This window comes from Macaca mulatta, chromosome 3, assembly GCF_049350105.2.
Source record: "Macaca mulatta isolate MMU2019108-1 chromosome 3, T2T-MMU8v2.0, whole genome shotgun sequence".
NCBI classification, from domain to species: Eukaryota; Metazoa; Chordata; class Mammalia; order Primates; family Cercopithecidae; genus Macaca; species Macaca mulatta.
Genome location: NC_133408.1, coordinates 59084246 through 59228424, shown reverse-complemented (window position 1 = coordinate 59228424; position 144179 = coordinate 59084246). Strand labels below are relative to the sequence as shown.

General features: G+C 44.8%; 2 protein-coding genes and 1 non-coding gene across 7 annotated transcripts; 1 reads left to right on the top strand and 2 right to left on the bottom strand.

Annotated features, from left to right (window-relative positions):
* Positions 1–5716: 5716 nt before the first annotated feature.
* Positions 5717–5823, bottom strand: LOC114677155 (U6 spliceosomal RNA). The gene has a single exon (XR_003728463.2). It is a non-coding gene; the product is annotated as a U6 spliceosomal RNA (small nuclear RNA).
* A 20802-nt stretch (positions 5824–26625) lies between these two features.
* VKORC1L1 (vitamin K epoxide reductase complex subunit 1 like 1) lies at positions 26626–105118 on the top strand. The gene is given in 3 exon segments (NM_001266931.2): positions 26626–26826; positions 99071–99180; positions 104515–105118. Coding segments are annotated over 3 exon segments (531 nt in total). The 5' UTR covers positions 26626–26632; the 3' UTR covers positions 104742–105118.
* Positions 105119–110772: 5654 nt separating this feature from the next.
* On the bottom strand, positions 110773–133411 carry GUSBA (glucuronidase, beta, a). Of its 5 annotated transcripts, XM_077996653.1 has the most exons (13): positions 133140–133411; positions 131429–131614; positions 130937–131121; positions 130609–130751; positions 129219–129316; positions 126923–127135; positions 125839–125991; positions 125449–125627; positions 125218–125364; positions 120091–120175; positions 118302–118478; positions 114408–114543; positions 110773–111138 (listed from the first exon to the last, which is right to left on the bottom strand). In XM_077996653.1, exons 1-13 carry the CDS (start codon positions 133347–133349, stop codon positions 110972–110974), a joined length of 2079 nt encoding a protein of 692 aa, XP_077852779.1. In that variant the 5' UTR covers positions 133350–133411; the 3' UTR covers positions 110773–110971. The 5 variants fall into 5 exon arrangements, 4 of the variants coding, with proteins under 4 accessions (XP_077852779.1, XP_014988871.3, XP_077852780.1 ...); XM_015133385.3 differs by lacking the exon at positions 129219–129316 and having other exon boundaries at positions 126923–127110; XM_077996654.1 differs by lacking the exon at positions 130937–131121.
* Positions 133412–144179: the final 10768 nt, after the last annotated feature.

The following is a 144179-nucleotide window of genomic DNA, read 5'->3' as shown; positions in this document are numbered from 1 at the left end:
TTGTCAAGAGACTGGACATGGAGGGGCAATAGTGGGAGCAGAACACCTGGTGAGGAGCTGCCACATCAACATCTTTTGATCACACCAGGCCAGGTTTTGAGTGAGGCCTCTGCAAGAATGTGGCCCAGCCTCAGATGCCTTAATTCTGACACTCAGTGCCGCTGGAGTCCCTGTGAGGTCACAGTATGGAGGTTTCTTGGGAAAGTGTTGGCTCTAAAATCAACATCTTGGTTCATTCCTTTGATGCTGGAGACAATGACCTGTCTCTCCTCATTTGGCTGCTCAAGACTGTTACAGAGTGGAGTATGTCTTAGTCTAGGAGCTTGGGCTGCTGTGGAGTTTGCACAAACACAAATAATCATCACGGGCTCTCAGGCCACGTGTCTTGGTTATGACCCAAAACAGCCCTTCAGCAGTGGACGTCTACATAGTGGAAGTTCCCAAACACCTCTTTTTAAAAAAAAAAAAAATAGAGAGACAAGGTCTTACTATGTTGTCTAGGCTGGTCTCAAATTCCTGACCTCAAGAGATCCTCCTGCCTCAGCCTCCCAAAGTTCTGGGATTACAGGTGTGAGCCACTGAGTCTGGCCCTTTTTTGTTGTTATTGCTGTTTTTAGACAGGGTCTTGCTCTGTCACGCAGGCTGGAGTGCAGTGGCATGATTACAGCTTACTGCAGCGTCAAATTCCTGGGCTCAAGTGATCCTCCTGCCTCAGCCTCCTGAGAAGCTGGGACCACAGGCATGCAACCACACCCAGTTAAGTAAAAAAAAAAAAGAGATAATTTTTTTTTTTTTTTTTTTTTTTTGTCTGGAGACAAGGTCTCACTATACTGACCAGGCTGATCTTGAACTCCTAGTCTAAAGCCATCCTGCCTCCACCTTCCACCTGGAACACCCCTTTTCCCCAGTTTGAAAATAAAATCCATACTTTGAGAAGGAGGAATAAATGGAGAAGACGGGAAGCCAAGAAGCCAACCAGGCTTGCCTGGATAAACTAAATCCCTTACATTGGTTTTACTTCAGTGATGCAGCTAATTAAGGGTTGTTGATTTTTTGAAGTTCCTACTTGGCAAGTGAACAGTTTCTTACTCAGTAAATATGAACATCAAGTGTCTATTCTGTGATTGAATGAAGCAAATATTTTACACATGGGAAACCATTGTTAAATGATTGCATTATAGAAAGCAGTGAATGGGATGGGGGCAAGGCAGGGGCAGATGTCACCGTGCCTGTGTCCCTGTGCTCCCCACCCACCTCCTCTGTCCCTGCTCCCCATGATGTTTGTCAAGGGGCACAGTGCACTGAAGGAGGGGTTACCAGGTGGCATATCCAGAAGACATCATTCTCAGCTTCTTGGCTTCATGGAATCCATTTACTTTGATCTAATTTCTTTACTCATAAAATTCATTAAACATTCACATCAGCAGCTTCTGAATATCTAAACCAATTGTTAAACATAGGGATGTTACTGGATTCTTAAAACAAGCTGGAGGCCGGCCGGGCACAGTGGCTCATACCTGTCATCCTAACACTTTGGGAGGCTGAGGGTGGATCACCTGAGGTCAACAGTCCGAGACCAGCCTGACCAACATGGCGAAACCCCGTCTTTCCAGAAAAAAAAAAATTAGCTGGGCATGGTGGCAGGCCCGTAATCCCAGATACTTGGGAGGCTGAGGCAGGAAGATCGCTGGAACCCTGGGGTCAGAGGTTGCAGTGAGCCGAGATTGCACCACTGTACTCCAGCCTAGGTGACAAAATGAGAAGCAAAACAAGTTAGAGAAGGTTTTTTTTAGCTTCATATTGAAATTGTGAAGACAGGCAGTGAGAGTGAGCGAGTTGTCCAAATTCAGGCAGCAAGCTGGAGAGCATGTGATTCCTGGCCTTTTACAGCCGGAGTGTGTGGGCCAGCTGTGTGGGGGTATGCACTCCCCCTCCGTCTGCCGGCACTACCATGTACCATGTCTGGCCTCGTCACCTGGAGACCTGGGAGTCTTCTTTGGTTTCCCTGACTTTTGTCACTGCTTACTTGCAAGTCCTGTTTGTTGTGTCCCTCCCAGCCTTTCCCGTCTTCCTCCTTTTTATCTTGGTCATTATCTCAACCCAGCTAGAATCATATCTGGCCCAGATTACTGCAATAGTTCCTAGTTGGAGTCCTTTAAACTCTCTTTTGTAAACAAAGATGACTGAACAGGTGGCTCATGCCTGTAATCCAAGCACTTTGGGAGGCTGAGGCAGGAGGATCACTTGAGGCCAAGAGTTCAAGACCAGCCTAGGCATCAGAGTGAGACCCCCATCACTACAAAAAATATTTTTAATTAGCTGGGTGAAGGAAATAATGTATACAGTGATCCATTTCCAAGACAAAGTGCCTTAAATCAGATTAGGTCAGCAAACTATAGAAGAAACAGGATATACATGGCTGGGTGCGGTGGCTCATGCCTGTAATCCCAGCACTTTGGGAGGCTGAGGTGGGTGGATCACAAGGTCAGGAGATCGAGACCATCCTGGCTAACACGGTGAAACCCCATCTCTACTAAAAATACAAAAAAATTAGCCGGGCATGGTGGCGAGCGCATGTAGTCCAAACTACTCGGGAGGCTGAGGCAGGAGAATGGCATGAACCCAGGAGGAGGAGCTTGCAGTGAGCCGAGATCGCACGACTGCATCCCAGCCTGGGTGACAGAGCAAGACTCCTCAAAAAAAAAAAAAAGAAAAAACACCTAAAGCCCCTATTCAACAACCAATAGGCGACGTGCAAGAAGATTGTGACCCCATAGTACTCAGCCTATGTATGAGGAAACAGGGGAGGTACCTGCACACAAGAGGATAAATTGCTTGTTGAAACTGCTAGGTGTGTCTGATGATAGGCATCAGACACCCGATCCTGCAAGACCATTGTTAGAAGTCTCACCTTCGCTGTTCTCTGGGTGTCTGAGTCCATTCTTTGTGTTTGGACAGGTGAGTTTGTTTCTCACACTGGGCATGGTGGTGCATGCCTGTAATCTCAGCTACTCAAGAGGCTGAGGCAGGAGGATTGCTGGAGCCCAGGAATCTGAGGCAGCAGTGAGCTATGATTGTGCCATGGCACTATCTCTGCTCACTGCAACCTCTGCCTCTCAGGCTTAAGCGATCCTCCTGCCTCAGCCTCCCGAGTAGCTGGGATTACAGTCACCCACTGCCATACCCAACTAATTTTTGTATTTTTAGTAGAAATGGGATTTCACCATGTTGGCCAGGCTGGTTTCAAACTCCTAACCTCAAACGATCTGCCTGCCTCAGCCTCCCCAAGTGCTAGGATTATAGGCATGAAGCACCGCACTCGGCCTCAGAAAACTTTTTTTTTTTTTTTTTTGAGACAGAGCCTGGCTCTGTCACCAGACTGGAGTGCAATGACGCAATCTCAGCTCACACGGCAACCTCCGCCTCCTGTGGTCAAGCAATTCTACTGCCTCAGCCTCCCGAGTAGCTAGGATTGCAGGCACCTGCCACCACGCCCTGCTAATTTTTGTATTTTTAGTAGAGATGGGGTTTTGCCATGTTGGTCAGGCTGGTCTCGAACTCCTGGCCTCAGGTGATCCGCCCATCTAGGCCTCCCAAAGTGATGAAATTGCAGGCATGAGCCACCGTGCCCAGCCCTTCTTCCATTCTTGCTCAAATTTTCCTTTTCTTCTTCTGTGTCTTTCTGCCTCCTTTTTTTTTCTTTTTTTTTTTTTTCTTGATACCCTGGAAACCACAGGGAATACATATTAATCTTAATTCCAAGGGCAATCTTTAAAATTTTTTTTAGAGCCAGGGTTTTGCTCTATCACCCAGGCTGGAGTGCAGTGGTGAGATCTCGGCTCACTGCAAGTCTCTACTCAGTGAGTGAAAAATAAATGCTTTTTTTTTCCTGCCACCCCAGACTTTTGGGAAAGGAGCCTGGAGCGGTGCCCAAGCATCCCAGCCTTTGCCCTCAATTGCAAACAGAGTGAAGTGTCTCTTAGCTCAGAAGTTTGTGCTGCTCAAGAGTTTGCACAAATACAAAGTTGAGAAATACTCCTTGCTGAAAGGAGTGTAAAAGGCAAAGGACAAACCGGTTGTCCTCTGAAGTGGAAACATTTCTATCCTATGTTGGGTTATGATCTTGGAGAATGCAGGCAGGGGACGAGTTTTGCTGGGTTTTCAATGAGAGACCCCTTGTGGTAAGACAGGCTCTTCTCTCTCTACCTGGTGAGTCTCTTTGGTACCCAGTTCCCTCATGTTTAAACTTAGGGAGTGAAACCACATGTCCCCTAAGATCCTTTTCTCTTAGCTGTTCTGTGAGTTAATTAATGAGATTTGTTTTCCCATTAGCATACATCCAAAAAGGTACTCAGGGTAGGTTTTCCGGGTTTCCTGGAATCTTGTAATTGCTCCAAACAAAGTGGAAGTATTTGGAGAGAAGCCCTTCCTTGCTTCCTTTGTTTCCTTTTTAGAGACAAAATCTCTCCCTGTCACCCAGGCTGGAGAGCAGTGGTGCAATCCTGGCTCACTGCAACCTCCAGCTCCTGGCCTCAAGTGATCCTCCCATCCCAGCCTCTGGAGTAGCTGGGACAACAGGCTCACACCACCATGCCCAGCTAATTTTTAAAATTATTTTGTAGAGACAGGGTCTCACTATGTTGCCCAGGCTGGTCTCAAACTCCTGGCCTCAAGTGATCCTTCTGCCACAGCCTCCCAAAGTGCTGAGATTACAGGCATGAGACATTGTGCCTGGCCTTTCATTGCTTTTTAATCATCTTAATTATCTTCTTTTGAATATCTTTAGAACTGCAATGATTTTGTGTTTTAAGGCTAGAGTTGATTTCCATAAATAATCATTTTGAGCCAGGTCTTTGGAATAAAGTGAGTGGCCAGAGATGATGCCACAACTTTGGCAAAAACAGTTTCCCAGGGATCACGCCATGAACTCTAAAATGCTGTGTGCCGGTCACTGGGCCACAGTTCACTCTTCTTGCCAAATTCAGAATTGCAAATGAAAACTTTTTAAATTTTTATTTATTTATTTAATTTTTTTAGACAGAGTCTTGCCTGTCACACAGGCTGGAGTGCAGTGGTGTGATCTCAGCTCACTGCAACCTCCGCCTCCCGGGTACAAGCGATTCTTCTGCCTCAGCCTCCCACGTAGCTGGGATTACAGGCATGAACCACCATGTCCAGCTAATTTTTGTACTTTATGTATTTATTTATTTCTTTTTTGAGATGGAGTATTGCCCTGTCACCCCAGCTGGAGTGCGGTGGTGCAATCTCAGCTCACTGCAACCTCCACCTCCCAAGTTCAAGCGATTCTCCCTGCCTCTGATTCCTGAGTAGCTGGGATTACAAATGCCCACCACCACACCTGGCTAATTTTTGTTTTTTAGTAAAGACAAGGTTTCACCATGTTGGCCAGGCTGGTCTCAAATTCCTGATCTCAAGTGATCCACCCACCTTGACCTCCCAAAGTGCTGGGATTACAGTCATGAGCCACTGCACCCAGCCTAATTTTTGGATTTTTAGTAGATACGGAGTTTCACCATGTTGGTCAGGCTGGTCTCCAACTCCTGACCTCAAATGATCTGCCAGCCTCAGCCTCCCAAATTGCTGGGATTATACGCATGAGCCACTGCACCCGGTCGATTTTTTCTGATATCAAAGGAACCACCAGGGTCTTCCCTTTCTTTTGATTCATTTATTTCATTGGTTCTGAAATATTTTTTTAAATATGGAATGCTTCATGAATTTGTGTGTCATCCTTTCACAGGGACCATGCTCATCTTCTCCATGTCATGTCAATTTTAGTATGTGTGCTGCCGAAGTGAGCACTGGTTCTGGATTGATTGATTGATTTATTTTTGAGACAGGGTTTCAGTGTGTTTTCCAGGCTGGAATACTGTGGCATAATCATGACTCACTGCAACCTCCACTCCCCAGGGCTCAAGCAATCCTCCCACTTGTGCCTCCCAAAGTTTCGAGATTACAGGAATGAGCCACTGTGCCGAGCCTGGAATGTTTAACAGCTGACTTTGATGCCTGGTTTTGGTTGTACTAGACACTCCCACTACTTCTTTCTTTAAAAACTACTGGTTTCTTTAGCTCTTTAAAAAAATATTTGCTGTTTTATATGTCAAAATATGTGAGGCCACGTGTGGTGGCGCATGCCTATAATCCCAGCATTTGGGGAAGCCAAGGTGGGAGGATCTCTCGAGCCCAAGAGTTCAAAACCAGTCTGGGCAACATAGTGAGACCCCTGTCTCTACAAGAACTAAAAAATCAGCTGGGCATGATGGTGCATGCATGTGGTCCCAGCTCTTGGAAGGCTGAGGCAGGAAGATCGCTTGAGCCGAAGAGGGCAAGGCTTTAGTGAGCCATGATCATGCCACTGCACTCCAGCTTGGGTGACAGAGTGAAACCCTGTCTCAGAAAAAAAGAAAAAAGAAAAAAAGGTAGATTAATAATTGCAGAACCATTTTCTATGTTCCCGATTACTTTAAAAATTAGACCTAATCTTGGCCAGGCATGGTGGCTCACGCCTGTAATCCCAGCACTTTAGGAGACCGAAGCAGGTGGTCACTTGAGGTCAGAAGTTGGAGACCACTCTGGCCAATATGATGAAAGGCTGTCTCTACTAGAAATACAAAAATTAGCTGGCCATGGTGGCAGGCACCTGTAATCCCAGCTACTCAGGAGGCTGAGGCATGAGCCTCACTTAAAGCTGGAAGGCAGAGGCTGCAGTGAGCCGAGATCATGGCACTGCACTCCAGCCTGGGTGACAGAGTGAGACTCAGTCTCAAAAACAAAAAACAAAAAACGTTAGGCCTAGTCTGTATTTACAGTTTACTCTTTAGCTTTCATCAAAGCAGTTTTTGTTGTTTGTTTGTTTTTTCAGACGAAATCCTGCACTGTCACCCAGGCTGGGAGTGCAGTGGTGCAAACTTGGCTTACTGCAACCTCCACCTCCCAGGTTCAAGCAATTCTCCTGCCTCAGCCTCCCGAGTAGCTGGGATTACAGGCACCCCCCACCACACCCAGTTAATTTTTGTATTTTTAGTAGAGATGGGGTTTCACCATGTTAGCCAGGCTAATCTCGAACTCCTGACCTCAGGTGATCCACCCACTCAGCCTCCCAAAGTGCTGGGATTACAGGCATGAGCCACTGCACCCGGCCCATCAAAGCAGTTAACTAGCATTTAGAGAGTAGATGGCCAGGCATGGTGGCTCAGGCCTGTAATCCCATTTGTTTGAAAGGCTAAGGTGGGAGGATCACTCTAGGCCAAGAGTTTGAGACCTTAGCCTAAATGGCTAACATAACGAGAACCCCATCTCTACAAAAAAAAAAAAAAAAAAAATGCCGGGCATCGTGACTCAAATCTTTAGTCCTAACTGCTTCGGAGACTGAGGCAGAACTGCTGGAGCCCAAGAGTTTGAGGCTGCAGTGAGCTATGATCGTGCCACTGCACTCCAACCTGGATGATGGAGTAAGACCCTGCCTCAAAAATACATAAATCAAATCAAATAGACAATAGAATCTTCTGAGCTTTTCACCCTTTCCACAGGTTATAGGTGCCTGCAAGAAATAGTCAATGTTACAGGTAGACATTTTTCATTGCAGGATAACCAGGATACCATTCCTATCCATGCTACTGTGCAGACAGAATGAAAAGCCAGTTGGCCAGGGCTATAGCAGGAATTCAGGCATCGTGCAGATGGCTGATTTGCAAGGCCTTTTCTTTTTTTTTCTTTTTTTTTTTTGAGATGGAGTCTTGCTCTGTCACCTAGGCTAGAGTGCTGTGGTGCAATCTCAGCTCACTGCCACCTCCGCCTCCTGGGTTCAAGTGATCCTTGTGCCTTAGCCACCTGAGTAGCTGGGATTACAGGCACCCATTACCATGCCCAGCTAATTTTTGTATGTTTAGTAGAGATGGGGTTTTACCATGTTGGCCAGGCTGGTCTTGAACTCTTGATCTCACTTGATCCACCAACCTCAGCCTCCCAAAATGCTGGAATCACAGGTGTAAGCCACTGTTCCTGGACAATACCTTCCTCTTAAGTCTGGATTAGACCTGCTGGCTTGCTTCTTTTTTTGTTTTTTAATGAGGACAAGGTCTTGCTTTGTCTTCCAGGCTGGAGTTCAGTGCTGCCATAGTTCACTGCAGCCTCAGCCTCCTGAGTAACTGGGACCAGAGGCACATGCCACCACTCCCACCTAATTTTCTGTAGAGGCAGGATCTCACTATATTGCCTAGGCTGGTCTTGAACTTCTGACCTCAAATGATCTTTTACACTTTGGTCTCCCAAAATGCTGGGATTACAGGTGTGAGTCACTGCGCCCAGCAAAAAATAAGGTTTAATTTATTGGTGCGAGCTGTCTGGTTGGCGGTGCAGAGAGCTGCTGATGTGAGTGGGTTCAGGGCCACAGTAAGAAGCTGTGATTCTTATGAGCCCCTCTGCACCTCCACCTTCTGGAAAAGGGCAGGGTCCCCACATTATGACACCCCATCAACTCCCAGTGGGCCCTGACTCAACACACTTCTGACTTGTTGTCACTGTGGTTCCTGGCATGTGGCACTAAGCACTGTTTTTTTTTTTTTTTTAAATCAGGGTCTCACTTGGTTGCCCAGGCTGGAGTGCAGTTGTGCAATCTCAGCTCACTGCAAACTTGACCTCCCAGGCTCAACTGATCCTTCAGCTTCAGCCTCCCAAGTAGCTGGGATCACAAGTGCCCACCATCACACCTGGCTAATTTTTGTATTATTATTTTTAGGAATACAGGCCGGGCGCGGTGGCTCACGCCTGTAATCCCAGCACTTTGGGAGGCCGAGGCGGGCGGATCACAAGGTCAGGAGATCGAGACCACGGTGAAACCCTGTCTCTACTAAAAATACAAAAAATTAGCCGGGCGCGGTTGTTGGCGCCTGTATTCCCAGCTACTTGGGAGGCTGAGGCAGGAGAATGGCGTGAACCCGGGAGGCGGAGCTTGCAGTGAGCCGAGATCGCGCCACTGCACTCCAGCCTGGGCGACAGAGCGAGACTCCGTCTCAAAAAAAAAAAAAAAAAAAAAAAAAAAAAAAAAAAAAAAGGAATACTAGGTATCCCTATGTTGCCCAGGCTGGTCTTGAACTCCTGGGCGATCCTCCCACCTCAGCTTCCCAAAGTGCTGAAGTTACAAATGTGAGTCACCACAACCTGGACAGAGTTTCTTCAAAAACCAAATTGAGCCGGGCGCGGTGGCTCACACCTGTAATCCCAGCACTTTGGGAGGCCGAGGCGGGCGGATCACGAGGTCAGGAGATCAAGACTATCCTGTCCAACACGGCGAAACCCCGTCTCTACTAAAAAGTACAAAAAATTAGCCGGGCGTGGTGACGGGCGCCTGTAGTCCCAGATACTCGGGAGGCTGAGGCAGGAGAATGACCTGAACCCGGGAGACGGAGGCTGCAGTGAGCCGAGATCGCGCCACCGCACTCCAGCCTGGGTGACAGAGCCAGACTCTGTCTCAAAAAAAATAATAAAAAAATAAAAATAAAAACCAAATTGAGATTTTATTTCAAAATTTAAGCAAGATTTTAAAATATTAAATTAGGCCGGGCGCAGTGGCTTACAGCTGTAATCCTAGCACTTTGGGAAGCCGAGGCAGGCAGATTACCTAAGGTCAGGAGTTTGAGACCAGCTTGGGCAACATGGTGAAACCCTGTCTCTGCTAAAAATACAAAAATTAGCCTGGTTTGGTGGCACACACCTGTAATCCCAGCTACTCAGGAGGCTGAGGCAGGAGAATCACTTGAACCCAGGAGATGGAGGTTGCAGTGAGCTGAGTTCATGCCACTGCACTCTAGCCTGGGTGACAGAGTAGGACTCCTTCTCAAATAAAAATAATAATAAAAATAAATATATAAATAAAATGTTTAAATTGTTTTCTTAGCTGGGTGTGGTGGTGTGCGCCTGTGGTCCTGGCTACTTGCAGGGGCTGAGGCAGGAGGATGGCTTGAGCCTGGGAGATCGAGGCTGCAGTGAGCTATGATCACACCACTGCACTCCAGCCTGGGTGACAGAGCAAGACCTTGTCTCAAAAAAAAAAAAAAAATATATATATATATATATATATATATATATATATATTATTTTTCCTCTCAGTCCCAGGTATTCTAACAAGCCTTGACAGCCCCCATTTTGAAATTACTGCCTGTGGCAAGGGCCTGGCAAACAGGTTCCGTGTGTATCATTGAGGTCGTTGTGGAGTAACATTTCCTTGAGCTGCATCAGCCTGTGGGTAAAAGTAAAGTTGGGTGCGGTGGCTCTCCCCTGGATTCCTTGATGCTTTTAATACCCTGAGTCCTCTACCCCACTCTAAGCCACATTGACACTTGTGCACCAAGGTGCGTGGTGGGTCCCCAGTGCCCACAGGATCACTTGTGAGAACTGCTTCTTCAGCCCCACCTGTGGCCTTTCCTCCAGGGTGAAGTCTGGTTCCTGATGTTCACGCCACGCTCCTTCTCACCAGGGTTCACAGGCATCACTGCCTCCAAAACATTTGATTGAAACCTGTTCCTGATGGGGCTACCTCACCTGCCCAGGATGGCTTTCCCTGAAGCCAGTTCTCCCACCACAGTGGAAGTAAAGAAAATTATGAAAATTGGCTAGGCACGGTGGCTCACGCCTGTAATCCCAGCACTTCGGGAGGCTGAGGGGGGGCAAATCACTCAAGGTCAGGAGTTCAAGACCAGCCTGGCCAACATGGCAAAACCTGTTCTCTAATAAAAATAGAAAAAATTAGCCAGGCGTAGTGGTGTGCGCCTGTAATCCCAGCTTCTCAGGAGGCTGAGGCATGAGAATTGCTTGAGCCTGGGTGGTGGAGGTTGCAGTGAGCCGAGATCATGTCACTGCACGCCAGCCTGCATGACAGAGCAAGACTCTGTCTCAAAAAAAAAAAAAAAGAAAAGAAAAGAAAAAGAAAATTATGAACACTCTCTCTTGAATATATGGGCACTTCCTGAACAGGGAGGTGGTTGAGGGGAGGTCCTGGCAGGTGGGACAGGGAATCCTGGCAGAGCAGCAGCTGGGACTTCAGTGTATTCAGTGTCTGGACCACAACGGTGCCCTTTGTCACAAGTATCCATCTACATTCACCGACTTATATGGGGGAACCTGGGGAAAAACCAATGATATGGTTTGGCTGTGTCCCCACCCAAATCTCATCTTGAATTTTAGCTCCCATAATCCCCACATTTTGTGGCAGGGACCCAGTAGGAGGTAACTGAATCATGGGAGTGCGTTTTTCCCATGCTGTTCTAATGGTAGTGAATAAGTCTCATGAGATCTGTTGGTTTTATAAAAGGGCAGTTCCTCTGCACATGCTTTCTTGCCTACAATCATGGAAGATGTGCCTTTGGTCTTCCTTTGTCTTTGGTCACAATTGTGAGGCCTCCCCAGCCATACTGAACAGAGAGTCCATTAAACCTCTTTCCTTTATAAATTACCCAGTCTCAGGTATGTCTTTATTAGCAGCATGAGAATAGACAAATACAATAAGCTTCAATAACTTAAGTGGTCTAGCCACCACTCCAGAAGATACAGGATTATAAACCATGGTGGCATCTACACAGTGCTAACTCAGCATATGTGCACAGTATGTGAGCTGTGGAGCTATGGTGGACTCCCCCTAGATTTCTTTTTTTTCTTTTTTCTTTTTTTTTTTTTTGAGACAGAGTCTTGCTCTGTCACCCAGGCTGGAGTGCAGTGGTACGATCTCGGCTCATTGCAAGCTCCGCCTCCCGGGTTCACGCCATTCTCCTGCCTCAGCCTCCCGAGTAGCTGGGACTACAGGCGCCTGCCACCACGCCCGTCTAATTTTTTGTAGTTTTCACCGTGTTAGCCAGGATGGTCTCGATCGCCTGACCTCGTGATTCACCCACCTCGGCCTCCCAAAGTGCTGGGATTACAGGCGTGAGCCACCGCGCCTGGCCCTCCACCTGGATTTCAAAACATGAATTGAACAGCTGGGAGCCCCAGGCAGAAGTTTGTCACAGAGGTGAAGCTACTGCAGAGAGTCCCCACCAGAGCAATGGAGCTGTGAGAGTGCGGCCACCACTGAGATCCAAGAACTGTAGTTTTTTGTTTGTTTTTTGAGATAGAGTCTTGATCTGTCACCCAGGATGGAGTACAGTGGCACAATGTCGGCTCACTGCAACCTCTGTCTCCTGGGTTCAAGTGATTCTCCTGCCTCAGCCTCCCGAGTAGCTGGGATTATAGGTGTGTGCCACCATGCCCAGCTAATTTTTGTATTTTTAGTAGAGATGGGATGGGATTTCACCATGTTGACCAGGCTGGTCTCGAACTCCTGACCACAGGTGATCCACCCACCTCGGCCTCCCAAAGTGCTGGGATTACAGGTGTGAGCCACCATGCCTGGCTGAACCGAAGAGTTGATAATGTGCAACTCCAGCTTGGGAGAGCTGAAGGCATGATACTTCAACCCATGAGAGCTGCTGAGTGGACTGAGCCCAGTGGCCACAGCAGTATAGCAGTCCTATACTGCTAGCTCTAGAGGGGCAGGGCTGCCCTAGGCTTTGGGGTCTCAATCCTCCCAATGTGTCCAGGTAGCAGCACAGGAAATAAAATATTATTCTGGAGTCTTAAGATTTAATTTGCCTGCTTTGTTGGGTTTTGGACTTACTTTGGGCTTGTTACTTCTTTTGGCCTATTTCTCCTTTCTGAAATGAAAACATCTGCCAGGCATGGTGGCTCATGCCTATAATCCAAGCACTTTGAGAGGCCGAAGTGAATGGATCACCTGAGGTCAGGAGTTCAAGACCAGCTTGGCCAACATGGTGAAACCCTGTCTCTACTAAAAATACAAAAACTGGCCAGATGCGGTGGCTCACGCCTGTAATCCCAGCACTTTGGGAGGCCGAGGTGGGTGGATCACAAGGTCAGGACATCGAGACCATCCTGGCTAACATGGTGAAACTCCATCTCTACTAAAAAACATACAAAAAATTAGTGGGGCGTAGTGGCCCGCGACTGTAGTCCCAGCTACTTGGAAGGCTGAGGCAAGAGAATGGCGTGAACCCGGGAGGCAGAGCTTGCAGTGAGCCAAGATACAGCCACTGCACTCCAGCCTGGGCAACAGAGTGAGACTCCATATCAAAAAAAAAAAAACTTAGCTGGGTGTGATGGCGGGCACCTGTAATCCCAGCTACTCAGGAGGCCAAGGCAGGAGAATCACTTGAAATCAGGAGGTGGAGGTTGCAGTGAGCCAAAATTGCACCATTGCACTCCAACCTGGGCAACAAGAGCAAATCTCCGTCTCAAAAAAAGAAAGAAAAAAAAAAAAAGTGGCTGGGCGTGGCGGCTCATGCCTGCAATCCCAGCACTTTGGGAGGCCGAGGCGGGCGGATCACCAGGTCAGGAGATCAAAACTGTCCTGGCTAACACGGGGAAACCCCGTCTCTACTAAAAATACAAAAAATTAGCGGGGTGTGGTGGCGGGCGCCTGTAGTCCCAGCTACTCGGGAGGCTGAGGCAGGAGAATGGCGTGAACCCGGGAGGCGGAGCTTGCAGTGTGAGCTGAGATCGCGCCACTGCACTCCAGCCTGGGTGACAAAGCAAGACTCCGTCTCAAAAAATAATAATAAAATAAAATAAAAAGAAAGAAAATGTCTACCTTATATCTGTCCTACCATTGTATTTTAGAAGCACTTTTTTTTTAAAATTTCACAGGCTCACAGGTGTTGCCTCAAAGTGAATTGCGCCATGGGTCTCAGCCATATCTGATTTAGATGAGACTCTGAACTTTAAACTTTTGAGTTGGTCCTGAAACAAATTAAGATTTTTTTGAGCCATTGGGATGGAATGAATGTATGTTGCAGGTGAGAAGGATGTGAATTTGGGTGGTTGGGGCAGAATGCTATGGTTTGAATGTATCCCCCAAAGTTCATGTGTTGGAAACTTAATCTCCAATGCAACAATGTTGAGTGGTGCAACCTTTAAGAGGTAATTAGGTCATGAAGACTCTGCCTTCAGGAATGGATTAATGTTGTTATTGTGGGAGTGGGGTTCATTATGATGCGAGCGAGTTCCTTATGAAGGATGAGTTCCGCCCCTTTCCTGCTCTCTCTCACCATGTGATACTTTCTGCCATTGTCCGATATAGCAAGAAGGCCCTCACCAGATGTAGCCCCTCTACTTGGACTTCCCAACCTCCAGAACCCTGAGCCAAATACATTTCTGTTCATTATAAATTACAGCCCAGAATGAAGACAAGTACCTCTGAATGATTCACCCTGGAGAGAAGAAGCTGGTTTAAACATGCAGATTTTTTAGTGTCTCCCAGAGCTCTGAATCTAAATCTCTGGATATCTAAACCTCTGGATACGTAATTTTTAACAATTTTCCTGGTGATTCTTAAGCACATTAAAATTTGAGAACCGCTGCTCTATGCCCGATATCATTTTAACTGGAAAATATGCACTCACCAACTGTTTGATGTTATTACCTGAGTTTGCCTGATCATAAAGGTCGCTAGAGGGCTTGATAAAAATATACATTCTTAGGTCTCTCTGCTGGTGGGACTCATGAATGAAACAAAGCCCAAGAATTTACATTTATTTATTTGCTCTTTTTGAAATGGAGTCTCTGTCACCCAGGCTGGAGTGCAGTGGTGCAATCTCGGCTCACTGCAAACTCCACCTCCTGGGTTCAAGTGATTTTCTGGCCTCAGCCTCCTGAGTAGCTGGGATTAGAGGTGCCTGCCAACATGCCCTGCTAATTTTTGTATTTTTAGTAGAGACAGGGTTTCACGATGTTGGCCAGGCTGGTCTTGAACTCCTGACCTCAGGTGATCCACCATCCTTGGCCTCCCAAGTTTCTGGGATTACAAGTGTGAGCCACATGCCCAGCCAAGAATTTGCATTTAAATGCAGTTGTTAAATGTTTTTCTAAGTAACTACGTACACATTTATCTATTTTGTGGAATTACTGGAATATAGATCAGTTAAATTTTGAATAGCTTTAGCTCAATATGATAATTTTAGTTTTTGAATAGCAGTTTATTTTAAGCCATTGCTTCCGGAAGAATTTAATCTGATGTAATGTTGCATTTTTCTTTCACCCATAGAGACAAGAATGAAGATAATAGCTATAGCATTTATTGAGCATTAACTATGTGCCCATCACCATGTAACTGATTCTCCTCAAACCCTCTGAGGCATGGACCACTGTAGGACTGCCATCCCCATTTTATGGAGAAGATACTGAGGCAAAGGGGGGTTAAGTACCTTGCTAGGCACAGGCAGTTATTAACACAGTAGAGCTGGGATTCCAAACCATTCTTGTAAGCAACGCCAACACTGCATCTCTGGACTTAATCCAGACCAATTTCTCTGATGCTCAAAAGTTGCCTGCATTAAATGCGCTCTTGTGAAATAACTTTCCCTCCCTCCCTCCCTCCCTCCCTCCCTTCCTTCCTTCCTTCCTTTCTTCTTTTTTTTTTAGATGGAGTCTCTCTCTGTCACCCAGGCTGGAGTGCAATGGTGCAAACTCTGCTTACTGTAACCTCCGCCTCCCGGTTCAAGCAATTCTCCTGCCTCAGCCTCCCGAGTAGCTGCAATTATGGGTGCCCAACACTAAGCCCAGCTGATTTTTGTATTTTTAGTAGAGACAGGGTTTCACCACGTTGGCCAAGCTGGTCTCAAACTCATGACCTCAGGTAATCTGCCTGTCTTGGCCGCCCAAAGTGCTGGGATTACCGGCGTGAGCTACTGCACCTGGCCAAAATATATTTCTTATATAAAAGAGAAAGTTTTCCTTGTGCTGTGTTCTACTCATGGCTAAAAGGTTCCTAAAATGGGCCTTGTTCTTTTCTCTTCTTCTTCTTCTCTAGAGCAGCTAGAAAGAAAGACACTTGTTCTTAACCCAAAGAGGCCTCTTCTAAAAATGTTTTCTATATTGGTGAGACTAATTAAACTGGAAAAGATCACCAACTAAATGATAAAACAAGGTAAAGCCTTTTGCTAATTATTTTTGAATAATTTATTCCTGTCCGGGCACGGTGGCTGACGCCTATAATCCCAGAACTTGGGAGGCTGAGGTGGGAGGATCACGAGGTCAAGAGATCGAGACCATCCTGGCCAACATGGTGAAATCTTGTCTCTACTAAAAGTACAAAAATTAGCTGGGTGTGGTGGCACACGCCTGTAGTCCCAGCTACTTGGCGGGCTAAGAAGGGAGAATCACTTGAACCCAGGAGGCAGAGGTTGCAGTGAGCCAAGATGGTGCCACTGCACTCTAGCCTGGCGATAGAGTGAGACTCTATCTGAAAAAAAAGAAAAAAAATTATTCCTGGGCTCCCTATGACTTGTTGAGGAATTGCAAGATACTGGGAAGTCTCTAATTAGGGAGTTTTAGAATAAACAGAAGTATAAACATTCATAGGAGTTAGATTTGAAGACAACTGCTTTTAACACGCAGACCCACCAGGAAGTGAGCATCTTGGTGGGGGTTATTATGTGTTTTACTTTGAACAGAGAACGTGCACATTCATTAGCTCAAAAGTGTTCTTGTCCTCACATAGTGAAGGAAATGTGTGCAAGATAAGGATGAATGTGGTTTGCAGGGAGATCTAGGCACGGCTGGCGTTTGGCTTTGCTGTTGGCTGCAATGTGGACTGTGGACTGTGGACTGTGGGCAAATTACCTCACCACATTATGAATGCCCCTTAGAGAGGAAATTCTAAAAAGATTCCAGGACTTGCAGCAGCCACACAGGAGATTGAGTATTCAAGGGAATAGAATGCTGGAGAACACAGAGACAGGTTAACTAAAGAAGATGAAAAATTAGGCTGGGCGCAGTACTTCACACCTGTAATCCCAACACTGTGGGAGGCTGAGGCAGGAGCATCACTTGAGTCCAAAAGGTTGAGGCTGGCCTGAGTGACATAGTGAGATCCCATCTCTACAAAAAAATAAAAAGAAATCAATTGGGTACGGTGGCATGCACATGTGGTCACAGCTACTCAGGAGGCTAAGGTGGGAGAATTGCTTCAGCCTGGGGAGGTGGGTCCCTGTCAAGGAGGAGGAGGAAGAGGAAGAAGAAAGAGGAGGAGGAGGAAAAAGAAATAGAAGAAGAAGAAGAGCTGGGTGTGGTGGCTCATGCCTGTAATCCCAGCACTTCCGGAGGCCAAGGCGGGCAGATCATGAGGTCAACAGATCGAGACCATCCTGGCCAACATGATGAAACTCCATCTCTACTAAAAATACAAAAATTAGCTGGGTGTGGTGGTGGGAGCCTGTAGTCCCAGCTACTCGGGAGGCTGAGGCAGGAGAATCACCTGAACCCAGGAGTTGGAGGTTACAGTGAGCTGAGATCATGCCACCGGGCTCCAGCCTGGTGACAGAGTGAGACTCCGTCACAAAAAAAAAAAAAAGAAGAAGAAGGAGAAGGAGAAAGAGAAGGAGAAGGAGAAGGAGAAAGAGAAGGAGAGAGAAGAAGAAGAAGAAATGGTCTCTGAGCAGCCACAAAGAGTAGGAAGATAACCCAACCTACCCCTCACTGGGTCTATGGGGAAAATATTGATTAAAGCAGAGCAGGTATTCAGAGAGAGACTAGGTTTGGTGAGTAAGAGATTCGAAAAGCTAGAAGGAAAGGAGGATATTTAAGTTAATCTTATTGCATAATATATAACCCCAAAACTTTAGGCACTTGAATAACAATCTTTTTTTTTTTCCATGGTTCTGGGAGCTGATGGGTTCAGGTAGGTGATTTTCACTGGGGTCTCTCACGCTGTTGCAGTGGCTGGGGCTGGAGTCTTCGCAAAGCCTTCTTCAGTCCCATATCTGGCAACTGATGTTGGCTGTCATCTGAAACCTGTGCTGGGACCGTTGATTGGAACATCAAAATGTGGCCTCTCCCTGTGATCTGGGCTTCCTCACAGCATGGTGACTGGGTTCAAAGAGCAAGCATCCCAGGAAGACCACAGAGAAATGGTGTCACCTTTTATGACCTACCTTAAATCACTTCTGCCAGTCACAGACCTTCTTGAATTCAAGGGGGAGGAGCACAGACCCAACCTCACCATGGGAGCAATGTTAAAGTTATGTTGAAGAACATCGCATGCTATTATTATTATTATTATGTCTGCTTTGTCACCCAGGCTGGAGTACAGTGGTGCAATCTCGACTCACTGCAACTTCCGCCTCCCAGGTTCAAGTGAGTCTCCTGCCTTAGCCTGGCGAGTAGCACACGCCACCATGCCCAGCTAATTTTTGTACTTTTAGTAGAGTTGGGGTTTCACCATGTTGGCCAGGCTGGTCTCAAACTCCTGACCTCAGTTGATTTGCCCGCCTAGGCCTCCCAAAGTGCTGGGATTACAGGTGTGAGCCACCACACCCAGCACATGCTATTTAGTAAAAAGTCAGAAAACAGTCAGGTGAGATGGTTCGCGCCTGTAACCTCAAACTTTGGGAGGCAAAGGTGGGCAGATCACTTGAGGTCAGGAGTTCGAGACCAGCCTGGGCAACATAATGAGATCCCCATCTCTATAAAAATAAAAAAATTGAAAGTCAGAAAAAAAAGATGTTGGCGAGGATTCAGAGAAAAGGGAACGCTTATACACTGTTGGTAGGAATGTAAATTAGTACAACCATTACAGAAAACAGTAGGGAGATTTCTCAAAGAACTAAAAATAGAACTGCCATCCAACCAGCAATCTCACTACTAGGTATCTACCCAAAGGGAAATAAATCAATATATCAAAAAGTACCTGTACTCATACGTTTATCACAGCACTATTCATAGTAGCGAAGATATGGAATCAACCTAAGTGTCCATCAACGGATGATTGGATAAAGAAAATACAGTACATGTACACCATGGAACATGACTCAGCCACATAAAGAATGAGATTATGTATTTTGCAGCACTGTGGATAGAAGTGGAGGCCATTATCCTCAGTGAAATAATTCAGAAACAAAGTCAAATACTGAATGTTCTCACGCGTGGGAGTTAAACAATAGGTACACATGGGGAACAATAGATATTGGAGACTCCAAAAGATGGGAGGATGGGAGGAGGATGAGGGTTGAAAATTTTCCTACTGAGTACAGTGTTCACTATTTGAATCATGGCTACACACGAAGCCCAGACCTCAGCACTCCACAGTATATGCATATAGCACTCCACAATATTTGCCCCGGTCCAGTTGTGAAGTCTCATACAATCAATTAGTCAATGTTCTCCCTTGGTTTTGAATGTATTTCTTTTACTTCAAGAGTAAGTTGTAAGGTGCGGTGGCTCACACCTGTAATCCCAGCACTTTGGGAGGCCAAGGCGGGCGGATCACTTGAGGTCAGGAGATCAAGACCAGCCTGGCCAACATGATGAAAACCTGTCACTACTAAAAATACAAAAATTAACCAGGCATGGTGGCAGGCACCTGTAATTTCAGCTACTCAAAGGCTGAGGCAGGAGAATCTATTGAACCTGGCCAATGGAGGTTGCAGTGAGTTGAGATCACACCACTGCACTCCAGCCTGGGTGACAGAACTAAAAAAAAAAAAAATTTTATTGTATAAAAATAAAAATAAATAAATAAATAAATAAATAAAAGAAGAGCACACAGGATAGCAGAACTTGTTGCAGCCACCTTGGAATAGAGAATCTGCCACAGAGGGGAAGTAGAAAGAATGTCAGAGTTTAAGATTTCAGAAATCTAGCCATCCGAAAGGATCACAAGAGCCATTCTTGTGGCGGCTTTGGGGAGTGGAAGCAAAGGTCAGAGCTGAGAAAGACGTGGGATGATGAGTCAGGCGAATTGCATGCTCATCCACGTGGACGCTGACATCCTCAGGAAAGCAGAAGGACTTCAGATAACAGAGGGCAAAACACGATTTCATTCTTTTGTTTTTTTAGAGACAGGCTCTTTCTCTGTCACCCAGGCTGGAGTGCAGTGGCGTGATCATAGCTCACTGTAGCCTTGAACTCCCGGGCTCAAGCAATCCTTCCGCCTCAGCCTCCTGAATAGCTAGGGCTACAGTGTGTGCCACCACGCCTGGCTAATATTGTATTTTTATTTTTTGTAGAGATGGAGTCTGCTATGTTGCCCAGGCTGGTTGGTAACTCCTGGCCTCAAGTGATCCTCCCACGTTGGCCTCCCAAAGCATTGGGATTACAAGTGTGAGCCACTGTGCTCTGCCTCAAAACACTCTTTTAAAAGCTTTTGTCTGTTTTTCTGGAGTGGTTAAATAATCTCTGTGGTGAGGACTTCCTTTTCATTTGGGAAAAGATATTTGCTGTGGGCTTATTGTTTCTGTAAAAATACTAGTAGCTAACATTTTTTGAGCGTCCATTCATTCATTCATTCAAAATATATATACGGGGGCCAGACACGGTGGCTCACACCTGTAATCCCAAGGCCAAGGCGGATGGATCACTTGAGGTCAGGAGTTCGAGACCAGCCTGGCCAACATGGTGAAACCCTACCTCTACTAGAAATACAAAAATTAGCCGGGCGTGGGTTGTGTGCCTGTAGTCCCAGCTACTCGGGAGACTGAGGCAGGAGAATCATTTGAAGCTGGGAGGAGGAGGTTGCAGTGAGCTGAGATCATGCCACTGCACTCTAGCCTGGGTGACAGAGAGAGACTCTGTCTCAAAAAAATAAATAAATAAAATTATATATATATATGTGTGTGTGTGTGTATATATATGTGTGTGTATATATGTGTGTGTGTGTATATGTACTGGGCACCTACTCTGTGGTTGGGGCCTATTCTAGATGCTGACACAGTTAATAAAACAAAGATTTTTGCCCTTTGGGGCTTCTAGTCTAGTGGGAGAGACGAGCATATACAAGATAAATAAGTATAATACATATTATGTTATATGGTGGTAAATGCTAAGGAAAATAATCAAAATCCTCCATGTGTTATTAGCTCATAGCACAGGGGTCAAGAGCTGGGGTCCAGGAGGTAGACTTGGAGTTTGAATTCTAGTTCTGCAACTTATTAGCCACGTGATTCTGGGCAGGCTATATTGCCTCTCTAAGCCTCAGTTTCCTCATTTGTAAAACATAAAAAACAATAGTTTCTACATCAAAAGTTGTTATCATGATTAAATGAGTTAATACAGACAAAGAACTAAGAATAGGATGGCAGGGGTGTGAGAAGTCATGGGCTTCAGAGTTCCTGCAGGTTACTGAGCTCTGAGACTAAGTTTAGGCTGGTGGCCAGGGTCCCAGCAGTGGGGTTCACGGAGCTTGGAAGGAGAGGACCCCAGTCGAGATACATCACAGGGGCCTCAGGACGGCAGTGTGCAGCGGAGTCTCAGCACACTTCAGGATTTAAGCCTAGGTCTAGCCTGCTGCAGAGCACAGGGAAGCCACCTCTGTTTCACTTTGAGGCAAGAACAAGGGAAGACCCTGGCCCTTGATTACACTGATAGATAAAACAGAGGAGGTGGGTTGGGAAATAATCCACTCATTATATCCTGGGAGTGAACAGAGCCTCCACATCAAATTGAGTGGTGATTTATTAAAGGGAAGCCAAGGCCGGGCACGGTGGCTCATGCCTGTAATCCCAGCACTTTGGGAGGCCAAGGTGGGTGGATCACCTCGTCAGGAGTTCAAGACCAGCCTGATCAACATGGTGAAACTCTGTCTCTACTAAAAATACAAAATATTAGTGGGGCGTGATGGCGGTCACCTGTAATCCCAGCTACTTGGGAGCCTGAGGCAGGAGAATTGCTTGAACCCAGGAGGTGGAGGTTGCAGTGATCCAAGATCATGCCATTGCACTCCAGCCTGGGCAACAAGAGTGAAACTCCGTCTCAAAAAAAATTAAAATAAATGAAGGGAAACCACACAGAGGGGTGGGGAGGAAATACTAGCATCGGACAGGCCTGGGTGCTAATTGAAGCTCTACCTTTTACAGTAATTGGGCAAGTTACTCAATCCTCTGAGATTGACTTCTCTATATAAAGTAGCTGTTCCTGTGGATGGCTTAAGGGGAGTGGGAGCAAAGATCATCAGAGTTGATGTGTGACTCAACTCAGAGTTGAGGATGAAAAGTGGGGATAACACCTACCTGTACTCTGGTAGATCATATGATGTTTATTTATTTATTTGTGGAGACAAGGTCTCACTCGGTCACCCAGGCTGGGGTGCAGTGACACAATCATGGCACACTGCAGCCTTGAATTCCTGGCCTCAAGCAATCCTCCTGCCTCGACCGACAGGGATTTACAGGCATGAGTTACTGTGCCTGGCCAGATCTCATGAAGTTTAAATATGACATAGCAACTGACAGGTAGACTTGCTCAGTGGAGGCCTCTTTTTTGCCTGATGGGTCAGCAGGGGTCCTGTGTGTACAAATGATGTTTACTGGTCCACACCTCCTCCAGGTTTTTAAAACTGAGCATTTTCTCTGTACTGACAATAATGAAATAACAGAATCCATTACCTTTTTAAAAAAATAGAATTATATTCAAATTTCTTTTTTTATTTTTTATTTTGAGACAGGGTCTCACTCTGTCATCCAGGCTGGAGTGCAGTGGCGTGATCATAGCTTACTGCAGCCTCTAACTCCTGGGCTTAAGCAATCCTCCTGCCTAAGCCTCCCGAGTAGGGGGGACCACAGGTGTGCACCACCAGGCCTGGCTAATTTCTATTCTTAGTAGAGATGAGGTCACTATGTTGCTCAGGCTTAACCTATCTTTTAAAGTGAGCAAAAGACTTGAATGGCACTTCACAAAAGAGAACATCTAAGTGGTCAAAAAACACATGGAAAAAATGCTCAAATTCATTAGTCATTAGAGAAAGGTGATTTAAAAACTACAAGGAGCAGCCAGGCATGGTGGCTCATGCCTCTAATCCCAGCACTTTGGGAGGCTGAGGCGGGAAGATTGCTTGAGTCCAGGAGTTTGAGACCAGCCCGGGCAAAAAAAGAGACCCCATCTCTAGCAGAAAATAAGAAAGAAAGAAAAAAAATTAGCTGGGTTTAGTGGTCCATGCCTATAGTCCCAGGAGCTACTTAGGAGGCTAAGACACGAGGATCACTTGAGCCTGGGAGTTTGAGGCTGCAGTGAGCTATGGTCATGCCACTGCACTCCAGCCTGGGTGAGAGAGTAAGACCCTATCTCAAAAAAACAAAAACAAAACAAAAGAAAAAAACAGGCCAGGCATGGTGGCTCACATCTGTAATCCCAGTACTTTGGGAGGCTAAGGCAGGCAGATCACTTGAGTCAGGAGTTCCAGACCAGCCTGGCTAACATGGTGAAACCCTGTTACTACTAAAAGTACAAAAATTAGCCAGGTGTGGTGGCATGTGCCTGTAGTCCAGCTACTCAGGAGGCTGAGGCAGGAGAATCACTTGAACCCGGGAGGCAGAAGTTGCACTGAGCCGAGATCATGCCACTGCACTCCAGGACAACAGAGTGAGACTCTGTCTCAAAAAGAAAGAAAGGGCCGGGCGCGGTGGCTCAAGCCTGTAATCCCAGCACTTTGGGAGGCCGAGACGGGCGGATCACGAGGTCAGGAGATCGAGACCATCCTGGCTAACACGGTGAAACCCCATCTCTACTAAAAAATACAAAAAAAATAGCCGGGCGAGGTGGCGGGCGCCTGTAGTCCCAGCTACTCGGGAGGCTGAGGCAGGAGAATGGCGTAAACCCGGGAGGCGGAGCTTGCAGGGAGCTGAGATCCGGCCACTGCACTCCAGCCTGGGTGACAGAGCAAGACTCCGTCTCAAAAAAAAAAAAAAAAAAAAAAAAAAGTTCATAGCAACTTAATTCATGATAGCTAAAAATGGGCCAGATGTCCATCAGTAGTAGAATGGATAAGTAAAATTGTGGATATCTAATATAATGGACTATTACACAGTAATGAAAATTAACAATCACTATTTGCAATAGCATGGGTAAACCTCCCAGACCTATTGATGAAAGAATCCCCATGATCAAGAGATCCCATCAACTGAGTAAAGGAATCTATAAGAAGGGAGGTTGCAGGAGTCCACTTAAATTTATTAAAACCATTAGGGATGTAGAGTGAGGTTTTTGGGTTTTTGTTTTTGTTTTTTAATCGGTGTGTCACTCTGTCATCCAGGCTGGAGTGCAGTGGGACAATATCAGCTCATTGCAGCCTCAATCCGCACTCCTGCCCCAAGCCCTCTGGGCTCAATCAGTCCTCCCTCTTCGGCCTCCCAAGTAGCTGGAACAACAGGCATGCACCACACCTTGCTAGTTTTGCATATCTTTTGCAGAGACCAGGGCTCCATATGTTGCTCAGGATGGTCTTGAACTGCTGGCCTCAAGCAATCCTCCTGCCTCAGCCTCTCAAAATGTTGTGAGCCACCCCACCCAGGCAGAGTGAGGATGTTTTTGAGGACTGTGGTAGATAGCTTCCTCATATTCATGTCCTGTGTAATCCTCTCCCTTTGAGCATGGGTTGGATTAGGGACTATTTTCTTTTTCTTTCTTTTTTTCTTTTTTTGAGATGGAGTTTCTCCTTGTAAGCCAAGTGGAGTGCAATGATGTGAGCTCAGCTCACTGCAACCTCCACCTCCCAGGTTCAAGCGATTCTCACGCCTCAGCTTCCCAAGTAGTTGGGATTACAGGCATGTGCCACCATGTCCGGCTAATCTTTGTATTTTTAGTAGAGATGGGGTTTCACCATGTTGGTCAGCTGGTCTTGAACTCCTGACCTTAGGTGCTCTACCCACTTTGGCCTCCCAAAATTCTGGGATTACAGGTGTGAGCCACCGCACCTGGCTGGACCTAGGGACTATTTTCTAAGTAGCAATAGACTACGTAAAAGTGATGGGATGTCACTTCTGGGATTAGTTTTCAAAAAAGGACTGTGATCTCACTCTCATTTTCTTTTTCTGTCTCTTCCTCTTTCCCCTCCCTCTCCCTGGGGTAAGCCTGCCGCTTCTCAACAAGAGGTGCAAGTGGACAGGAAATGATGTCTCCAGCCAACAGCCAGAGAGGACCTGAGGCCTGCCAGCAGCCGTGGAAGTGAGTTTGAAAGAGGAATCTGAAGCCTTGGGAGAGCTGCAGCCCTGGCTGACAGCTTGATTGTATCCTCGTGAGAGCCTGAGCCAGAGGACACAGCTAACCTCACCCAGATTCCTAGCCCATGGAAACTGTGAGGAAAAAAATAATTTATTGTTTCTTAAGCTGTTAAATTTGGGGTGATTTTTACCCAACAATAGATAACGAATACAAAGATATTGCTTAATACTCAAAATCACTATATAATGCCCCTGAAAAATTGAAAGCTGCAACCAGGGAAACTGAAAATCTCTAAGAACACTGTGTTTCTTCTTAAAGACAGTGAGAAAAGTACACACATCTGTTTTCCTTTTAGTTTTGGCCACTGGGAAGCTCAGAGCCAAATTTATGATGCAATTTTAATAACTGTGTAAGCCGCTATGGCCTGCTTATCTGTGTTCTTATTCCTGGCCTTTCATTTTATTCTGACTTTTCTTTTTCTTCGTCCTGATTGTATTAGCTCATCTTTATATTGTTCTATATTATATGACTTGTGGTAAGCCACCTCAAATTCAGCTTACAGAGAAGCAAGACAATCGTAAATTTTTTTTTTTTTTTTTTTTTTTTTTTGAGACTCTCACTGTATCGCCCAGGCTGGAGTGCAGTGGAACGATTTCGGCTCACTGCAACCTCTGCCTCCTGGGTTCAAGCGATTCTCCTGCCTCAGCCTCGCCAGTAGCTGGGATTACAGGCGCCCACCACTACACACGGCTAATTTTTTTGTTGTTGTGTTTTGTATTTTTAGTAGACACGGGGTTTCACCATGTAGGCCAGGCTGGTCTCGAACTCCTGACCTCAGGTGATCCACCTGCCTCGGCCTCTCAAAGTGCTGGGATTACGGGTGTTAGCCAATGTACCCGGTCCATAAATCATTTTTTAAAAAATAGTTTTTAAATTTAAAACATAGCTTTGCACATTAAAAAAAAAGTTTTGTACAGGTCGAACACAGAGTCCCACAGAGGTGGTGGTGGGAAGATTAGCTCATAGGAGTGTGGCTCTGGAGCTCCAAGCATTGGCCAGGGTTGATTTAGATTGGGTCAGAAATATCAAGTGATAACGACGAAAAAGGAGAAAAGGATGGCAATTGATTGCCATCCTCAGGAGGGGCCCACGGCTCGCCCAGTCACCCACAGTGGCATCCTTGCAATGTGCTCCTTACACTGCTCCTCTAAGCCCCTCCCTCGCGGACCCGCTCAGCCCCGCCCCTCCCCTACCCCGCCCCTCTCCTCCCCTGCCCCGCCCCTCTCTGCCCCGGGCTCCACCCCTCGCGCCCGCCGCCCCGCGCCGCGCCGCCTCAGCCTCCGCCGGCCGATCCGGCCTCCCCGGCGGTTGCGCACTCCACCCCCTCCCTCCACGCCCGCGCGCGCCTTCCCCGCCCCGTCCGCCTCACTCCTTTCGGGGCGGTTGGGCCGCGCTCCTGTGGGGGCGGGGCCCGGAGCAGGCGACCGAGCCAATGGGGCGCGGCGGCGGCGGCGGTGGTGGCGGCGGCGGCGGAGGCGGTGGCGGCAGCGGCGGCGGCTGGGTCGGGCCCCGACGGGCGGCGGCGGCTGAGGTGGAGGCGGAGGGAGGAGGTGGCGGCGGCGGCGGCGGGGGGAAGATGGCGGCGCCCGTCCTGCTGAGAGTGTCAGTGCCGCGGTGGGAGCGGGTGGCCCGGTATGCAGTGTGCGCTGCCGGGATTCTGCTCTCCATCTACGCCTACCACGTGGAGCGGGAGAAGGAGCGGGACCCCGAGCACCGGGCCCTCTGCGACCTGGGGCCCTGGGTGAAGTGCTCCGCCGCCCTTGCCTCCAGGTAACCGGCTTGGGGGAGTGGGCCGGGAGCGGCTGAGCGGGGCGAGGGCGGAGTCTGGGGGTGGGGAGCGCGCGGCGGGAGCTCAGGCCTGGGGGCGGCGGGGACCGGGCCTTGAGGGGACGGACGGGGTCGGGGCCGGGCGAGGGGCGGCTGCAGGGCGCTCCTGCCCGGGGGGCGGCCTCAGCCAAGGCCGCGGGGAGGAGGTGGCGGGGCCGCGAGGCAGCCGGGAGGGATGAGGTGGCAGAGTGCAGCCGGGAGGCCGGGGCGGACGCGGAGCGGTCGGGCGGGCTGGGGCCGGGCTGGGCAGGAGCGCGAGGGGGCTGCGGAGGGTGGGTCCAGGCCGGCTTGACAGGTTTCCTGGTTCTCGGGAGGCGGGCCGGGGATGTGGGACCCTGTCCGCCGCACCCGCAAGACCAGCGGCCACCTCTTGTTCCCCCGATCGCTGCAGCCGAGGCTTTGGGGCCGGCGCGGAGACAGGGGGGTTGCGTTTCCCACTGTCTTCCTGGTGCTAGGACAGGTGTTTCCGTGGTCAGGCCTCTTTGTACTCCAGCGCTAGTGAGAATTTGCAGACTTATTGGGACGGTGACATTTGCTGGCAAACACGAATTTGGCCCTACTCTGGAAGAAGATACCAGCACTTAACATATCTGATTTCTTGGATTCTCCCTCGTATATTTCAGTGTGCCAGGAGGGGAAAATGGTCTGAGTTTGGGTCTAGTTCAAGCTTCATTGGAGTAAAGGGCAAGTATGTTATGTGTATGGTGGTGTTTTAGGCATTGGGACGACTTTTAAACGTTGTTGCCTATTAGTATAATAGGATACCCACAACAGATTAAAAACACACCCTTTGCTAAACTGGAGCGATTGGTTTGTGTTACTAATCATTTTAGTTTTTTTTTTTTTAAATGTTGTAATTGGTTTGTCTGTTACGTTTTATTTTAATGCATTAAATTTTCCTAGGCAAGTTACTTTGAAAAAGGGGGAATTTACATTTCAAAAGTGGCTGCTGTTTTTTTTGTTGTTGTTTTTTTAAATGGGGCGATTAAAAAAATAAGTCGAAGGAATGATTTCAAAATGTATAGGTTACGATTTTAATAGAGAATATGTCTGATATTTAGATGTTTGTTAACAGTAGTCACATTTGAGCGATTTCTTCCTCTCCTTTTGATTGGTAAATTGGTATGTATCAGAAATGTGTAGCTCACTAGTTTATTTCAACTCACATATTGTTAATTATATGAACAAGGTAGCATTGGAGTTTGTCTTGTTATTGATTACAAAATTCAGGGAGCTGATCTTTCCACTTAGCCTTTTTCATGGACCAGATACTCTGTCTCATTTGCTCTTAAACCAAAATCCTGTTGCTTTTTAGAGGAGAAATAATTATCATAGGGCCAAATGAAACATTTTAAAAATGCATTTCAAATGTAGGTATCAGTTTACAGGGGAAGATACGTAGATGTGACAAAAAGCTCACATTTGTTGTTGGTTATTCAGAACAAAGTTAATAGGCTGATTAGACTCCCAGATACCCTTTGAAAACCACTGAGTGTCTTTTATGCAAACATTGTTATGTTATTTCCACTTTCAGAAAGGACTTTTAAACTTACAAGTACCTTCCACCCAAAGTTAGTTGAATGAATAAATATTTAAGGAAAACATTATGCAGCAGCACATTTCAAGTATTTAAGAAACAAGAACTAAAAATAACTTTTGATCCTAGTTTAATATGGAATTTAAGCAGAATTATTACCAATTTTAGATTTGTTTTCGAAACAAGTAGTCTGTAATAAATGGACCTTTTAACATTGGAGCATGGAAAGAGTACTTACTGTATGCTTAAGTTCCTTTTTTTTTTTTTTTTTTTTTGAGACGGAGTCTTGTTCTTGTCGCCCAGACTGGAGTGCAATGGCATGATCTCGGCTCACTGCAACCTCCGCATCCCAGGTTCAAGTGATTCTCCTGCCTCAGCCTCCTGAGTAGCTGGGATTAGAGACACCTGCCTTCATGCCCGGCTAATTTTTGTATTTTTAGTAGAGATGGGGTTTCACCATATTGGCCAGGCTGGTCTCGAACTCCTGACCTCAGGTAATCCAACCCGCCTCTGCCTCCCAAAGTGCTGGGAATCAAGCGTGAGCCACCGCGCCTGGCCTGCTTAAGTGCTTAAAATTGACTTTTCTTGGCTGGGTGCAGTGGCTCATGCCTGTAATCCCAGCACTTTGGGAAGCCAGCACTGTGGAAGGCTGAGGCATGGTGGGTCACACCTGTAATCCCAGCACTTTGGGAGGCCGAGGCGGGTGGATCATGAGGTCAGGAGTTCTAGACCAGCCTGGCCAACATGGTGAAACCTCGTCTGTACTTTCGTGTCCTTACTTTTTCCCATTTTCCCATAAATCGGTGAAAACTGCTGCAAACCTGCATCTGCCTGCCAGCTAACATTAAGTTAGCACTCTCTGCTCCCTTGGTTTGGTACACTGAGCTCAAATCTAAGGGATCTGGGTGGGCTTCCACCTCTCCCAGTTCTTAGACTTGTGACTTAGTCTTCATGGTGCTTCAGTTTCTTATGTTAAATAGGGATTTTAACACCTACTTAGGGCCGGGTGCAGTGGCTCACACCTGTAATCCCAGCACTTTGGGAGGCTGACACCTGGCAGATCTGTTGAGCTCAGGAGTTTCATACCAGTCTGGGCAACAGGGTGAAACCCAGTCTTTACGAAAAATACAAACATTAACCGGGCATGGTGGCACATGCCTGTATTTCCAGCTTCTTGGGAGGCTGAAGTGTGAGGATCACTTGAGCCTGAGAGAGAGAGGCTGAGGTCCGCAGTGAGCCATGATGGTGCCACTGCACTCCACCGTGGGTGGTAGAGAGAGACTCTGTCTCAAAAAAAGAAAAAATAAACAAAAAAACCTACTTTGCCAGGTTAGTGTTATGATGAAAAGTGATACATGTATGTTCCTGAAATAAAGCCTGTCCTCAGTTATAGCTGTTACCATTGATTGGAGATGTTCTTTTTTTTTCAGTGTTTGATGATAAATGCCTTTAGTTTCTTGTACATACTCATATGTTTAAACATTGTTGTTTTTTTGTTTTTTGTTTTTTTTTTTTGAGATGGAGTCTTGCTCTGTCGCCCAGGCTGGAGTGCACTGGCCGGATCTCAGCTCACTGCAAGCTCCGCCTCCCGGGTTTACGCCATTCTCCTGCCTCAGCCTCCCGAGTAGCTGGGACTACAGGCGCCCGCCACCTCGCCCGGCTAAGTTTTTGTATTTTTTTTTTAGTAGAGACGGGGTTTCACCGTGTCAGCCAGGATGGTCTCGATCTCCTGACCTCGTGATCCGCCCGTCTCGGCCTCCCAAAGTGCTGGGATTACAGGCTTGAGCCACCGCGCCCGGCCTAAACATTGTTTTAATGTAGTTTATTGCTGACTTCATGGCATAGTATAAAGACGTGTTCATTTAAAAGAATTTTGAAGTTGTGCAAGAGAAACTAATATGCAGAATATTTTATTTTTTATTTTTATTTTTATTTATTTATTTATTTTTTGAGACGGAGTCTTGCTCTGTAGCCCGGGCTGGAGTGCAGTGGCCAGATCTCAGCTCACTGCAAGCTCCGCCTCCCGGGTTTAGGCCATTCTCCTGCCTCAGCCTCCGGAGTAGCTGGGACTACAGGCACCCGCCACCTCGCCCGGCTAGTTTTTTGTGTTTTTAGTAGAGACGGGGTTTCACCGTGTTAGCCAGGATGGTCTCGATCTCCTGACCTCGTGATCCGCCCGTCTCGGCCTCCCAAAGTGCTGGGATTACAGGCTTGAGCCACCGCGCCCGGCCTTTATTTTTTATTTTGAGATGGAGTCTCGCTCTGTCACCCAGGCTGGAGTGCAGTGGCGTGATCTCAGCTCACTGCAACCTCCACCTCCCGGGTTCAAGCAATTTTCCTGCCTCAGCCTCCCAAGTAGCTGGGATTACAAGCGCCCACCACCATGCCCAGCTAATTTTTGTATTTTTGGTAGAGACGGGATCTCGCCATGTTGACCAGGCTGGTCTTGAATTCCTGACCTCAGGTGATCTGCCCGCCTCAGCCTCCCAAAGTGCTGAGATTATAGGCATCAGCCACTGCGCCCGGCCCTAATATGCAGAATATTCTATGTAGGTATTTTCTATATATTAGACCTCCTCTAAGAAGGGTTTCTTTGTAAGAATAGTACAAATAATCTGGAAAGGTTAATGGGCTTGACAAATCTATGTTTCTTAAAACTGTAAAAATAGTCCGGCTGTCCTCTGGTATATGTATATGTCCTATACATGTACATACATATGGTATGACGTATACCATAGGGGATTGGTTCCAGGACCCCTGTTCCTACTGAAATCTTGGCATACTCAAGTCCCCACTGTGGGCCCTGCAGAACCTGAATGTGAAATGTTGGGCCTCCATAAATGCAGGTTTCAGTCTGCATTTGGTTGAAAAAGATGCACATATAAGTGGGCCCACACAGCTTAAACCCATGTTCTTCAAGGATCCACTGCATTTGAAAATCAAGTCCACAAAAAAGTTGCCTTGTTTTACAAAATGTTGGATTACTACCTCTACCATATCTTAAAAAAAAAGTACCATCTATTTACTACCCCATTGAGATAATAAAACTTTTATAATTATAATATAACCCAGGGCTGGGCATGGTGGTTCACGCCTGTAATCCCATGACTTTGGGAGGCTGAGGTGGGTGGATCACCTGAGTTCAGGAGTTCGAGACCAACCTGGCCCACATGGCAAAACCCCCCCTCTCCTAAAAATATGAAAAATTAGCCGGGCATGGTGGTGGGCACCTGTAATTCCAGCTACTCGGGAGACTGAGGCAGGAGAATTGCTTGAACCTGGGAGGCGGAGGTAGCAGTAAGCCGAGATCGTGCCACTGCCCTCCAGCCTGGGCAACGAGAGGGAAACTCTGTCTTAAAAGAACCTAGAAGTATTTACTGCTTCTTGCTCTGTCTGAGACTCAGAGGTTAAGTGACTTGCCAAAGATAACACAGGTAGTAGCAAATTGAGACTTTGACACTTGGCTTCCAGAGTACTTATTTAAAGTCTCCTTTGCACCCCCATTTTAAAAATTAAATTCTTGGCTGGGCGCGGTGCCTCACGCCTGTAATCTCAGCACTTTGGGAGGCTGAGGCGGGTGGATCACAAGGTCGGGAGATGAAGACCATCCTGGCTAACACGGTGAAAACCCGTCTCTACTAAAAATACAAAAAAAATTAGCCAGGCGTGGTGGCACAAACCTGTAGTCCCAGCTACTCGAGAGGCTGAGGCAGGAGAATGGCGTGAACCCGGGAGGTGAGGTTGCAGTGAGCCGAGGTCATGCCACTGTACTCCAGCCTGGGTGACAGAGTGAGACTGTCTCAAAAAAAAAAAAAAAAAAATTAAATTCTTGTCTAGGTAATGCATTCACTGCTTCAGATTTGAAATATAAAAAATAAAAAAGCATGTACAGTGAAAAGTCTCCTTCTTATCCCTTCCACCAAACAGACAGTTCTCCCTCTCAGTAGACTGCTGTGAAACTTTTCAGAGCCGTTTGACGCATGGACAAACATCCATATGACCATATGATTCCTCCCTTTTTTTAACATGGGAGTATCACGTATGTGTCCTGATTGATAGCCTGCTTTTTGCTTGGCATTTGTTCCATTGCTCCCATATTTTAAATGCTTATATTCATATTTAGTGAAATGTTAATAACTGTTAGTTATTAGTTAATAAGTGTTAGAGAATTTGTTCTAGTAGTTTTGACTAACTAGGATGAATTTCAGAAATAAAATTCTTAACATTATCATTGTTTCTTGGTATGGAAATTTCAGAAGCAAGTTGAACTGAAAAGAGTCTAAGAGGAATAGAGAAATATCACAAGGAAGTGAATCTGGACTGTAGTAGAGATAAATGTTAATACTTACAGATAATGCTTACTATGTGCTAGGCAGTGTTCTAAATGTTTTGCCTATATTATTGAAGTCTCACAATAGTCCCATGAGGCGGGTAGCTTTTATCACCATTTTACAGATGAGAAAACTGAGCCAGGCAGAGACTAACTCTTGATCCAGGTAGTACAGTGGCAGAGGCCTGATTCTAACCCAGGCAGTCTGGCTCAAGAGTCCACGCTCTTTACCACTACTCTTTCTTTCTGTCTTCCTTTCTTCCCTTCTTTTTTTCTTCTTTCCCTCCCTCCCTCCTTCTTCCTTTCCCTCTCTCTTTCTTTTCTTTTCTTCCTTCCTTCTTTTCTTTTTCCTTCCTTCCCCCTTTCCCCTTTTCCTTCCTTCCTCCCTTCCTTCCTTTCCTTCCTTCCTTCCTTTTCTTTTTCTTTTCTTTCCTTTCCTTTTTTCTTTCTTTCTTTTCTTTTCTTTCTTCTTTCATTTTTTGAGACATTGTCTCACTCTGTCTCCCCAGGCTGAATGCAGTGGTGCAGTCATCGCTCACTGTAGCCTCAACCTCCCTGGGTCAAGTGATCCTCCCACCTCAGCTTCCTGAGTAGCTGAGTCTACAGGTGCACACCCCACCACCATGCCTGGCTAATTTTTTCTATTTTTCATAGTGACGAGGTCTCACTTTGTTGCCTGGGTTGGTCTCAAACTCCTGGCCTCAAGCAGTCCTCCCACTTGGCCTCCCAAAGTGCTGAAATTACAGGTCTGAGCTGCCACACCCAGCCTTTTACCACTACTTTAAATTCCACTTAGATCTAATACTGATAGAGTGATAACCATATCAACCAGGTTTTTAAAATATGCAAATAATAGTGCCAGCTTTTGTATCTGTATTGCAAAAATATATAGAGTTTGTATTATAGCTTTTACCTGTTTAGAGCACTTTTTGGAAAGGCAGGGAAATTACTGTTAAGGTGTTGGTATTCGAGAAGTAAGTTCCTGGAGTGTTTGCCTTTTAAGGTGTGTGGACGTGGTTTGTCACACCCAGTTAGCTAACAGATAGACAGTGGAGTGAGCTATCCGGAAGACTTACCAGGTTAGCCTAGGGAGGAAGGAGAAAGGGGTTCTGGGCACGTGGAGGGAGGGGGAGGGAGAAGAGTTTGTTTGAATCTGTCCTAGGTTGGGGTAGCTTTTTCTGAGGGAGGCCTTGTTGTGTGGACCTGCTGCATATAAAGACAGGAGAATTGGACCTGAGGTGTGGTGCTAGCTAAAGCACCACATAGATCTGGGAATTTAAGAGGAGTTTGTTTCCTCTGTCATTAGGAAGAACTTGAAAGGGTAGCAAACTGTGGTCATTTGAGAAGAATAGCAAGTGGTCATATTTGAATGTAACATACTCAACTGGGTTGGGAAAGAACCAGAATCTAGATGTTGGTCATAACAAGTACAAAACTAGGCATTCTTGTAAACCATGTACTCTTTTTTTTTTTTGAGACGGAGTCTCGCTGTGTCACCCAGGCTGGAGTGCAGTGGCGCGATCTCGGCTCACTGCAAGCTCCGCCTCCCGGGTTTACGCCATTCTCCTGCCTCAGCCTCCGAGTAGCTGGGACTACAGGCGCCCGCCACCACGCCCGGCTAGTTTTTTGTATTTTTAGTAGAGACGGGGGTTTCACCATGTTAGCCAGGATGGTCTCGATCTCCTGACTTCGTGATCCACCCGCCTCGGCCTCCCAAAGTACTGGGATTACAGGCTTGAGCCACCGCGCCCGGCCTAAACCATGTACTCTTGTAAACAGTGATAAGACGGAGCACTGAGTCCTGGGCTTTTCTTCTATAAAGTTCTTGTACAGGCTGAGGATCCCTAATCCGAAAATCCAAAATCTGAAGTGCCTCCGTGAGCATTTCTGTTGAGTGTCATACTGGCACTCAAAGTTTTGGATTTTGGACCATTTTGGATTTTGGACTTTCAGATTTGGGATGCTCAACCGGTTAAATGCACATATTCCCAAATCTGAAAAAATCACAGATTCGAAGTATTTCAGCTTCAAAGTGTATCAGATAAGGAATATTCAACCTGTACTACATTGTACTAGGCTTGTATTAGATTATCAGTTTTCAAAATTTGTATCTCAGAATCCCTGTTCTCTGTCAATGAAACAGGGATTTTATACACCTTTGATTCACATTTTAATGTCTTAAACTTTGAAATATTATGAATGTTTATACACACTCAAATGCATCTCATGCTAAATTTTAATATATTAGAGACAACTGATTTGTACCACCAGGTTATCTCAAGAGAGTTCTACTGAGTGAAAACAAGTGAGAACCCTAAAAGGTTACATACTGTATGATTGCATTTATGTAACGTAATTGAAATAACAAACCTGCAGAGGTGGAAAACAGATTTAGTGGTTGCTAGGAGTTAGGAATGGGAGGTGAGGGGTGGTGTGGTTATAAAGTGGTGGCATGAGGGAGCTGTGTAGGGATGGAACAGTTCTGTATCTCAGGTGTGATTATACAAAGCTGCAAATGTGATAAAAATTTCATACAACCAATCACATACTGCATACAAATCCTAGCATACTCAAGTCCCATTTTGCATACAAAACTGGTGAAACCTGAAGAAACTAGGGATTGTACCAAGGTCAGTTTCCTGATGGTGACAGTTTAGTAGAGTTTAGTAGAGTTACATAAGTTATATAACATTGGAGGAATTTGGGTGAGGGTACTTGGGACCTCCCTGTGTACTTTTTTGTAAATTCCTGTGGTTTATAATTATAGTAATTTTAAAATAAAAAGTTGGCCAGGCACAGTGGCGCCCGCCTGTAATCCCAGCACTTTGGGAGGCCGAGGCAGGTGTATCACCTGAGGTCAGGAGTTCAAGACCAGCCTGGCCAACATGGTGAAACCCTGTCTCTACTAAAAATACAAAAATTAGCTGGGCATGGTAATGGGTGCCTGTAGTCTCAGCTACCTGGGAGGCTGAGGCAGGAGAACCACTTCAACCTGGGAGGCAGAGGTTGCAGTGAGCTGAGATCATGCCACTTCACTCCACCTGAGCGACAGAGCAAACTCCCATCTCAAACCAAAAAAAAAAAAAAAAAAAAAAAAAAGGCTGGGCACAGTGGCTCACGCTTGTAACCCCAGCACTTTGGGAGGCCGAGGCGGGAGGATCACCTGAGGTCAGGAGTTCGAGACTAGCCTGACCAACATGGTGAAACCCTATCTCTACTAAAATTACAAAATTAGCCAGGCGTGGTGGTGCATGCCTGTAATCCCAGCTATTAGGGAGGCTGAGGCAGGAGAGTTGCTTAAACCCAGGAGGCAGAGGTTGCAGTGAGCCAAGATCACGCCATTGCACTCCAGCCTGGGCAACAAGAGTGAAACTCCGTCTCAAAAAAATAATAATAAAATAAAAAAGCAGTGCATTTAGAATATATGAGAGAAAATAAGCAAAAGGAAGAAAATGTAAATTATCTGTAATGCTCACACCCAGGACAACAATCCTTGGAATAGAGTGTCTCACTTTGTGTGTAGAACTGAAACTTTTAAAATGCCATTTTATTTTTTGATTAAAATTTTTTCTTTCCTTTTTTTTCCTCCTTAGAGTTAGAAAGGATAAAAATGTTATTGACTAGTAAAACTGTAGCTTTATGTTGATACTTTGAAATTTTAGGCTAGTGCTTGTTTGTACATGTAACATTATATAAGCACATTCAGTAGTATTAGAACTATTGCATTATGCAATAACGTGACTGCTTAATGCATATATCAGGATTAGTACATATTGTAAAGTTTTTATTTTTTACCAAAAAGTTTATGACTACAAAGTATTCATTCCTTAACACTATTACAGAATTAAGTTAGAAATGTTTTACTTTTAAAACCTCTGGACAGATGTAATTAAATCCTTAGATGGCGTTAATGTACTATTTAAAAAACACACACAAAACATTATTATTTGCAAAACATGCTTTATCATCTATTCATCTTTGTGAATCAGGTTTTTCTTGATACCATGCAATCAAAACAAAACAAATTTGACGTAAGACTGCCCAGTCATCCATAATTTAAAGTTGGTGTTCATCAGAAGAATTTTATTGTTCTCATTATACATGTTATACATTTGAGCTTTTTTTTTTTGGAGATCGAGTCTCACTCTGTCACCCAGGCCGGAATGCAGTGGTGCCATCTTGGCTCACTGCAACCTCCACCTCCCAGCTTCAAGCGATTCTCCTGCCTCAGCCTCCTGAGTAGCTGGAACTACAGGCATGTGCCACCATGCCTGGCTAATTTTTTCAATGTGTGTATTTTTAGTAGAGACGAGGTTTCACCGTTTTGGTCAGGCTCATCTCGAACTCCTGACCTCAAATGATCCACCCACCTTGGCCTCCCAAACTGCTGGAATTACAGCCATGAGCCACCACACCTGGCCACATTTGAGCTTTAAAATGCATTGATAGAATAAAATACTACTTTAATCTTTTTTTTTTGGAAACGGTCTTTCACCCAGGCTGGAGTGCAGTGGTGGGAGCTCGGCTCACTGCAACCTCTGCCTTCCAGTTTCAAGCGATTCTCCTGCCTCAGCTTCCCGAGTAGCTGGGATTACAGGCACCCGCCACCACACCCGACTAATTTTTGTATTTTTAGTAGAGACAGGGTTTCACCATGTTGGCCAGCCTGGTCTTGACCTCCTGACCTCGTGATCTGCCTGCCTCGGCCTCTGAAAGTACTGGGATTACAGGCGTGAGCCACCATGCCCAGCCTAATCTGTTTCTTATGTTATAGATGCACATAAAATTTAATTTAGAAAAATGTTCTTGTGCTACAATATTTAAAGCTATTGAATTATGATTTATAAGTTTTATTTTGTAGTTAGCATCTCTAGGGGAATTTCAGGGACACTGTTGCTGTCTTGTGATTACTGATCCTTTTAAAAACTTATATTTGAGAAGTAAAGTAGTAGAAAATCTGTGACAAAATCGGGAATTACAGTAGACACTATACTCAACTCCACTGTGTTTGAAGAGTTTGATTAATTTCTGTACATTGTGCTAGTGGTTAAGATCTTGGACTCTAGAGTCAACCTGAGTTGAAATCTTGGCTCTATCACTTGATCTCTTGTTGTCTCAGTTTCTTTCTCCATAAAATGAGGGTAATAATAGTGTTAACTCATAGCATTATTGTCAATATGAAGTGTACCAGTACATGTAAACAGTCCTGGTGTCTGACGTAAAGGTACTCATAAAACATACTTACTATTATTTTAGAACATGGTTGAGATCTTACTGTACGTTTTTTTTTTTTGAGACGGAGTCTTACTCTGTAGCCCAGGTTGGAGTGCAGTGGCCGGAGCGCAGTGGCCGGAGCTCACTGCAAGCTCCTCCTCCTGGATTTACGCCATTCTCCTGCCTCAGCCTCCCGAGTAGCTGGGACTACAGGCGCCTACCACCTCACCCGGCTAGTGTTTTGTATTTTTTAATAGAGATGGGGTTTCACCGAGTTAGTCAGGATGGTCTCGATCTCCTGACCTCGTGATCCGCCCGTCTTGGCCTCCCAAAGTGCTGGGATTACAGGCTTGAGCCACCGCGCCCGGCCCTTGCTCTATGTTTAATATGTCTTTTCCTCACTTAACATATCACAGCTGGGCACAGTGGCCGTAATCCCAGCACTTTGGGAGGCTGAGGCAGGTGGATCATCTGAGGTCAGGAGATTGAGACCAGCCTGGCCAACGTGGTGAACCCAGTCTCTACTGAAAATACAAAAATTAGCCAGGCGTGGTGATGCACACCCATGGTCCCAGCTACTTGGGAGGCTGAGGCAGGAAAGTTACTTGAACTGGGGAGGAAGAGGTTGCAGTGAGCCGAGATCATGCCATTGTACTTCAGCCTGGGCGACACAGTGAAACTCTGTCTCAAAAAAAAAAGAAAATACTACCACTGTTTTCCCATGTTGTTAAAAATTCCACCAGTAATGGAAGAGAATGTTGGGTGCCCTGTGCCCTTGCCAAATTGGGCATTCTCATTTATTAGATATTTGCCATATAATTTATGAAAACTGTCATGTTATTGTTTTGATTTGCATTTTCCCCAAGCATCAGCAAGATTTGATGGTTTCACATTAAAAATAATTTATCGTTTAATTTATAATCACCTTGTTTAATAATGAGGTTTTCATGTTTTTATTAACTGTGTTTCTTCTCCTGCCTGGATAAGTTTTAGAATTTTTCACCTTGATTTAGACAAATGCTAGTACAAAGGTTTTTTCTTTTTTTTTTTTTTGAGACAGAGTCTCGCTTAGTCGCCCAGGCTGGAGTGCAGTGGCGCGATCTCGGCTCACTGCAAGCTCCGCCTCCCGGGTTCACGCCATTCTCCCGCCTCAGCCTCCCGAGTAGCTGGGACTACAGGCGCCCGCCGCCTCGCCCGGCTAATTTTTTGCATTTTTAGTAGAGACGGGGTTTCACAGTGTTAGCCAGGATGGTCTCCATCTCCTGACCTTGTGATCCGCCCGCCTCGGCCTCCCAAAGTGCTGGGATTACAGGCGTGAGCCACCGCGCCGGGCCAGGTTTTTTCAAGTCTATGATAATTTCAATGATTTTTTCTTGGTAATTTTTGTCTGTAGATTCAAGTTCAGACAGGCATTTCCCATTCTGATATCGTGTAAATGTATGTAGTTTGTTAGTCTTGAAAAACATGACTTCTTTAATCTCCTAGAATGTAGTTTACTGGGTGTTACATGAGTCTACAACATAATTTTGTACAGACAAAAATTTTTTTTTTTTTTTTTTTTTTTTGAGACGGAGTCTCGCTCTGTCGCCCAGGCTGGAGTGCAGTGGCGCGATCTCGGCTCACTGCAAGCTCCGCCTCCCGGGTTCACGCCATTCTCCTGCCTCAGCCTCCCGAGTAGCTGGGACTACAGGCGCCCACAACCGCGCCCGGCTAATTTTTTGTATTTTTAGTAGAGACGGGGTTTCACCGTGGTCTCGATCTCCTGACCTTGTGATCCGCCCGCCTCGGCCTCCCAAAGTGCTGGGATTACAGGCGTGAGCCACCGCGCCCGCAGACAAAAATTTTGCATTTCCTCTGGATATTGCCTATTCATACCTTTGCCCATTTTTTTCCCTTTCTTGGTTGTTTATCTTTTCTTCTTATTGCCTTATAGGAGTTCTTTAGATATCACAATGGTTAATCTTTTGTTATATGTGTTACACATTTTCTTCTCATTTGTTATTAGTCTTTTAATTTTGTTTATGGTGTCTTTATATAGAAGTTTTAACTTAGGTGGTCAGATCTTTCACTTAAAAAAATTCTTCATTGTTCAACTTGAAAATCTTTCACTGTGAAACCTATCTTTCACAAAATAGGTTTTTTTTTGTTTTTTTGTTTTTTTGTTTTCTGGTTTAGCAAAATCTCTACCATCCCAAGATTATCTTTTAAAATTTTTCATGTATTTTATGTGAAAAAATTTTTTTCACACTGAGCTCTTTTAGTTTGTATGGAATTTCCTTTTGTGTCTAGTGTAAGGGTGGGGATCTAAATTTTTCCTAAAGGGATAGACTTTTGCCTCTCTCAGTTCGTTGACTTGTTCATATTTCAAATGCCACAAGGCTTTCCTGCATACATAAGGCCTCTTTGGATTCTCATTTCTGTTCCAGTGACAGGTCTGTCTGTGTTTATTCCATTACCACCCCTCCCCCATGGCTTTTTATAGAAGTTTGATATCTGATAGGGCAAATATGCTCGTTTTCAAATTTTTCTTAGCTATTCTCATGAATTTACTGTTTCTGGTGAATTTTAGAATTATTTTGTTGAGTTCTAAGACAAATCCCACTGAGATTTTGATTAGAATTGTGCTAAATTTATAGATGAATATGGGAAGGAGTCAGTTCTCACTAGCAGGTGTTTCCATCAAGGAGCATATTGTATCTGTTTATTCTAGAGTTGCCTGTCTGATAATGGTTTTAACCTAGATGCTCATTATGGCATTGTTTTGTTCTAAACACATGTATTACAAAGATAGTATTAGAGTAAATTAGTTGAGGGCAAAGCCTTATATCATCTATCCCTGTTTTCATTTCTTTTTTCACCTTTACTTTTGGGTCTAAAGAGACTTTATCGTGGTATATGGTGTATGTATACTCAGATTCTTGTAATAATCAGCAGTATATTATGATCTCTTTTTCTTATAGTCATTAATTTAATGATTAAGGACCACTTAATCAAGTTGATAACTGTGTTTAACTCTTATTGTTAGATACGAAGGATGTTTCCAGTTTCTGAGGGTACACATTAAGATAGTGTTTTTACTCTTGTTTTATTTGAAAAATGTTTCAGGAGGGGTTGTTTTATTTTTTCAAAAAACCTCTTTGAGGTAATATGTAATTGTTGTGAAAATTTCATACAGTATTGCAGCATATAAAGAAGAAAGTGCCTTTTGAGAAGGTGAGAGTTTTTTTTGTTTGTTTGTTTTGAGACAGAGTCTTGCTCTGTCGCCCAGGCTGGAGTGCAGTGGTGCAATCTTGGCTCACTGCAACCTCCGCCTCCCTGGTTCATACCACTCTCCTGCCTCAGCCTCCTGAGTAGCTGGGACTACTACAGGTGCCCGCCACCACACCCGGCTAATTGTTTATATTTTTAGTAGAGATGGGGTTTCACCGTGTTAGCCAGGATGGTCTTGATCTCCTGATCTTGTGATCTGCCCGCCTCTGCCTCCCAGAGTGCTGGGATTACAGGCGTGAGCCCCCGCACCCAGCCCAGGTTTTTTTTTTTTTTTCCTGAGACAGAGTCTTACTCTGTCACCCAGGCTGGAGTGCAGTGGCATGATCTTGGCTCACTGAAACCTCTGCCTCCCGGGTTCAAGCTATTCTCCTGCCTCAGCCTCCCGAGTAGCTGGGATTACAGGTGCCCGCCACCACCCCTGGCTAATTTTACTTATTTTTAGTAGAGACGGGGTTTCACCGTGTTAGCCAGGATGGTCTCGATCTCCTGACCTCATGATTCGCCTGCCTCGGCCTTCCAAAGTGCTGGAATTACAGGCATGACCCACCATACCCGGCCGAGAAGGTGAGAGTTTTGTTGTCCAAACTTTCAGTCATTGGAGTGCCTTCTTGTTACTTTTGCCATATGTTTGTATCATCTGTACTGTTAATTCATAACAGTTTCCTTAAAATTTACTAAAGAAACCCAAAAATCCTTAGTGATAAGAGCTGTGAACTCATACATTGATGTATATTCAATACATAATGTTGATATTATGTACATTGCTGTATAGTAAAGAAATGTAACATTGATGCATATTAAATAAATGAGTTTTTCAAAAGTATGTATACTTTATGACACACTGGCACAGTGAGTGGAAGTGTAGGTTCTGAAATCAAGGTTTTTTTGTGGTTTTAAATCCTAATTCTGCTATGTCCTCCCTCAGTGATAATAGATAATAAACTTAAGCCTCCACTTCCATTTTATTTGTTAAATGAGGTTAGTATGCCACCTACCTTGTAAGGTTATTGTAAAATTAAAACAGCAGGTGTACAAGCAGTTAACACAGCCCTAGTACCTAGGTGTTGCACAAATACTAGCTATGATTCAATAGAATAATTTGTAAATACCTTGCGCCTCCTTCAAAGTTAGTTCTCACACAAGCATCTCATTTTTAAAGTGTTTACATAGTATTCATTGTAAGAATGTATTGTGATTTATGAAACATAGCCTTTTTAAATTTTGTTTTTTTCTGTCATTAAAAAAAAAAGGCAACAAATAAGAGGTTTCCTAATATGTATCACCATATTTCCCTCCCAAAGGACTGTACTAATTTGCTGTGCTGTCAGTTTAGACTTTATCACTTAAATATTTGGTGAGGGGTGATAGTGGTTTTAAATATAAAAATTGTTTATGTTTTAGTTAACATTTTTTTATTATTCACCAGCCAGCCATTAAGGAACATATTAATTATTATTTATTCTTTTCTTGTTGAATCTGTGCAATTTTCTGAGAAGTAGGTAAGCCCGCACCTGTGTGTGTGTCTGTGTGTGTGAGATGCAATTTGTGTGGTGCTAGAAATTGAGAAATTATGGTAATTTCTTATTATCCTGGTCAGGGATCCCTGGAATATCAAAATTGTCTTCAATCTATAGCCACTGTTTTGATTCAAGTCTACAGGGTCCCTGGGAGAAATATTTATATTGAATATTTGCACTGACAAATGGACGACAAAAGGACTCTACATTTGATTCTTAACTAGGACTTGTGCACCAAACTCCAGGGTAGAAGACTGGAATTAACCCAGCTGGTTCAGGTGGAAATACTGTTTTTTTGGAATCTAGTTAAGCTTAAATTATTTCAAACTAAAGTAGGCCATGAGAATGAACCCTTTTCATCTCCCCAGTTCTCAAACACACGGAGATCCTCCCCACATTTCACTCCTTTCTGTCAGTTGCCCCAGGTCATGTAACCAGGGCGAGCCCATTTGCCCTGGCTGACTGCTGATCTGGCCTTGGACACCTGCCCTGGCCTCTTCTGCCCAAGCTGTAGGTTTGGCCCTGGCTCTCCCTTACTGCGGGGGTGTGGGGGGTGCAGGGGGGAGTGACAACCTTCTCAACCACTTCAGTCACATGAAAGAAGCAGAAAAGTGATCTCGCATCTGTGTGCTGACTTTTTAACAGTGATGCTGCCCAGTAGCACAGATGTTCTCACATCTGCCTTCCTCCTTCCTGAGAATTAGGAGAAAGAAGAGCTCAGCCTTGATTTCTTACCTCAAAAGACAGCACATAAAAACTTGCAGCCATTCTCAGAAGCATTGGTTTTCTGTTGGGTTGTTGCTTGTGTCAAGTCAGCCAGAAAGAAGTGGAGTAAAAACTGGCCTGCAGAGTAGTACACATAATCCATGTCCCCCACCCCACCTCCCAACTACGCATCAACCTGCAGAGAGTGACTTCTTACTCTTGAGACGCTCTTTCCTCTTGCTTAATGGTTCATGACAGTTCTTCATTTTCCTCCTACCACTCAATTTTTTTTTTTTTTTGCTGACTTATTCTCCTGTATCTGGCCATTAAATGTTGATGTCCCACCAAGCAGCCTTAGGCCTTTCTGTCATTCTTCTTTCCCTTAACAGTCACAGCCATGTCCATGGTCTCACACATGGGTGAATCCAACATTTTTATCTCAACCCCAACCTCTGCTGTTGAGTACTCCATTTGCTAATATCTAATTGCCTACTAGCTGTCTTTACTTGGATGTCCCAAAAGTAATAAAATCAGTATGTCCAAGATTTATTTCATACTCTTCCTCTGAAAATGCTGTTTCCTATCTCAGTGAAAGGCATCACCACCTAAGCAATTGTGCAAGTCAGAAACCTGGGACTTGTTCGTGATTCTTTCTCTCTCCTCCCCTCCCCCACCAAATTTAATCAATCACCAGGTCCCATTGATTGTTTTCAACCTTCTTTTATTGTGAACTATAATATACAGAAAAAGCATTGAGCGGTGCGTCTTCTTGTTGTTGTAATCAACAAAGCATAACCCTGTAACCAACATTCCAGTCGTTAAATACACCAATGTCAGCACTGCAGAAAGCCCTCCCTTAACTTCCCCCTAATCAACTATATGTATCCTCCTTCTCAAAAGTTACTGTCCTGACTTTTATGAGAATCATTTTCTTACTTTTCTAAGATCACACCCAAACTTGGTAATTTAGTTTTGCTATTTGAACTTTATATAAATGGAACCATTTAGTTTGTTTTCTTTACTTGACTGCTTTCACTCAAGTGTTATTTTGTGAGATTCACCTGTGTTTTATGGAACTGTAGTTTGTTCATTAGTCATTGCTGAATAATACTCTATTATGAATATAACACAATTGATATTATATTCACTCTCTTTTTTTTCGGAGACTGAGTTTCACTCTTGTCGCCCAGGCTGGAGTGCAGTGGTACGATCTCAGCTCACTGCAACCTCTGCCTCCTGGGTTCAAGCAATTCTCCTGCCTCAGCCTCCCAAGTAGCTGGGACTGCAGTTGCACACCACCACACCTGGCTAATTGTATTTTTAGTAGAGACGGCATTTCACCATGTTGGCCAGGCTGGTCTCGAACTCACCTCAGGTGATCCACCTGCCTTGGCCTCCCAGAGTGCTGGGATTACAGATGTGAGCCACCACACCCAACCTTTACTTTCTTTTTGATGGAAATTTGTCTCCAGTTTGCAGCAATTAGGAATACTGCAGCTATAAACATTTTTGTATATCTTCAGTTTTACTTGGTAATGCCAGACTATTTTCCAAAGTGGTTACACTAGTTTAGATTCCTACCAACAATGTGTTAGAATTCCTGTTTATCCACCTCTTTGCCAAGGCTTAGAATTGTCAATCTGTTAAATTTTATTCACCATTCTGGTAGGTACATAATGGGTTTTTGTGTGTAACTAAGGTAGATGTCATACACAATAAAAACAAAAATATACAGCCTGAAGAATATTTTACATATAAATATATCTAGGTAACCACTACCCAGATGAAGATATAGAATATTTTCATCACCCCAGAAAGTTCTCTCATGGTAATTTCCAGAAAGAAGCTGCTATTCTAACCACACTGTTTTGACTTCAGCCACTATACATGCATTTGGCCTGTTTTTGAACTTCATATAAATGGGCTCAGACAGTATAGACTCTGCTGTGTCTGACTTCTTTTGCCCAGTATAATGTTTTTTTTTTTCCAATTTATCTAACTTGTTGGTTTTATCAGTTACTCTTTTTTTCTTGCTGAGTTCTGTTGTGTGGTTATATTACCCTTTGTTTATTCATTTTCTTATTGATTGTTTCTAGGTTTTGGCTAATTAAGCTGCTATGAACATTCTCATATATACTCATTTCTCTTGTGTGTATATCTAGGAGTGGATTTCTGGGTTATGGGATAGGTGAGTGTTTAACTTTATTAAAAACGATAGAACAGTTTCCCAAAGTGGTTGTACTAATTAACACTCCACTTTGGTTTTAATTTGCATTTCCCTGATTACTAATGAGGTTGAGCATCCTTTTATATGTTTTTTGTCCATTTGGATAACTTCTCTGTGAAGAGCTCATTGAAGTCTTTTGGCTGATTTTCTGGTAGGTGTTCTTTGTTTTATTGGTTTGTATAAGGGATAAATGTATTGATCCCCTCCCCTCCCTGCCCCATATCTGTGTTGTAGATATTTATTACTAGCTAGTGGCTAGCCTTTCCTTTTTATTCTCTTAAAGGTATCTCTTCACTAACAATTTTTTTTGTTTTTGTTTTTAATTATTATGAATACATAATAGCCATACATATTTATGGGGTAGATGCGGTATTTTGATGCAAGCATATAGTGCATAATTATCAAATTAGGGTAGAGTACCCCATCACCTGAAGCATTTATCATTTCTTCATGTTAGGAATATTCCAATTCTCGTCTTTTAGTCATTTTGAAATATAAAATAAATTATCGTTAACTGTAGTTGCCCTATTGTGGTACTGAACACTAGACTTACTCATTCTTTTTAACTATATTTTTGTGCCCAGTCACCAATCCCTCTTTATTTTCCACTTCCCTTCCTGTCCTCTATCTACATGGGTTCAATTTTTTTTTCTTTAGCTCCCACATGTGGGTGAGAACATGCAATGTTCATCTTTCTGTGCCTGGCTTATTTCTCTTAACATAATGTCCTCCAGTTTTATCCATGTTGTTGAAAATGACAGGATTGCATTCATTTTGATGACTGAATAGTACTGCATTGTGTATAAGTGCCACATTTTCTGTATCCATTCATCTATTGATGGACACTTAGGTTAATTCCATATTTTGGCTATTGTGAATAGTGCTGCAGTAAACATGGGAGTGCAGAAATCTCTTCGATACACCAATTTTCTTTCTTTTGGGTGTATACCCAGTAGCGGGATTGCTGGATCACATGGTAGTTCTATTTTTAGTTTTTTTGAGGAACCTCCACATAGTGATTGTACTAATTTACATTCCCAACAGCAGTGTACGAGCGTTTCCCTTTTTCCACATCCTCGCCGTCATCTCTCATTGCCTGTCTTTTTCATAAAAGCCATTTAAACTGGAGTGAGATGATATCTCATTGTAGTTTTGATTTGCATTTCTCTGATTAATGGAAATTCTTAATTTTAATGTAGTTGAATGTTTCTGCCTTTTCCTTTGTAATTAGAGGTTTTTGTATCCTGATGTGAAGGTAATCTACATTATTTTCTGTCACTGTTTTGCCTTTCACATTTAGATCAACGATCTTTGGAATTTTTGTGTGTGTGGTATGAGATTGGGTCAGTTTGTTTTACTAGATGTCATGATGATGATGATGATGTTTAGTTCCATTTATTGAAAAGGCCATCTCCTCCTGCTCTGTAGAGCTACCTTGGTCATAAGTCAGGTGGTTGTGTATACCAGGATTTGCCTGCCTCTTCTATTCCTGTCTGTTTGTCCTCTGCCAGTGACCCATTGTCTTAAGTACTGTATTTCAGCAATTCTCAAAGTGTGGTCCCAGGACTATGGGGGTTTCCTGAGACCCTTTCAGAGGCCAGGTCAAAACTGTTTTCATAGTAACATTTGGTGGTTTTTTGCCTCACACTCATCCTCCCACAAGTGTACAGTAGGGTTTTCCAGAGGCCGCATGAAGTGCAGTGTTGCGACAGATTGAATGCAGAAGCAGATAGGAGAACCCAGATGTCTCCCATCAAGCCAGACATTAAGGAGATTTCCAAAAAATATCAAACAGTACCACTTTTCTCACTCATTTTTAAAATTTGTTTTGGAAAACAGTTATTTTTCATTAAAGTGTTATTTATGTTAGCATATAATAGATTTCTTGTTATTTTTAAATGAATGAATTGATATTTAAAACTTTCCTGTTTGGGCATGGCACGGTGGCTCACGCCTGTAATCCAACACTTTGGGAGGCTGAGGCGGGCGGATTACCTGAGGTCAGGAGTTCAAGACCAGCCTGAGCAACATGGTGAAATCCTGTTTCTACTAAAAATAAAAAATTAGGTGGATGTGGTGGCACATGTATGTCATCCCAGCTACTTGGGAGGCTGAGGCAGCAGAATCATTTGAACCTGGGAAGTGGAGGTTACAGTGAGCCAAGATCATGCCACTGCACTCCAGCCTGGGGTGACAGAGGGAGATTCCATCTCAAAAAAAGTAAAAATAAATAAATAAATTTCCTGTTTTAATTTCTAACATGATAAATATAATAGGTATAACGCATGTTAACTAAAGCATTTTAGAGTCTCAATAGTTTGCGGGAATGTCAAACCAAAAGGTTTGAGAATCACTCATCTAGTTTTATGTCTTAATATCCAGTGGATAATAAATCTTAATTTTGTGTGGCCCTGGGCCCTGTGCATTTCCATATACATTTTAGAATCAGCTGTGATGTTCCACAAGAATACCTGTTAGGATTTTGATTGGAATTGTGTTGAATCGGTCTGGGAATAATTGAATTTGTTTTTTTGTTTTTTTTTTTGAGACGGAGTTTTGCTTCTGTTGCCTAGGCTGGAGTGCAATGATGCAATCTCAGCTCACTGCAACCTCCGCCTCCTGTGTTCAAGCAGTTCTTCTGCCTCAGCCTCCCAAGTAGCTGGGATTACAGGCACGCGCCACCATGCCCAGCTAATTTTTATATTTTTATAGGATTTCACTATGTTGGCCAGGCTGGTCTCAAATTCCTGACCTCAGGCCGATCCACCTGCCTCAGCCTCCCAAAGTGTTGGAATTACAGGCATGAGCCACTGCACCTGCGCCCGGCCAGAATTTTCTTTCTTTTTTTTTTTTTAATCTACACCTGCCGTAATGGGAATTTGAAATCTTTATACTATTGAATCCTCTGATTCATAAACATTATTTCTCCATATGTTTTGAACTTTAATTTTTTTCTCAATATTGTTATATAATTTTCTGTATAAAGGTTTGCACATTTTCCAAACAGAATTTTTGAAGGAAAAAATTCTACTTAGAAATAAATTGGGGCTGGGCACAGTGGCTCATGCCTGTAATCCCAGCACTTTGGGAGGCTGAGGAAGGTGGATCACGAGGTCAGGAGGTTGAGACCATCCTGGCTAACACAGTGAAACCCCGTCTCTACTAAAAATACAAAAAATTAGCCGAGCGTGGTGGCAGGAACCTGTAGTCCCAGCTACTCAGGAGGCTGAGGCAGGAGAATGGTGTGCATCTGGGAGGCGGAGCTTGCAGTGAGCGGAGATCGCGCCACTGCACTCCAGCCTGGGCAACACAGAGAGACTCCGTCTCAAAAATAAATAAATAAATAAATAAATAAATAAATAAATAAATGAAAGAAATCAATTGGCCAGGCATAGTGGCTGATGCCTGCCATCCCAGCACTTTGGGAGGGCAAGGCAGGAGGATCACTTGAGTCCAGGAGTTTGAGACCAGCTTGGGTAACACAGTGAGACCTTATCTCTACAAAGAAAAAGTAAGAGAAACTTAACAATTAACAAGAAAATGTAAGATATTTCTGAAAAATATTGCAAAACTTTACTGAAGCTCATAAAAGAATTGAATAAATGCTAAAACATATTTTGTTCTTGAATAGGATAGCTCTCACATTTTTAAGATGTCAGTATCCGCTCTAAGTTGCTATATTTTGTATTGTTAGAAAAATACTTTTTTTTTTTTTTTTTAACCTTTTATGATTTCTAAAGTTAAGATACACCTTAAAGCTAATGACATCTTCCAGGTGCTTCTGGCCATGTGGTAATTATGAAGTTAGGTTAGGAGCATCTTAACCAACTTATTTTACATAACTTTACTTTCATTATAAGCACAAGTTAGATGGGATATGAAAACAGAAACATTTAAGTCTAAGGAAGCTATTTCAATTGGCGTAAAATAACTGTGCATCTTACATTGAAAATGTCTTAAATTTAGTGAAATTGGCCAGGCACAGTGGCTCACGCCTATAATCCAGCACTTTGGGAGGCTGAGGTGGGAAGATCACTTGAGACCAGGAGTTGGAGACCAGCCTGGGCCATATAGTGAGATGCCATCTGTGGGGGGGGGGGGGAAATATATATATATGTATACACACACACATATAATTTGTGAATTTAAAGTAATCCCAATTAATATCTCAATAGGCTTTTCAAAACTTGACTCTAAAGTTTATATGAAAGAACAAAAATGAAACTTTTTACAAAAATTATGAAAATCTGTTCATGAAGGAGGTATTAGTGCTGTGAAATATTAAAGTGTGTGTCGAAGCCAAACCAATTTGAACATCAGATCACTGACACACAGTTGAGAGCACTGAAGTAGCTTCATCTATAGAAATATTTTATGTGGTAAACAGTGGTATATGTGATGAAAATCAGGAATTCCTTAGTAAATAGTATTGGATGAACTGAGTAGCCATTGGGAAAAAAAGAGAATTATCTTGCTATCTCACTTCTTTTTTTTTTTTTTTGAGACGGAGTCTCCCTCTGTCCTCCAGACTGGAGTGCAGTGGCGTGATCTCGGCTCTCTGCAACCTCTGCCTCCCGGGTTCAAGCGATTCTCCTGCCTTAGCTTCCCAAGTAGCTGGGATTACAGACGCCCGCTACCACGCTCAGCCAACTTTTTTTTTTCTTTGTAGTAGAGACGGGGCTTTCACCATGTTGGCCAGGCTCGTTTTGAACTCCTGACCTCAAGTGATTCACTCGCCTCAGCCTCCCAAAGTGCTAGGATTATTGGCACGAGCCACCATGCCCAGCCACAATCTCACTTCTTTTGTTTAACATGTCTGTGAGATTTATTTATGTTGTGTATTGCAGTTCTTCTTTATTGTATAGGATTATATTGTGTTAATGTGTCACATTTTATCTGTTTTACTATTGATGAAAATTTTGGTTATTTCTTTTTTTTTTTTTTTGAGACGGAGTCTCGCTCTGCCACCCAGGCTGGAGTGCAGTGGCCGGATCTCAGCTCACTGCAAGCTCCGCCTCCCGGGTTCACGCCATTCTCCTGCCTCAGCCTCCCGAGTAGTTGGGACTACAGGCGCCCACCACCGCGCCCGGCTAGTTTTTTGTATTTTTTAGTAGAGACGGGGTTTCACCGTGTTAGCCAGGATGGTCTCAATCTCCTGACCTCGTGATCCGCCCGTCTCGGCCTCCCAAAGTGCTGGGATTACAGGCTTGAGCCACCGCGCCCGGCCTTGGTTATTTCTTTATTTTGGCTAAAGTGAATAAAACGGCTAAGAACATTTTGTACATGTTTAGTGGACATAAATATTCATTTTCTGTTGGAATTGAGTGGGACTGCTGGGTCATAGGATGTATGTTTGTTTTGTTTTGGCATATATTGCCAGTTTTCCAGAATGATTGTAACAGCTTACACTCCTACCAGCAATGTAATAGGTTCCCCTCCCTCCCTCCTTACCTCCTTCCTTCCCTTCCCCCTTCCCCCTTCTTCCTTTCCCCTTTTCCTTCCTTCCTTCCTTCCCTCCCTCCTTTCCTCTTCCTCTTCCTTTTCTTCTTCCTCTTTCTCTTCCTCTCTCTTACGATTCTTCATCATTCAACTTGAGCCCTTACATACAGAAAAAAAGTTGATGAATTTGCATAAAAACAGACAAGCTGCTGGGCCTGGTGGCTCATGCCTGTAATCCCAGCACTTTGAGAGGCTGAGGCGGGCAGATCACTTGAAGCCAAGAGTTCGAGACCAGCCTGGCCAATAAGGTGAAACTCCGTCTCTACTAAAAATACAAAAATTAGCCAGGTGTAGTGGCACATGCTTGTAATCCCAGCTACTTGGGATGCTGCGGCAGGAGAATTTGCTTGAACCCACGAGGCAGAGGTTGCAGTGAGCCGAGACCGCACCATTGCACTGTACTCCAGCCAGGGCAACAGAGCAAGACTCCTCATCTCAAAAATAAATAAATAAATAAACAGACAACCTAGACATGGCAAAAACTAGTATAAACAAAACTGGGACTCCAGTGATAAGCTGGGAAAAAGTAGTTGCCATGCAGCATGTTCGAAGGGCTCATTTCCTTTAAAAAGCAGGATCACTTGCTGATAGAAAACACCAACAACTCAGTAGACAAGTGGGCACATTCAGTGACAGTTCAAAGGAAAGACAAATGACTCCTAAATGTATGAAATGATCCTCAGTTTCAGTCAGTATAAGAGTTAAGCAAATTGAAACTATACTGAAAGCATTTTAAAAATAACCGATTAACACGATTAAGAACTTTGATTAGCTATTGACTAAGGTGTAGGAAAATAGCTACTTCCGTATATTAATGGTAAGATTCTAAACTCTATGGAAAGCAGTTGAATAATATCCACTAAAATTCAAGAATGCACATACCTTTTGTAGTATAGTAGTTTAGATCAGTTGTAGTGTATTTACACAATGGGATATTATAGAGCAATAAGAATGAATGAATTACAATTCACCCAACATGAATGACTCGCAATCATAATGTTGGGTGAAAGAGCCAAACACAAATATAAGTTCAAAAAAAGACAAAATTCTGGTGTTAGAAGTCAGGGTAGTATTATTCTTGGGGAGCTCACTGGATGGAGACATGAAGGGCTTTTGGAGGCTTATCATCTTTTTTTTTTTTTAATCTCTGTTAGGTGGAGTTATATTGAGAAAATTCATCAAGCTATGAACTTAAGAATTATGTACTGCTCTGAATGTATGCTATACTTCAATACACATTTTAATGTAAATAAAAATAGTATGCATACATCAAGTCACACATCACATGCATCACACAGTCACACATAAAGAATGCACATAACTTTTGTTTTAGCAGTTTCATCCTAGGCATAACATATATTTACACACACACTTGTATATGTGGGGGTTAAAAATAGCATGAAGGTATTCATTGCTGTGTTTATAAGCACAAAAGCTCGTACAAAACCTAATTACCCATAAATAGAGAACTGGTAAAATAATTGATATAGTCATACAGTAAAGTAGTAGCAGGTTTTTTTTTTTTTTTTTTTTTTTTTTTTGAGACAGAGTCTCGCTTTGTCACCCAGGCTGGAGTGTAGTGGTGCAATCTCGGCTCACTGCAACCTCCGACTCCTGGGTTCAAGCAGTTCTCTGCCTCAGCCTCCCAAGTATATGGGATTATAGGCACCTACCATCACGCCCAGCTAATTTTTGTATTTTTAGTAGAGACAGGGTTTCACCATCTTGGCCAGGCTGGTGTTGAACTCCTGACCTCGTGATCTATCCACCTTGGCCTCCCAAAGTGTTGGGATTACAGGCGTGAGCCACTGCACCCAGCCAGGTACCTGCTCCTGAAAGGAGTAAGGCAGTTTTATATGAACTAATTTAGAAAAGTCTCTAAGATACATTAAATGAAAAGACCAAAGTGCATGAACAGTACGTGTAGTATGCCACTGTTTGTGTGTGGGTGTGTTTTATCTCAATAGGCGTATATTTGCAAGCTTATATAATTAGAATATATTTGGAAAGATGGGAAGATATACTAACACTGGCTGTCTCTGAGGAGTGGAACTGAGTGGCTAGAAGGCAGAATTGGGTGACACTTTCTATACTAATTTGTGGCTTAAAATTTTTAAAAATTTTTAATTGTGATAAAATACATATAACAAAACTTACAATCTTAAACATTTTTAAGGGTTCAGTTCGGTAATGTATATTCATATTGTTGTACAACCAGTCTCCAGAACTTTTTCATAGCCATTAAACAAGTACTTAATACTTCCCCTACCCTTGGCAGTCACCATTCTACTTTCTGTTTCTATGAATTTGACTACTCTAGATAGCTCATGCAAGTGGAATCATGTAGTGTTTGTCCTTTTGTAATTGGTTTGTTTCACTTAGCACAGTGTTCTCAAGGTCCATACGGTTTTGTGACTTTTGAATATTTTGTTTATTACCCATTTTCAAAAGAGCATTAAAGTAAAAAGACATGACCTTATTCAGAGCTGGTTAATTACCTGGTAAAAAGTTGATGGCTGGTGTGTCTTACTCATTTCAACCAATACTAAATGCCAGTTTGCGCAGCAAAACAACTTTCTGCCAAAGCGCCATTTGAAGCCTGGTTTATGACATGTTTTGCCTTTTGTCATCTTTGGGTGCCACCCAAATTGCAGGCTCAAGGCCCCAGCCTCTTGACTGTGTTCCACAGTTTCCCCCCTTGGCTTATTGTCCAACTTTGGCCTGCTCTTCCAAATCCACCTCTTTATCCCAGGAACAAGCTGCTTCTATGCCAAGGGCATGGCTTCCTCTTTGCAGATTGTCTCATATCTCTGACCTGGAAAAAAGGGGTTTTTTTCATTCTGCTAACTTTTTAGTGCTGCTATGAGATCATTATTTTAGAGCCCTCTGCAGTAGTATTGTTTCTCATGGATTGAAATTCATTGTTTCCAGTAGGATTTTTGACTAGATGTGGAAACAGAAGGACAAGTTGAAATGACTCTGAAGTTTATGGGAGGACTGGGTATCATTAACTGGCACAGAGGGAGAAAGGCAGGCTGTAGGTGGAAGATATGTGACTTGCTTTTGAAAACAGTGGTGTGAGATTCTGGCCTGTGAAAACAGCTGGAGTTATGAGCTAGAAATGGGGACTTAAAAAAGAGCTTCGTGCCAGACGTGGTATCTCATACCTGTAATCCCAGCACTTTGGGAGGCTGGAGACGGGCAGTTCATCTGAGATCAGGAGTTTGAGACCTGCCTGACCAACATGGAGAAACCTCATCTCTACTAAAAATACAAAAATTAGCTGGGCATGGTGGCGCATGCCTGTAATCCCAGCTACTTGGGAGGCTGAGGCAGGAGAATCACTTGGGGTGTAGAGGTTGCAGTGAGCCAAGATCACGCCATTGCACTCCAGCCTGGGCAACAAGAGTGAAACTCCGTCACAAAAAAAAAAAAAAAAGAAAAAGAAAAAAAAAAAGCTTCATGTGTGTGTGTATTGAAAATACAGAAAAAAAGCCGGGCGCGGTGGCTCACGCCTGTAATCCCAGCACTTTGGGAGGCCGAGGCGGGCGGATCACAAGGTCAGGAGATCGAGACCACGGTGAAACCCCGTCTCTACTAAAAATACAAAAAATTAGCCGGGCGCGGTTGTGGGCGCCTGTAGTCCCAGCTACTCGGGAGGCTGAGGCAGGAGAATGGCGTGAACCCGGGAGGCGGAGCTTGCAGTGAGCTGAGATCGCGCCACTGCACTCCAGCCTGGGCGACAGAGCGAGACTCCGTCTCAAAAAAAAAAAAAAAAAAAAAAAAAAGAAAATACAGAAAAATAGCCGGGTGCAGTGGCTCACACCTATAATCTCAGCACTTTGGGAGGCCGAGGTGGGTGGATCACGAGGTCAGGAGATAGAGACCATCCTGGCTAACACGGTGAAACCCCGTCTCTACTAAAAATACAAAAAAATCAGCCAGGCGTGCCGGCAGGCACATGTAGTCCAAGCCACTTCGGAGGCTGAGGCATGAGAATGGCATGAACCCAGGAGAGGAGGCGGAGCTTGCAGAGAGCCGAGATTGTGCCACTGCACTGCAGCCTGGGTGACAGAGCAAGACTCTGTCTCAAAAAAAAAAAAAAGAAAGTGTTACTCACAAAACAGGTCATCATTCTTAATACCTTAAGTGAATTAACTGCTGTTTTTTCCTCTGGTTGTATGTGTATAAAAGTACATATATAGCTGGGTGTGGTGGCTCACGCCTGTAATCCCAGCACTTTGGGAGGCTGAGGCTGGCAGATCACTTAAGGCCAGGAGTTCGAGACCAGCCTGGCCAACAAGGTGAAACCCCATCTCTACTAAAAATACAAAAATTAGAACCGGGTGTGGTGGCACATTCCTGTAGTCCCAGCTACTTGAGAGGCTGAGGCATGAGAATCGCTTGAACCCCAAAGGCAGAGGTTGCAGTGAGCCAAGATTGTGCCACTAAACTCCTGCCTGGGTGACAGAGCAAGACTCTGCTAAAAAAAAAAAAATAATAATAATAATAATAATAATAATAATAATAAAAGTACATATATAAACTTTAAAATGTAGTAGAAATTATATTTTGTATTCACCCTTTTTCCCTCTGTGAATGAAGAAGTCCAAGGCCAGTCGCTTAGTACTTCTGCAAAAGAGGTCATGAATGAATCTGTAGGACTTGTTGAAATTTCGCAGTTGAGATCCTACACAAATGGAGAAGAAAATGCGGCAAGAATAGGATTTTGGAAACTTGCCAAGAACTTTCAGGATTCAAGAATCAGAAATCATAATCAAAGAGGTAGGAGAATTAAGAGTTTAGTGTCAAACTAAGAAGAGCAAATTCCAAGAAAAATGGAGGAAAAATTTTGTTTGATGTTATAAAGAGGGAGAGCTGGATGAAGACTAAGCATTTAAATACTAAATTGAGGGTATAGTGGCTTGCACGTGCCTGTAATCCCAGTGCTTTGGGAGGCCTAGGCGGGAGGATGCCTTGAGACCAGGAGTTTGAGGCTGCAGTGAGTTATGAGCCACTGCACTCCAGCCTGGGTGAGAGTGAGACCCTGTCTCAAAACATCAACAACAACAAGATACAAATTGAGAAACTATTACTTGATTTGCAATATATATTCATCCAGCAGTGATAGAATAACAAGGACTGGATTTACATATGTGAAATAGCAATTTGTAGGCATTAGGTAACAGGCAAAGCAAGACTGTGGTCACTGAAAGGTGGGAAACAAACCTACTGAGCTCTATGATTGCCCCAGTTTATTATCTGGAGGTAGTTTTCAGGCTGCAGAGCAGCGATGGGGAAGCCAAATAGAGCCTGGTGTCTTAGAATTGGGAGGACAAGATGGGGGTTGGCAGGGAGGGAAGGTTGTCATCATTCATGGGACAGAGTACCAGAGAGGTGGGAGTTGTACACAGAACTCCAGAGATAGGCGGAGGAGTCTCCTGAAGTCTGGTTGAGTCCTGATCTACACGTGCATGAGAGGAGAGCACCTGAGACCTGAGAAAGAACCCCACTGGAAAGGAGCAGGCCAAACAATTCCTGGAACTCACACAGAGCTGGGAATAGTCTATGTTCCCATTAGCTAGAGTATATGCAAGGACATCAAAAGAGCCTTTGTAATGAGGCTAAATGCGCCCTAAGTTAAAGGCTACTCTGGACCTACTCTCACAATGAAAAAGCAAGTCTGGGAAGATCCAGCCAATTTAAAGAATCTTACCTGTGTGTGAGAACAAAGTCCAGCCCTATTTAAAGGAAGACACAAAATCCAACACCCAAAACACAAAACTCATAATGTTTGGCATTCAGTAAAATGACCAGGCATGCAAAGAACCAGGAAAATATGACATAATCAGGAGAACAATCAACAGAACTAGATCCAGAAATGACAGAGATGATGGAATTAACAAAGACATGAAAACGGCAATTATAAATATGCTCTCAATTCAAAAAAACAGAGGAAATGGTTAACATACTGGAAAGTGAAGTGGAAGGTATATTTTAAAAAGACCCAAACAGAACATCTAAAGTTGGAAATAAATTTTAAAATGCAGTGATGGCATTAACAGCAGTTGAGGCACTGCAGATCAGTGGACTTAAAGACAGCAATAGAAACTGTCCAAAATGAGAACGGAAAGAAAAATGGAAAAATTGATAGAGCATCAATGACTGTAACAAGGACAATTGTTAGAGATAGGAACAATCTAACATATGTAATTGGAGCCCCAGAAAAGAGGGAAAGGGGAGAACAGATAAAAAGATTGTAAAAAATAATGACAAGAAAATTCTGAAATTTGATGAAAACTATAAGCCCACATATTTAAGAATCCCAAGGAGAATAACTGTAAAGGAAACCACACCAAGGCACATCATCGTCAAACTGTTGACAACTCATAATAAAGAGAAAATCTTGAAAGCAGGCAGAGAAAAAATACACATCATGTACGGAGTAACAGAGATAAGGATGATAGCAGACTTCTCATCAGAAATTTAGCAAATCAAAATACAATTGAGAGACATCTTTAATTTTTTTTTTTTTTTTGAGATGGAGTTTTGTTCTTATTGCTCAGGCTAGAGTGCAATGGCACAATCTCAGCCCACCACAACCTCCACCTCCCGGGTTCAAGTGATTCTCCTGCCTCAGCCTACTGAGTACCTGGGATTACAGGCATGTACCACCATGCTTGGCTAATTTTGTATTTTTAGTAGAGATGGGGTTTCTCCATGTTGGTGAGGCTGATCTCGAACTCCCGACCTCAGGTGATCTGCCTGCCTCGGCCTCACAAAGTGCTGGGATTACAGGTATGAGCCACCGTGCTTGGCCTTCATTTTTGTGTTTTTCAAGACAGAGTCTCACTCTTGCCCAGGCTGGAGTGTAGTGGCACGAACTCAGCTCACTGCAACCTCTGCCTCCCAGGATCAAGTGATTCTCCTGCCTCAGCCTCCCAAGTAGCCGTGATTACAGGCGCATGCCACCATGCCTGGCTAATTTTTTTTATTTTTAGTAGAGACAAGGTTTCACCATGTTGGCCAGGCTGATCTTGAACTCCCGACCTTGTGATCTGCCTGCCTCGGCCTCCAAAGTGCTGGCATTACAGGTGTGAGCCACCATGCCCAGCCTGGAGAGACATCTTTAAAGTGCTTTTTAAAAAAGACTGCTGGGGCTGGGTGCAGTGGCCAACACCTGTAATCCTAGCACTTTGGGAGGCAAGGAAGGAAGATTTTGAGACCAGCCTGGGTGACATGGCAAAACCCCATCTCTACAAAGAATGCAAAAATCAGCCAGGCATGGTGGCGCGCGCATGAGGTTCCAGCTCCTTGGGAGACTGAGGTTAGAGGATCACTTGAGCCCGGGAAGCAGAGGCTGCAGTGAGCCGTAATACAAAGCAAGACCCTGTCTCAAAAAAAAAAGGCCTACTGGAATTTGTTGCCAGCAGACCTGCACAAGAAATGTTGAAGTTATTCAGGCAGAAGGCAAATGGTTTAAAATAGAAATTTAGATCTTCATAAAGGATTGAAAAGTGCTAGAAATGGTAACTGTGGGAGTAAAAATAAGACAATTTTTTTTTCTTTTTTAATCTCTTTAAAAGACGGCTACATTGAAGGTGATTGCTAACAGGTACAGGATTTCCCTTTTTGTATGATGGAAATGTTCTGCAATTGGTGGTGATGGTTGCACAACATTGTGAATTAAAGAAATAGTAGCTTTAAAAAGATAGTTGCTTAAAGCACAAATAATAATGCATTATAGGTTTTATAACACATGGGAGTAAAAGTTATGACATTAGCTCAAAGAATGGAAGGGGACAGGAAAGGTATAAGAAACCTTAGTCAGGTTATTTATGTATTTATTTATTTATTTATTTGAGACAGAGTATCACTTTGTTGCCCAGGGTGGAGTACAGTAGCGCAATCCTGGCTCACTGCAACCTCTGCCTCCTGGGTTCAACAAGGTTCAACAAGCCTCCCAAATATGTGGGATTTCAGTTGTGCACCTCCACACCCAGCTAATTTTTGTATTTTTAGTAGAGATGGGGTTTCACCATGTTGGCCAGGCTGGTCTCAAACTCCTGACCTCAAGTGATCTGCCTGCCTCAGCCTCCCAAAGTGCTGGGATTATAGGCGTGAGCTACCATGCCTGGCAGAAACCTTAGTAAGGTTCTTAAGCTGTACATCGCAGACTGATAGTTAACAATGTATAATTTAAAACCTAGAACAACTACCAGAAAAATTGAAGAAGTATAGCTAACAAACTGATAGTGGAGATAAATAGAATTCTAAAGAAATAATTAATCTAAAAGAATGCAAGACATATAGGGAAAGAAAGCACAGATGGGATAAATAGAAAAGGACAGCAAAATGGTACATTTCAACAGAGTCATGGATCAATTATTACATTAAATGTAAATGGTCTTGAAAAATTCATTCAGGTTAAAAATACAGGAGAAGATAAAAATCTCCATTTTCACCATCAAGTATACTTCCTTCCAGTTGATTTTTGTCTGTATGTATATATGTGTATATACATTTGTACCTGTGTATATATGTATATATATATGTTATACACATTGTATACATATATGTGTATACATACATGTGCATATACATACACGCCTGTATATATGTATATGTATACATATAGGTATGTTTGTATATATGTATATAGGTATGTATAGGTATACATATACATACATATATGCGTACAAATGCAGGTGTATACACATAAATAATGTGCAGTTTTTTAGAAACAAAATTGGAATCAGGCTTTTTGTTTCCTTTAACTTTTAATAGTGAACATTTGGACCTGTAATAAAATATTTGAAAACAGCTTTTAATGTCTGTATAGTGTTCCACCAAGTGCCACCTTATAACTTGTTTCATTCTAGATAATTTGTCATATAATTTGTTTTATGTTGGCCTTTTTTTTTTTTTGAGATGGCGTCTAGCTTTGTTGCCCAGGCTGGAGTGCAGTGGTGCGATTTCGGCTCACTACAACCTCTGCCTCCTGGGTTCATGCCATGCTCCTGCCTCAGCCTCCCGCGTAGCTGGGACTACAGGTGCCTGCCACCACACCTGGCTAATTTTTTTTATTTTTAGTAGAGATGGGGTTTCGTCGTGTTAGCCAGGATGGTTTTGATCTCCTGACCTCGTGATCTGCCTGCCTTGGCCTCTAGAAGTGCTGCGATTACAAGTGTGAGCCACCGTGCCTGGCCAAATTTGCCATTTTAAATAAGGCTGAGTATTCTTGTATACTTCTGTGTAAATCTTTACATCATTGATTTTTTTTTTTTTTTTTTTTTTGAGACGGAGTCTCGCTCTGTCACCCAGGCTGGAGTGCAGTGGTGCAATCTCAGCTCACTGCAAGCTCTACCTCCCGGGTTCACGCCATTCTCCTGCCTCAGCCTCCCGAGTAGCTGGGGCTACAGGCGCCCGCCACCACGCCCGACTAATTTTTTGTATTTTTAGTAGAGACGGGGGTTTCACCATGTTAGCCAGGATGGTCTCGATCTTCTGACCTCGTGATCCGCCCGCCTCTGCCTCCCAAAGTGCTGGGATTACAGGTGTGAGCCACTGCGCCCGGCCTACATCATTGATTTTTTGGCTGTATTCCTACAAGTGGAATTGTCAAATTTACATCTAGAAAATTAAAACAATTTATGTTTCCATTACAGATGGATGGAAATGCCAATTTAACCTTATCCTTGGTCCACGTGTGGTATTAGTTTAAAAACGTTGCCACCCAGATTTTTTAAAATTACCCCAGACACCCAATCCTTACTGTGCTTGTAGGATACTTACTTTATCTCTGAAATCTTTGAAATTCTACCAAAATCTCTTTGCCTTAAATTTGGCTAAAACATAAAACGTATACATTTATTTTTTCTTTTCCTTCTCTTCCTGCCCCTTTTCTTCATCAGCATAGTTTTCTTCATTCACTTCTTTGGTTACTACTTCAGCTTCATTGGTTCTAGAATGTGAACATTTTGAAGACACATTCCATATCTCCCATATTTTCTGTTGTATCATGGCCATAGTATATTAGATGCTTAATAAATTTGTCAAAAAGGCCAGGCGTGGTGGCTCATGCCTGTAATCCCAGCACTTTGGGAGGCCAAGGGAGGAGGATCACCTGAGGTTAGGAATTCAAGACCAGCCTGGTGCCAGTGGTTTCAACTACTTGGGAGGCTGAGGTGGGAGGATTGCTCAAGCTCAGGAGGATGAGGCTGCAGTGAGCTATAGTACCACTGCATTGCAGCCTGGGTGACAGAGCAAGACACTGTCCCAAAAAAAAAAAAAAAAAGTTATGGTGAAATTTTTAGTAGTATAAAGTTAGGTCTAAGAGTTTTATTTGCAAAGATTACCATGTGGGAGTAATCCCTAGACATTTTTTACTTCCTGGCTTATTTTGTAAGACCCCCAAAGTTGGAGAACTGGATCAGGGAAAGAAGCAGAGCTTGAATACACACTGCCTATTTTTGAGGGGAATACAAATTTAGAACTTGAAACAATTGGAGTTACTCCTTTCCTTAATTACACTTTGGAGTTTGGCCCTAGGGACCCAGAAATGAATGTGAGTTCCTCTTCTCTAGGAGTCCAGTTTAATGTTAGACGTACATGGTAATAAGCACAGTCCGTGCAACAGAAATCAGTGGCGTGAAGGTAAAGGGGAAGAGATCAATAATTCATGGTTGACGTTTTCCACTGAGGGACCAGCATCGGTTTTATGCAGAATGGAGGACATTTGAGATTTCATTTTGGGGCCATAGGAGGCTATAACCTGGGATGGGTAAAAAAATTATAAAGCAGTGCTTACGCTCAGGTTGGAAACCTTGAACTTGTACTGGTGCTAATTATGGGTTTTTTCCTAGTAGTATTTACAGCGCCTATACAGGGGTGGAAAATGAAACTAGTGTATTTACTCAAAATAGGTGACTTGAAGGAAAATGGGATGGAGCAAAGTAGTGCTTTATAATCAGCCCCAGTTTTCAGGATAAGACTGCTAGAGAATCGTTACTTTTCACATTATAATGTAAATATAATTTACATTATAATAAACCTCCAATTTATAATGTAAATTGGAGGTTTTTGGCCAGACACAGTGGCTCATGCCTGTAATCCCAAGCACTTTGGGAGGCGGAGCCAGGCAGACCACCTGAGGTCAGGAGTTCAAGACCAGCCTGGCCACCATGGTGAAATCCTGTCTTTACTAAAAATACAAAAATGAGCCAGGCGTGGTGGCGTGTGCCTATAATCCCAACTACAACAGAGGCTGAAGCATGAGAATTGCTTAGAACTTGGGAGGCGGAGGTTGCAGTGAGCCGAGATCATGCCATTGCACTCCAGCCAGGGCGACACAGCAAGACTCTGTCTAAAAAAAAAAAAAAAAATGGAGAATTTAAATATCTTTCCTCATACCAAAAACTATTCATGGTAGCAGTATTTCTGACAGCCCCTGGCATCCTTTTGTTACTGGCTAGGAAGAGAAATGTAGACTGCTTTCATAGTCCAGAATGACCCTCCCTGGGCCTCCCGCTGTTCAGTTGTGATTACTGTCAATAAATGCCACTGTGAATACTACTGTTTTGTTTCATTTTGTTTCAATCATAGAGAAAAGGTTTTTTTTTTGTTTTGTTTTGTTTTGTTTTGTTTTTTTTTGAGACGGAGTCTCGCTCTGTCGCCCAGGCTGGAATGCAGTGGCCGGATCTCAGCTCACTGCAAGCTCCGCCTCCCGGGTTTACGCCATTCTCCTGCCTCAGCCTCCCGAGTAGCTGGGATTACAGGCGCCCGCCACCTCGCCCAGCTAGTTTTTTGTATTTTTTAGTAGAGACGGGGTTTCACCGGGTTAGCCAGGATGGTCTCGATCTCCTGACCTCGTGATCCGCCCGTCTCGGCCTCCCAAAGTGCTGGGATTACAGGCTTGAGCCACCGCGCCCGGCCTGAGAAAAGGTTTTAATACTTTCTCTGCGACTAGGTAGGCTAATGATCTACAGATCTTTGAGCAGGTGTTTAATAATTTTTCAAGTTCAAATTCACTTGAACTTCAGGGAGTCTGAGATTACAATCAGAACATTTGGTTATTTCCAATAACAGTTTTACTCAGCTGGTTAATCTAAGCGAGATAGGTTTTGTTTTCAAGATCTTCATCAGTTTTTTTTCCCTTATCAAAGACAGCAGTTTCAATGGAACGAACACTGGATTAAGTATGAAAATGTGCTCTGGTCCCAGTTTAAATTGCTTACCAGGAAAACAAGCAAGCAGTATGTCAGATCTTTTAACTCCTGTGATACGCAGAGGCTACAACTGCTGTGCCCATGAATATTGACAGTTAAGACATTTTCCTATACCCTTCAAATTTGTATTAGTAGAATCTCAGTTAATAGAGATTTATTTGGCTGGGCATGGTGGCTCATGCCTGTAATCCCAGCACTTTGGAAGGCCAAGGCGGGTGGATCACCTGAGGTCAGAAGTTCGAGACCAGCCTGGCCAAAACCCCTGTCTCTACTAAAAATAGAAAAATTAGCCAAGCATGGTGGCACACACCTGTAATCCCAGCTACTCAGGAGCTGAGGCTTGAACCCGGGTGGCAGAGGTTGCAGTGAGTTGAGATTGCACCACTGCACCCCAGCCTGGGTGACAGAGCAAGGCTCCGTCTCACACACACAAAAGGCGGTCGGGGGGGGGGTGCGGGACGGGGAGCAAAAACAAAAGTTACTAGCTTCAAAGAACAGTTTCGACAGATTATCACCAAATACCTTATAAATGAAACAGAATATTCTAAAATTTAATTTTTCAACCAATGAGATCCACACACAGGAAATGTAATAGAACCAAATCTATTTCCTTCACCTAAAGATAATTAAACTCTTCATGGCATAAACTGTTAGAATTGGCTAATGCTGAAAGATAAAGGATTGAGGAGACTTGCTTTATTTTGGATAAAATTGGAAGTGCATATCCTGAACTTGGTGAAATTGTTTTTAAGATCTCTTCTTCCATTCCATCTCAAGACATCTCAGTAACAATGGTTTCTCTGCTTAAGAGTATTATTAAATCAAAACATAGCAAAGCTTAGTCTTATATTGTCAATTGAAACTGATGCTGTGCCCGGGCGCGGTGGCTCACCTGTAATCCCAGCAATTTGGGAGGCCGAGGGGGGTGGATTGCTTGAGGCAAGGAGTTTGAGACCAGCCTGGCTAACATGGCAAAACCCCATCTCTACTAAAAAAAAAAAAAAAATTAGGCTGGGTGCGGTGGCTCACGCCTGTAATCCCAGTACTTTGGGAGGCTGAGGTGGGTGGATCAGGAGGTCAGGAGTTCAAGACCAGCCTGGCCAACATAGTAAAACCCTGTCTCTACTAAAAACACAAAAATTAGCCGGGCGTGGTGGTGCATGCCTGTAGTCCCAGCTACTGGGAAGGCTGAGGCAGGAGAATCACTTGAACCTGGGAGGCAGAGGTTGTGTTGAGCCAAGATAGCGTCGCTGCACTCCAGCCTGGTCAACAGAGTGAGACTCCATCTCAAAAAAAAAAATTTAGCCGAGTGTGGTGGTGGTGTGGGCCTGTAATTCCAGCTACTCGGGAGGCTGAGGGAGGAGAATCACTTGAACCTGGGAGGTGGGGATTGTAGTAAGCCGAGATCACACCACTGCATTCCAGCCAGGGCGACAGAGAGAGACTCTGCCTCAAAAAAAAAAAAAAAAAAGAAAGTGATGCTGTCTTCAATCCAGCCTAGTGAGCTTAATGAGGTAAGCTCATCTATCACATTATTTTGTCACTTTTAATTCAGTTACAATTGCAAAATAACTATGTATATGATTCTTTATGTCCAGTTTTTATAATTCTTCGTATTGTATTTATTTTTATTTTTTTGGAGATGGAGTTTTGCTCTTGTTGCCCAGGCTGGAGTGCAATGGCGCGATCTTGGCTCACTACAACCTCCGCCTCCCGGGTTCAAGATATTCTCCTGCCTCAGCCTCTTGAGTAGCTGGGATTACAGGCATGGCATGCACCACCACACCCGGCTTATTTTGTATTTTTAGTAGAGATGGGGTTTCTCCATGTTGGTAAAGCTGATCTTGAACTCCCAACCTGAAGTGATTTGACTGCCTCGGCCTCCCAAAGTGCTGGGATTACAGGCGTGAGCCACCACACCCAGCCTGTATTGTATTTATTGATATTATTAAAACATAATTCAGCTGAATAAATTACATGAGCTTGTATTTTACATGCCTGATGTTTTTATTTATTTTTTAATACTTCATTTTGCAAACATATCAGTCTACAATGGATTGGAATCTTTTTTTTTTTTTTTTTTGAGATGGAGAATTGCTTTGTCGCCCAGGCTAGAGTGCAGTGGTGCAATCTTGGCTCACTGAAACCTCTGCTTCCTAGGTTCAAGCAATTCTGCCTCAGCTTTCTGAGTAACTGGGAAGACAGGTGTGTGCCACCACACCCGGCTAATTTTTTGTATTTTTAGTAGAAATGGGGTTTCACCGTATTAGCCAGGATGGTTTCCATCTCCTGACCTCGTGATCTGCCTGCCTCGACCTCCCAAAGTGCTGGGATTACAGGCATAAGCCATGATGGCTGGCCTGGATTGGAAATTTTAAAAACTCTGCCTTCACTGGTTTGAGAAATACCAGGCTAGCCGTAAGTGGCTACTTACATTTTGAGTTTGTGTGAACAGATTAAATCCAGACAATCTTGAATAAATCTCTGTTCTTTTATTTATTTATTTATTTATTTGAGATGGAGTCTCGCTCTGTCTCCCAAGCTGAAGTGCCGTGGCAAGATCTCGGCTCACTGCAACCTCTGCCTCCCGGGTTCAAGCAATTCTCCTGCCTCAGCTCCTGAGTAGCTGGGATTATAGGTGTGTGCCACCATGCTTGGCTAATTTTTCTATTTTTAGTAGAGACAGGGGTTTTGGCCAGGCTGGTCTCAAACTTCTGACCTCAGGTGATCTACCCGCCTCGGCCTTCCAAAGTGCTGGGGTTTACAGGCCTTTCGTGTGTGTGAGACGGAGGCTTGCTCTGTCGCCCAGGCTGGAGTGCAGTGGTACAATCTCGACTCACTGCAACCTCTGCCACCTGGGTTCAAGCGATTCTCTTGCCTCAACCTCCCAAGGGGCTGGGATTACAGGCATGTGCCACCATGCCAGGCTAATTTTTGTATTTTTAGTAGACACAGGGTTTCAGGATCTTGGCCAGGCTGGTCTTGAACTCTTGACCTCGTGACCCACCCACCTCGACCTCCCAAAGTGCTGAGATTAGAGGCGTGAACCATCATGCCCCGCCTTGTTTTTGCCTTTTAATCTTACCTGTTGTTAAAAAGCATGTTGCTTTCCTTCCTTGTAAGGAAGTGTTAAGATAATTAAAAGTAACAAATTGGCTAACCAGTTCACATCTTTTAAAAGTTAGAGACGAAACTTGTTTCTTACCTTGCAGAATCTGAGTCTGTTCTGTAATTCAAATTTCTCCTCAGTACCTTTGTTTTAACATAAACATTGTTTTAACATTAATTCACTAGCAGTATCCTTTTTTTATTAGCACATAATAAAGAGAATAATCATTAATGTGTATTTGCATTCTCATGATTTTTATTATGACACTACACACATACTGTTTAGTTCAACTGACATTTTTTGTACCAAGATCACACACACTAAGCGGTGATTTTCTTTCTGGTGCAAGCTGCTTAATCTGGGGAACTACTCCAGAATGTTTTCTTGTCATTGCAGCTGTGCTATCAGAACATTCTTGTATACAGAATTCCAGACCAGTTTTGTTGCCAACATAATTCTCGTTTTACCCAGTTCAGAACTAGTGTGTTTGTTGGATGTAAAACTGAGAAAAAGAATTCTTCCTTCACATTACCATCATTTTCGGGTAGCACATTAGGAGTATCTGTGCGCTTGTCAAGGTACAATGAAAAGCACTTTGCAAGTTTTTTTTTTTTTGTAAATTGGTCTTCTGTATCATTAGTTTCCAAAGGTAGCAAGCTGCGCTTTCATTGGAAAGTACAGATTTGCCCTTTGGCGTACGTAATATTCACTTGTTTCTTGACAATAGCATTTTTATTTTAGCAATCCAAAGTGTTGGGACAGAAAGCATCTAAAACATTTATGGATAAAATACTGATCATCTGCTTCTGTTAACCTTTAAAATGTAGTACTCTTTCAAAGAATTCTCTCTGTTTTGAGCTTATGTCTGTACATTTGGTTTATAAGTGCCCCTTAAATTTTGATGATTTTGTTGCTCCATTAACCTGTATATCTCTGCAGTTAACAAACTGTGACGTTACACTTCACCATTAATTATGGCTACAACCCTGAACTCAGTATGTGAGGCGTCTTTTGGTCTTCATCTCTTTGGATTCACTTCCTTCACCGTCCTGTGGTTTACTATATTCAGAGGCATGTCTTTTCCAGTGAAAAGATGCTGCACAATCAACTGAAGCTTGTTTATCCATATGTAAATTTGGTTAAAAAGAATGTAAACTTCATTTCTCTAGTTTAACTCATGTTAAATTACAGATTTAAATACAGGCTTAAGATGAAAATGTTTGCAAAATTAAGTAGTTATAAAAATGAATAAACCCGTACATTTTCTCAGATTTTTGTATACATTTAGGTAGTTGGTAAAACAGCCATAGCATATCCCATGTAACTTGATTCTGCCATACCTGCCTAGTACATGTCATGCCATATGCACCTCCCCACGCAAGCTTGACAGCACCTGGATCGGTTATTACTCTCTGTTCAGCAAGACAAATCACTGGTCGTGCCCTTGCATGTCATGGCATTGTTGAATGTGTATAAAACTTTTTTTTTTTTTTTTTAATAGAGACAGCATCTTTCTATTTTGCCCAGGCTAGTCTCGAACTTCTGGGCTCAAGCAGTCCTCCCACCTCAGTGTCCCAAAGTATTGGGATCACAGGCATGAGCCACTGTGCCTGGCCTATACAACTTTCTAAATGCTTATTCTCAGTTTCTGAACTGACCCCATCGTGGATTCATAACAAATAATTCATAGACCAGCACTGGTTTGTGGTTTTGCTCTGGTAGGCATTTTGTTGTGATTGGATGATTGTATCATTCTTAAGAAAGTTATAGGCTTCACATGCATTAAGTCCACAGAAAATAGCTAGTTTCATTACATCTTTTTAAAGGATTTATTTGATAACTATTATATCACACAACAGGGCACATTACCCACTATTGACATATAATCCCATAATACAATATGAAGGTAAAAGGAGGAGGGTTGATTGAACCTGGGAGACAGAGGTTGCAGTGAGCAACCATTGTACTCCAGCCTGAGTGACAGAGCGAGACCCCATCTCAGGGAAAAAACAAAAAAGAGAAATGCTCTAACTTTATATTTCATCATATTGCACTTTAATTTTCAAAAGCTTGACAAATGCATTCATTTATAGGCGTCTGCTATTTTAACTAGAATTTCAGAACATTTAAAGTAGGCATGAGCTGTGCGTAAATGTTTCTGAGGTGTGAATTTACAAAAGTAGCTTGTATTAGTGGAGCTGTAGAATATTGTTTCTTCTACAGGAAGCCACCAGGAACCATATATTGTGTGGTGGAGCTTGTGGCTCTTTCCGAGCTCACGGTGTTGACAGCTGATGCATTTCAGTGCATGTAACATCCTGTGTTTCTCAGCTGGCTCCATCATGTGTCAGTTTCTTCTGATTCATGTAATGGATTAGTGAGAATAACCTCATGAAGGATCTGCATGTTAAATCTTAATGCACAAAGGCCCCATGTAGCAGGCAGTATGTTCCTCAACAGCTGACTGAAGGCTCCAAAGAAGCTTTACTGACACCATGCCATCGCTTGTACCCTTCAAAACTGGGCGCTTAAGGCCTAGTGTATAAGAATCTAGTAAATCAGTGCTTCTCACATTGTGATGAGGAAATACTCCCCCCACCCATCAGGTGGGGAGCTATACTTTGTAAAATATAATTGAAACAAAGTACTAGAAAAGTTCATTTTAAAAGATAAAAATATAAAATGTAAAAAGTATATACCACATTTTTATTAATAGATTCAATATATAAAATTACATTTTAGTAAATGTTACAACATAGGAAAGTTTTTCTTTTCCATTTCTGTATGTATTTCATCATGGACTAGTAAACAGTTACAGGAGCAGCACCAGTCCATGGAACCCTCTCTGAGTAGCACCGTGGTAGTTACTGAGCCTTGCATGCCAATCAGTCTGTGTTACTGCAAGATTGGGTAGGGAGCTGTGGGTATCTTAGAGAGCTGGTAATACTGTCAGCAGCAGAACTGCAAACGATAGAGCATCCTGTGGGGCTGCTTCCTCCAAAGATCTGAAATGTACATGTCAGAGCCCATCTTGGCTGCTATAACTATGAAAAGTTAAATTTTGATGAAATATAAATCATATTCTTTATTCTGATAGTGAATTTTCCTTAGAGGCAGATTGCTTCTCTGAGTCCTGGGAACATTCCTGGTTCCCTTCTTTAGCACTGTTGCTAGACCCTTTGTTTTTTTTCATGTAACGTGTCCTTATGGAAGGAGATCTGGGCCTGCTGTTCATTGTACTACAGCAGTCAAATAGGAGCTGGGATGTTCCTCCACCCAGATCTTCACTCACATAACATTCTCTGCCATCAGAAGGGAAAAAAGAGCCAGGCATGGTGACTCACACCTGTAATCCCAGCACTTTGGGAAGTCGAGGCAGGCGGATCACTTGAGGTCAGGAGTTTGAGACCAGCCTGGCCAATGTGGCGAAACCCCATCTCTACTAAAAATACAAAAATTAGCTGGGTGTGGTGGTGGACGCCTGTAATCCCCGCCACTCGGGAGACTGAGGCAGGAGAATCACTTGAACCTGGGAGGTTGGAGGTTGTGGTGAGCCAAGATCGGGCCACTGCACTCCAGCCTGAGTGACAGAGTGAGACTCTGTCTCAAAAAAAAAAAAAAAAAAAAGGGGGGGGGAGGTGTTGGGGAGTGGAATGAGAATATTCAGTTACCAGGATGAACATTCAGAGGTCTGATTGAAGTTATATGGATGAAATCACTAAGGAAAATTTCTGGGTAGTTCTTTTGATGTGGCTTTTTGTACCAAAAGAAACTTTTAGGGTCTCCCTCCAATACTAGGTATATGGGAGAGTTTCCAAAGCTGCCAAAACACAGAACTGGAATGACTACAAGTGGGAACTGGAATGACCCGTTGACCCAACTTAAGACTTCAGCCCTTATTTCTTAAGTTTATAAGCATTATAAAAAAATTAAAATGTGTCTTAAATTTGGTACAGTGTATTAATATAGAGACGCTAAGTCTTTGGTGCCTTTATTTTATTTTTAATTTAATTTTTTGAGACAGGGTCTCTGTCACCCAGGCTGGAGTGCAGTTGCACAATCTTGCCACCTCAGCCTCCTGAGTAGCAGAAACTACAAGTGTGCACCATCATACCACCATGCCCAACTAATTTTAAAGTTTTTTGTAGAGGTGAGGTCTCACTTTGTTGCCCAGGCTGGTCTCCAAATCCTGGACTCAAGTTGGTCCTCCCACCTTGGCCTCCCAAAGTGCTGGGATTACAGGCATGAGTCACCGCACACAACCCAGGCACTTCTTTTTTGCCACATCTCTCCTATCCCTTCCCTCTGTATCCTCTGTAAATAAATTGTCCTGCATCCTTAACCTCCCTGTCTTTCCCTTTGCAGTTTTACCTCAATGAAACTCACCTCTTCCAGCACTGCTTTTTAATGGCAAGTACACATTCAAATTCTCACAGCCCACATACCATGGAGTACAAAAGAGGGTGACAGCATTCTTTCTGCTTCCCCTTGCTGTTTTCAAGCTAATTCTTTTCCACCCTCATATTGTTTTATTATTTACATTCTTAGGATTCTCTTGTTAGGATCTGCTTACTCTCCCTCTGGCTGGGTGTTTTGGCTCAAGCCTGTAAGTCCAGGACTTTGAGAGGTTGAAGTGGGAGGATTGCTTGAGACCAGCCTGGGTAACATGGCAAGACTGTCTCTACAAAAAACAACAAAAATTAGCTGGGTGTGGTGGCACATGCCTTGTGGTCCCAGGGACATGGGAGGCTGAGGTGGGAAACTCACTTGAGCCTAGGAGTTCGAGGTTGCAGTCAGCCATGATTGTGCTACTGTACTCCAGCCTGGGCAACAGAGCAAGACCGTGTCTCAAAAAACAAAAATCCCCACTCTTCGGTGTGTGATTTGTGATTGTGAGCTTATTTTCTTTTTCTTTTTTTTTTTTTTGGAGATAAGAGTCTCGCTCTGTTGCCCAGGCTGGAGTGCAGTGGCACGATCTCCGCTCACTGCAAGCTCTGCCTCCCGGATGCACGCCATTCTCCTGCCTCAGCCTCCCAAGTAGCTGGGACTACAGGTGCCCACCACCATGCCTGGCTAATTTTTTGTGTTTTTAGTAAAGATGGAGTTTCACCATGTTAGCCAGGATGGTCTCGATCTCCTGACCTCATGATCTGCCCGCCTCGGTCTGGGATTACAGGCGTGAGCTACCACGCCTGGCCTTTGTGAGCTTATTTTCTTTCTCTCTCTCTCTTTTTTGAGATGGAGTATTGCTCTGCCACCGAGGCTGAAGTGCAGTGCTGTGATCTCGGCTCACTGCAGCCTCCACCTCCCAGGTTCAAGTGATTTTCCTGCCTCAGCCTCCCAAGTAGCTGGGACTACAGGCGTTCCCGGCCTGGTGATACCTTTAATCTGTATTTCCCTTTGTCTCTCCACCCCTTGCAGTTTATTAAAGAAACCAGTTTTTTTTTTTGGTTTAGTAGAGTTTCCCACCATCTGGGAAATTGGTAGTTAGATCTGGAGGTTTGATAGTAGGGGCATGATGGGGGGCGAGGCTATTTATGTTCAATGCCTAAATCCACTAATTTATTAGGTGTTGCAAAATGGTGCTATTCCATCATTCATTCTTCATGTATTAGCTGCAATACTTGTATAAGAAGAAACCTCCTGGCCGGGCACAGTGGCTCACAGCTATAATCCCAGCACTTTGGGAGGCTGAGGCAGGCAGATCACTTGAGGTCAGGAGTTCAAGACCAGCCTGGACAACATGGTGAAGCCCCGTCTCTACTAAAAATACAAGAATGAGCTGGGCATGGTGGTGCATGTCTGTAATCCCAGCTACTTGGGAGGCTTAAGCAGGAGAATCGCTTGAACCCAGGAAGCAGAGGTTTCAGTGAGCTGAGATCGTGCTACTCTACTCCAACCTGGGCAACAGACTGTGACTGTCTAAAATTAAAAAAAAAAAAGGAAACATCCTTTTTGTCTACTACTTAATTACCCAGTGATACAGTTTGTATAGAAAAGGCAGGTTATGTGCCTGATTTTTTCCTCTTTATTTGCCAGTTTTGAAATAAATGAGTTGGTTCCCTAGCATTTCCCATGTTGACCAATTAGTTTGCATTATTAGAAAGTCATAGGATTTAAACATGTTTGATGTGCTTCAGTCCATCATGGTTATTATCCTTATTGACACCCAGACTTCTCTGCCTTTTTCTAAGTCCTTTTCCCCTGACTTCCATCGCCTTCGATAGCTTCCTGTTGTCTGGTATGACCAGATGTTCTTGGTTCATCTTGTGCATTTCCTGCCCCCTACCTGAAACTAGCCATTTCTCTGAGGAGTTCTAGATTCTTGTAGGGGGAAATGGAATTAAAAGATCACAACTTAGGTCTTATTGTGATAGATTGGTCATTGTTAGAGATATAGGAACTATCTTTTTTTTTTTTTTTTTTTTGAGACAGAGTTTCGCTCTTGTTGCCCAGGCTGGAGTGCAATGGCGCAATCTCAGCCTACTGCAACATCCGCCTCCCGGGTTCAAGCGATTCTCCTGCCTCAGCCTCCTGGGTAGCTGGGATTACAGGCATGTGCCACCATGCCTGCCTAATTTTGTATTTTTAGTAGAGATGGGGTTTCTCCGTGTTGGTCGGGCTGGTCTTGAACTCCTGACTTCAGGTGATCTGCCCACCTCGGCCTCCCAAAGTGCTGGGATTACAGGCATGAGCTACCACGCCTGACCTGAAATATCTTTTTTTAAGATAACAGTACATGGTTATCTTTAAAACACTCCCAATTCAAATTCAGGACTTCAGAATGTTTATTTTATCTCCTGTGTCTTATCCCTTTTCTTCTACACCACGAGTTTCAGGTCTCAAGGATGTTAGATGATAGTATTAGAATATCACATAATTAATCATTTACTTAATTCCTCATTTTACAAAGTGAGACTTTCTCCCATGCACCAAGAACCCCAACGAGACAAAAAAGTGTCCTGGTTACTTTCTCACACCTCTTTTTTCTTTATCCTCACATTCCTAATCCAATTGGTGTTTAAGTCCTATTGATTTTACTTTAATGCTTCTCATCTCCAGCCCCTCCCTCCACATTTTCTCAGTGTGTTGATTTAAGCCTTCGTCGTTCTTCTAGGTTTCCTATCCTTCCGTTCTGCTGTGCATGTGGCTGTGAAGGTCATATAAATGGAATCAAACATTGTATACTTCATGGCAGTATTGCCTAAAAAGGGAAACATTGCCTGTAACTCTTCAGGGAATGCAAAGTTTTTCCATGGATTATAAAAGAAATCTCTTGGAGGGTTTCACATAAAGGATACAGAGATATATAGATAATATTTTCAGCAACCTTGCTAGAGCAAATGAAACAAAGGCATTCATGTGACCGTTTCCTTTTGAAATTACTAAGACATAATGCTGATGTGAAATTTCCTGCAAGCGCTTTTACATCAGAGAGACAATATTGTCCAAAGACATAGCTTTCTGGTGGTCTGGGCTGATTTAAGAGTCAAACCTAGAGAAATGAATAGTTGGGATGATCTTCACTTGCCACAAAGGGCACCTTTCTCAGCCAGGTGTTGGTAAGACATGCACAGCCTCCATCTCAAGGTGCTTTCTTGCTTCAGTGCAGGTAACCTATGGTGTCAGTTAAGGGGAAAGCCACCAAATTTGGAGATCAAATAAGAGGTAACTGAGAAAATACATGTTGCGTTCATGTTGGCTATGCAATTTTTTCTCAAAGGTGGTATATGAGATTATCTGAAGGCAAAGGAAGATTCTTTAAAAACTAACACAACAGGCCAGGCGTGGTGGCTCCCATCTGTAATCCCAGCACTTTGAGAGACTGAGGCAGGCAGATAACTTGAGGCCAAGAGTTCAAGACCAGCCTGGCCAACATGGTGAAATCCCATCTCTACTAAAAATACAAAAATTATCCAGTTGTGGTGGTACGTGCTTGTAATCCCAGCTACTCGGGAGACTGAGGCATGGGAATTGCTTGAATCCAGGAGAAGAAAGTTGCAGTGATCGCGCCACTGCACTCCAGCCTGTGTGACAGAGCGAGACCCTTTCTCAAAAGAATAAATAAATAAATAATAGGAATAAATAATAAACTAAAACAACAGCATAGCTGTGTTCCACTCCAACAGAAGCTCAGGTCCCCATAGTCCTACACTACCTGTTCATCCTTGACAGCTCTGATGGCTAATAGGCATATGTTTATTAGTCATTGATTAATGGTTTGATGCATTTATCAAAGGTTACTTGTTGATGTCATTCAGTCTCTTGACTTTAAATACCAAGCTATATGCTAACCACCCCAAAATTTTTATTTCTAACTTAACTTGCAAATTCATATATCCATTTGCCTCTCTGACATTTCCACTTAAAAGGTAGTTCAAACTTGTATCCAAAACTGAATTCCTGATCCTGAGTTTCTGCTCTCTGAAGCCTTTTCTTTCCTAACTCAGAAAAGAGCAACTTTTCTTCCCAGCTAGTGAAGTTAGAAACCTCTGTGTCATCTTAGACCATTTTCTTGTCTCACGCTGCACATCCAGTCTGTGAGCAAGTCTTGGTGGCTCTACCTTCAAAATATACACTGGGCCCAACCAGTTCTCAGTTCTCACCACCTCCACTGCGGCCATCTTGGTCTCAGCTACGATGCTCTCTGCTGGGATCATTGGAGTAGTGGACTGAGTTTTATTTCCATCCTTTTTCCTCATAGTCTATTTTCAGTACTACAGCCAGAGTGATCTTTTAAAAATACAAACAGTGGCTAGGCCAGGCGCGGTGGCTCACCCCTGTAATCCCAGCACTTTGGGAGGCCGAGGCGGGCGGATCACTAGGTCAGGATATCGAGACCGTCCTGGCTGACACAGTGAAACCCCGTCTCTACTAAAACTACAAAAAAACTAGCCAGGCATGGTGGTGGGCACCTATAGTCCCAGCTACTCAAGAGGCTGAGGCAGGAGAATGGTGTGAACCCGGGAGGCGGCGCTTGCAGTGAGCGGAGATCATGCCACTGCACTCCAGCCTGGGTGACAGAGTGAAACTCTGTCTCAAAAAAAAAAAAAAATTTTTTTTTTAGAGACAGATCTCACTGTGTTGCCCAGACTGATTTCAAACTCCTGGCCTCAGGGATTCTCCAACCTCAGCCTCCCAACATGCTGTGATTACAGGCATGAGCCACCTCATTTCTTTTAAATCATCACCCCACAGGTTATACCGTGCCTCCTTGTTTATTGAAGTCTAATATAAATTAATAGTTGTATCACTTTTCTATCAGTGCGTGGACCTTTGGATATTTAGGCTTCATTTACTACTTGCATACCTTTTGTGTCATTATTGTCATTTATTTTAATTCTGCATATTTTTGACCCCACAAGACGTTTTGCTTGACATAGTATTCATCTAGTCTCCCTTATATTTCTCCTTTCAATCATTATTCCCCCTCTATCTTTGCAGTGCTTCTGTCTAGGATCATGTTTCTTTTTTTTTTTTCTTTCTTTTTCTTTTTTTTGAAACAGAGGACAGAGTCTTGCTCTGTTACACAGGCTGGAGTGCAGTGCAATGGCGCAATCTTAGCTCACTGCAACCTCCGCCTCCTGGTTTAAGTGATTCTCCTGCCTCAGCCTCCCAAGTAGCTGGGATTACAGATGTGCTGCACCACCACTCCTGGCTAATTTTTGTATTTTTACTAGAGACGGGGCTCCGCCATGTAGGCCAGGCTGGACTCTAACTCCTGGCCTCAGGTGATCCGCCCGCCTCAGCCTCCCAAAGTGCTGGGATTACAGGCGTGAGCCACTGCTCCTGGCCAGATCATGTTTCTTTTGCCTGAAGAACTTCCTTTGGTGTGAACAAATTCAGTTTTTATTCTTCTGGAGAAGAAATTTTTTAACCTTCATTTTCAGCCAAAATGTGAACTTGCATCTGGAATTGTGGATTAGCAGTTCACTGTCTTTTGACTTCCTTTCTTTCTGTTGGTGTTAGCTGTCAGTCTTAGTTTTGCTGCTTTAAGAGTGCTGTGTTCTTCCTCGCTTCTCTGGCTGCTTTTAAAGATGGTTAATTTTCTTTTGTTTTCGGAAAATTTACTGTGATGTGCTTGCATAAGTATTTATGTGTCCTGCCTGGGGTTCAACATTTCTTGAATCTATGGCTTAGTGTGTCTTTCTTCAATTTTGGAAGTTTTAACCATTATCTCTCTCCCTCTCCAAATTTTGCTTTTGTCCTATTCTTCCTCTGTTTTTGCTGATGATAAAGTAGAGCATTTGATCATAGGAAAAGTAACTGAGTTGGAGTTATTAAGGATGTACTTGATGTGCTTGTTCATCTGTGTGAGGCTGACATTTCTTAGATGATAGGATCAGGGCATAGTGGCACTTTGGGAGGCCAAGGCAGGTGGATTGCTTGAGCCCTGGCGTTCAAGACCAGCCTGGGCAACATAGCAAGACCCTGTCTCTCCACAAATCACAAAAATTAGCCGGGTGTGGTGGTGCATGCCTGTAGTTCCAGCTACCTGGGAGGCTGAGGCAGGAGGATCACTTGAGCCTGGGGAGGTCGAGGCTGCAGTGAGTTGTGACTGCATCACTGCACTCCAGCCTGGGTGATAGAGTGAGACCCTGTCTCAAAAAGAAAAAAAAAAAGATGATAGTAATTGGGGAGGAGAGAAAGACTGATGAGCCAGGAGTGAAACAGCTTCCTTGAATGAGAGCGTGTAAGGCAGTAACTGTAAGTGTGATTATTAAGTTGGTAGGTGGCAACAGAGAGTGGTGGCTGGAGCATATGTAGTTATATGGAAACATACCTCCAAGGAGCAGGAAGATTTGCAAGAGAGAAAGAGGTGCAAACTCCTGACAGCAAAATGTAAAGGAAGGAGGGTATTTTCCTTCCTGGCCTTGACAAATTAGGAGTGTGAGACCAAAAAGTGTTTCCAGCTGAATGGGCTGCAAGAGAAAAGGCAGAAATACTTTTCTAAAGTTAATAGCTTATCGATCAATGAGCAGGGATTTCAGAGGACAGAGCTGAGAGGTTCGGGATAGGAGAGGAATGAAAAATTGGATTTTAATGGAAAGTACAGAGCAGTGTGACTTAGGAAGCCTCACCTTCCGGCAGTGACAGGTAGAAGGGATGCTGTGAAGCTAACAGGATCAGTTCTGTTAGTTTCTGGGATATGGATGGGTAGTTGGATTTCTACCCTGATTACATAGGCTTCCTCTTCCAGTATAGGAGTGCATGAGGTGGTACCACCCTATGATTTTAATGTGTTGGGACTTAGAGCCTGTAGCAGAGGGTGACCTAGCCAAGGTAGGATTCTCAGTAAGGACTGTGAGATCAGTATGTTCTCATATCTTCATACATGGCTTTACTGAGGTTGGGCATAGCAGCTTCCCAAGGTTTTTCGAGGTTTTGAGATTATAAAACCCAAAGCTAGACCCTGGACCAGGTTGAATGCACCAAGTTAAACACCCATTGTGAGGCCTTTAGTGGCCAGTTAGCCATTTAGCAGCAAACTCCTCTTTGCCTTCTGTTAACCTGGATGCTGCCTTTTCATCCTAGAGTGGCACACTCTATCGATAGTGACATTATACTGCAGTTGGCCAGGTTTTTCTGTTAAGAGCCAGAAAGCAAATATTTTAGGCTTCACGGGCCATAGGATCGTTGCCCAAACTAACTACATGACTATTCTATAATATTATAGTTTGAAAGCAGCCAGAATAATACAAATGTGAATGACTTTGTTCTGATTAAACTTTATTTACAAAAACATGCAGTGGGCTAGATTTGGCCATGAGTTGTAGTTTGCCAACCTCTGGTCAAGTAAAACCTCCAGGGCCTCACTGGCACCACTGTTAGACTTTGACAGTACACTTCAAGGTAAACTTTTTATGTGACAGGTGGTCTTCAGATTGGGTGAAAATCTATCTAGTAATTTTTGCAGATATGGTAACAAATGATGAAGTGCTTACTTTTTATATGGATTATAAATATTTGTTACTCTATTCTATGAATCTTTTTCTCAGCATTTGATATAGAATATTATGTTCTTCCTTAGATTCTCCGGTACCTTCCTGTTACCATTCTCTCTCCTGGTTCTCCCCTGACTCCAGCGTTTTCCATCACCTTCATGGGTGCTTTCCCTCCTGGTTGGTCCCTCACTTAACTTTTGGTGTTCCCTAGTACTCCATCCATAATCTTCCCTTTCCTTCATATTCTCCCTGAACATTCTTCTTCATGGCTATTGTGTTTAGAACCACACTTCTAAATCTGCATTTCAGACCCATCTAAAAACCTTCAGGTTTTTATTTTGGGCTGCTTATTGGACGGAGTTATCTGTGTGACTTGGAGGTATGTGAAAACTCAACATGTCAAAACTCAACTCAATCATCTATTCTTCCTCCTATGTTCTTTGTCCCATGAATGGCCTCACGATCTACTCAGTCATCCTGGAAACCCGGGAGTCAGTCATTCTTCCTCGATTCAGCAGTTATCAGATCCTGTCAGTCTTAACTCTTCAATCTTCAGATCCATCTTCAGTGCTCTAAACTGTTACCGTCTCTGAGTTAGTCTCACTCTTGCCAGTTCTGACCCCTTCAATCTGCGCTGTATGCCAATGCCACAGTGACTGTTAACCCCCTCAGGCAAAATTCAGCCTCTTCATTTGAGTCCATACGTGCTTTGCAGTATTTAGTACATTATACTGTGTTTCAGAGTATGATGTTTCTCCCTGTTCTTTAAGCTTCTTGAGGGTAGGGACTGTTATTCAGTCACAAGCAATAGGTGTTGGAAGCAGTAAGGGCTTTGAGGTTATATGTTAGGTTAGTGCAAAACTTCAAAGCTTTTACTGCTTCTAACACCTATTGCTTGTTATATAGGTATTTAATAAAATTTGAGTAAGTGTATTTTAGATTTCCAGATAAATATAATGGATTTAATGCACATGCTTATTTCTATACCCTTAGGAAACCCCAAGGAGATGAGAGTAAAGGAATACAATAAATTGTATAAAACCACAGGACAAGAAGAATGAGAAAATAGGCAGAGTACAAGAACACTGGCAGCCAAGCATCTTCATTCCCATCTGTACCCCAGAAGTAGGAGGCTGGTGGAAATGATTTTTCTGAAAGAAACATTTTTTCTAGAAAAAAATATGTACATATATTGACCTTTGGGGACCACTAATGATATAATTAACTCTCTGCTTAATTATTCACCTATGGTAACATATGTAATTATTCATCTATGGTAACATATATTGGGTGTTGACAAAGCCACACCCAACGATAATTCTATTCTGCCTTTAAATTTTAATTTTTTTTTTTTTTTTTTTTTTTTTGAGACAGAGTCTCACTGTGTCGCCCAAGCTGGAGTGAAGTGGCGTGATCTTGGCTCACTGCAACCTCCACCTCCTGTGTTCAAGCGATTATCCTGCCTCTGCCTCCAGGGTAGCTGCGACTACAGGCACCCGCCACCACGCCCAGCTGATTTTTGTATTTTTAGTAGAGATGGGGTTTCACTATATTGGCCAGGCTGGTCTTAAACTCCTGACCTTGTGATCTGCCTGCCTCAGCCTCCCAAAGTGCTAGAATTACAGGCATGAGCCACTGTGCCCAGCCTAATTAATTTCTAAAATTATTTTTTAAGCTTCAAGGAAACACACACTGCTGGTGAAAATGTAAATTAATACAACCTCTTTGGAAAACAGGATGGAGATTCCTTAAAAAACTAAAAGTAGAACTACCATTTGATCCAGTAGTCCCACTCCCGGGTGTCTACCCAGAGGAAAAGAAGTCATTCTATGAAAAAGACACCTGCACATGCATGTTTATAGCAGCACAATTCACAATTGCAAAGACATGGCACCAGCCTAAGTGTCCATTGGACCAATGAGTGAATAAAGAAAATGTGGTATATATACATCATGGAATACTACTCAGCCATAAAAAGAAACCAAGTAATGTCTTTTGAAGCAACTTGGATGGAGCTGGAGGCCATTATCCTTAGTGAGGTAACTCGGAAAACCAAAAACAATATGTTCTCACTTATAAGTGGGAGCTAAGCTATGAGTACTCAAAAGCAGAGTAATATACTATACTGTGGAGATTCAAAAGTGGGAGGTTGGAAGAAAAGTGAGGGATAATAAACATATTGTGTGGCCGGGCACAGTAGGTCATGCCTGTAATCTTTGCATCTTGGGAGGCTGAGAAGGGTGGATCACTTGAGGCCAGGAGTTTGAGACCAGCCTGGCCAATATGGTGAAACCCCGTCTCTACTAAAAATACAAAAATTCGCTGGGTGTGGTGGTGGGTTCCTGTAGTCCCAGCTACTCGGGAGGCTGAGGCAAGATAATCATTTGAACCCAGAAGACAAAGGTTGCAGTGCGCCAAGATTGTGTCACTGCATTCCAGCCTGGGCAACAAGAGTGAAACCATGTCTCAAAAAAGGCGGGGGCGGGGGAGGAAATCCATAATGGGTACAGTGTACACTGATTGGATGACAAGTGTACTAAAATCCCAGAATTCACTATATGTAGGATGGATATGGATTCGCTATATATAGTGAATTCTGGGATTTTATATATTGTATAATTCATCCGTGTTAACCAAAAACCTCTTGTACCTGTGAGAAACAAACTCACCTGTCCAAACCCAAACAATGGACTCAGAGACCAGGAGAACAGCGAAAAGTGAGACTTTGAATGACAGCCTTGCAAGATAAAGTGTCTGGTGGGCAGGCACACCCAGCACAGTCACAAGCCATTTATCCCCCAGTGCGCAGGTCCCTCCTCCAGTTGCTGAGTACTACGGGGTTACAATCTTCCCAGATGTCACGTATTGGTAGTTGGATTAAGATTTCAAGTATGTTCTTTAGGATCTTTCTGCTGCATTTTATTGCAGCCCACCATGCATTGCAACTGTCTCAGAACTCTCCAAACTTTTGTCTTACGGCCCTAGTGGCTGCACTTAGCTGATAAGAAAGGGTACAATTATTTATGTTGCAAAATAGCCTAAACTGAATTCTTTGGTGAGATGGGGAGAGGGTAGTTAAGGGGCCCCAACCGATAGGCACCTGGCCACTGAGTGAAAGGGAAGGCAGGAAGAAGGAGGGGGCAGTGATGACTCACTACCCTCTGCTTCTTTATCTCTATTTCTGTGTAGCCTGTTTAAACCTATACTAAGGCACTTAGAATTGAAAGTGGACTGCCACATACAGGTGATTTTCTACATGCCCCAAGAGCTATTGAATTTTTTTTTTTTTAATGGGAAAAAAATTTTAAGCTTCTATACAGTGATATTCACTATTTGGTTTATAATTTGTTGAGTTTAGAGAAATGTGTATAGTCATGTAGGCACTATTACCACCAACATCAGAACAATCCCTCCCACTACCTTTTTTTTTTTTTTTTTTTCCAAATGGGGTAATGAGGTCTCACCGTAATACCCGGGCTGGCCTTGAACTCCTGGGATCAAGCGATTTTCTCACCTCAGCTTCCCTGTTAGCTGGGATTACAGGCATGTGCTCCTGTAGAACAGTTCCCTTTTGTAGTCAACCTTTCCCCATCCCTAACTCCTGGCATGCATTTATTCTCTACCCTCAGAGTTTTATTTTTTCCAGAATATCACTTAAGTGGAATTTTATAGTGTCTAGCCTTTGAGTCTGGCTTTGTTCACTTATAATGTATTTGAGATTTATCCATGTTGTTTCATGTATCAGTACATGAAACAATTCCTTTTTATTGCTGAGTGATAGTCCATGGTGTGTACCAGTGTATTCATCCATTCACCCATTGAAGGACAGTTGTGTTGCTTACGTGTGGGACAATTATAAATAAAGCTACTGTAAACGTAGCTGGGATTACAGACACCCACCACCATGCCCGGCTAATTTTTATATTTTTAGTAGAGACAGGGTTTCACCATGTTGGTCAGGCTGGTCTCAAACTCCTGACCTCAGGTGATCCCCTGACCTCAGCCTCCTAAAGAGTTGGAATCACAGGCATCAGCCACCATGCCCAGCCCGTTTATTGATTTTCTTGATCATTTCAAAGAACCAGCTTTTGGTTTCATTTATTTTCTCTATTGTTTTTCTGTTTTAAATTTCATTTATTTCTGCTCTAAGTTTTGTTTTGTTTTCCTTCCTTCTGCTTGCTTTAGATCTAAATTGTTCTTTGGGTTTTGTTGTTGTTTTGAGGCAGGGTATCACGCTGTCGCCCAGGCAGGAGTGCAGTGGTATGAACTCAGCTCATGGCAACCTCTGCCTCCTGGGTTCCAGCGATTCTCCTGCCTCAGCCTCCCAACCAGCTGACATTACAGGCACCCGCCACCACCTCCAGCTAATTTTTGTATTTTTGGTAGAGACGGGGTTTCACATGTTGGCCAGGCTGGTCTCAAACTCCTTGAGGTCAAGTGATCATCCACCTTGGCCTCCCAGAGTGCTGAGATTACAGGGTGAGCCACTACACCTGGCCTGTTCTTTTTGTAGTTTTTTAAGGTGGTAGCTTAGAGTAATAATTTCAGACCTTCTTTTCTAATATAAGCATTTTAATGCTATAAATTTCTCTCTCAGCACTACTTTAGCTATGTAACACCAATTTTAATTTGTCATATTTTTATTCAGTTCAAAATTTGTTATTATTTCTTTGATACTTCCTCTTTGATCCATGAATTTTTTTTTTTAGAAGTCTCTTGTTCAATTTCCAAAGAGTTGAACATTTTACAGATATCTTTCTGTATGAGTTCTAGTTTAATTCCATTATGGTCAGAGGACACACTTTGTACGATTTCAGTTATTTTAAACTTGAAGTTTGTTTATGATATGTTTATGTTTTGTTTACAACGTGGTCTATCTTGATGAAACTTCCACGTGTATTTGTAAAGAATGTGTGTACAGCTGGGCACAGTGGCTCATGCCTGTAATCCCAGCACTTTGGGAGGCCACGAGGTCAGGAGTTCAAGACTAGCCTGACCAAGATGATGAAACCCCATATCTACTAAAAATGCAAAAATTAGCCAGGCACAGTGGCAGACACCTGTAATCCCAGCTACTCAGGAGGCTGAGGCAGGAGAATCGCTTGAACCCGGGGGTGGAGGTTGCAGTGAGCTGAGATTGCACCATTGCACTCCAGCTTGGGCAACAGAATGAGACTCCGTCTCAAAAAAAAAAAAAAAAAAAAGCATCTGCTGTTGTTGGTTGGGCAGAATATTCTGTAAATGTCAGGTGTCAGGCTGGTTGATGGCTCTCTTGGCAGGCCTTCTGTATCCTTTCTGATCTTCTGCCCACCTGTTCTGTCCATTACTGAGAGAGAGAGATTGAAGTCTTTAAGTATAATTGTGGATTTATTCTTTCTTTCAGTTTTGTTAGTTTTTGTTTCATTTATTTGGGAGTTCTCTTATTAGATACCTATATATTTAGGATTGTTTTGTTCTTTTGGTTAATTGATCCTTTTACCGTTATATGTCTCTTTCTTCCCTGGTAAGTTCCCTTGTTCTGGAGACTACAGTTTCTGGTATTAATACAACCACAGTTCCTTTTTTTTTCTTGTGCAAAATTTATACAAAATAAAATTTACGGCCGGTCGTGGTGGCTCACGCCTGTAATCCCAGCACTTTGGGAGGCCGAGGCAGGTGGATCACGAGGTCAGGAGATTGAGACCATCCTGGTTAACACGGTGAAACCCTATCTCTACTAAAAATACTTTGAGAGGTTGAGGTGAGAGGATCACTTGAGGCCAGAAGTTCAAGACCAGCCTGGGCAACATAGTGAGACCCCCCATTTCTTTAAAAAAATCATTTTATTATAAATTGACAGTCAATAATTGTATATATTTATGGAGTACAACATGATATTGTAATTTACCAGTATAATATGGAATAGTTAAATCAAACTAATTAACATATCCATCACTTCAAATACTTATTTTTTGTGGTTGAGAACATTCCAAATTTATTCTCTTGGCAGCTTTGAAATGCAGAACACACTATTATTTACTGTATTCACTATGCTGTGCAATAGATCTCAAAATAAACCTTATTCCTCCTGTCTGAGATTTTTGTATCCTTTGACCACCGTTCTTAATTCCTCCCATTCCCCCAGCCTCTGTAACCACCATTCTGCCCTCTGCTTCTATGAGTTCAATTGTCTTAGTTTCCACATGTAAGTGAAAACATGCAGTATTTGTCTTTCTGTGCTGGGCTTATTTCACTCAGCATAATGTTCTCCAATTCCATCCACGTCACCAGTGACAGAATTTCCCTCGTTTTAAAGGCCGAACAATCTTAAAGCACTTTAGATATTAAAAAAAAGTCTAGGTCAGGCTCAGCGGCTCATGCCTGTGGTCCCAGCACTTTAGGAGGCTGAGGCGGGCAGATCACGAGGTCAGGAGTTCAAGACCAGCCTTGCCAACATAGTGAAACCCCGTCTCTACTAAAAATACAAAAAATTAGCCGGGCATGGTGGCGGGCACCTGTAATCCCAGCCACTCAGGAGGCTGAGGCAAGAGAATCACTTGAACCCGGGAGGTGGAGGTTGCAGTGAGTGGAGATCGCGCCACTGCACTCCAGCCTGGGCGACAGTGTGAGATTCCGTCTCAAAAAAAGAAAAGAAAAAAGTCCATTGTATTTACCCAGATATTTACCATTTCTGTTTTTCTTCATTTCTGAAATTTCATATTTCCCTCTGGTGTCATTCTCCTTCAATGTGAAGAACTTCCTTCAGCATTTCTCATAGTGCCAGTCTGCTGGTAGTAAGTTCTCTTTATTTTCTTGCTTCTGGAAGTGTCTGAGTGTTCTTGATCCCTCAAAGAGATCTTGAGGGATGTAGAATTCTCAGTTGACAGTTCTTTTCAGTACTTTAAAGATTTTGGCCTCCATGGTTTCTTTTTTTTTTTTTTTTTGAAACGGAGTCTTGGTCTGTCACCAGGCTGGAGTGCAGTGGCGTGATCTTGGCTCACTGCAACCTCCACCTCCCGAGTTCAAGCGATTCTCCTGCTTCAGTCTCCCGAGTAGCTGGAATTACAGGCGCGTGCCACCACACTCATCTAATTTTTGTATTTTTAGTAAAGACGGGTTTTCACCATGTTGGCCAGGATGGTCTTCGATCTCCTGACCTCGTGATCCACCTGCCTTGGTCTCCCAAAGTGCTGGGATTACAGGCATGAGCCACTGCACCCGGCCCCCTCCATGGTTTCTGATACAAAATTGGTAGGCATTTGAATTCTTGTCTGCTTATATAATGTGTCATTTTTCTCTGGATGCTTTCAAGAGCTTTTCTGTCTTTGGTTTTTAGTAGTTTGGTTATGATGTGTCTGGATGTGGCATTCTTTGAGTTTAATCAACTCTAATGTTCACTGAGTTTTTGAATCTATAAATTTTTATATTTGGCTAAATTTGGGAAGTTGTTAGCCACTATTTTTTCATACATTTTTGTGCACCAATCTTTCTCCTTCCAGAAGTCCAATGAAATAAATATTAGACCTTTTGATACTATCCTGTATTTAAGATTGTTAAATATAGGACACTACCAAAATATTGTCCTGTATTTCAGATTGATATTTAAGATTGTTCTTTAAGTCTCCATTCTTTTTTTTTTTAAATATGTTTTTCCTCTCTGTTGTTCAAATTGGATAATTTCTGTTAATCTTTCAACTCACTGAATCTTCCCTTTGGTATCTCCATTCTGCTATTGACCTCATCTAGTGGATTGTTAATTTCAGATCTTATATTATTTAGTTCTATAGTTCCCCTTTTTTTTTTTTTTGAGATGGAGTCTTGCTCTGTTGCCCAGGCTGGAGTGCAGTGGCACAATTTCGGCTCACTGCAACCTCTGCCTGCCGGGTTCACGCCATTCTCCTGCCTCAGCCTCCCGAGTACCTGGGACTACAGGCGCTCACCACCACGCCCAGCTAATTTTTTGTATTTTTAATAGAGACGGGGTTTCACCGTGTTAGCCAGGATGGTATTGATCTCCTGACCTTGTGATCCGCCCGTCTCGGCCTCCCAAAGTGCTGGGATTACACGTGTGAGCCACCATGCCCGGACCTTTTTTTTTTTTTTTAATGGTTACTTTTTCTCTGCTGAGAACTTCCTTCTTCCCAGTCATTTCTCTTTACTTTCATTTGTGGAACATAGATGTAACAACTGTTTTAAATCTTATTCTGATAATTCCAGAATCTGTGTCATCTCAGGGTTGACATCTGTTCATCATAGTTTGTTTCTCTTGATAATTGGTAACATTCTTCTGGTTCTTTGTATGTCATATAAGCTTGGAGTGCATCATTAATGTATTTTGAAGATTATGTTGTAAGAGTCTGGGTGCTGTTAACATTTGGAGAATGATGATTTTGCTTTAACAGGCAATCCAGTTCCACAAGCTCTGTCTCTCCTTCTGTGGGTGATGGGTTCAATGCCAGTTTTATTTTAAAAGTGTTTGCTATCCTGTTTGAGTTTGCCCTCATGTGCGCCTCTCAGTGATTTGTCTGCAATTTGAGTGATGGTTTATATCATAGTTTATTTCTGAGAGACTTTGCTATGCCTTTGGGGTCTATTCCATGCATGTGCCACTTGGGTGAGTCTGGGACTTGTGATGGTTCCTACACAGAATTAAGGGATTCCCTTCTCTGGTCCTTTCCTTGCTGGAATTTTCTTCCCTGTCTCTGGCTCCCAGGCACCCCTTTCCGTTTCTCTTGCTAGAAAGATAGGTTTCTCTCAGACAGTTTTAACCTCCTTCACTGTCACACAGTTCCATGTGACTGGCACCCGAAGAGTGAGGCAGTCAAAGAAAAGAGAATAAACAACAGGATTCCCTTTACATACTTAGGGCCACAGAGACCCCTTCTCTCATTTCTTCCAGGGAAGGAGACAGGCTTTTCTCAGGCTTTGAGGTGCCTGGACTGCTGGCCAACCTTTAGGCAAGGCCAAGAGGGAAAAAATAATGAATGTGAAAGTACGCTATCATCATGCTCTCCAGCCCACATGGATCTCTTGTCCTCCTCCTCTGGCCAGAAAGTTTTGTGGGTTTTTTTGTGTTTGTTTGTTTGTTTGTTTGTTTGCTGTCTGACCCCTCACACACCTTACCCCTTTGGGCAATTCTGCAAAGAAGAGGGGAAAAGAACCCAAGAAACTCCAATGTACTAGTTCATCTTCCAGTTTTTACTCCTCCTCTCTATCAACCAGCTATTTTTCCTTTTCAGAATCCTCAGTTGCTTTTTGTGTTGTCCAATTTTTAATTGTAATCTGTCAGGAAGAACAGCTTGTAGTGGGCATATTATATTTTATCCAGCACTGGAATTGGCATCCAGATTTGTTTTGTTTTGTTTTGTTTTTGAGATAGTATGATAGTATCTCATTCTGCCAGGCTAGAATGCAGTAGCACAAATACAATTCACTGCAGCCTTGACTTCTGGGCTTAACTGATCCTCCCACCCCAGCCTCCCTAGTAGCTAGGACTACAGGCGTGTGCCACCACATCCAGCTAATATTTTTTTGGCATTTTTTTTTGTTTTTTCGTTTGTTTTTGGTCGAGGCAGGGTTTCGCTATGTTGCTCAGGCTGGTCTCAGACTCCTAGGTTCAAGCAATCCCTCTAACCTCAGCCTCCCAAAGTGCTGGCATTACAGGCGTGAGGCAGTGTGCCTGGCTGACACTCAGATTTTTAATGCCTTGATCTTACAAATGAATAGACAATTAGTGGTCCTCAAACATTTGAGAAGTCTCTGGTATAAGAGACAGACACATATGGATGTATGTCCAAGGAACTCAGAGCAACCAAAAATTGAAGTAGCCAGAAATAAACTTAAACATAAATCATTTGATCTCCTTAGATCTAAGAAAAAGTGATATCCTTGACCGGGTGCAGTGGCTCATGTCTATAATCCCAGCACATTGGCTGAAGTGAGTGGATCATTTGAGGTCAGGAGTTCGAGACCATCCTTGCCAACATGGTGAAACCCCATCTCTACTGAAAATATAAAAATTAGTCAGGCATGGTGGTGGGTGCCAGTAATCCCAGCTACTTGGGAGGATGAGGCAGGAGAATCGCTTGAACCCGGGAGCGGAGGTTTCAGTGAGCAGAGATCACACCACTGCGCGACAGAGTAAGATTCCATCTCCAAAAAAAAAAAAAAAAAAAAAAAAAGTGATATCCTTAAAGCAAGATGCTATTTATGTAAAAGAAATAATCAGAGACTAAGAGAGAACACATAAAATTAAACATGAGTTAGCAATAAGTTTAATAAATGAATTTAATGGGTTTGGGAGAATATATCATGCTAATCTCCTACAAATGGAGTAAAAGGAAAAAGAGGGAAAATAGAAGAAAAGATCAAAGAAAATTAGAGGGCCAACATTTGGCTAAGAAATGTATGAACATTTCCTAATATTGAAGAATGTGAATTTCTGCATTGAAAGAGCCCTTCAACACTCAACTCCCACAACAAGGCACATCCTTTGTGAAATTCGAGAATACCCAGATTAAAAAGAAGATTCTTAGAGCAGAAACAGGTCACATTCAAAGCTCAGAACAGCATCAGATTTTTCAAAAACCAACTCTGAAAGCAGGATGGTGGAACAGTATCTTTAAAAATGTTGAGGGATTTGTGGCCTTCAATGCTGCCGAGGAAGCATCGTTCAAGCCTCTCTTCCCACTGCGGGCATGTCTAAGCCAGTCTCCTAAAGAGCCCGAAGCTGCGGAAGCCTTGAAACAGCTGAGTCTGGGGAGCCCTTCTGAACCATGCTCATGACTGTGTGGTCCTGAGACCTAGACTTTAAGCACTCTGGGGGCTTTGGGTTGGTCATCTGCCACTGTGGAGGAGATGGATATAGCCATGAATCAAGGCCATACCAGGTGGATAGAAGAGCTGTGGAACCTCAGAGAGCTGTCTGAAGAGAAGATTCTCAAAGACCGGGTGCCTATGTGACTGTGGAAAAGATATTTCCTATCCTTAAACAGGATAGGAAAATTGAAGCGATTGAAATCACAACTGACTGAGGCAGTAGCAAGAAAAGGGTCTTTGCTTTTATAACCTTTGATGACCATGACTCCATGGCTAAGACTGTCATTCAGAAATATTATCCTGTAAATGGCCATGGCTGTGAAGTAAGGAAAGCCCAGGTTGCAGCAAGACATGGCTGGTGGCTCATCCAGCCAAAGAGGTCAAAGGGGTCCTAGAAACTGGTGGTGGTCGTGGAAGTGATTTGGTGGGAGTGACAAGTTTGGTCATGATGGCTTTGGTGCCAGCAATGATGGTGGTGGATATGGTGGCAGTGGGGATGACTGTCATGGATTTGGTAATAATGGAAGCAATTTTGGATGTGGTGGAAGTGACAGTGATTTTGGCAGTTACAACAGTCAGTGTTCAAATTTTGGACCCATAAAGAGAAAAACCTTTGGAGGCGGAAGCTCTGGCCCCTATGGTGGTAGAAGCCAATATTTTGCCAAACCCTGAAACCAAGGTGGCTGCGGTGGTTGCAGTAGCAGCAGTAGCTATGGCAGAGGCAGAGGGCATTAATTACTGCAGGAAACAAGGCTTAGCAAGAGAAATAAGGCTTAGCCAGAGCAGCGACAGGGAAGCCTCAGGTTACAACAGATTTGCGAACTCAACCAGGCATGGTGGTGGGGGCCTAACTGCTTCAGGGATATGCTTCAGACAATACTCATGTGTATGGGCAAAAGACTTGAGGGGTGTCTTTGGGCTGTAATTGTATAACAGGGCATTTTAGTTTCTGTTCTCTGGAAACTAAAACAATCCAACGAATTGTAATGTAGACTTTTTTTGCACCCATGCTGTTGATTGCCAACTGTAATAGTCTGATCATGACACTAAAGAAATGTGTCTTTAAAACATTCTGAGGGAAAATTGTCATTACTTTTTTTAGTTTTTATGTTTTTGTGACACGGTCTCGCTCTGTCACCCAAGCCAGAATGGAGCGATGTGATCCTTGTTCACTGTGGCCTCGAACTGCTGGACCCAGTCATCCCACCCCAGCTACCCAAGTAGCTGGGGCTACAGGTGTGTGCCACCACACCTATCTAATGTTTTAATTTTTTGTAGAGATGGGGTCTCACCATGTTGCCCAGGCTGGTCTTGAACTCCTGTCCTCAAGCAATCCTGAGCCTCCCAGAGTTCTGCAATAACAGGCATGAGCCATCACACCTAGCCAGAAACTTATTTTTAATGTATAATTATATACCCAAACAAACTATCAACCAATTATGATAGCAGAAGAAAGACATTTTTAGATGTCCAGCATCCAGAAATTTGACCTCCTGTGTGTATTTTCTCAAGGAAAGAAACTGTTAGAGGATTGTGCCACCAAGTAAAGTAAACCAGGGAGAAATGGGAGACAGCAAATATAAGAAATGGAAGATTCTTGTATTTCTTCCATTATATGGAAGAGATTGGAAGTCTTAGGACGACAGCTGCAGCAGGCCTAGTGAGTAGTCAGCCCAAACCATGTCATCCAGAGAGCACCAGGAAGGCGAGGGCTCCAACAGAGATGTCTTCAGAGAAAGATGAAAATCATAGATTTCTTCACATGACTGATCTTGTTTAAAGTATTGCTCACAAGGGGTTCAGAAAACCAGTAATAGTGACATAGAAAACTAAGCAAACAAAATATAAATTCGTAACTCCATGAAAAGCAATTTGTACTCAAAAGGAAATATGATGACAGTTAATTATAGATATTTTTGTGATGGATAGTATAACATGTCCCTGGAAAAATTTATTTTCTACAGAATTGAGCCCTAAAAATACTAGGGCAAGGAACCTATAGCTTAAGAGAGTCCTAAACAACATATCAAGTAAAAGAGAATGAGAGTGGGGGTTAAACTATATAGTGTCTAGGAATGCTCAGTTGTCATAAATCCTTAGAGAAACTCAAGGGTGAAAGTTGAGATAGTGGTTTTAGAGGAAAGAAGAGGTGTTTGATTGCATTGGGGCACAGAGAGGGGCTAGCAAAGTTCTATTTACTTTCTTTTTTCTTTTTCTTTTTTTTTTTAAGACAGGCTCTCACTCTGTCACCCAGGCTGCAGTATGGTGGCACAATCATAGCTCACTGCTTGCCGCCTGAAACTCCTGGGCTCAAGTGATCAGCCTTCCGAGTAACTGGGACTGCAGGCATGTGCCATCACGCCCAGCAATTTTTTTTTTCTTTCTTCTTTTTTTTAGGTAGGGACAGAGTCTCATTATGTTGCCCAGGCTGATCTTGAACTCCTGGGCTCAAGCAGTTCTCCCACCTTGGCCTCCCGAAGTGCTGGATTAGAGGCATGAGCCACCATGCCCTGCCAAAGTTCTGTTTCTCGATGTGGGTGTGGCTATAAGGGTATGTGCCTTGTAAAAAATAATTTTTAAAAATACATTATTAAATGTATTTTATTTTTGTATGCTTATTTCATTTTACATTTACTATATTGTTTGGTATATTATGATGTTAAATATAATATTTTTTAGAAAGACCCCAGGAGAGTGGTTATTCTGGGGGAGGAGGGGTAACTGGAAGAAGGGCATGGGGGTTGGGTGCCTCTGAGGTGCTGCTGGTATTATGTTTCTTTTTCTTAAGGTTTTTTTTTTTTTTTTGAGACAGAGTTGTGCTCTGTCACCCAGGCTGGAGTGCAATAGCGTGATCTCAGCTCACTATAACCTCTGCCTCGCGGGATCAAGCGATTCTCTGCCTCAGCCTCCCAAGTAGTTGGGACTACAGGCGTGTGCCACCACATATTTGAGAAGAGATGGGGTTTCACCATGGGACTATAGGCGTGTGCTACCATGTGTTTGAGAAGAGATGGGGTTTCACCATGCTGGCCAGGCTAGTCTTGAAATCCTGACCTCAAGTGCTCCACCTGCTTTGGCCTCCCACAGTGCTGGAATTACAGGCATGAGCCACCGCACCTGGCCTTATTGCTCTGTTTCTTGATCCGGCTACTGGTGCAGGCTTGTGTTCAGCTCATAGAAATTCGCTGAACTTTATGTACTTTATGTACTTCATGATGTATAATGATGCTCCAATAAAAAGTATTTCTAAAAAGTACCAGAGGTTATGGGACAGGAATGGGGCAGACCACTCAAAATCCATGTAACTTTGTTATCAGATGATGAAAGCAATGATATTTCTAGTAAAACTACTAGCAGAGTTTAAAGACTTGTTGCTCACGCCTGTAATCCCAGCACTCTGGGAGGCCGAGACAAGCGGATCATGAGGTCCAGGAGATCAAGACCATCCTGGCTAACACGGTGAAACCCCGTCTCTACTAAAAATACAGGAAAAAAAACCTAGCCAGGCGTGGTGGTGGGCACCTGTAGTCCCAGCTACTCGGGAGGCTGAGGCAGGAAAATGGCATGAACCCGGGAGGCGGAGCTTGCAGTGAACTGAGATTGTGCCACTGCACTCCAGCCTGGGCAACAGAGCAAGACCCCATCTCAAAAAAAAAAAAGACATTGAATTTTTCTTTTTCTTTTTTCTTTTTTTTTCCGAGATGGAGTCTTGCTCTTTCACCCAGGCTGGAGTGCAGTGGCGCGATCTCGGCTTGCGTCCTGGGTTCAAGCAATTCTCTGGCTTCAGTCTCCTGAGTAGCTGGGATTACAAGTGCTTGCCACCACAACCACCTAATTTTTGTATTTTTAGTAGACATGGGGGTTTCGCCACGTTGGCCAGGCGGATCTCGAACTCCTGACCTCAAATGATCCGCCCGCCTCAGCCTCCCAAAGTGCTGGGATACCAGGTGTGAGCACTTTTAACATGCTGGGGAAAATGATGCCTGGACTGTGCAACTTGGTGTTGTGTTACTGTCATTTTCTATGTACTGATCGCTTGTGACTTGATTCACTCTACAGAATCTTGTTAGAACAGATCATTCTGGGCTCTGTGTCAGACAATATAGTGATAATCACGTAAACAATATATACTGATAGAACCAAAAATTTCGATATAAGTACAAATTATGGTATTGGGAGGGGGAAAGGGAAGTGAAAGTCTACCAAACAGTCTAGGTTAGCATACAGTGATAGATGATCCAAAAATTATAAGTGGCCAGGCCTGGTGGCTCATGCCTGTAATCCCAGTGCTTTGGGAGGCTGAGGTGGGAGGATCACTTTAGCCCAGGAGTTCGAGACCAGCCTGGCCAAAATGGCGAAACCCCGTCTCTACAAAAAAAAATTTTTTAATTAAAAAGCAAAAATAATAAGGCATTTTTGTAAAAAGAAATTTGTGGGTAAATATTGAGAGAAACCACTAAAATGAGTTGCTTCTAAGGAGGATACCTCAAGGGTCAGAGGAATGCTGGGTTTTGTTCCAAGTCTTGTAGCACTATCTGATTTTTTAAAATTATGTATAATTGTAATAACATTAAAAATAATGAAAACAAAACAGCAACTTACCAAATAAGTTTACAAATCTTCCACTAAGTTCCTCAGAATATCTTACACGTACCCTTCTAAGCCTTGTAAATGTTCCTTCCACCTTTTAAGACTTTCCAAGGTCCATTCTTCCTTTTTAATGGTCAGGAGTTCGAGATCAGCCTGGCCACCATGGTGAAACCCCACTTCTACTAAAAATGCAAAAAAATTAGCAGGATTAGTGGCAGGCACCTGTAATCCCAGCTACTCGGGAGGCTGAGGCAGGAGAATCGCTTGAACCCGGGAGGTGGAGTTTGCAGTGAGTCGAGATTGCACCATTGCATTCCAGCCTGGGCAACAAGAACAAAACTCTTATCTCAAAAATAAATACATAAATAAAAATAAAGAGAATTTTAAGATTATTGTTTTAAAGAATAAATGTTGATAAAGTAGTAAAAGCAAGATAATGGCATATTTATTAGTAACAAAAATTTAAACAACAAAGAAAAAAGCAAATGATTTCCAAAATATCAATAACAAATCAGTAAATAAAGGTAATCAGAAGTTTAACTTACTTGTGGCTGGGTATGGTGGCTTGTGCCTGTAATCCCAGCACTTTGGGAGGCTGGAGTGGGTAGATCACTTGAGGTCTAAAAAATACAGAAAATTAGCCAGGTGTGGTGGAACATGCCTGTGGTCCAGCTACTCAGGAGGCTGAGACAGGAGAATCACTTGAATCTAGGAGGCGAGACCAGCCTGGGCAACATGATGAAACCCCGGCCCTACCAAAAATTAAAAAATTAGCCCGGTGTGGTGGTGGGAGCCTGTAATCCTAGGTACTCAGGAGGCTGAGACAGGAGACTCACTCGAGCCCGGGAGGCAGAGGTTTCAGTGAGCCGAGATAGCACCATTACACTCTGGCCTGGGCAACAGAACGAGACTCTGTCTCAAACAATAAAAATAAATAAAAGAACTAAAAGTAATTCTCAAGTGATGAGAATGTAAAGTGGAGATGAAACAAGAAAGGCATAATTATTGAAGCTGGTGATGGGTACCTGGGGGTTTTTGGATATTTTGTGTGTGTTTTGTTTTTATAATACCTTTTCTGTTTACCATAGCGAAATGATAGATACATGGGTGTTTATTACATCCTTGTGCTCACTTTGTGTATGTGCATTTGAAGTTTTCTATTATATAATAATTTTTTTTTTAAAGCAATATTTGGCTGGCCACAGTAACTCACACCTGTAATCCCAGCATTTGCGGACGCCAAAATAGGTTGATCGCCGGAGCTTGGGAGTTCGAGACCAGCCTGGGCAACATGATGAAACCTCATCTCTACCAAAAATACAAAAATTAGCCAGGCATGGTGATGGATGCCTGTGGTCCAAGCTACTCAAGATTCTGAGGAGGAATATTGCTTGAGACTGGGAAGTGGAGGTTGCAGTGAGCCCAGATCTCACCACTGCACTCCAACATGATTGACAGAGTGAGACGCCATCTCAAGAAAAAAAAAAAAAGCAACATTCTGGCTTACCGTATTAGAAAGTCAAAAGATAATATTTAGGGCTGGGTACAGTGGCTCATGCCTGTAATCCTAGCACTTTGGGAGGCCAAGGCGTACAGATGACCTGAGGTCAGGAGTTCAAGATCAGCCTAGCCAACATGGTGAAAACCCATTTCTACTGAAAATACAAAAATTAGCTGGGCGTGGTGGCGGGTGCCAGTAATCCCAGCTACTTAAAAGGCTGAGGCAGGAGAAGCACTTGAATCCAGGAGGTGAAGGTTGCACTGAGCCAAGGTTGCGCTGCTACACGCCAGCGTGGGCAATAGAGCGAGACTGTCTCAAAATGAAAAAAAGAAAGAAAGAAAGAAAGAAATAGCAACGTAAACATATTATTTAGAAATGTGGAAGTAAATAAGAGTGAAATCATGCCTGTAATCCCAGCACTTTGGGAGGCCGAGGCGGGCAGATCATGAGGTCAGGAGATCGAGACCATCCTGGCTAACACGGTGAAACCCCCTGTCTCTACTAAAAATACAGAAAAGTAGCTGGGCATGGTGGTGTGCGCCTGTAGTCCCAGCTACTCAGGAGGCTGAGGCAGGAGAATGGCCTGAACCTGGGAGGCGGAGCTTGCAGTGAGCGGAGATTGCGCCACTGCACTCCAGCCTGGGCAACAGGAGTGAGACTCCATCTCAAAAAAAGCAAAAAAAAAAAAAAAAAAAAAAAAAAAGTGAAAACAGTTAACGGACATCAAAGTGGATGCCTCTGGGGATGAGAACTGAGCTTGGGGAGGGCTAGAGGAGGGAACATCTCTGTATTAGAAGGCTTTGATGTTCTTTTATTTTGAAACCTTATGCATGTATAACTTTGATAATATATTCATTTGTGGATGCCACATTGTTTTCAAGGAAAATACCCATGTGATCTTACATGAATAATCAGGCATAGACCAATGCTTTGAATATATAAAAATTCTGTTTAGCCATGATCATTTTGGCAGTATGCCACTTATTTCTGTTGCCAAAGGCAGTGATTGAAATTTGAATTCCTGCCTGGGATGAGTAGGGCTCAGAGGTTTGATTGCATGTAGTTTCCCCCTGGCCGTACGCCGGTCCCCAGCAGTTTGTTCTTTATGCCACAGCAAAGAGTAATCATAAATAAGCTTATCTCACTCTCCAGTTTGAAAGCTACTGAACGTCTTTCATTGCAATTAGAATAAAATTCAAACTCTTTGGCACGGCCTACACACAAGGCCCTAAATAATGTAAATGATTGGACTCACACCTAGTTCTCCTGTCACTCTCCTCGATCACCATGCCCCAGCCTTGATGACCTTCCTTGGCACACCCACAGCTCATTCCTACCTCAAGGCCTTTGACTTGCCATTGCTCATGAGACTGACTGCTTACCATCACTCAGGATCTCATTTAAAACTTAATTCCTGAAAAAGGTCCTTCCTGACCATCGAGCTAGAGGAGCTTCCTGCACCCCTTCTCTTACCACAGCTGTGGATCTCCAAGTGTGGTCTTCAGACCAGAAGCGTCAGTATCACCTGCAGGCTTTTCATTTTGGGTTGTTTTCTCTGGAAACGCAGACTCTTAGGCCCCACCACAGATGCACTGAAGGAAAAGCTTACATTTTAACCAGACCCCAAAGTGATTGCGCTTTTAAAATTTCGGAAGCACTGATCTAGAGGTTCCCCTTCTAATTTTCCTGTATATCTGTTACCAGGTGTGTCCATTTCTGCAGGTAACCTGGCATTTGTTTACCTGTTTATTTCTTCCCTAAATAGAATTTAAGGTCCACAAGGGCAGCACCTTGTCTGGCTCGTTCACTTCTGCATCCCCAGCACCTAGCACCAGTGCACACAGTACATGCCCAATAAGTATTTAGATGAGTGAAAGAAGAAATGAATATAATGGAAATTATTTTATGTTCTTTGAAATGTATAACTGAAGGCTGGGTGTGGTAGCTCAGCCTGTAATCCCAGCACTTTGGGAGGCAACGTGAGAGGATTGCTTGAGCCCAGTACTTTGAGACTGGCCTTGGTACATGGCAAAGCTGCAACTCCACAAAAAATACAAAAAAAAAAAAAAAAAGTTGAGTGTTGTATAGTCTCAGCTACTTTGGGAGGCTGAGGCAGGAGAATCACTTGAACCTGGGAGGTCTAGTCTGCAGTGAGTCCTGATTGTAACTGCACTGTAGCCTGGGCAACAGAGAAACATCCTGTCTCAAAACAAACAAACAAAAAAAGGATTGTATAATTGTACAATAAAAATAAAAATATTCATGGCTTTCACTTGTTTGTAAAATCGGGGTGATTTTTCTCTCCCAACATCACTGTTATGCAGGGGTTTCATTCTCTATCTTGGGCATTGAGTGCCATTAAATTATTGTAGCCCGTGAAGAACCACGTATTTATCCTTGCTTTGGGGCAGTTTGTCTTCAGAACCAAAGTTTAGATTTTATTTAGAGTGTTTCTCTACTGACTTAACACCATAACTGGTTATGTTTTTTAGTATTTAAGAAGCACTCTCATTCCATCGAGAGTTAACATTATCTTTAAAGGTTTTGTTATTCAAAATGAATGTTAGCTTGATATTTGTATCAAGTTTTATCAAATAAGTATTAACAATTTAAAAAAGGAAGTCAAGTTTTAAAAATGTTTAGTCAAATGCAAGATTTAAAGTTAAATTGCAAATAAAAACTGATAGGGCATATAATGTATCCAGTTTTTTACCTCTGATATAGGAGTCCAGGAAAGACCTACAGTTTCTGATATTATCCCGTTTTTTTTTTGTTTGTTTTGAAATGGAGTTTTCTCTTGTTGCCCAGGCTGGAATGCAGTGGTGCAGTCTCGGCTCTGCTCCCCGGGTTCAAGAGATTCTTCTGCCTCAAACTCCCATTTAGCTGGGATTACAGGTGCACGCCACCATGCCCAGCTAATTTTTTGTGTTTTGAGTACAGACAGGGGTTTCACCATGTTGGCAAGCCTGGTCTCAAAATCTTGACCTCGTGATCTGCCTGCCTCGGCCTCCCAAAGTGCTGGGATTACAGGCGTGAGCCACCATGCCCAGCCCTACATTTAAAAAATACATTCCCAGTGTATTGCTTAATGCATATCCTGGTGAAATTTGTGAAGAAACAACTTTTCAATCTGTATTCTCTGAGTGAATTAATAGCACCCCTTACATCTATGGCTTTCAACCGGGGACAGTTGTGTCCCAGCGGACATTTGGCAATGGCTGTGACTGTGTTTTTGGTAGTCACACCTGGGGTGGAGGAGTACTAGCAGCATCTAGTTGGGGGAGCCCCAGGGTACTGTTAGTTATGTAATACACAGAACACTCCCCAGCACAAAGAATTACGTAGCCCAAAATGTCAGTGGTCCACTGTTAAGAGACCCTGGCTTAAGCAGAGAGAAGTCTCCTTCTGCAAATACTAATGCCACTGGAAAATGAATACTTTGCCCTACCTTTTGGAAAAGAGAATACATAGAAATTGGCAACTGAGAGATTCAGATGGGTATACTGGCACTTTTAGATATGTTCATTTTAGATGATTATTTTTAATCAGAAATCTAGTGACTGGCCTCCCTCTTTGGGGTAAATCACTCTCAACACAGGACATTTAAGACATTTGACAGCTTAGTTGATTTTAGAATTGGATAACGTTCTCAAATAATTTTACATTTTTTAAAATAGGGAAATTCCAATATAGGGTTACCGGTTTTCCTTATTTTACAGATGGGGTCGAGGATTTGGTCTTTTGGGTTCCATTTTTGGAAAGGATGGTGTATTAAACCAGCCAAACAGTGTCTTTGGACTTATATTTTATATACTACAGTTATTACTTGGTAAGTATTTATCAATACAAAAATAAGTTTGTTATATTCCGTTTAGTACTTTGTGTCTTTGCGCTGAAGTGTCTTGATGTTAAATAAAAGCATGTGTTATTTATAGAGCCACTAGCATGTACAACATCTTTGTATTATGAAAACTTGATTCGCTAAGATTTTATTATATTAATGTTGAATTTATGTCACTTGCTGTTTAATCATGGAGAGCTGTATCTCATGATGTCCAGAAAAACCAGTCCCATTCCAGAAATTATCACTCCCATCTTCCCTGTAAATGTGTTTCCTAGTTTTATAGACTCTGTAGCCTTTGTAAAGATATCATATATTAAGGGGACATTAATGAGAAACCATATTCATAATCCCATGACCTTTACATATCCACTATTCCTACAGTCTTCTGCTTTTAAGAATAATTTTGGGGCCGGGCGCAATGGCTCATGCCTGTAATCCCAGCACTTTGGGAGGCCAAGGTGGGCATATCACCTGAGGTTGGGAGTTCGAGACCAGCCTGGCCAACATGGTGAAAGTCTGTATCTACTAAAATTACAAAATTAGCCGGGTGTGGTGGTGCATACCTGTAATCCCAGCTACTCGTGAGGCTGAGGCCGGAGATTCACTCGAACCCAGGAGACGGAGGTTGCAGTGAGCTGAGATCGCGCCATTGCACTCCAGCCTGGGCAACAAGAGCGAAACTCTGTCTCACAAAAAATAAATAAATAAATAATAATAATTTGGGGCCCAGTGCGGTGACTCACACCTGTAATCCTAGCTCTTTGGGAGGCCGAGAAGGGTAGATCACTTGAGCCCAGGAGCAACGTGGCGAGACTCTGTCTCTACAGAAAATAAAAAAATTAGCCAGGTTGTGGTGGCACACACCTGTAGTCCCCGCTGCTTGAAAGTCTGAGGTGAGAGAATCACTTGAGCCCAAGAGATGGAGGTTGCAGGCAGCCGAGATCACACCACTGCACTCCAGCCTGGGGGACAGACCAAGACCTGTCTCAAAAACTAGTAATAATTTGATGTGAACTGTGTTTCAACATAGTGTTGTTTATCCCGTTATTGTTAACATCTAGGTTTCACACCTTTGACTTCTAAATAATGCTGCACTGATCAACTTTGTTTAAAGACCTCCCACTCCTTCCTTAATCTCCACAAAATAAATTTCCAGGCATAGGATCAAAAAACACAGATATTTTTTATTTTAATCGGTGTTACCAAGTTGCTTTCCCTCAGTTCTTTGGTTTCCCTGAAGCTCTAGCAGTCTTTATTTTTAAGATGTGTTTTGTAAAATTTCTTTTTTTTTTTTAGTCATAATGATAATCTTCACCAGGAAAAATTGCTAATAGTTACACATTAGTACCTATTTAAATTTTACTCTTTTTAATTTCCTTTTATTGTCCATTTAGATATTGGATCCCAATAATAGTACGTTTTTATTGTGTTACAAACATTTAACGCATTCTTTATCTTTTTTTGTTAGTGTTACGAATTTATATTTTATTAAGTTTTTATACTTTCAGAGTTAAATCCATCGTTACCTTTGCATTTTATTTTTCTTCTTTTTTATAGATCTTGTTGCATACCAATGCTTTTGTATTTTAATTGTTAATATTCCATTATCTGTCAGCTCTTTTGATTTGGTTCATTAAAAATACATGTAACTCTTCTATCTGAAATTGATTTGTTATGAGGCAAATTATAAATCTAAATCATTCTCAGTAGTTCTGTCGAGTTTGCCCAGTTCCATATCTGTGTATCTTGCAGAAGTTCAAAGATATGTGCACACGGATATTCATAGCGGTACAGTGTGAAATAGCAAAAAAAAAAAAAAAAAAGAGTTAGCTTAGAAATACGTAATGGTTGAATAAATTAGAAAATAGTATGAAATACTATGTAGCCATTAAAGGAAAAAGGAGATCTATATTTATATCCTAGAAAGATAAATATACTATTTAGTGAAAAACGCAAATTTTGGTATAATATGTATAGGATGAACATGTTTGTATACATGCATGTAAATGCATAGAAAGGGGTCTGGTGGTTGGGCAGGAGGGAGAAATTTCACTGTATTCTGCATATTTCCATTTTGCTGGATTTCTAGAGAATAATATGAAATATAAGCCCAAATGCAAGGCGTTTTCCCTTAAAGGCAAAGAACCTAAGAAAAGCCTTTGACTAGATTAACTTTTGAAGATAGAGGTGCTACAGCCAAATTTCTTTTTATACCATTAATTTAATGCCATGCTGTATGCATATTTTAAATCATATGTATCATATGTGTTTTTTCATTCGCATTTTTTGACTTGCATTTGGATGCTTCACGTGCCTTCTAATGTTGGTGTCTTCATGTGAGGCACATTTGAACTAACCTAACAGTTTCCAGAGCAGGACATCTGTACTCACTTTTTTTTTTCTTTTTTATTATACTTTAAGTTCTAGGGTACATGTGCACAATGTGCAGGTTTGTTACATATGTATACATCTGTACTCCCTTCTAAGCTGTTTGAGATACAGCATTTTTAATTTAATTTTTTCATTGGTAATCCATTCACATGGTTCAAAACTTTTAAAAAAGGACCAGGCGCAGTGGCTTATGCCATTAATTCCAGCATTTTGGGAGGCCAACATGGGTGAATCACAAGGTCAGGAGTTCAAGACCAGCCTGGCCAACATGGTGAAACCCTGTCTCTGCTAAAAATACAAAAATTAGCCGGGTGTGGTGCCACGCACCTGTAATCCCAGCTACTTGGGAGGCTGAGGCAGGAGAATTGCTGGAACCCGGAAGGCGGAGGTTGCAGTGAGCTAACATCGTGCCACTACACTCCAACCTGGGCAACAGAGCAAGACTCCTTCAGGAAAAAAAAATATATATATATAAAATGTTACACAAAGAAAAATCTGTCCTACCGCTTCTCTTTTTCCCTGGTTTCCACTGCTCCTCAGCCCCAACTGGTAGCTTGTTACTGTTTTAGAGTTTCTTTTTGCATATACGAGAAAGTACACATACACAATCTTAATTTTCCTCCTTTTTAAAATATAAAAGGCAGATGCTATACCCACTGTTCTACAGCTTGCATTTTCTTTTCTTTTTTTGCTTGATGGATATATCATGGGGATTTTTCCATATCAGTTTATTAAATGTCTTCATTCTTTTTTACAGCTGCAGAATAATCCATTGCATAATTGTACCATCATTTGTTTAGAGTTACAGCACATTTTAAATTCCATTGGGAATTTTACCCTGAGCCACAAGTACCTAGTTGCATTACGGTAGTATTTAACGGAGAGCTGGTATTTATACACTATTCTAGTGCTTTAACCCTGCATTATATCAGCTCATTTAATTGTCCAGCAGTCTTGGGAAGTAAGCATGATTGTCATCCCAATTTTACAGTTGAGAAAAGAGAGGCATGCAGGAAGAAATAACTTGCCCGTCTCATTTTGAAATTAACTTTCTTAGATAAAATTGTGACCGCATTAATTTTGAAATGTTAGTTGTTTAGCATAGGTGAAGTCAGCAAACTTTTTCAGTAAAGGGCCTGGCAGAAAATTGACTTTGCCAGTTGCTGCAGCCATTCAACTCTGCCTTCTAGTGTGAAAGCAGTCACAGACATTACATAAATGAATGAGCATGGCTGAGTGCCAATAAAACTTTATTTACTAAAGCAGGTAGCTGGCCAGATTTGCTAGTCCCTGCAGTAATTCAGCAGCACCTTAGTCTTGAAGTGCCCTATGAAAGCATCTAGTCCCGTGGCTGTGGCCGAGCCAGCCCAGCCAGCCCATAGGCGTCTTCTTGTTGCTTTTCTTTTTGCCAACAGGCACCGGGATTTCAGCTCTTTAATTGACTTCTTTAAACCTGCTCCCACCGGTTATTTTGTTCCTGTTTCTGTTATCCTTATCCATGAGTCATTGGGTAGGAGGGCCGTTTAACATGCTCTGCCTTCTCTGTCCTTGAAAATTAAATGCACATATTCTCCATACTGTTGGCCGCAGGAAACTAAAAACAATACGTGTGAAGATAGAGTCCAGAATTCAGGTACCCTTTTTTTTTTTTTTTTTTTTTTGTTAAATGAGACAGAGTCTTACTCTGTTCCCCAGGCTGGAGTGCAGTGGCGCAATCTCATCTCACTGCAACCTCCGCCTCCTGGGTTCAAGTAATTCTTGTGCCTCAGCCTCCCTTGTAGCTGGGGTTGCAAGCGTGCAATACCATGCCAATTTTTTTTTTTTTTGGGTATTTTTTAGTAGAGGGGGGTTTAACCATGTTGACCAGACTGGTCTCAAACTCCTGACCTCAAATGATCTGCCTGCCTCGGCCTCCCAAAGTGCTAAGATTACAGGCATGAGCCACTGCGCCTGGCTTTAGGTGCCTTTTTGTACTGAGAGCCTGGGTTTAGCACACATGTCCACCATTTTTCTTGATCGGGTTTGGCCCACATACAGCCAATGAGCTAACTGTGGTTTCCCTTATCCACTAGGGTGAGCCCTTCCTGAAATGTTTAGCAAGAGTTTTTCTCTCCTCAGCAGCTTGTTGGTGTAGTCACCTCTCATTGTGGATTTTTAATCAATCTGATCTAAACATGGAAAAGCAAATTTTACTTTCCACAGATGGGGAGGCTGTAGTGAAAACCAGAGAAGGTTCTCACCAAATGTGTGCAGCTCGGAAGAAAAAGGCTGCGGTCCTCATGTCCCTTTATTCATTTGGTGTCTTGGGGCTGTTGATGTTACAAGTCAGCTTCATTGCGTAATGTGATTGTGAGACTGCATGTTTGCTTTGTGTGCATATTTTCAACTAGGTTAGTTTATGAAATTAGTAACATTTCACCGAAAGATTGAGAAATCAAAAACATTGCAGCTATAAAACTGGCATTTGGCCGGGTATGGTGGCCCACACCTGTAATCCTAGCACTTTGGGAGGCTGAGGCGGGAGGATCACCTGAGGTCAGGAGTTGGAGACCAGCCTGGCCAACAAACAATTAGCCGGGCATGGTGGCACATGCCTGTGATCCTGGCTACTTTGGAGGCTGAGGCAGGAGAATTGCTTAAACCCGGGAGGTAGACATTGCAGTGAGGTGAGATTGTATCACTGCACTCCAGCCTGGGCAATACAGTGAAACCCCATCTCAAAACCCTGAAAAGCTAGCATTTGATCTGCAGAGTCCACCTGTATAATTTTAATGAAACAGACCAGTATTTCTGTTTTCAATTTTCAGAGTTTGGCAGGAAGATCAGTATTCAAACACTGCAGCAAGTCACACAGTGTTAGTCCTTGTCACTCAGAAAGCCTCTCTGCAGCGCCAAGGCCTGATTGAGCCCGCGTCTCTTCTCTTACAGGCATGACAGCAAGCGCGGTGGCAGCTTTGATCCTCATGACGTCCTCCATCATGTCGGTCGTGGGGTCCCTGTACCTGGCCTACATTCTGTACTTTGTGCTGAAGGAGTTCTGCATCATCTGCGTCGTCACGTACGTGCTGAACTTCCTTCTTCTCATTATCAACTACAAACGACTAGTTTACTTGAACGAGGCCTGGAAGCGGCAGCTGCAGCCCAAGCAGGACTGATGCCCGACGGACTCTGCCCTGACAGTCTCAAGCCCCTTTTCCATTCAGTTTATTTTGCAGCAGGTTTTTATTATTATTATTATTCACAACAGACACTGTCCCTAAGAATCTCAAACTGATTTTTTAAAATCCTGTAAATTAGAAGGGGCCCTCGCTATTTTCTGTGTCAATCTTCATTTTAAATATGGATACAAAAAGGATACGCCGAGCCAATCAAAGACAAGCTTTAACTTTACTTTGAAGATGTTTCTGAAATGATAAAATGTAGCCCTAGCCCCCTGCCCTCAATTGTAAAGTCAGCAACCATTGCTAGTAATTCTTTAATGTGCATAAATTCAATTTCAGGTATAACAAATGTGATCATGACATGAAAATATTTTAGAATAGATACTGTATTAAATATTGCCATGTTTACAATATGTAATATGTTTTTAGCTGATGGATTTAAACATGTAGATTCAACTAGAATCCATTATGTGATATTTGTAAATAAAGGTAGAAATATTAGATCCATTTCTGCAGAACTTACTGTACAGTTTAGTTGGAGTGTAGCACTGAAGAACTGTCAGCTGAGCGTTGACTGAGGAGATAGTGAAAATAGCCTATACACAGCATCTTGTGGAAAGTACTGGCAGCTGTGGGTGCAGCAAATAATAGGGTGAAAAAAATAATAATAGGGTGGTTGGTTCCCTTTCATCTCCCTCTTCTGAAAGGAAGAAATTGAATTGGAACGTTCAAGTCCTGTTTGTGTCCAGTCATAAAACTGGACCAATTGTTAACCTTACAGAATGAGTTATGTGGCCAGACCTTCAAGTCCAAGGCCTTCAGGACACCAAGGATGGGAAAATGTGTATTTTTTCTTTGGAGAAAAGCTGGAAATATAAGCCTGGCATTATTAGGTAAAGTTTCTTCCACCAGTTGAATTTTCATGCAGATATTTTTCCTTAACGTTGGTGCCAGTCAACCAAACAGTATTATGATGGAAAAGACCAGTCTAAGCCCCGTCGCTCCAGCGTGGGAGCCAGTGTTCTTGCTCATTGTTTCTGCACTAACCACTCGGATGTCTAATTTAGTTGTTTTGCAGTCAAATACTGGATTTGTAACCTTCAGGGCTGACATGCTGCGCAGTTTGCTTCATGGGAGAATAGGAACAGGTAGACACATCTCAAGGCTAAATCTGGTCGTGTCGCCACTGCTCTCATAATGACACACATGCAGTAAGAAGAATTTTGGAAGGGGATTCAAGTAAACCCAAATGAAATTGTGACAGGACGTTTGTATGGTTAACATCTGATATCAGAATGTTAAAAGTGCCTTCTGTCTTAAATCTCAAACCAAATATTTTGTGTGTTGACCTTGGGCAGAAGTGTCCTGCCCTCCCGTCTTCACCGTCAGGTAGAAAACCCGCACTCTGCAGAAGGGTCCTGTGTGATCATTTCACTCCTCCGGTTGGGAAGCAGCAGTAATGTTTTTGCTTCCAATCTGATTAATCATTTTATGTTAAAAACAGTCAATGAGACCAGTACCTCTTGAGTGCTTTATTTGCCTTCTCTTTGAAGGGAGGGGACAGGCTCTGCTCTGTAAACTCAAATGTGTAGGGTCAGCAACAATTCTGTAGCTTCCACTGACTCAGAATTGATGCAACGTAGGTCTTCTGGCTCGAGGCAGGTATCAAGCTTGAATTGTAATGAACTTTTCACCAGTTTCAACCAGTTTCTTAAAAGATAGCTTAACTCAAGATTTCATCAAGACTTGTGTTTTCCCATGAATGTGAATCTTTCAATGGCTGTTGGAGTATGGATGTACTGTTCTTGTATTCTGAAGTAGTTAAAGAACTCTAGAAAGCACTGATTGGCCGTCTGGTACCTATGGAGAAAGAAGTCCTCACGTTTGAGGGCTGTACAGCGAGGCCGTCTTATAGCAGCGCGTCCAGCTCTACCAAGGCAGTCCTCTGGTTCTTTTCTCTAAGCTACAGTGGAAATGGCCTAATGGTTAAAACTGTGGTACACATAACACCGGTTGTGCTAAACAAGTTCCTCGTGTCCCAGGATCCAATGGTTTTTCATCCTATTTTGTATCAATCAGCAGAGTATAGTTAAAGCTTGTCTTGATGTTGCATTCTTGCAAATGTCTTCAACTCTTACCTGAGAAAACATGGGAAAATGGTCAGCCAGACCCTTTCAGTTTTTCCTTTGCTTTTCTAAGGCTCGGGGAAACCACTGTTTCAGTTGTATAAGATTTTTTTTGCCACATTCTTATGGCCCAGTTAATTAATACCTTTTTTCCTCATTGAGAGAGGAACACGTACTGCCTGTCATAACAGCATTGTAATGCCAGTGTCTCAGTAAGTAACAGAACCCTGGTGGTATTAATTGGGTGTTTTTTGCCCTGGAGAATTCAGATTCCCTTCTATACCTTCTATTCTGCCCAGAAGAGGGGGGAATCACCAGTGTTATAAAATTAGAAGATTGTTTTGCCCTATTTACTGAATATTTGAACACTGCAGCATTACTAGCCACCAGTGTTAAAGGACAGATGAGGGGAAACATTTGTTTTTAGCAGTAATTCCATGATTCATCTTTTTTAAGTAATTTGTTCCAAATGAAGCCATTTATTGACTTGATGCTCACAAATATCATTTGAAGAAATAAGACGAATTGGGGTTAGATGATAAATTCTAGGGAATCTGGGTGATTTGGAGGATTTCATTTGGTTTTGCATTACAGCTAGTTGCTCTCAGTAAAAGTAAATTTCTGGTGAAATAACTCAGGATTAACTGGCTGTGTGCCCAGAATCACTGTTCCTTTACACATGTGTCCTCTCCTTAAATTCATTACTTTCAAATGATGTTCAAAGCATTGACTGTTTTCATTCAAAGAGGACCAAGACTACAGTGAAATTAAAACTATTTGCTGGCCGGGCATGGTGGCTCACACCTGTAATCCCAGCACTTTGGGAGGCCGACGCAGGTGGATCACCTGAGGTCAGAAGTTCAAGACCAGTTGACCAACATAGTGGAACTCTATCGCTACTAAAAATAGAAAAGTTAGTTGGGCATGGTGGCAGGCACCTGTAATGCCAGCTACTCCGGAGGCTGAGGCAGGAGAATTGCTTGAACCCGGTAGGCGGAGTTTGCAGTGAGCCATGATTGTGCCATTGCACTCCAGCCTGGGCAATGAGTGAAACTCTGTCTCAAATAAAAAGTAAATAAAAACTATTTGTTGACTATTGTTTTTCATTTAGTTTTTGAAAAGACTATTGGCAAAAGTACAGAGTTATCTTCAGCAGTTTCTTCGTAACTTAGATTGGTACCAAGAGTGACAGGAGATCTTGTCTTGAAAATCAGTATTAGATGCCAACAAGGAGACCCTCTGTGACTTCTGGTAACCTATTTGGGGAGACGAGCTAATGACCTATGATACAGTTTCTGTCTTCATGTCTTTTCCTCCAACACACAAGCATTGGTGAAACATTTCAGACACCTCAGGCAGCACTTACGGTTTCTAATTGTGACAACTACCCTTCCATCAAACAAAAAAGGCAAGGGTGGGAGCCCCAGCTACTTGGCTAAACATTTTTTTACTACAAATTCACCTAGAAAAGGTGAAATGTTTTGTTATAAAACTGTATTAGGCATGACCTAAGTATTAGGTGTATGATCTGTCTAGAATGTTCCATGAGAAAGATTTCTTACTAGTGCTTTAAGCTCCAGAGTAAACATTCATTTAAAATGGAGTTCAGTGGGCAGGTTTCCCCTTTAATCTAGATAGAAATACTCTTTATCAGAGATTTAAGGCGCCGTTTTGCTAATTGATAAATAAAACCAAATGTAAATATGTAAGAATGTTTATTTGTTGCACATAACTTTTTTGGTATAAAATAAATGTAGAAGTTACCTGTGGAAGTTGTGCTCCTATTATTCTTAAACTGCAGGGTTGCATTCCAAAAAAAGCTGAAACGAGGTCTTTTTAGACTCGGTAGGAGCCTTATATTCTTGAAGTCAATACTGTAACCTCATTTCTAAGGTATACAGGGTTGATTCTTTTTCTCTTAAATCATACGTAACTTGCAGAAGATTCAGAGTCCTCAGACCTCTAGATCTTGGAATTCCTGTGGGTTTATGATGTATGTGATTGTCAAGAATTAATGACAAAATGTGTCACTGCCTACTGTTCTGTGAACACTCAGAATGTATTAATGAGCTGTTTTTCCATAGTTTTACTTTAGCTTACCTTGAATACTCCATGTATAATCCTCTAAAAAGGTAGCATCGGCAAGAAAGATGAATCCATTGGAAATACAGCTGAGCTATCCTTCATGGACTAGAACAAGTGTGTTCTGTGCTGGAGCTTAAGACCTGTGGAAAGAGGCACTGCCCCCACTGGGCGCAATGGCTCATGCCTGTAATCCCAGCACTCTGGGAGGCAGAGGTGGGTGGATCACTTGAGGTCAGGAGTTCAAGACCAGCCTGGCCAATATGGTGAAAGCCTGTCTCTACTAAAAACCCAAAAAAACTAGACAGGATTGTGGCATGTGCCTGTAATCCCAGCTATTCAGGAGGCTGAGGCAGAAGAATTGCTTGAACCCGGGAGGAGGTTGCAGTGAGACGAGATCATGCCACTGCACTGCAGCCTGGGCAACAGAAGAAGACTCCATCTCAAAAAAAAAAAGAACTACCCCTAATTTGTAAACCATTTAGATGTGTCTACTACATTTAACTTTTCTTAATGTTTGTCAACTTTTATTCATTATACCTTGACATACTGGAACACAAAACTTGATTCCTTTGAAAACTAAAGAGAGGTTGATAAAAAATATACAAGCCCTAGATTCTTAATTGGAACTGACTACACTCTCATTTTTTAAAAATGGACTGACGATGCCTAATAAAACCAGGCGAAATTAACTTTATTCTTTCTTTCATGGAGCTTGCACAGGAAAGCTAAAAAGGAGGGTCTGTGTGGAGACAGGGGGCTCAACCACAAGAGAGGGGGAAATCAAGTTCTATAGCAAGAACCATACTGGAGGCCGGGCACGGTGGCTCATGCCTGTAATCCCAGCACTTGGGGAGGCTAAGGCGAGCGGATCACCTGAGGTCAGGAGTTCAAGACCAGCCTGGCCAACATGGCAAAACCCTGTCTCTACTAAAAATATTTTTAAAAATTTAGCTGGGAGTGGTGGCAGTTGCCTGTAGTTCCAGCTACTTCGGAGGCTGAGGCAGGAGAATTGCTTGAACCCCGGAGGTGAAGGTCGCAGTGAGCCGAGGTTGCACCACTGCACTCCAGCCTGGCCGACAGAGCAAGACTGTCTCAAAACAAACAAAACAAAACTGTATTGGTTCACTGTCTTTCAACTGACTGGACAGCAAAAGGAATATTTTTCCAAAGCATATAGTTCAAATCAGAACTGATGCACCATCCTTGCCTTACCGGAGCCCGTGAATAGAGGGAGGAGAGATTCCTTAAGGAAAGACTGTGCTCGGGGAGGGGGTAGGTGGCGTCATTTCGGGGTGTAAAGCCATGGAATGCTGATTTGTAGGCAGAGTTGTTTAAGGAGGTCTTGTCACACTCAGTGGCATCCGTTATGATAAAGCCAATGGGCGTTTACACTCATCTGCCCATTTCTGTCAAGACCCTATGGCTGAGGTCAGAACGATGTCCTGGGAGAACCAGTTACCTCTAACCTTCCAGTTCAGACACTGCCAGCTTAACTATGTGGAAACTGGCTCACAGACCCTGCTAAGTGCTGCAGCATGACAGCGTTTCTATGAATTTGTTGGTACATGTGGGACTTTAGCTCATCTGAGGAGTCGAACAGCAGCTGTGAAAGTCTTCTACTGACTCCCTGTTGAGGCTGGCCCGGTTTGCTACACAAACACGGCGGCCCTAGGACCATGGGGCTATTTCTGCAGATGCCCTCTGGAACCAGCTGCTCTGAACATGGTGGGGGTGTTGGAGCAGCAGTTTCTCCAAAGTCCACACATAGTTAAGGCTCTGAAAACAGCACGACGCACAGAAATGATTTCAGATGCTTTTCAGTAGCCACTTACATGCCAACTCTTTATTTCCATATTAGAAAATCTTCTATTTCCACCTCTAGTGGTCCCTGCTAGCACAGATGAGCATAAAACCCAGGCCAGAAACGTTCTGGTCTGCCATGAACTTGTTCTGCTGCTGTGGAAGTTGCCCTGACTCTGGGAGGAAGGGACACACAGGTGGTGTCAGTCTTGCTCAAGTAAACGGGCTGTTTTCCAAACACTGTGACTTGGCTATTGAGTAGGGATACCTGGTTTCATTGGCAATCTTCCAGTATCTCTCTCGCAAAAGGAACGCTGCACTTTTTGGTTGTCTCTGCCGAGTGAAGACCCCCTTTTTATTCCCCAGCACTCTCGTCGGTGCTAAAAAAAACAAAAAAAAAGACACAAAGCGACTCAGATGACTTCTGATGGGTCAAGTTAGAACCACACTGGAGCCAAGGTAGGCACTACATAGAAATGTCTTGTTTTTTTTTCTTTTGAGATGATCTCACTGTCCCCCAGGCTGGAATGCGGAGACACAATCATAGCTCCCTGTGGCCTCAACCTCCTGGGCTCAGGCAATCCTCCGCCTCAGCCTCTCAAGCACCACCATGCCCGGCTAATTTTTTTTTTTTTTTTTTTAAGTAAAGACAAGGTCTCATTATGTTGCCCAGGCTGGTCTCAAACTACTGGGCTCAAGCAATCTGCCCTCCTCAGCCTCCCCAGAGTGCTGGGATTATAAGCACGAGCCACCATGTTCAGCCAAATGTCCTCTTATAGTTTCAGGATGCTTGCCGTGAAGTGACAATTTATGGGTTGAAATATTTAAATACCACTGCTCTGCCCAACACTCAGGTTTCCTGATGTGTTAATTCCTAGTTTTCTACTCTGTGAGGGGAAAAACCCAAAACAGTGGCTGGGTGTGGTGGCTCATGCCTGTAATCCCAGCGCTTTGGGAGGCTGAGGCAGGTGGATCACCTGAGGTCAGGAGTTCGAGACCAGCCTGGCCAACGTGAGGAAACCCCGTCTCTATTAAAAATAAAAAAATTGATCGGGCACAGTGGCTCATGCCTGTGTAATCCCAGCACTTTGGGAGGCCAAGGCAGGCAGATCACAAGGTCAGGAGTTCAAAACCAGCCTGAACAATATGGTGAAACCTCATCTCTACTAAAAATACAAAAATTATCCGGGCATGGTGGTGGGTGCCTGTAGTCCCAGCTACTCAGGAGGCTGGAGCAGGAGAATTGCTTGAACCCAGGAGGCAGAAGTTGCAGTGAGCTGAGATCGTGCCACTGCACTCCAGCCTGGGAGACAGAGTGAGACTCCATCTCAAAAAAAAAAAAAAAAAAAAAAAGCACCAAAAGTTTATCTTTTACTTGCAAAAATAAGGTTTACATGCTGGCTTCCCAGCTGTCTGGTAACTAGGTAGGCAGAGAGCTGTGCGTATCTGGGACAGTTACCCTTGAAAAGGCTTGGGTCTTTCTGAAGAGATAGCACCTAGTGGGAGCCAGGGTCCTGACCAGCCACAGGTGCCTACGTGGGACCTACTCATGGAGTTCAAAGTCCTCTGGGGCAGGGCCGATGTTCAGCTTGTCAGCACCCACCACCAGTGGTCATCAGGCCTGAGCTGAGGCTGGTGGGAAACACAGCTGGCAAACACCCCGTCAGGGCTGTGCTCTCAGGACATTCTCTGTCCCCAATGAGACCACCAGTAAATGGAAATGTTAAATGCAAAGGAGGCCTTCCCCACCAAAAGGTTCAAGACTGTTTCTTCCACGAGTGAACACAGGCACCGCCAAGTACTTCGTCAGATGCAGCTCTTACAACACCCACAAGGTGGCGGCATTATCCCCACTGGACAGGCTTATGATAAGCTTAGGCGACTTGCCCATCGTGATGCAGCTCATTTCTTTTTTCTAAGATCGAGTCAGCTGGCCACAATGGCTCACGCCTGTAATCACAGCACTTTGGGAGACCCACATGCATGGATCCCCTGAGGTCGGTAGTTCAAGCCCAGCCTGACCAACATGGAGAAACCCTGTCTCTACTAAAAATACAAAATTAGCCGGGTGTGGTGGTGCATGCCTATAATGCCAGTTAATTGGGAGGCTGAGGCAGGAGAATTGCTTGAACCCGGGAGGTGGAGGTTGCAGTGAGCTGAGACAGCACCACTGCACTCCAGCCTGGGAAACAAGAGCAAAACCCCCTCAAAAAAAAAAGACTCTCACTTTATTGCCCAAGCTACAGTACAGTGGTCTGATCTTAGCTCATTGCAATCTCCATCTCCCAGGTTCAGCCGATTCTCATGCCTCAGTCTCCCAAGTGGCTGGAATTACAGGCATGCGCCACCATGCTCGGTTAATTTTGTATTTTTAGTAGAGACGGGGTTTCTCCACGTTGGCCAGGCTGGTCTTAAACTCCTGACTTCAGGTGATCTGCCCACCTCAACCTCTCAAAGTGCTGGGATTACAGGCGTGAGCCACTGCGTCCAGCCTGCAGCTCATTTCTTATCACATAAAGCCTCACGCCTCTCCACAAAACTGCCATCACGGATGTCCCCAGAAACCATTTATTGCAGGTGCCACGCAGAGGAGAGCTTCCTGTTCTCCTTTTCCCTTTCCCTCTTCCTTCTCACCTCATCTTGTTCATTCATTCATCCCTTTTCCACTCTCACTTTTAAGCTTTAACCTTTCAAAGGCCTGTCTTCCTCTGTAAGTAATATAATTCCCACCATTACCATATCCTTCTCCAACCCACCAAACTGCCATCCTGAGTTTACAGTAAGTCCATAAACTAAGAAGAAATGGGACACATTCATTGCGAACATGGCAGCCCCTCATCTGTCCCCATGTGAGAACACAGATCTTATTCTCTTTGAAGACCAATTTTGTTTTTTAAAGGCAGGTCTCGCTCTGTTGCCCAGGCTCTCACGCAGTGGTGCAATCACAGCTCACTGCAGCCTCCAACTCCTGTGCTCAGGTGATCCGCCTGCCTCAGCTTCCCAAGCAGCTGGGACTACAGGCACACACCACCATGCTAGCTAATTTGTTTTTGTAGAGATGGGGTCTTGCTATGCTGAACAGGCTGGTTTTGAACTCCTGGCCTCAAGCGATCCTCCCACCCTGGCCTCCCAAAGTGCTGGGATTACAGGCATGAGCCACCATGCCCAGCCTAAAGACTTTTAAATGCTGCCTCATTCAAGACGCGTTGAAACTCACCTGTATTCGATGAGCCTGCTTTTCGCAAGTGAGTAATGTACAACAGCCTGAAATACCTTAAGCTTCTCAGGCTTTGTACCCTACTATGGAATAATGAGTGTTTCCCAAAAGTAAATCCATAATGAGGTCCCGTTTTTCCTTCCTCCTTGGCTATGAAATAGACAAGAACAAGGCAAGCTAGCCATTTCCGTCTCACCATAGCTGACTCTCCTGTCTGCTTTTTGACCACATTTGGGAGGCGGGGGCCTGACTGCTTTCCTGCTTCCTAAGCACAACTTACTTTTCCTACGAAATTCTCAACGCAACCTACATGGATTAAACCAGCTTCCCCACTGTTTCCAATATTCTTACAATCGAAATGGCCAGCATTGGCAAGGCAACCTGAAAAAATAAGGACGGGTACCTTATCCCATGAGCCAAACTGCCACTTACACTGTTCAGTCATGAAATCGGCAAAATTCCAGATGAGCTCTCCAACCACGTACTTTCTGCGTTTTTGATCCAGAACCACATGGTACTGCTCTAGCAGACTCTTCTGGTACTCTTCAGTGAACATCAGAGGCGGGTCCTGGCATTCAAGGCAAAGAGAATGTAAGGGTCAGAACTGGCAGAATTGTAAAGTTGGACAAAAATAAAGATCCACTTGATGGTGACCAAAATATCTGTCCTCGCAGGGGGCTATAGTGACTGCAGGACTCACTGATGCTGTAGTAAAGACAGCCAGGGAATAATGTAACCCAGAATAAAAAAGGAGGTTTAAAAACAAAACAACCTTAATGAGCAACTGCTTTATTTATAAACATAATTTGATATTCACTTTACATTACTTTTCCACCTCTATCTGCTAGTACAGTCTTAAGGCTACACTACACTACTGGTAAAAATATGTCTTTGGGTCAGGTGCAGTGGCTCTTGCCTGTCATCCCAGCAGTTTGTGAGGCTGAGGTGGGAAGACTGCTTGAGCCCCGGAGATCAAAGCAGCAGTGAGCTGTGTTCACAACACTGCATTCCAGCTTGGGTGACACAGCAAGACCCTGTCTCAAATAAATAAATTAATTAATTAAATTAAATTAAACTAAACCAGGCTGGGCATGGTAGCTCAGGTCTCTAATCCCAGTACTTTTGGAGGTCGAGGCAGGAGGATCACTTGAGCCCACAGTTCAAGACTAGTCTAGGCAACACAGTGAGACCCAGTCTCTACAAAAAGCCTAAATATTAGCCAGGCGTGGTGGTGCACGCCTGTGGTTCTAGCTACTTTGGGGGCTAAGGAGGGAGGATCGCTTGAGCTCAGGAGGGTGAGCAGTGAGCTGTGATTACGCCACTGCACTCCAGCCTGGGCAACAGTGAGGCTGTCTCAAAAAAAATTCTTTTAAACTAAATCAATTCAGTTATCCTAGTCATATATCAAGACCTCAGTAGCCATGTGTAGCTAGTGTGTAGCATTTCAGACAGTGCAAATGTAGAACATTTCCATCACTGCAAGAGTGTTTTTGTTTTTGTTTTTTTTTGAAACAAGGTCACCCAGGTGGGAGTACAGTGGTGCCATCAGAGCTGAATGCAGCCTCGACCTACTGGGCTCAAACAATCCTCCCACCTCAGCCTCCCAAGTATCCTGGACTATAAGCACTCACAACCATGCCTAACTAATTTTAAATTTTTTGTAGAGATGGGGTCTGTGTTACGCAGACTGGTCTCAAACTCCTGGGTTCAAGAGATCCTCTGACCTTGGCGTCCCAAAGTGCTAGCATTCCAGGTGTGAGCCACCAGGCCCAGCACTGCAGAGGTTCTATCAGCACTGACCTAGACCCTCTCGAGAGTTTCTTAAGAGTTTAGAGCTGGGGCTTGGCTCGGTGGCTCATGCCTGTAATCCCAGCACTTTGGGAGGCCAAGGCGGGTGGATCACTTGAGGTCAGGAGTTCAAGACCAGCCTGACCAACATGGTGAAACCTCATCTCTACTGAAAATACAGTATTAGGTGGGCGTGGTGGTGCGAGGCTGTAATCCCAGCTACTTGGGAGGCTGAGGCAGGAGAATCGCTTGAAACCAGGAGGTGGAGGTTGCAGTGAGCCGAGATTGCGCCACTGCACTCCAGCCTGGGCGACGAGCGAAACTCATCTCAAAAAAAAAAAAAAAAAAAAAAGAATTCAGAGCTGGTTACCTTTTCAAAAAGGATGAGCAAGCGAGCATATCCACGAGCCAACTCTCCCTACTTAACTAGTTTGCAGAAGTGGCATTCTGTAAGCACGATAAATTTAAGGGAGCAAACAGAACAGCGTAGTCCACTGTGGGTGGCTATTCCCTGTGTGTCAACGGGAGTCCCAGGAGCTGTGACAAACAAGTGTGAGCTGGCTGGGGTGGGAATGAGGGGCTGGATGGGGTTAAGGAATCCACATGAAAAAAAAAACCTCGGCCGGGCGCGGTGGCTCAAGCCTGTAATCCCAGCACTTTGGGAGGCCGAGACGGGCGGATCACAAGGTCAGGAGATCGAGACCATCCTGGCTAACACAGTGAAACCCCGCCTCTACTAAAAAATACAAAAAAAACTAGCCGGGCAAGGTGGCGGGCGCCTGTAGTCCCAGCTACTCGGGAGGCTGAGGCAGGAGAATGGCGTAAACCCGGGGGGCGGAGCTTGCAGTGAGCTGAGATCCGGCCACTGCACTCCAGCCTGGGCGACAGAGTGAGACTCCGTCTCAAAAAAAAAAAAAAAAAAAAAAAAAAAAAAACCTCACAAGACAAACCAACATATCTTTAGTGAGGAGGACAAAAAAATCAGATGGATTAAAAAAAATGGGGACAGGCCGGGCATGGTGGCTCATGCCTGGATTCCCAGTACTTTGGGAGTCCAAGGCAGGAGAATCACATGAGGCCAGGAGTTCCAGACCAGCCTGATAGTGAGACTCCATCTTTACAAAAAAATTTAAAAATAGGCTGCCCATGGTGGTGATGCCTGTAGTCCCAGCTACTCAGGAGGCTGAGGCAGGGGAATCGCTTCAGCCCAGGAGTTGAAGGCTGCAGTGAGCTATGATGGCACCACTGCACTCCAGCCTGGGCAACAGAACAAGACCCTGCAAAAAAAAAAAAAAAGAAAAGGCTAGCACAGTGGATCACGCCTGTAATCCCAGCACTTTTGGAGGCCAAGGCGGGAAGATCAGTTAAGTCCAGGAGTTTGAGACCAGCCCAGACAACATAGCAAGACCCTATCTCTAAAAAATAAACATTTTGGCCGGGCGCGGTGGCTCAAGCCTGTAATCCCAGCACTTTGGGAGGCCAAGGCGGGCGGATCACGAGGTCAGGAGATCGAGACCATCTTGGTTAACACGGTGAAACCCCGTCTCTACTAAAAAATACAAATAACTAGCCGGGCGTGGTGGCGGCGCCTGTAGTCCCAGCTACTCGGGAGGCTGAGGCAGGAGAATGGCGTGAACGCGGGAGGCGGAGCTTGCAGTGAGCTGAGATCTGGCCACTGCACTCCAGCCTGGGCGACAGAGCGAGACTCTGTCTCAAAAAATAAAAAAATAAATAATAAATAAACATTTTTAAAAAAGAATCTTTTAGTTGGTGATTATGTTGCCAACATGGGAATTCCAGGTAGAAGAAACAGCTCAAGCAAGAGAGGGAGAGCAAACGAGGGCAGTGGAAACAGATCAGTGGCCGGGAGTGAGGGGAAAAGAGGATGAAAACCCAGGGGAGAGCAGAGGACACTGAGTATCCTGACCAGGGTTTAGGGCTTTGTCCTGTGGGCCTGGGGGAGCCGATGACAGGACTCCCAAAATTGTCATCTGTGGCTGGCGCAGAGGCTCACACCTGTAATCTCAGCCCTTTGGGAGGCTGAGGCAGGAGATCACTTGAGTCCAGGAGTTCAAGATCAGCCTGGGCAACACAGCAAGACCTCATCTCTACAAAAGTAAAAAAATTAGCCAGGCATATTGGCATGTGCCTATGGTCCCAGCTACTCAGGAGATTGAGGTGGGAGGATCACTTGAGCCCAGGAGGTTAAGGCTGCAGTGAGCAGTGATCACACCACCACACTCTAGCCTTAGTGACAAAGAAAGATCCGGTCTCAAACGCAAACAAATACAAATTTGGATTTGTTAAGAAGACTACTTGGGCACAGGTGATAGGAGGCTGTCTGGAAACAAAGCCAGTAAGGAGGCCACCTCTGAGGACCAAGCAAAGGGGGCCGAGGCGAATGTGGATGAGGCAGCGGGAGGAGAGCCCAAAGCTGAAGTGAGGGGAGCAGTGCCGTGGGTGCAGGGCAGGCCGGGGGAGGTGAGTGACATCTCTGCCTCGAGAGAACACACAAACAGAAAGCTCAACACCGCTTACCTGGTGAAACCCAACAATCGTTTCCGCTCCATACTCGCTCTGAATAATGGGCTTCTGATACGTCTTATACCAGCTCTCAAACTGGGTGGTAAGCTGCTGCTGAATCAACTCCAGGTGCCCATAGTCGTGATACCAAGAGTAGTAGCTGTTCAAACAGATCACATCCACATACGGAGCCTAGGACCAGAGTGGCAGAGCCCATTTAGCACCCACAAGACAGCATGACAGCACTCACACACTGTGGGGGCTTCTCTGACAGAGAAGGTAAGAAGGGGATGTAATCCCAGCACTCTGTGACGCTGAGGCAGAAGGATGGCTTGAGGCCAGGGGTTCGAGACCAGCCTGGGCAACACAGCAAGACCCCAGCTCTACAAAAAATAGTAGTGAAAAAATTAGCAGGGCATGGTGGCTCATGCCTGTAATCCCTGCACACTGGGAGGCCAAGGTGGGAGGATCACTTGATCCCAGGAGTTCAAGACCAGCCTGGGCAATATCGCAAGACCCCATTTCTACCAAAAAAAAAAAACCAACCTAGAACGGGAAGAGCTGTCTCCTGGGGCTGAGAACATGCAAGTACACCAATTTAGATCCTGAAATTACCCTGCTCCATAGGCAGGAAACATGGTCACAAAGTAGCCCAAAGGAGGCAGGCCAGTCACTCCACGTTGATGCTCACGACATGCGCAGCTGGGAAGGGCTGTGAGAGGCACAGCAGCTGCCAACGCACAGTCCTCAGCCAAAGCCCAGGGCCCCCGCCACTAGAACTGTGTCCTCTCCGGGCAGCGCTCCCATCACCGGGCTTCCCCTCACCTTGCCCTGGAGAAGCGTTCCCACCCGAGGGGCCGATGAAGTCATTCTCACAGAGAATCTTTTGTTTTATTTTGGAGACATAGTCTCGCTCTGTCCCCCAGACTAGAATGTTAGTGGTGCGATCTCAGCTCACTGCAACCTCTGCCTCCCGTGATCAGGTGCTTCTCGTGCCTCAGCCTCCCGAGTAGCTAGGATTACAGGTGCGCGCCACCATGCGTGGCTAATTTTTTTGTGTTTTTGGTAGAGACCAAGTTTCACCAGTTGGCTGGGCTGGTCTTGAACTCCTGACCTCAAGTGATCTGCCTGCCTCAGCCTCCCAAAGTGCTGCGATGACAGATGTAAGCCACCATGCTCGGCTGTCACAGAGAATCTTGAGACAGCTTTCACGAGGCAGCGCTGTGGGCTGTAGAGGACTTGCAAGAGTCCATCCTAGGAGCAGAGCAGGGAAGACCGAGTAGGACCACCCCCAGCTTCAGCAAAGCAGTGCTCACGGCTGAGCAGCAAAAGCTTCTGTGTCCAACTGGCTAGTTTCTAATGTGTCCTAAACACACTTCTTTCTAGTAAAAATGCTGGCCGGGTGTGGTGGCTCACGCCTGTAATCCCAGCACTTTGGGAGGCAGAGGCGGGGCAGATCAAGAGGTCAGATAGAGACCATCCTGGCTAACATGGTGAAACCCCATCTCTACTATAAATACAAGAAAGTTAGCTGGGTGTGGTGGCGGGCACCTGCAGTCCCAGCTACTCGGGAGGCTGAGGCAGCAGAATGGCGTGAGCCCTGGAGGCGGAGCTTGCAGTGAGCCGAGATCGCGCCACTGCACTCCAGCCTGGGGGAGAGAGCAAGACTGTCTCAAAAAAAAAAACGAAATGAAAAAAACCCAGACTGGCAGCGCATGGTGCTTTCCAGCTGTTCCAATGAGCAGGTTTCAGGACGAGCCTAGGCAAAGGCAGGGAGAAGTGGCATGGGGACCCCCAGGCTCACCCCCTTGTCTGCTGCATAGTTGGAGTTGGTTACAAAGGTCACAGGCCGGGAGGGGTCCAAGGCTTTGGTGTGAGTGATCACCATCCTGTCCACAAAAGGCAGAAGACACAGGTTCTGTCAGTCCAAGGGCTCAGACACCCTCCCATCCTCTCTGTCCCATCTTCCCCCGCCAGAACACAACAGGGGCCAGGCAAGATGGCTCACACCCGTAATCCCAGCAGTTTGGGAGGCCGAGGCAGGTGGATCACCTGAGGTCAGGAGTTCAAGATCAGCCTGGCCAACATGGTGAAACCCCTTCTCTACTACAAATACAAAAATTAGCCAGGCATGGTGGCGCGTGTCTGTAACCCCAGCTACTTGGGAGGCTGAAGCATAAGAATCACTGGAACCCGGGAGGTGGAGGTTGCAGTGAGCTGAGATCGCGCCACTGCACTCCAGCCTAGTCCACAGAGCAAGACCCTGTCTCAAAACAAACAAAAACAAAGGAAAAAAAAAAAAGCATGGAGCTGCTGCTTTCTTCCCTAACTGGAGATGTATTTTAAGTAAGGGCACATGTTCCTCTAGTCCTAGACCGAGCTCTCTAACATCACTCTTTCTCCCCCCGTCTCTGAATCCTATCCTCCCAGAAGAGTAGCCACCCTTCCAGGTACACAGAGCCGAGGCCACTGGGCTGAACACTGCTAAAAATGAGGTTGACTCCCTGAAACAGCTCTTGAACACAGGAGTGGATGGGTGCAGAATTGGGTGGGGTATTTATTAATGCATCAAGCAAACAGGGGCACTCCCTGGAAAGTAGGCATGGGGCTGGGTGCGAGGTGCTCAGCAGTGATCAAATCTAAGTCCACAGGTCCTGGGCAGTGGGAGTGGAGACGTATGCACAGAGAAATGGTGCAAGAGCCGGGCACGGTGGCTCACACTTAGAATCCCAGCACTTTGGAGGCTTACTAGAGACCAGCATTTCAAGTCCAGCCTGGGCAACATAGCAAGACCTGGTTTCTACAACAAATTTAAAAATTAGGGGCGGGCATGGTGGCTCACGCCTGTAATCCCTACACTTTGGAAGGCCGACGCGGGTGGATCATGAGGTCAAGAGTTTGAGACCAGCCTGGCCAACATGGTGAAATTCTACCTCTACAAAAAAAATACAAAAAAAACCTAGCTGGGCATGGCGGCACACACCTGTAATCCCAGGTACTCATGAGGCTGAGGCAGAAAAATTGCTTGAACCCAGGAGGTAGAGGTTGTAGTGAGCCAAAATCATACCACTGCTCTCCAGCCTGGGCAACAGAGCAAGACTCCATCTTGGGGAAAAAAAATTTTTTTTTAACTTAGCCTGGCATGGCGGTGCACGCCTGTGGTCCCAGGTATTTGGGAGGCTGAGTGGGGAGGATCGCTTAAGCCCAGGAGGCCGAGGTGGCAATGAGCCGTGACTGCACCACTGCACTCCAGTCTGGGGAACAGCGAGACCCTGACTCTGAAAAACAAACAATGAAAGAAATGTTTCAAATGGAAGTGACAAGTGGTGGCAGGAATTGGGCTCTGCTAGACAATAAACATAACTTGGACCGGAGAGTCAAGGACAGCCTCTTAGAAGAAACGACCCTTAGGAAGGGTGCGGTGGCTCATGCCTGTAATCCCAGCAGTTTGGGAGGCCGAGGCGGGTGGATCACCTGAGGTTGGGAGTTCAAGATCAGCCTGACCAACATGGAGAAACCCCGTCTCTACTGAAAATACAAATTAGAGGCCGGGCGCGGTGGCTCAAGCCTGTAATCCCAGCACTTTGGGAGGCCGAGGCGGGCGGATCACGAGGTCAGGAGATCGAGACCATCCTGGCTGACACGGTGAAACCCCGTCTCTACTAAAAAATACAAAAAACTAGCCGGGCGAGGTGGCGGGCGCCTGTAGTCCCAGCTACTCGGGAGGCTGAGGCAGGAGAATTGCGTGAACCCGGGAGGCGGAGCCTGCAGTGAGCTGAGATCCGGCCACTGCACTCCAGCCTGGGCGGCAGCGCGAGACTCCATCTCAAAAAAAAAAAAAAAAAAAAAAAAAAGAAAATACAAATTAGCCGGGCATGGTGGTGCATGCCTGTAATCCCAGTTACTCAGGAGGCTGAGGCGGGAGAATTGCTTGAACCCAGGAGGCAGAGGTTGCGGTGAGCCGAGATCGCGCAATTGCACTCCAGCCTGGGTAACAAGAGCAAAACTCCATCTCAAAAAATAAATAAATAAATAAGAGGAAATGGCCCTTATACTGAGTAGAGTCAACCAGGAGGGATGAAGGGAAGAAAAACCCGTCCGTGCTCAGAGCTCCCAGCACCCACCCAAGTCCTCCACAGTATAGACTTTTTTTTTTTTGAGACAGGGTCTTGTTCTGTCACCCAGGCTGGAGTGCAGAGGCCTGATCTCGGCTCACTGCAACCTCCATCTCCCAGGTTCTAGCAATTCTCCTGCCTCAGCCTCCCAAGTAGCTGGGATCACAGCCGCGCACCACCATGCCTGGCTAATTTTTGTATTTTTAGTAGAGACGGGGTTTCATCATGTTGGTCAGGCTGCTCTTGAACTCCTGACCTCGTGATCTGCCCGCCTCGGCCCCCCAAAGTGTTGGGATTACAGGCGTGAGCCATCACGCCCGGACCTTTTTTTTTTCTGAGAGACAAAATCTCACTCTGTAGCCCAGGCTGGAGTACAATGACATCATCTCGGCTCACTGCAACCTCTGCTTCCCGGGTTCAAGCAATTCTCCTGCCTCAGCCTCCCAAGTATCTGGGATTACAGGCATCCACCTCCCCGCCCAGCTAATTTTTTTACTTTTAGTAAAGATGGGGTTTCAATATCTATTGGCCAGGCTGGTCTCCAACTTCTGGCCTCCGGTGATCCACCAACCTCAGCCTCCCAAAGTGCTGGGATTACAGGCGTGAGCCACCACGCCCAGCCTAGACTGTTGTTGAAGCCTGTTTTCCTCCTTCCTCAGTTCATTTCTTCTTTTACGCCCTCCCCAATCGTTGCTCTGCCCATCCAAAGGCTGTGACTGGCACAGATCAGAACAGAACCCCCTACCTCAAGTTCCAAACCCACACTCTCCAACAGCCAGGCTCTCAGATGGGATGCTTCAAAGTCTTGGGACAGCCTGGCTGAACCTCTCCAGCCTGGGTGGCTCCCTCCAAATCCTGCCCCAGAAAACAGGCATCTCCTCTGGCCACCTCCCAAAGAAGCGTGTCTAGAAGCCTCAAACACCTGCTCCTGGAAGCCTGTACTCTTCCCCTTCCCTTCGCAACAAACGTCCTGTCCACCCAGTCCTGCTGAGCACACCCCTGTGGCCTGAGCTCTGAATTGTCCACGGCCCAGGCTGCGACAACTTCTCAGAGCCTTCTGCCTGCTGCAGACTTGGCTCAGCCCAAAGCACTGCATGAAATTGGGGTGTGCTGTATGAGTCAAGAAGCATTTCTTTTTTTTTTTTTTTTTTTTTTTTGAGACGGAGTCTCGCTGTGTCACCCAAGCTGGAGTGCAGTGGCCAGATCTCAGCTCACTGCAAGCTCCGCCTCCCGGGTTTTTACGCCATTCTCCTGCCTCAGCCTCCCGAGTAGCTGGGACTACAGGCACCCGCCACGTCGCCCGGCTAGTTTTCTTGTACTTTTTAGTAGAGACGGGGTTTCACCGTGTTAGCCAGGATGGTCTCGATCTTCTGACCTCATGATCCGCCCGTCTCGGCCTCCCAAAGTGCTGGGATTACAGGCTTGAGCCACCGCGCCTGGCCTCAAGAAGCATTTCTACCACCTCTGCTGCCTCTACCGCAAGTGAAAAACCTATTCTGAACGCTGAGTTAGAACTGCACGATTGTAAGGAAGAAAAGGGGGCCAGCAGTGGTTCACTCCTGTAATCCCTGCACTTTGGGAAGCTGAGGCAGGAGGATCACTAGAGGCCAGGAGTTCCAGGCCAGCCTGGCAAACATGGTGAAACCCAGTCTCTACTAAAAATACAAAAATTAGCCGGGCACGGTGGCTCCCACCTGTAATCCCAGCACTTGGGAGACCGAGGTAAGTGGATCTCCTGAGGTCAGGAGTCCAAGACCAGCCTGGCCCAACACAGTGAAACCCCGTCTCTACTGAAAAATGCAAAAGTTGGCCAGGCGCGGTGGCTCACGCCTGTAATCCCAGCACTTCGGGAGGTTGAGGCGGGTGGATCACGAGTTCAAGAGATCGAGACCATCCTGGCAAAAATGGTGAAACCCTGTCTCTACTAAAAATACAAATATTAGCAGGGTGTGTTGGTGTGTGCCTATAGTCCTAACTACTCAGGAGGCTGAGGCAGGAGAATCACTTGAACCTGGGAGGTGAAGGCTGCAGTGAGCCCAGATTGTGCCACTGCACTCCAGCCTGGCCACAGTGAGACTCCATCTCAAGAGAAAAAAAAAAAAAAAGGAAAAGTTAGCTGGGCGTGGTGGCCCGTGCCTGTAATCCCACCTACTCAGGAGGCTGAGGCTGGAGAATCGCTTGACCCAGGGAGGCAGAGGTCGCAGTGAGCTGAGATCATGCCCCTGCACTTCAGCCTGGGCAACAGAGGGAGACTCTGTATCCAAAAAAAAAAAAAAGAAAAAGAAAAAAGAAGAAAAAATTAGCTGGTCGCGATGACACACATCTATAATCCCAGCTACTTGGAAGGCTGAGGCAGGAGGATCACCTGAGCCTGGGAAGTCAAAGCTGCAGTGAGCCAACATTGAACCACTGCACTCCAACCTGGGCAACCAGACTGAGAACCTGTTTCAAAAAAAAAAAAAATAACCAGGCCAGGCACAGTGGCTCATGGGTGCCTGTAATCCTAGCTACTCAGGAGGCTAAGGCAGGAGAATCACTTGAACCTGAGAGGCAGAGGTTATAGTTAGCGGAGATCACCCCACCGCACTCTAGCCTAGGCAACACAGTGAGACTCCATCTCAAATTTAAAAAGTGAAAAAAAAAAAAAAAAGAAAAAAAAATTTGGGTGGGTATTTGGTCCCTGAATGTCCAGGTATAGACGGCCTTCCCATTGGGCTGGACGGGAGGCTGATCTCGAACAGCACACGTCCACCCCAGCCAGCCGCCTGCCAGGGTCTCCTCCCCAATCTAGCCGAGGGCAGGCAGGGGGCACTCACTTCAAGTAGTAGCCGGCAGATTCTAGGTGGGACGCAGGCTCGTTGGCCACAGACCACATCACGACGGCGGGGTGGTTCTTGTCCCTGCGCACCACTTCCTCCATCACCCGCATGTGGTTCTGCAGGGACACGTTGTTGAAGAACTGCCTGCAGGCCAGGAGGGAAGGGACAGAGGGTCATGGTGCAGCCCACGGGCTGGGCAGGCGGAGCAGGTGCACAGCGGGGACTCACGGCAGTGCCAGGCCCACGCCAGGACACTCATCGATGACCACAATCCCATAGCGGTCACACATCTGCAGCACTTCCTCGGCGTAGGGGTAGTGGCTGGTGCGGAAGGCGTTGGCACCAAGCCAGCGAAGCAGGTTGAAGTCCTTCACCAGCAGCGGCCAGTCGAAGCCCTTCCCTCGGATCTACGGGACAGCAGAGCCGAGTGACCCCTGTCCCTGTCGAAGCTGCACTTCCTCTGAGAGCCAGGACCCTGGAGAGCCACCCCACGAGTCCCCTCTCCTTTTGGAGCCATTTGCCTCATTGCCCTGAGCTGCCCTTAACTGCAGGACACAGGGAAGGTGAAAGTGGAGGGTGACCAGAAGCAGCCCCAAGGATCCAGGAGCCCCAACGCACGTCCGCATCCTCATGCTTGTTGACACCATGGAAATAGAAAGGTTTCCCATTGATGAGGAACTGGCTTTCGGTGACAGCCACAGTGCGGATCCCCACAGGGAGTGTGTAGAAGTCAGAAACAGGCCCCAGCGACATCTGTGCAGTCAGTCGCACCTACAACAACCAAAGCACCAGGTGTGAGCACCCCAACAGCCTAAGCCCTCTGCCAGGAAGGCCCCTCGTGCACCCCAGCAGCCGCCTCTGGGCCTGTAAGCAGAGATGCAGCAATCAGAGGCTCTGCTCTTCCCTGGCTGAACCTGGGACCTGCCCTTCAAAACGGGGTCTTCCCCTTGACCAGACAAGGAGGCTCATGCCTGGAGTTCTCACATTTTGGGAGGCTAAGGCAGAAGGATCACTGGAGTCCAGGAGTTCAAGACCAGCCTGGCAACAGCCTGAGACCTCATCTCTATAAAAAAAAAAACTTTTTTGAGACAGTCTCACTCTGTCCCCCAGGCTGGAGTGCAGTGGTGTGATCTCAGCTCACTGCAACCTCTGCCTCCTGAGTTCAAGCAATTCTCCTGCCTCAGCCTCCCGAGTAGCTGGAATTACAGGTGTGCACCACCATGCCCAGCAAATTGTCATATTTTTAGTAGAGATGGGGTTTCACCATATTGGCCAAGCTGGTCTCAAACTCCTGGCCTCAGGCCATCCACCCACCTCAGCCTCCCAAAATGCTGGGATTGCAGGCATGAGCCACTGTGCCCAGCTTACAATTTTTTTTTCTTTAATTAGCCAGGCATGGCGGCATGTGCCTGTAGTCCCAGCTACTCAGTAGGCCAAGGTAGGAGGATTGCTGCAGGCTGAGAGCTCAAGACTGCAGTGAGCTATGATCAGGCCACTGCACTCCAGCTGGGGTGACAGAGTGAGACCATCTCAAAAACAAAACAAAACAAAACAAAAAACTGGGCCTCCCACCAAGGGTGAGAAACATCAGAAAGTTCAGAGGACCACGCTGCCCGTTCACCTGTCCTGGGCTCCTGCTGAAGCCAAGGTCACCAGATGCGGGCAAAAGACCTCCCTTGGGCAAGCCCCAAACCACCATTACCTCCAACGAGTACAGATACGCGGGGCGTTCGTGCATCAGGTATGGCCACCAGAGCCTGGCACCCGGCACCTTCAGTTGGCCCTGGGTTCCTGTCCCGTTCGCCACGAGTTTGTTTTCTGCATCCAGAAGACGCACTTCCAACTCGAACAGGTTACTGCCCTTGACAGAGATCTGGTAATTAACCAGCCCTTCGAGAAACGAGAAAGACCAGTGCTGTGGGAGGGACATGACCTGAGTCACACAAAAGGGAGTGCCCTGCAGCCACCGCTGCCAGGAAGCCATTTGTTTCTGTTGCTTTTTTTTTTTTTTTTTTTTTTTTAATTGTTTTTGTTTTTTTTCTTGAAACGGAGTCTCACTCTGTTCCCCAGGCTGGAGTGCAGTGGCATGATCTCGGCTCACTGCAACCTCCACCTCCAGGGTTCAGGTGATTCTCCTGCCTCAGCCTCCCAAGTACCTAGGATTATAGACGTGCACAACCATGCTCGGTGAATTTTTATATTTTTTAGTAGAGATGGGGTTTTGCCATATTGGCCAGGCTGCTCTAGAACCCCTGACCTTAGGTGATCCACCCGCCTTGGCCTCCCAAAGTGCTGGGATTACAGGTGTGAGCCACCGCACCCAATGCTTTTTTTAATTTAAAAAAAGATTTTTTCGGCCAGGCACAGTGGTCAGACCTGTAATCCCAACACTTGGGGAGGCTGAGGTGCGAGGATTGCTTGAGCCCAGGAGTTCAAGACCAGCCTGGGTAACACAGGGAAACCACTTCTTCCCTAAAAACACAATCAGCCGGGCGTGCTGGTGCGTGCTTGCAGTCCCAGTAGCCCCAGCTACTTGGGAGGCTGAAGTGGGAGGACTGCTTGAGCCAGGAGTTCGGGGCTGCAGTGAGCTATGATCTTGAGGCAGGGTAGGTAGTCAAGAAGTGACTGTGTCCTTTGGACATGCCAGCCACGGCGCTGAGACACGTGACACGCATGTACAGCTACTGCGCATGTGCACCCAGAGGACAGCCCAGAACGTGCTTACAGTAACACCTCTTCCCAGCTCCTTAGGAATTCATCATGGAAGACTCCCAGAAAGGGAGTTTCCCCAGTAATAATCGGCGCTGTCTCATCCTTACGAGCAGCCTGTCCTGAATTCTGTGTCTCAGGGTGAACCGTGTATTTTGCACTTCATTATTTTTTTTGAGTTGGGGTGTCGCTCTGTCACCCAGGCTGGAGTGCAGTGTTGCAATCTCAGCTCACTGCAACCTCCACCTCCCAGGTTGAAGCAACTCTCCCATCTCAACCTCCTGAGTAGTTGGGATTGCAGGCTCACACCACAATGCCCAGCTAACGCTGGGTAGGCTGGTTTGAACTTCTGAACTCAAGTGATCCACCCGCCTCGGCCTCCAAAAGTGCTGGTATTATAGGCATGAACCACTGCACCCAGGCTATTCTAAACTTTACTTCCAAAATACTTTTCCTGGGCAATAAATTGCTCTATGTTGCATTGCGTTTGCTGTGTGATTCTTTTTTCAATTCTTTTTTATTCATTTATTTTATTTTCTCAGACAGGGTCTCACTATGTTGCCCAGGCTGGTCTGAAACTTTTCAGTTTAAGCGATCCACCCACCTTGGATTCCCAAAGTGCTGGGATGACAAGCATTAGCCACCACACCCAGCCTAAATTTTTTTTTCTTTTTTTTTTTTTTTTAGAGACAGAGTCTTGCTCTGTCGCTCAGGCTGGAGTGCAGTGGCGCAATCTCGGCTCACTGCAAGCTCCCCCTCCCAGGTTCAAGCCATTCTCCTGCCTCAGCCTCCCAAGTAGCTGGGACTACAGGCACCCGCCACCACACCCAGCTAATTTTTTTTGTATTTTTAGTAGAGACGGGGTTTCACTGTGTTAGCCAGGATGGTCTCGATCTCCTGACCTCATGATCCGCCCGCCTCGGCCTCCCAAAGTGCTGGGATTACAGGCGTGAGCCACCGTGCACAGCACCTAAATTCTTTTAAACTTAGAACTGCAGGCTTATGACAGCTGTCAATAATCTTGCCACTGCACTCCAGCCTGGGCGACAGTGCAAGGCCTCATAGCAGGAAAAGAAAAAGATAAGTTTTTTTTTTTTTAATTTATTTTTTTGACATGGAGTCTCTGTCACCCAGGCTGGAGTGCAGTGATGTGATCTTGGCTCACTGCGAGCTCCGCCTCCTGGGTTCACGCCATTCTCCAGCCTCAGCCTCCCGAGTAGCTGGGACTACAGGCGCCCGCCAGCACGCCCGGCTAATTTTTTGTATTTTTAGTAGAGACGGAGTTTCACCGTGTTAGCCAGGATGGTCTTGAGCTCCTGATCTCGTGATCCGACTGCCTTGGCCTCCCAAAGTGTTGGGATTACAGGCGTGAGCCATGGCGCCCGACCTGAAAAATGTACATTTTAAAAAAGAAAAAAACTTAAAACAAAAATTTTTCATAAATACAGGATATCCCAGTGGCTCATGCCTGTAATCCCAGCATTTTGGGAGACTGAGGTGGGTGGATCCCGAAGTCAGGAGTTGAACCAGCCTGGCCAACATGCTGAAACCCCATCTCTACTAAAAATACAAAAATTAGCTGGGCATGGTGGCATACGCCTGTAATCCCAGCTGTTCAGGAGGCTGAGGCAGGAGAATTGCTTGAACCTGGGAGGCGGAGGTTACAGTGAGCCAAGACCATACCACTGCACTCCAGCCTGGACAACAGACAGAGACTCCATCTCAAAAAAAAAAAACCAAAAAAAAACCCAAAAAAAAAACCAGGGTATCCCCCAGCTGGGCGCAGTGGCTCACGCCTGTAACCTTTGCATTTTGGCAGGCCGAGGAGGGTGGATCACCTTAGGTTAGGAGTTCAAGACCAGTCAAACCAACATAGTGAAACCCCATCTCTACTAAAAAAATACAAAAATTAGCTGGGTGTAGTGGCAGGTGCCTGTAATCCCAGCTACTTGGGAGGCTGAGGCAGAATTGCTTGAACCCAGGAGGCAGAGATTGCAGTGAGCCAAGATCACACCACTGCCCTCCAGCCTGGTGACAGAGCAAGCCTCCATCTCAACAAAAAAAGAAAAAAGAAAAAAAGAAAGACAGGGTCTCCCTCTGTTGCCCAGATCAGAACGCAGTGGCACAGTCATAGCTCACTGCACCCTTGACCGCCCAGGCTGAAGTGATTCTCCTGCCTCAGCAGCTGGGACTACCGGTATGCATCACCATGCCTGGCTAATTTTTTAATTTTTTGTGGTGATGGCCTTGCTGCGTTGCCCAGGCTGATCTTGAACTACTGGCCTCAAGTGATCCTTCTACCAGGGCCTTCTTGCAAAGTGCTGGATGACAGGTGTGAGCCATCGTGCCCGGCCCCCTGAAGCTGCCTGTTCCTTGAGCATGACCTGTAGCAAGGGGAGCTGGAGTGAGAGCAGCACAGTGGCGAAGGGACACGACTGCCACCCTGAGCTGTGTGACGTTAGGCCAGACCCCTCTTCTCCAAGGGAGGTCAACCACACGGGTGATTTCGGGAGCCCGTGCCCACTCAGACAGCCTGGAATTTAGCTTTGTAGGTGGATGGGAACCTGTGAGGGTTTAGAGATGCTGGGAGCACCTTTTTCCTGGGAGAGCTTTCCAAACAGGGAACAAACAGAGCCACCCTGGGCCCCGCTGAGGGAGGATCCTACCAGAAGCCCTCACCACTGTCGTGCTCCACGCTGGTGGTGACGGTGATGTCATCGATGTAGGCGGTGGGTGTCGTGTACAGAAGCACAGACCGCTGCAGTCCCGCGTAGTTGAAGAAGTCAAAGTATGTATTCTGGACAAAGTAACCCTTGGGATACCTAGGGTGGGAGGACTGTGGTTCGCTGGGCCCTTGCCCTGGGTCCCTTGACCTCAGCTCACATGCCTTCCCAGCCTCCCCAGATCCAGGGCCTCCACTCTGCAAAGGCCACCCTGTCTCTAGCAGGAAGACCACGGGGTGGGGCGGGAAGGTGGGTGCGTGCAATGGAAGCAGGATGGTACCCACTTGGAGGTGTCGGTCAGGTATTGGATGGTCCCTGGTGGCAGGGTGGTGGGGGTGAGTGTGTTGTTGATGGCGATAGTGATGCGGAGCTGGGAGGACAGGGGCCCCACCTGGACCAGGTTGCTGATGTCGGCTTCAAAGGGCAGGTAGCCCCCCTTATGCTCTAGCGTGTCGACCCCATTCACCCACTGCAGACACAGGAGACATGGGCAGGGTGTGGCAGGTCAGGGCATGAGGAGGTGCCCAGCTGTCGGGCACTCCCTCACATATCCAACAGTATGGGGCTCTGGGGCCTGCCCGCTAGACGGGAAGAATGGCATCCCAATGGGGTAGATCAGGCTACCTATTCCCCTACACAGGGCACAGCACCCAAGGCAGGGCAGGGCCCCCCACCATCCCACCCCGGCAGACAGGCTGTGGGTGGCAGCTGGGGGTCCCATGCTGGTCAGCAGCCGTGCCCACCCACCCGCCCTGCCTGCTCCTGGCCGCACTGACCACGATGGCATAGGCGTGGGCACTGCCAATCCTCAGCACCACTCTTGTGCTCAGGTCCTGGGTCCATCGCTCCGGCAGGATCACCTCCCGTTCATACCACACCCAGCCAACAAAATGCCGCAGACGCCAGTCCTGGGTGATGTCGTTGAAGCTGGAGGGAACCGGCATGTCCAGGGTGGGGCCTGACTGTGGAGAGAAAGGCCGGGCTCAGCTCCTAGGCCCCCAAAGGGATCCGGGACCAGTGTGCTGCACAGCTGTGTCCCAGGCTTAGTGCAAAAGCCCTGACACATTGTGAGGACTCTTGGCGGAACAGACAGATAACTTGCTGATAACAGGTCAATTGCCAGGGCGGTTAGTGCACCTGGGCCAGGGGAGCCAGGAGTTCCTCCTTGGAATGGGTGGGGCCCAATATCTCCTGAGACAGGAGCGAGCCCAGGGCCACATCCCAGCCAGAGGCAAGAAGGTTCAGACCCATGACTAAGGCAGATGGCCCATTGCATGTCACAGGGAGGAAGGCTGGTTGGGGGGATAGGGGGAGCTTTGCTTAGGACACTGTGAGTGGGGCCCACACTGGCACCCAGCCCCCTCCTCTCTCCCTCCTGTACCGAATGATGCAAAGTCAGAAAAAGAGGATGTAGACCAGGCAAAAGCGGCCCAGACCTCACCCGGTTCCACTTCTCTGCTGACCACATCCGAGTCAGGAGGGGAACACGGGTGGCGTCCTTGGCCTGATGTCACGTCCTGTCCTCTATCTGAACCTTAAAAACCAGAAAGCTGACCTCAGGACGTCTAAACTGTCCCCTCCTCCCAATCCCCGGGCCCAGCTCTGTGCAGTGCATGCTGCTGTGCCAGGGGAGTGTGTGGGTGGTTCATGCCTGTAATCAGCACTTTGGGAGGTCAACGTGGGAAGATGGCTTCAGGCCAGGAGTTCGAGACCATCCTGGGTAACTAGTGAGACCCTTTATCTTTAAAAAAAAAAAAAAAAATGTCTCATTGTGTTGCCCAGGTTGGAGTGCAGTGGCATGATCTCAGCTCACTGCAACCTCTACCTCTTGGGTTCAAGCAATTCTCCTGACTCAGCCTCCCAAGTACCAGGGATTACAGGCGTGAACCACCACACTTGGTTAATTTTTATATTTTTAGTAGAGACGAAGTTTCACCATGTTATGTTGGCCAGCCTGGTCTCAAACTCCTGGCCTCAGGTGATTCGCCCGCCTCCGCCTCCCAAAGTGCTGGGATTACAGGTGTGAGCCACTGAGCCCGGGTAAGATTTTTTGTTTTGTTTTGCTTTTTAGCCAGGCGTGGTGGCCCCAGCTAAACTGCGGGACGGGAGAATCGAGTGAGCTCAGAAGTTAGGATGGCGCCACTCTCCTCCAGCCTGGGAGACAGGTGCAAACCCAGTCTCAAAAAATTTTTTTTTAAAATAAAAAATAAATATTAAAAGGAAGGATACTGCACAGGCTCAGCCTTCGCCTCAGGAAGGGGTTCGGCAGGAGTCTTTTCTCCTCCTCCTGCCTCCTCCACCCCGGCCCTCCAGAGTGCCCCAGTTCCCCCGTCCCCCAACCCCGCGCCCCCTAAGCCCGTTGACCTTTAACCTCCTGCGGGCTCCCAGCTCCGGGAAGCCCAGGGGAAGGAGCCTGCGGGGACCCGGGATCCCCCACTCCCACCGCCGGGCTTCCAGACGCCTCCCGGCCCTGCCCCGAGATCGCACCTCCCGCAGAGGCCGCCGGTACCACTGCTCCTCAAAGCCCCGGCGTCGGTTGTCGGAGAAGTCGGCGCGGAAGCTCCAAAGGCCGTCCAGCTCCTTGCGCTCCCGCGACGGGCTCTCCCGGGGGTACAGCATCCCGCCCTGCAGCGCCAGCGCGCAGCCCCACAACAGCGGCCCAAGCACCGCCCAGGCCACCGCCAAGCCCCGGGCCATGCTTTCCGCTCGCCTACTCCCCCGCTCCCCTCTCCGTCACTGTCTGCTGGGCTAAGAAAAGCGCGGGAGGTGCCCGTAGGGCGGCTCGCGTGACGCGCCGGTGGCGTGACGCGCCTGAAGCCGTCCGCGCCATCTTGGTTCAGGACGAGTGCCAGGCCTGGAGGGGCGGGGCGGGGCCGGGAGCTGCCCAGTGGGGCCTGTGGCTGGAACCCCAGGCTAGGCCTTTGGGGAAACGGGACCCTCACCCTCAGCCCCAGCCAAGAAGGGCGAGGTCTGCTCCCCACCCCGGCCCAGGCTGGACGATCCAGGGTCGCAGGCCAGAACAGAACCCCTGAGATCGGTGGGATCCCCCTGTTTCGTCAAGGAGCACCTCCACTTGCTTTCCCCAGCAGGAATTTGAGCTGGCCCCATGGGAGCTTCTTCCATGCCTGTGTGATGCAGCCTCTTGCAGGGATGCCCGTCCTTGGGATGCGGCCATAGCCTTGACCCTGGGATTCTGGAGCCCTGACCTTAACCCAGGGGCCAAGAGCTCCCTCTTGGTGTTGCAGGCACATAAAGATGCAGGGAGAGAGGCCAGGTGCAGTAATCCCTGCACTTTGGGAACCCGAGGTGGGGGGCGGGGGGGGGGGGGGCGGATCACTTGGGGCCAGGAGTTCGAGACCAGCCTGGCCAACAGACAGTGAAACCCCGTCCCTATTTTGTAAAAATTGAAAAAAAAAAAAAATTAGCGGGGCGTGATGACGCGCACCTGTAATCCCAGCTACTCGGAAAATCGAGGTAGGAGAATCGCTTGAACCCGGGAAGCAAAGGCTGCAGTGAGCCAAGATCACACCACTGCACTCCAGCCTGGGCAACGGAGCAAGACTCTGTCTCCAAAAAAAAAAAAAAAAAAAAAAAAAAAAAAAAAAAATTGCAGGGAAAGGGTGCCCTGCGGGACCCCACTTTACTCCAGTAGGGAAGGCACCGTGTGGGAGAGGTAGAGGAGGAGATCTGGAGACAGCAAAGGAGACATAGGTTTATGAAGGGTACTTTCATATAGGGACGGTTCAGTGGTCATTGCTGGACATGAGAACCACTACGATTTGTAAAAAGCATGCAGCTTACATAACATTTTCAACTAGCATCCTGTTACTGGTGGAGTTCCGGGTGGTGAGTCCCTACACATCAGCAGCAACCTCAATTCTCGCCTCCTCAGAAGAAAGAATTGCACTGAAGGGTATAAGGCAGAAAGCCAGAGGAAGGCCAGTTGCAGAGCAGTAGTAAAAGTTTATTAAAAAGCAGGCCAGCGCTGGGCGCTGTGGCTCAAGCCTGTAATCCCAGCACTTTGGGAGGCAGAGGTGGGAGAATCACGAGGTCAGGGGTTTGAGACCAGCCTGGCCAATATGGTGAAACCCTGTCTCTACTGAAAATTAGCTGGGCATGGTGGCATGCGCCTGTAGTCCCAGCTACTCAGGAGGCTGAGGCAGGAGAATCTACTGAACCCAGGAGGCAGAGGTTGCAGTCAGCCGAGATCACACCACTGCACTCCAGCCTGGCGACAGAGCAACACTCAGTCTAAAAAAAAAAAAAAAGCAGGCCAGGTGCAGTGGCTCAAACCTGTAACCCCAGCACTTTGGGAGGTCAAGGCGGGAGGATTACTTGAGGTCAGGAGTTTGAGACCAACCTGGCCAACATGGAGAAACCCCATCTCTACTAAAAATACAAAAATTAGCCGGGTGGCGGGCACCTGTAGTCCAAACTATTCGGGAGACTGAGGCAGGAGAAATGCTTGAACCTGGGAGGCAGAGGTTGCAGTGAGCTGAGATCATGCCACTGCTCTGCAGCCTGGGCTACAGAGTGAGATGCCATCTCAGAAAAAAAAAATTATTAAAAAACTTTAGAACAGGAAGGAAAGAAAGAAAGTATAACTTGGAAGAGGGCCAAGTGAGTGACCTAAGAAATCAAGTGCCTTGGCCGGACACGGTGGCTCACGCCTGTACTCCCAACACTTTGGGAGGCCGAAGCGGGCAGATCACCTGAGGTTGGGAGTTCGAGACCAGCCTGACCAACATGGAGAAACCCCATCTCTACTAAAAATACCAAATTAGCCAGGTGTGGTGGCGGGCATCTGTAATCCCAACTATTTGGAAAGGCTGAGGCAGGAAAATCGCCTGAACCTGGGAGGTGGAGGTTGAAGTGAGCCAAGATCATGCCATTGTACTCCAGCCTGGGCAACAGGAGTGAAACTCCGTCTCAAAAAAAAAGAAAGGCCGGGCGCGGTGGCTCACGCCTGTAATCCCAGCACTTTGGGAGGCCGAGGCGGGCGGATCACAAGGTCAGGAGATCGAGACCACAGTGAAACCCCGTCTCTACTAAAAATACAAAAAAAAAAATTAGCCGGGCGAGGTGGCGGGCGCCTGTAGTCCCAGCTACTTGGGAGGCTGAGGCAGGAGAATGGCGTGGACCCGGGAGGCGGAGCTTGCAGTGAGCCGAGATCGCGCCACTGCACTCCAGCCTGGGCAACAGAGCGAGACTCCGTCTCAAAAAAAAAAAAAAAAAAGAAAGAAGCTAAGTGCCCAGCTTGACCTCTAGACTCGGGGTTTCATAGGCTGGCATCCTACCAGGATATTGCCACTCCTGATTCCTTAGGTGGGGCCCTGAACACACGTTCTTCTTAGACCATAAAGTCATTCGCAGGGTGCACAGCAGTTACGGATGTCGGGTGCCTCTGCCATACGGAGGGGTCCCTCAGGTCCTAGGAACCTGGCCTGGACACAATTGTTTGTACGATTACTCCCCCACCCCCTTTTTTCACACTCACCAAACCCACCTTCTGAAAATGGACCTTAATACTGGAAATGGAGTCCCCAGCGCGGTGAAAATAAATACATTCTAGGAACTGACAAGGCCTGAAGGCTTTTTCCCAAATGTTTACACGGTTTTTTTTTTTTTGTCATATTTTCTTATTTTTTAATTTTACTTTTATATTCCATTAGTGAAATGTTGAAATGCTTAATTAAATTAGGATACAGTTCATTGTTTATGAGGCAGCTTTAGGCCAAATTTAACAAAAGTAAGAAAAAGTAGGATGCAGACGTTTGTACAGTATGTAAAAATCAGTAATTCAGGCCAGGCTCAGTGGCTCACGCCTGTAATCCCAGCACTTTGGGAGGCTGAGGCGGGAGGATCACCTGAGGTCAGGAGTTCAAGACCAGTCTGGCCAACACAGTGAAACACCGTCTCTACTAAAAATACAAAAATTAGCCAGGTGTGGTGGCAGGTGTCTGTAATCCCAGCTACTAAGGAAGCTGAGGCAGGAGAATCACTTGAACCTGGGGGGAGGAGGAGGAGAAGGAAGAAGAGGAAGAAGAAGAGGAGGAAGAGGAGGAGGAGTGAGAATCACTAACTGCCACAAGAATGGCACCAAGCCATTCATGAGGGACCTGCCCCTATGACCTGAACACCTCCCACCAGGCCCCACTTTCAACACTGAGAATCAAATTTCAACACAACACTTGGTGGGGTCAAACAAACCATAACCAAACCACAGGATAGGGACTATTACTATTACCATTTCTCAAATGTGGAAACTGAGACACATGAAGATTCAGTAACTTTCCTGACACCACAGAGCTAGTAAGATGCAGAACTGGGGATCTGACCTAATCAATCTGTTTCCAAGTGCTTATTGCTGTCACTGTAAATCAGTCTGCCATACCGCCTCGCAAAGACTTGTTTTTCTTGAGAAAGTGTCTTGCACTGTCACCCAGGCTGGATCACAGTTCACTGTAGCCTCGACCACCTGGGCTCAGGTGATCCTCCCGCCTTAGCCTCCCGAGTATCTGGGACTACAGACACATGCCATCATGCCCAGCTAATTTTTTTTTTTTTTTTTTTTTGAGACGGTCACCCAGGCTGGAGTGCATTGGAACAACCTCGGCTCACTGCAACCTCCGCCTCCCGGCTTTAAGCGATTCTCCTTCCTCAGCCTCCTGAATAGCTGGAATTAGAGGTGCGTCACCATGCCTGGCTAATTTTTGTATTTTTAGTAGAGACGGGGTTTCACCATGTTGGCGAGGCTGGTCTCAAAACTCCTGAGCTCAGGTGATCTGCCTGCCTCGGCCTCCCAAAGTGCTGGGATTACAGGTGTGAGCCTTCATGCCAGGCCCTATGCCCAGCTAATTTTTAAAACATTTTGTTGGCCAGGCACAGTGGCTCATGCCTGTAATCCTAGCACTTTGGGAGGCCAAGGTGGGTGGATCACCTAAGGTCAAGAGTTCAAGACCAGCCTGGCCAACGTGGCGAAAGCCCATCTCTACTAAAAATACAAAAATTAGCCGAGTGTGGTGGTGCACACCTGTAATCCCATTTAATCGGGAGGCTGAGGAAGAATTGCTTGAACCTGAGAGGTGGAAGTTGCAGTGAGCTGAGATCACACCACTACACTCCAGACTGTGAGACAGGAGCAAGACTCCATCTCAAAACAAAAACAAAACACAAAAAAACACATTTTGTAGTCTGGGCATGGTGGCTTATGCCTGTAATCCCAACACTTTAGGAGGCTGAGGCAGGTGGATCATCTGAGGTTGGGAGTTCGAGACCAGCCTGGCCAACATGGAGAAACCCTCATTTCTACTGAAAATGCAAAATTAGCCAAATATGGTGGCACACGCCTGTAATCCCAGCTACTTGGGAGGCTGAGGCTGGAGAACCACTTGAACCCAGGAGGCGGAAGTTGGAGTGACCCAAGATCAAACCATTAAACTCCAGCCTGGGCAACAAGAGTGAAATTCCATCTCAAAAAAAAAAAAAGTTTGTAGTCAGGGTCTCACTATGTTGCCTAGGCTGGCCTTGAACTGCTGGCCTCAAGCAATCCTCCCAGCTCAGATTCCCAAAGTGTTGAGATTACAGGTATGAGCCACCGTGCCCAGCCTGAAAGACTTTCAAATTTATGTTTGAAGAAGGAATTGACAGAGTCATGGGTTTTTAAATACACTCATATATGGAGAGAAAAGGAAACTGTCAATTTTCACCATATATATATACACACACACGTATACATATGAAATGTATAGATTTTTTTTAAAACTTTTAAAAAATTTTTTATTTATTTATTCATTTTTGAGATGAAGTCTTGCTCTGTCACCCAGGCTGGAGTGCAGTGGCACAATGTTGACTCACTGCAACCTCCACCTCCGAGGTTCAAGCGATTCTCCTGCCTCAGTCTCTCAAGTAGTTGGGACTACAGGCGTGTGTCACCATGCATGGCTAATTTTTTGTATTTTTAGTAGGGATGGGGTTTCACCGTGTTAGCCAGGATGGTCTCGATCTCCTGACCTCGTGATCCACCTGCCTCAGCCTCCCAAAGTGCTGGGTATACTGGTGTGAGCCATCGCACCCAGTCAGATTTTTTTTTAATAGAGATGGGGTGTTGCTATATTGACCAGGCTGGTCTCGAACTCCTGGCCTCAAGTGATCTTCCCGTCTCTGCCTCTCAAAATGCCTGGATTACAGGTATGAGCCACCACGTTTGGCCCATATATATATAAATACAAGTGTTTATATTTTTATATCTACAGAGATGACACTTGATATTTTAATTGCTACTTTAATATTTTAATATCAATACGATGACAGCAATTATCAAGCACAACACCCAATTAGAATAACAGGCATTTCCAATCCTCCCGCCTCAGCCGCCCTCTTGCGTGGTTTTTGAGGTTAAAGTCTTCTTGGTTTGGGTTTTTTTTTCGGCAATATCTAAAACTAATCTCTGAATTATGAGTGTCTTCAAAGACCTCCTCCCCTTTGCATAAATACTTCCATGGACAATTGTTTTATTATTTAAAATAAACTTTATTGAAGTTTACATACAATAAAATGCACTCATTTTAAGTGTATAGGTTGTTTTGAGACAGGGTCTCACTTGAACTGTATAGTTTGATGAGGCTTAGCAAATGGATATATCTGAATACCCACTGCCACTATCAAGATATAGAACTTTCTGCTTAGATGCAGTGGCTCATGCCTGTAATCTCAACTTTGGGAGGCTGAATTGGGAGGACTGCGTGAGGCCAGGAGTTCCAGGACAACCTGGGCAACATGAATGCACCCGGTTACAAAATTTTTTAGAAACGGCCGGGTGCGGTGGCTCACGCCTGTAATCCCAACACTTTGGGAGGCCAAGGCGGGTGGATCACCTGAGGTTGGGAGTTCGAGACCAGCCTGACCAACATGGAGAAACCCCGTCTCAACTAAGAGTACAAAATTAGCCAGGCGTGGTGGCCCATGCCTGTAATCCCAGCTAATTGGGAGGCTGAGGCAGGATAATTGCTCGAACCCGGGAGGCAGAGGTTGCAGTGAACTGAGATTGCATCAACGCACTCCAGCCTAGGCGACGAGCAAAACTCCATCTCAAAAAAAAAAAAAAAATTTAAATTAGCCAGGTATGGTGGCATGCACCTGTGGTCCTAGTTTCTCAGGGGGCTGAGGCAAGAGAATCAGTTGAGCCAGGAATTAGAGGCAGCAGTGAGCTGTGACTGCAATACTGCATACCAGTCAGAGCGACAGAGGAAGACGCTGTCACAAAAAAAAAAAAAAAATTAAGGCCAGGAGCGATGGCTCACACCTGTACTCCTGACACTTGGAGAAGGCAAAGTAGGAGCATCGCTTGTCCCCAGGAGTTCCAGACCAGCTTGGGCAATATAGTGATATATCATCTCTACAAAGAATATTTTAAAATTTAGCCAAGTGTGTGGGCAAAGGCCTGTAGTCCCAGCTACTTGGGAGGCTGATCACTTGGGTCCAGGTGGGGAAGTCTGTAGTGAGTAGCGCCATTGCACTCCAGCCTGAGCAACACAATGAGACCCTGTCTCAAAACAAAAACAAAAACAAATCAACAAAAAAGAAGTTTCCCTAGGGCTCTGCGGTGGCTCATGCCTGTAATCCCAGCACTTTGGGAGGCAGGCTGATCACCTGAGGTCAGGAGTTTGAGACCAGCCTGGACTACACGGTGAAACCCCGTCTCTACTAAAAATATAAAAATCAGCCAGGTGTGGTGGTGCACGCCTGTGGTCTCAGCTTCTCAGGAGGCTGAGGCAGGAGAATTGCTTTAACCTGGAAGGCAGAGGTGGCAGTGAGCCAAGATCAAGCCACTACACTCCAGCATGGGCAATAAAGCAAGACTCCGACTCAAAAAAAAAAAAAAAAAAGAAAGAAAGAAAAGAAAACTTTCCTGTTACTCCAGGGAGTTGCCTCTGACCCCTCCCAGTCAATCCACCTCCCACCCCTGACCCAGGCAACCACTGATCTGCTCTGTGTCACTACGGATTAGATTTGGTGTTTCTAGAATGTCACATCAGTAGAATTATATGGGATGCTCTTTTGGGTCTGGTTTCTTCCACACAGCATGTTTTTGAGATTCATCCATTTCCTCTATGTTTCAGTATCTTGTTCCCAAGGACCATTTTTAGCAACAGAAAACAGAACAAATTTCATGAGTATTTCAGTTACACACCTTATTCAGATAAGATTCTTTGAATCAATTTTATGACATGAAATGTTGTCTACCACTTTGCAGCTGCTGAAAAGAAGAGACACATCCTCTTTCTTTTCTTTCTTTCTTTTTTCTTTTTCTCTTTTTTTTTGAGATGGAGTTTCGCTCTGATTTTCTGGGCTGGAGTGCAATGGTGCGATCTTGGCTCACCAAAACCTCTGCCTCCTGGGTTCAAGTGATTTTCCTGCCACAGCCTCCTGAGTAGCTAGGATTACAGGCATACGCCACCATGCCCAGATAATAATTTTTGTGTTTTTAGTAGAGACGGGGTTTCACCATGTTGACCAGGCTGGTCTCAAACTCCTGACCTTAAGTGATCCACCTGCCTTGGCCTCCCAAACTGCTGGAAACATATTTTATTGCATTTTTAAAATATCACAAAGGGGTCTCAGGAATCATTTGGCATCTTCTTTTTTTTTTTTTTTTTTTTGAAATGGAGCCTTGCTCTGTTGCCCAAGTTGGAGGGCAGTGGCATGCTGTCAGCTCACTGCAACCTCCGCCTCCCAGGTTCAAGCAATCCTCCTGCCTCAGCCTTCCCGAGTAGCTGGAACAATAGCCACACGCCACCACGCCCAGCTAATTTTATATTTTTAGTAGAGAAGGGGTTTCTCCATGTTGGCCAGGCTGGTCTCAAACCCCTGACCTCCAGTGATCCACCAGCCTCAGCCTCCCAAAGTGCTGGGATTACAGGCATGAGCCACCATGCCCAGCCAGCATCTTCTTATTTCTATAAGTCTTATTCATAGACTCTTAGATCTTATTCATCAGCATCCTGATCTGTTTCCTTTTTTTTTTTTTTTTTTTTTTTGGAGACGGAGTCTTGCTCTGTCGCCCAGGCTGAAGTGCAGTGGCACAATCTTGGCTCACTGCAAGCTCTGCCTCCTGGGCTCACGCCATTCTCCTCCATCAGTCTCCCAAATAGCTGGGACTACAGGCGCCTGACACAACACCCAGCTAATTTTTTTGTATTTTTAGTAGAGATGGGGTTTCACCATGTTAGTCAGGATGGTCTCGATCTCGTGACCTCGTGATCCGCCCACTTTGGCCTCCCAAAGTGCTGGGATTACAGGCGTGAGCCACCGCGCCCAGCCTGATCTGTTTTTTTCAGAGACACAGATACTATCCAACATGTTTTTCTTTCTTTTTCTTTTTTCTTTTCTTTTTTTTTTTTTTTTTTTTTTAAGACAGAGTCTCGCTCTGTTGCCCAGGCTGGAGTGCAGTGGCACAATCTCAGCTCACTGCAACCTCCACCTCCCAGGTTCAAGCAATTCTCCTGCCTCAGCCTAACAAGAAGCTGGTATTACAGGTGCTCACCACCACAACTGGATAATTTTTGTATTTTTAGTAGAGACAGGGTTTTACCATGTTGGCCAGGCTGGTCTCAAACTCCTGACCTGAACTGACCCTCCAGCCTCGGCCTCCCAAAGTGCTGAGGTTACAGGCATCAGCTGCCACACCTGGCCAGTCATTCAACATTTTTCTGATATCTTTGTTTTAGCTGTTGTGTTTTACTGAATTAAAGTATCTGAATTTGGTAAACATTTGTAAATCAAAGAAAATTACTGAAGCATGTCTCAGTCATTTTTAGAGGTCATTTTGCCAAAGTTGAGGATGCAGTGGGAGGAAAAAAGAAATAAAAACCACAGGAAATATTTGTGATGCATGCTTTTTTTTTTTTCCAAAGACGGTTTGGGGACTTCAATATTTAAAGGGAAAAAGAGGCCAGGCTGGGTGACGCATGCCTGTAATTCCAGCACTTTGGGACGCCTAGGCAGGCAGATCACCTGACGTCAGGAGTTTGATATCAGCCTGGCCAACATGGTGGAACCCTGTCTCTACTAAAAATACAAAAATTAGCTGAGCGTGGTGGTGCATGCCTGTAATCCCGGCTACTCGGGAGGCTGAGGCAGGAGAATTGCTTGAACCCAGGAGGCAGAGGTTGCAGTGAGCTCAGATTGCACCACTGCACTGCAGCCTGGGCAACAGAGCAAGACTCGGTCTTAAATAAATAAATAAATAAATAAATGGAAAAAGAGTGAGTAGTAGGGGAATGCAAAATTAAAAAACAAGCGGGGAGGGAGAACAAATGGAAGCACCAAACGATTGTGTTCCTTTCAGTCGTTGATCAGCGTTTACAGCATCCACATTTTACATATGGAAAGAAAAGGAAGGAGAAATAGTCGATTATGCATTTATCTTGCGCTCAGTGAATCTGCATTTTTTCATAAGATAAATAAACATAGAGTACAGGAAGCAGCCAGATACGCTTGTCTCCGGTGCACAGAGGGATGACTTTTAGTTCTGTCCTTTGTCCTTTACCTGTGAAGACAAGTTTTTTGTTTGTGTTGTCAGAGTGAAATTCAACAGAACTGTTTTGGCCAGGCATGGTGGCTCGTGCCTATACTACCAGCACTTTAGGAGGCCAAGGTAGGTGGATTGCATGAGGCCAGGAGTTGGAGACCAGCCTGGCCACCATGGTGAAACCCCATCTCTACTACAAATACAAAAATTAGCCAGGTGTGGTGGTGCACACCTGTAATCCTAGTTACTCAGGAGGCTGAGGCAGGAGAATCGCTTGAACCAGGAGGTAGAGGTTGCAATCAGCTGAGATGGTGCAATTGCATGCCAGCCTGGGCAACAGAGCAAGACTCTGTCTCAAAACAAAACAAAACAAAACCAGAACTGTTTTACATGAAATTCAAGAAATTAAACCAAACTGTTGGTTTTCCTTTCACATATTCAATGTCAGTAACTCATCTTTCTGGGTTTGAGATACTGAATGAGCAATGTCTGGCCTCATCCAAACCCTAGTAGATTTATCACCCTGCAGAGGTTTTATGTAACACACTTGTGCTGAAGTTTTCTGATGAACGATCATAGCTGCAAAACCTTTTATCATTTGAAGGAACAAGTGTAATACAACCCAAGAAATTTTGAATATCAAGACCCTACCCTCTTCCCTGAATAATGACTGTGAAAGGAAAATAAATCTCAGGACCACCAACTCACTAAGCCAAAGGCAAAAGTCAAGCTGGAAACTGGATCATTCAAACCTGCCTCTCCCATTTTGTCCCTAAATAGATAGCTACAAAGATTTTTTTTTTTTTTTTTTGAAACGGAGTCTTGCTCTGTCACCCAGGCTGGAGTGCAGTGGCGCGATGTCGGCTCACTGCAAGCTCTGCCTCCTGGGTTCATGTCATTCTGCCTCAGCCTGCAGAGTAGCTGTGACTACAGGCGCCCGCCACCACGCCTGGCTCATTTTTTGTATTTTCAGTAAAGACGGGGTTTCACCATGT

Bases quoted from the DNA above. Each gene is read 5' to 3' on its own strand.
- GUSBA (XM_077996653.1), bottom strand. From the start codon at position 133,349: ATGGCCCGGGGCTTGGCGGTGGCCTGGGCGGTGCTTGGGCCGCTGTTG. The intron at 129,317-130,608 runs GTGAGGGCTTCT...TACATTTTTCAG, and splicing joins CAGCGTGGAGCACGACAGTG to GTCGGGCGCCATGGCTCACG. The intron at 125,992-126,922 runs GTAATGGTGGTT...TGGTTGTTGTAG, and splicing joins CGTATCTGTACTCGTTGGAG to GTGCGACTGACTGCACAGAT.